Source organism: Arvicanthis niloticus, chromosome 2 (assembly GCF_011762505.2).
Source record: "Arvicanthis niloticus isolate mArvNil1 chromosome 2, mArvNil1.pat.X, whole genome shotgun sequence".
NCBI lineage: Eukaryota > Metazoa > Chordata > Mammalia > Rodentia > Muridae > Arvicanthis > Arvicanthis niloticus.
Genome location: NC_047659.1, coordinates 77002206 through 77120070, shown reverse-complemented (window position 1 = coordinate 77120070; position 117865 = coordinate 77002206). Strand labels below are relative to the sequence as shown.

General features: G+C 39.4%; 1 protein-coding gene and 1 non-coding gene across 2 annotated transcripts; both read right to left on the bottom strand.

Moving 5' to 3' along the window:
• Positions 1-6544: 6544 nt before the first annotated feature.
• On the bottom strand, positions 6545-83990 carry Cstf3 (cleavage stimulation factor subunit 3). The gene is made up of 21 exons (XM_034495041.1): positions 83736-83990; positions 65439-65540; positions 65222-65317; positions 28744-28776; positions 27077-27174; positions 26182-26248; positions 26005-26039; positions 25798-25924; positions 24382-24459; positions 22591-22753; positions 20340-20449; positions 19427-19543; positions 18947-19021; positions 18090-18233; positions 16895-16997; positions 13203-13272; positions 11640-11835; positions 8597-8750; positions 7836-7930; positions 7612-7672; positions 6545-7253 (listed from the first exon to the last, which is right to left on the bottom strand). The coding sequence occupies exons 1-21, from the start codon at positions 83760-83762 to the stop codon at positions 7051-7053; spliced, it is 2154 nt and encodes a 717-aa protein (XP_034350932.1). The 5' UTR covers positions 83763-83990; the 3' UTR covers positions 6545-7050.
• Positions 83991-99408: 15418 nt separating this feature from the next.
• Positions 99409-99539, bottom strand: LOC117704773 (small nucleolar RNA SNORA17). The gene has a single exon (XR_004606303.1). It is a non-coding gene; the product is annotated as a small nucleolar RNA SNORA17 (small nucleolar RNA).
• Between the last annotated feature and the right edge of the window lie 18326 nt (positions 99540-117865).

Below are 117865 nucleotides of genomic sequence, written 5' to 3'. Positions count from 1 at the left end.
TTTGCTCCCCTCCAAGGAGCCTTCCCCATGATGCCGCAGGTGCAGCCACCACTTCTATAGTTCGCTTCTGAAGCCTAGAACACTCTAAGAGTTAACAGCTTTCCCCTCCTGGTCTAAGCTGCTGGAGTTGAGACTGGGCAACTTTTAATTTTGATGTGTAAACAAAGACATTCGCAGACTTCCAGCTCAGCACTGTATCATCCGCTGCACAAGTGGGAGTTTTGTCAGGAGCCCAGAACAAAGGAGGTGTGGTTCATTGTCATGGCATTCTCAGAATCATTTGTTGCTTTGTGAAAGTAACAACTAATTTTCTTCCTGAGCATCTCATAGGATTAACAGTGAAAGCCAGACAAGTCCTCTTCTGGTCAGAAAGATTCACTGCATACTTGTGGGTTGTCTGATGTGGTTCAATGGCCGAATGCTTCTCTCCCAGCATGGGGTCCCAGGCCCCCTCCTCACACCACACTCATGCATGTAAACACATGTGTGCATCTCCAGTAGCTGTCTCTCTAGGACAAAATATCCTTTGGAGTATAATTATTCTCTGGAAATGACATGATTTTTAAGCGTCATGACATGAGATTTCGCTTGACTTCCCAACAGGATTGTGGAGATAGAGCTTTTTGTGAATCTGCTGTTTAGTTGGTGCTTGCAAGCCACAGTTTGAATCTGATTTTTGTTTGTTTTTGAGACAGAGTTTCTCTCTGTGTAGCCCTGGCTGTTCTGGAACTTGCTCTGTAACCAGGCTGGCCTGTTAACTCAGAGATCCTCCTGCCTCTGCCTCCAGTGCTCGAATTAAAGGTGTGTGCCACCTCAGCCTGGCTAGTATATGAATTTAACATTTCATAGTACCCCATGCTTTATTTTTGTTTTTGCTATTTTTTGTATTGTTACTCTCCTTCCTGGGTTTGATCTTTCTTTCTGAACAACAACCCTTTAAGGTCCAGTTAGTTTTTCAGCTTCCCTGGAAATGAGTCAAGATGAGGTCTATTTCCTTGGTAGTAACCAAAGAGCAAAATGTAGGTTTTTTTGGACAAGTTTTCCCCTTGTTATAATTTATTTGACTATAAGTCTTGTTAAAGTAATATTTTAAAAAGGCCATTTCTTGGGCTATCTAAGCGGCGGTGGCTCTGCTTAGCTCTGCTGCCATGTTCCCCAGCCAGAGGCCACGCATGCGCCACAGCTAGAAACAGCCAACTAGAAACACCAGCCTTGGCACCCATGAGACACCAATGTGGGAGATGGCTCTGCCAATTTACCACGCTGTCTCCACAAGGTTGGGCTGAGCCCAGACCATCCCACCATCCACATGGTACCCGGTAGAAATGAGACTCTAATGCTTAAAGATTATCCAAAGGCTTTATATGTTTGGTAATACTCAATTAACAAGATGCCCACACAATTAGAGGTGTTACTTAATTAACTAACCTAGATATAAGTTGTTACCCGGGACAATCCTGGACCCGTGGTTCTCCATGGCTCCTACATCCTGTCTCTCCTCCTGCTCCTCACTCCTCTTCCTCTCCTCCCGACTCCTCCCACATTACCAAGTTTATTGTAAAATATCCAGCTACAAAGTCTCTTAGATTCTCTCTGTTTGTTCATGAGAAAAATGTACTTAAGTTGCTTTTGAAATATATTTCAGCCGAGAATGAGACATAGTTAGTCCTTGAAGAATTTCATACTGATGTTGCTTTTAAGAAAGATGGAAGAGCCGGGCAGTGGTGGCACACACCTTTAGTCCCAGCACTGGGGAGGTAGAGGCAGGCAGATTTCTGAGTTCGAGGCTAGCCTGGTCTTCAGAGTGAGTTCCAGGGTTACACAGAGAAACCATGTCTTGAAAAACAACAACAACGACAAAAAAAAAAGATGGAAGATATGGGCTTAGTGGCACACGCCTTTAATCCTGGCATTTGGGAGACAGAGGCAGGTGGATTTCTGTGAGTTCAAGGTCTACAGTGTGAGCTCCCTATGAGACCCTGCCTCCAAAAGTCCCAAAAGATGAAGTAGGGATTGGGGAGATGGCAATTAAGAGCACTTCCTGCTCTTTCAGAGGACCAGAGTTCAGTTCCCAACACCTATACCAGGGGCTTATAACTGACTATAACTCCAGTCCCAGGGGATATGATACCCTCTTCTCATGTCTATGGGTACTATGTGCATACAGCATACACATAAACACACATAAATAAAAATGAATCACTTAAAAAAAATAGGAGGGGGCTGGAGAGAGAGCTCGGTGGCAAGAGCACTTGCTGCTTTCATGGAGGACCGATTTCAGTCCCCAGCACTGCTGTCCAGTAGTTCATAACCACCTGTGACTCCAGTTCCAAGGGATCCAGCACCCTCTTCTGGCCTCTTGGGGACCCCCACATATGTGGCATGTATATATAAGAATAAAACAATTTTAAAGTAAAAAGTATCTCAATCTCCTTCAGATTGGGAAAATGGCATTCACATTTTTATAATGTACATATAATATGCTTAATTTGTTCCCTTTTTTTATTGTTCTGTTTTTTGAGAAAGTTGTCTCTGTGTAGCCCAGACTGCTCGTGAAGGTCTATGCTTTCTCCACCCCAACGCCCTTCATCCCAGGATAACCACAAATCCAACATCGGATGATCTTTAACTCTTGGTCCTCCTGCCTCCACCTCCCAAGTTCTAGGGTTACAGATAAGTAATCCTAGGGAAGCTCCCAACCTACTGAGCTTCACCCTCAGTCCCTAATTTGCCTCTTAAAAATGTTTTCTATGGGCTTAGCAGCTAAGAGCACTGGCTACTCTTTCAGGGACTCTTGAGTTCAGTTCCCAGCAACCACATGGTGGCTCACAACCATCTGTAGTGGGATCTGATGCCCTCTGCCGGTATGTGTGAAGACAGAAACAGTGTACTCACATAAATAAATCTAAAAAATATGCTTCCCATAAGTACCAAAAACAAAATAACAACACACACACACACACTACCCCCAAAAGCAAAACAGCAAAGTGCATATAACTGAATGTACATAAAATAGGACTAATCATGTTCTGTTAAAATTGAATGCAAATGGTATTATATGAGTAAATTTGTCTGTAGCTATGGTAATAAAATCTGAAGAAGCAGAAGAAATGTTGGAGAGATGCTGTCCCAGATAACCACAGGACTCATTGTTAACACATATGTGTATCAGAGGATGGGAAATAAATCCAACTGAAATTCAAGGGCCATCTAAATACTTAGGAGTCCAGTGGTGTGGGGCATGCAGAGATATTTTTTCTAAGGTGAAGGATAAGTTATTGCACCTGGCCCCTCCCACCACCAAGAAAGAAGCACAGCATTTAGTGTGTCTATTTGGATTCTGGAGACAGCACATTCCTCACTTGGGTGTGTTACTCGGGGGCCCATTTACCAAGTGACTCAGAAAGCTGCTAGCTTTGTGTGGGGCTGGGAACAGGAGACGGCTCTTCAACAGGTCCAGGCTGCTGTGAAGGCTACTCTATCACTTAGACCATATGATCCAACAGACCCAATGATACTTAAGGTGTAGGTGGCAGATAGAGATGCTGTTTGGAGCCTATGGCAAGCCTCTGTAGGTGAATCACAGAAGAGACCTTTGGGATTTTGAACAAAGAGCTACCATCATTTGCAGACAACTATTCTCTCTTTGAAAAACAGCTCTTGGCCTGCTATTGGGCCTTAGTGAAAAACTGAACGTTTGACAATAGGACACCAAGTTACCATGAGACCTGAACTGCCCTTCACGAGCTGGGTGTTATCAGACCAGGTTACTGGCTACGTCATGAAGTAGGAAGTGCACAATAGCAGTCTATTGTCAAATGGACATGGTATATACATGATGGGAGCAGCAGTCCATTATCGAGTGGGAGTGGTATATATGTGATTGGGCCCGTGCAGGTCCTGAAGGCACAAGCAAGTTACATGAAGAAGTTGCTCAACTGCCTATGGTTTCTACTCCTTTTACAATGCCATCTGCTGCCAAGCATGTGCCTATAGCCTCATGAGGTGTTCCCTATGATCGGCTGACTGAAGAAGAGAAGACTAGGACCTGGTTTACTGATGGCTCTGTATATTATGCAGGCACAACCCAGAAGTGGACAGCTGCAGTATTACAACCCCTTTCTGGGGACAACCCTGAAAGATACAAATAAAGGAAAATCTTCACAGCAGGCAAAACTTTGGGCAGTACACATGGTATTACAGTTTGTTTGGAAGAAGAAATGGCCAGATGCATGACTGTTCACTGACTCATGGGCTGTAACCAATGGGTTGGCTGGATGGTCAGGGACTTGGAAAGATCACGATTGGAGAACTGGTGAGAAAGACATCTGGGGAAGAAGTATGTGGACAGATCTCTCCAAATGGGCAAAGGATGTGAAGATATTTGTGTCCTATGTACTAGCCCACTAAAAGGTGACTTCAGCTGAGGAGGAGTTCAGTAATCAAGTGGATAAGATGACCTGTTCTGTGGACAGTCAGCCTCTTTCCCCAGCCATCCCTGTCATTGTTCAATGGGCACATGAACAAAGTGGCCATGGTGGCTGAGATGGAGGTTATGCTTGGACTCAACAACAGGAACTTCCACTCACCAAGGCTGACCTGGCTACGGCTGCTGCTGAAGGCCAGATCTGCCAACAGCAGAGACCAACACTGAGCCTTGATATGGCACCATTCCTTGAGGTGACCAGCCAGTAACCTGGTGGCAGGTTCACTAAATTGGACTGCTTTTTCCATGGAAAGATGCTTTCTTACTGGAGTAGATACTTATTCTGGTTATGGATTTGCCTTTCCTGCACATAATGCTTCAGCCAAAACCACCATCCTTGGACTTACAGAATGCCTTATCATTGTCATGGTATTCCACGTAGTATTGCTTCTGACCAAGGAACTCATTTCACAGCCAAAGAAGTGTGACAGTGGGCCCACGATCATGGAATCCACTGGTGTTTCCATGTTCTCCATCATCCTGAAGCAGCTGGTCTGATAGAAAGATGGAATGGCCTTTTGAAGACACAGTAACAGCACCAATTAGGTGGCAGCAGGATGGAGGGCTGGGGCAGAGTTCTTCAGAAGGCAGTATATGTTTTGAATCAGCATCCGATATATGGTACAGTGTCTCACATAGTCAGGATCCATGGGTCCAGGAATCAAGGGGTGGAAAAGGGAATAGTTCCTCTCACTATCACTCCTAGTGACCCTCTAGGAAAATTTTTGCTTCCTGTCCCCACAACTCTAGGTTCTGCTGACCTAGACGTTTTGGTTCCAGAGGGAGTAGTGCTCCTACCAGGAGCCATGACAAACATGCCATTGAACTGGAAGCTCAGACTTCCCCATCTGGCTATTTTGGGCTTCTAAATCCTTAAACCTATAGGCTAAGAAAGGACTAACAGTGCTAGGAGGGTGATAGATCCAGATTACCACGGGGAAATTGGAGGTAAGAAGGATTATGTCTAGAGTGCAGGAGATCCTTTAGGGCATCTCTTAGTACTACCATGTCTTGTGATTAAACTACAGCGGCCTAATCAAGCAGGATGACAAAGGACGGAGACCCATCAGGAATGAAGGTATGGTCGCTCCTCCAGGGCAAGAGCCACTACCTGCAGAGGAGCTGCTGAGGGAGAAGGAAATGCAGAACGGGTGCTAGAGGAAGGTAGTTATAAATGCCAGCTAAGGCCATGTGACCAGTTGCAGAAACTAGAGTATAAAGTAATATGAATGCTTCTGTTTTATTCTGTTAAGAATACATTTGTCGCCAGGTGGTGGTGTCGCACGCCTTTAATCCTAGCACTTGGGAAGCAGAGACAGGCGGATTTCTGAATTCGAGGCCAGCCTGGTCTACAGAGTGAGTTCCAGGTCAGCCAAGGCTATACAGAGCAGCCAAGGCTGTCTCGAAAAAAAACAAAACAAAACAAACAAACAAAAAAAAGAATACGTTTATCTTTCTTCCAATTTTTTTTTTAACATCAATTGGTATTTAAGTTGAGATACTAAAAGAATGTTCCCAAGGGACATTGCTCCATTATAAATTTACAATTGTGTTTGCGATTGTATGAGGAATAGTTTTATCATGTTAGGTGTATTCATGACCTTGTTATTGTTTCATGTGGACATGAGATATTGTGTCAGGTTGACAAGGGGTGGATTGTGGTGGCTATTCCTGGTTGTCAACTTGACTATATCTGAAATGAACTACAATCCAGAATTGGAAGGTTCACTTGTGATCCTGCTCTTGAGGACCTGATCTTGGCATGGAGATCTTGAGGCATAGTGGCTATGAAAAATTTAGGCCAAGGCAAGGTAATACACACCTTTAATCCCAGGAGACTAAGACAAGTCCCAGATCCAGGCATGTTGGTACACACCTTTCATCTGGGCCACACCTTCTGCTCAATTCTCTGCTCAATCAAAAAAGGTTCAGTGAGAAACAGCTTCAAGGGAATAAGAGTTATACAGGAAGCCACCTGATGTCCTCTGTTGGTGTCCGTGTGTTTACATTTGGACACCCCTCCCCATGTACACAAACACAAACAAACAGGAGGAGGCATGTTTTTGAGGTCCTTTTATTTTTTTCAAAGGACTCTGAAAAATTTACAACTACAAAACAGTCGCCATACATTCTGCCATAAATAAAAACAAACAGTAAGGCAGGACTACATAAGCAAACTGAGAACATAGGTTTTTCAGAAAATGTGAAAATGTTTTACAATCATAAGCCATCCAGTTTTTAAAATAAAACTGTGGAAAACTTACAAATCTTCAAGTGGCACATACAAGACACCCTTGAAAAGGAACCAGCTGTGGCGTTGTCACTTTGTACTGTTATTTAAAGCCTAATCTTGCTTAGAGGACAGGTCTGCTCCGAATTCACATCCACTCAGGCTTGGGTTTTTTCTCAAGAACCATATGACAGAGGCACCAGTGACAATACAACTTTGTTTCCAAAACCTTGTAACAAAGCGTTGTCTCTTTAAAACATATGACTTAAGAGGCAAAAAAGGAATCCTGGGTAAGAGTTTTTTCTCTCAGAGGCAGGCATGTTTTTAAGCTGACTCATCGTATTCGTTTCTGCTGCCGTGCTCTGTAAATGTCATGAACTGGGGGGACTACAGCCCCCTTTTCTTCATCATCGTCTGAGTCCTCGTTGGGCCTTTTGACAGCCTTGGTCAGTACAGCACTACTTTCCACTGGGCCGTTGCCTTCCACAGCCAGCTCTGGGGCCCCACCAGTGATGATCCTCACGGCTTCCTCAACAGCTATGGGGTGGAGCACAAAGAACAGCGCTTACAACGGTGCTGTTGTAAAAGAGGGCTCCGCCCATCCCATAGCCTGTCAGCAAGCATGGAATAGTATTACTGATACTAAGTTACAAGCCTCTGTTAAAAGCAAGAAAATGCTAAGACAGATCAGACAGTGCATCACACATGCCAGGCCTCTGATATGTGTTACCAGAGTATGCCCACACTATAGAAGGCTCAGCTTACTCCAGGGTGTCCCTGTACCTCTCTCTGTAGACTGGATACTTGACTTTAGAGACCTCAGTGAAGAGAACAATCCTTTTCCCCTGGGAAACAATGTAGACTCCACACTGAAAATGGAGCTTCTATTACTTACTGTTTGGTATCTTGCATCTTCGGAAAATTTCCATCAGTTCATCCACTTGTACAAAAGGACCCTATCATGACATGAATAAATGTAATCTCAGTTATCTGACAAGTTAACTATTTTGTACCTCCCATCATACAAGAAAAACAAACAAACAAACAAACAAACAAAACAAAACACCAAACCCATATAATGAATGTGACCCGGAGAAGCAGTATGTACAATGAACAGACCTGGAAGCAGATAGGAGGAGGCAGCAGTTTCATTAACACAACAGCGGCAGGAGGCACTGGAAACACTCCACCGGGGACTGGGTGTAAGCCTGGAGCTGAGGGAGAAAGCAGGTATGAAACACGGGCATAGTTTCTACGTGAGAAAGTTGAAGTCAAGTAACCTGCACACAACTTCCTATGTCCCTGCTGTTTCCTTCTGAACACATATAAAGGGCTGTACTGCCTTAACCAAGTGACCAAATGAAATGGGCCAGACAGGAAATGCAGTGTCAGTCTTAGGTCACTGGGAATCAGACAAGTGACTTCATGTAAAGCAAGCCAGGGCTGAACTAAAGGACATTTTTGAGTCAACTATTTTTGAGTTACAGCGTTTAGTAGTCCTGTCTAAAGTCACTTGTTCAATAGCACATTTAATCATAGGGTCTTGTTCAAAGAGGACCTAGAGAGCTGCTAACCACTCACAACTGTGGTACAGGTGTGATACTGCAGTGAGTTTCCAGTTGGTTAAGTAATCTGCACATTGGACTTGTATGAAAATGGGCTACTGAAATCTGCAGTACTCAGAGGCTTTGTTTTTTTTTTTTTTTTTTTTTTTTTTTTTTTAACCATTTTGGTGTATCTGGTTCAAAGCTTACTATCAAGTCACTTATCACTCACTGTGACCCCAAGTCTAATAGTTAACTTACAGTGGAAAAGGCCAGGTTACTTCCCTCCCACACCTTCTATTGAAATCAAACAAACGTCTTGGTTCTGGATCTTACGTGCTAAATGTCGTGGCTGAAATGGAATCATCTGCTGAGTGTCTGGCTTAGGGTACTCAGGTTTTCTATCCACTTCATCTTTCAGAACAGGCACTATGGAAGGAGCTACAACTGGGTCTGGAATTATAGCAGCTAGCTTAGCACGGGAGACATCCTGAAAATGCAGAACAGAAGAATCCTAAACCTGAAACGGGTCTTACAGAGCATCGTGCAGTTTCATAATCTTGAGGCTACAGTAAGAATCACTGGGTTATAAGCACAAGAAGGATGGAGAAGGAGAAGCAGAAAATTTCATGATGATAAAGATTGTTCAACACTCAACAAGGGAAGCCTTTCGCTTTGAAGGTTGCATTTTAAAAATTTACCTCAACCCCAGCTAAGAATCACTAGACTGTCTTCAGGCAGGATCGCTGCGACATGGATACAAGACTTTGTGGGAAGAGTTGTAAGAATAGCACCAAGAAGAAAGTGGGGCCATGTGAAGGAAAAGTCAAGACTTAGATTTGTTTGTTTGAGACAGGGTCTCATTATGTAGCCCTAGCTGTTCTGGAACTCAGCTGGCCTCAAACTCACAGAGATCAACCTCCTCTGCCTCCTGAGTGCTGGAATAAAAGGCATGTGCCACCATGCCCAGCTAAGATAAAGCTTTGATTTTGATACTTTCCTTCCACTGGAATTAACATCTCAGTTAAAGTGAAGAGCCTGGGTTAAGTGAAATTCTTGTTTCATGAAAGCCAAGACAGGGCTTATCAGCACCTGCACTGGCTAGCATCACTTTGCTAATGCAATGAACTTCCTTTTAATGTACAGGAGAAAAGATATTGAACAGTTACTATTTGTAACTTTTTAGCCAAACTGTGTTCACTCTTTGAGGAAATCAGTAACATTTCTAGCATGGACTGAAGCTTAAAATATCACACAGCTAACAGAAAGTAGAGAGAGGCCGGGCAGTGGTGGTGCATCCCAGGAGGCAGAGGCAGGTGGATTTCTGAGTTCGAGGCCAGCCTGGTCTACAGAGTGAGTTCCAGGACAGCCAGGGCTACACAGAGAAACCCTGTCTTGAAAACAAACAAACAAACAAACAAAAAACAACCAAACAACAAAAAAAAGGAAGTAGAAAGAGCATTGGGTGCCCACTCTTCTTTTGAACCAACAGGGCCCTCTCCAAGTTATATCAAAGTCACCTTTAACAGGTCCTGTCCATTTCAATCCCTCAAATCTGCTTGCACACAGTTGGTGACACTGCTATTATGTGGCACAGAGAAACCACTCACTGTGGTGTACAACTTACTATGTCACCAATTACCACATAGCAGTGTACTCTAGTTCTCCCCAAATACACAGTAGAAATGGAAATACAGGCTGGAGAACTCATTAAAAAGTAACTCTAGTTACTTAAAGATAGTCAGCCCCACCCTTTCTCCGAGATAGGGGCACACTATTTAGCTCTGGCAGCCTGGCCTTAAATTTAGAGAAATTAAGACACACGCAGGTGTGTCTCAGGATTGCTGGAATTAAAGGGGTGTACCATCAAGCCTGGCAATGAGTTGTCTTCTCAGTCTTTTAAAAATTATATTTATGTGTATGCACATGTGTTTTTTAAGAGTCTAAGTTGGTGGGAGTTGGTTCTCTCTCCATCATGTGGGTTCCAGCGGTGGAACTCTAGTCACAAGGCTTGGTGGCAAGCTCCTTCACCTACTAAACCATCTGCTGGCTCTCTTATTTTCATTAAACTCTTTAAAACCATTTTTATCCTAGAAAAAAATAAATAGTCTTTTCTAATAATTCTTAATATGTCTAGTTTTGCACTGAAAAAAACCAGTAGAGGTAAAAACTATTCATTTTTTTAACAGTACAATATGTGTTATTAGGAATCCCTTCAGAACAGGATTATGGGGCTGGCACAGACCTGCAGCATCCATCAAAGCAAAGGTCTAAAGCTAATTACATATAATTCTTTGCAAAGTTTTCTAGTCTGGTTCAGACACAGAGTGAAACTCAGGCCAAAAGAGGGCAGTGAGGAAAAGACTGCTGGCCAAGGATATCCTATTGCCAGCTGACTTAAAGGGGCCAACCCAAGACCCACGTACACACAGCTTCATGTGGGTTTCTTTCTTTCTTTTCTTTTCTTTTTTCTTTTCTTTCTTTCTTTCTTTCTTTCTTTCTTTTTTTTTTTTTTTTTTTTTTTGGTTTTTTGAGACAGGGTTTCTCTGTATAGCCCTGGCTGTCCTGGAACTCACTCTGTAGACCAGGCTGGCCTTAAACTCAGAAATTCACCTGCCTCTGCCTCCCAAGTTCTGGGATTAAAGGTGTGCGCCACCACTGCCCAGCTTCATGTTGGTGTCTGCCTTGACCTTTGTTCATGTCAGTGGAACAGAAAGGCCAAGAAATGATAGATCAATGGATTTTTGTACAAGAGCTATTTCTGAGGCTTCAAGAACACTAGGGTTCAGGGGCTAACTTAGTTTCCTTAGGAGTCAGGGATCTACATAGATGAGTACCACTCTTAGAGAAGCCAGTTCCTCTATGGTCTGCTGTACAAAGCTGCAGATCTTGCAAGAACATGGGTTTTGCTTTGTTTGTATAGCCTAGGCTAGCTTTGAAGACCTCCCACCTTCCCAGTTGTAAATCCAAGGTTTACAGGTATGTGCGCCCACCATGCCTGGCTATATCCCTTCTTGATATCTTGACAAAATATAAACAAGTAAATATGTTTAGTTGAAGCTCCATCAAAAATATTCATCAGCTGATAAGAATTATTTTAAAATAATTACACTAAGGATTACATTAAGACTTTTCTCCATCATCCGTCAGACACAAGGCACTGACAATTCCAGGTACATAATGAAAGCATTTATTCTCTTTCAAATGTTTTTCATTTTTTGTTACTTTTGTTATCCATAAACAACAACAAAATCAATGAATTTTTTTTGTCTATTAGTAATAGAGTGAAGAATTGACCTTAGAATGAAAATTGTCTGTGAACTCTTAAAAACATAGGGGAAGTGGAGACATCACAGGTATCTTGGTGCTGAGTACATACCTTGTAGCCCAGTGCTTTGAGTTCACTTGCAGAACAAGGGTATAAATCCATAAACTTGTATCTGTCCACCAATAAAGCTGTTTCTTTGCCTTCATACTCTTCTCTGAATGCCGTAAACCGTCTTTTCTCCACTTTGAGTATACTAGCTAAATCACCAATATTACTCTCAAAAGCTAGAAATCGAGCCCAGATTTCTCTGTAAGAAAGTAAATAACCAATACTTAATCATAGAATTTTTGTTTTAGGTTTAATAATTGTTAGTATTTCCCCCTATTTGTTTAATTTAATTTAATTTTTTCCTAAATATTGAAAGTCAAGTTCGGGAGGCAGAGGCAGGTGGATTCCTGAGTTCGAGGCCAGCCTGGTCTACAGAGTGAGTTCCAGGACAGCCAGGGCTACACAGAGAAACCCTGTCTCGAAAAGACAAAAAAAAAAAAAAAAAAGAAAAAAGAAAAAAAAAAAAAAGACAAAAAAAAAAAAAAAAAAAAAAAAACAAAGAAAGTCAAGTTCAACCACAACACTTTACCCAAATATTTGGACATTCAAGTTCTTTCCTGAGTTGGACACACACACACACACACACACACACACACACACACACACACACGTACGTTATCTTCTTACTTGAGGTAAATACAAGGGAGAGGATAAACTTTGTGGAAAAGGAACCTCAACAGACTTCTATAATTTTTTCCTGTATAATATGGCTTCATCACTTTTCTATAATTTTTTCCTGTATAATATGGCTTCATCACTTTGCTTAGTGGAATAAATTGTGTTTCAGAAGATATTCTTCATTTAATGTATGAATAAAAATATATTCCAAAATCTACTATATAATATTGACTCACCAAGGCCAAACTGCACACATCACTGTCTTGTTTGCTTTGTTTGGTTTGTTTTTTTCTGAGACAGGATTTCTCTGTCCTGGCTGTCTCTGGAACTCACTCTGTACACCTGGTTGGCCTTGAACTCTGCCCCTAGACTGTTGGGATTAAAGGCCTGTGCCACCACCACCTGGCTGTACAAATCACTGTTTTAATGTTCTGGGATTACTTAAATGCCACAGGCACCTAAAGTAAGATCATGGGTACTAATAAAGTACCAGGAAGAGGATACTGCAGAACTCCAACACTGGCAGACATGTTTGTGAGTCAGTGAGGAGGTGAGCACTGGGTAGACTGTCTGCCTGTCTAGGTGGCTGAGCTGGAACTGAATCGAGGCAAAGCCTGAATATGCTGGCTATGCCACCAGAGCACCCCGTTCTCTCACAGTCAAGGCCATGAGTGGAGAGGTAACAGAAACCAGCTCTCAGTATAAAAGCGTCTCTGCATTCCACTAGTGAGATACATTTCAGAATGCTAATAAATTAATTCTAGAAATATTAAAGTAGAAAGATAATAGCAAAATATTTAATAAATTAAAAGGGTATCTCAAAATAATTCTTATCATATAGAAAATAAAAATCTAAGCTTAAGCCAAGTAAAGAAATGTCTCCTGAATTCACACTCCGGCACAATCCCACACAGCAGAGTTCATGCGCCTCTTACCAGCACGACTTACCCAGACTTCTCAGGAGGAAGGCTTCCAGATGTTAAAACTCTTTCAAACAAAACTCGAGTATTATTGTCCTCTAGGGTATTTAAAAAAAAAAGTTTAAATGTTAAATCAAAGAAACTTTTACAATTTAATAATGATTTTTAAATTAGAACAAAACCCCAAGCTTTATCTCAGTAAATCCTTATAAAAATCTAATGCAGAAAAATAACTTGTCACAAATGATTTTTACAGATAAGGAAATTTGGAGGTTCAAAATCACTGAATTTGCCAGATTAGGGGAACAAGCCTTTATTTAATCTTACAACTCAGGAAGCAGAGACAGATCTCTGTGAGTCTTAGGCCAGCCTGGTCTACATCCTGAGTTCAGGCTAGCCAGAGATACACAGACCCCTGTTTCAGACAAACAAACAAAGAAACAAACAAACAAACAAACACTAAACACTCCCCACCTAGACTGGTTTGGTTCATTGTTGGGTAACAAAGGTGTTACTAGAAGCCAAGTCTTTTGACCTTTATCTGAGACCTGGTTTGTACAGGATGTAATGCAAATTGCATCGAGGGATGAACCAGATGTCCTATTTTGCCTTTCAAAAAATAATGAGAAATACTATCTGGATTAAATTTTAAGTATTAGGAGTTCATTTGTAAGTGAAAGCAGGAGTTTTCTTGAAAATTGAAGGGATCTTTAAAAGAACTTAAGAATCTAGCAATAATTTGATAAGTGAACTGAACAGTTAAACTGGATATTCATGATATCTAAATTATACTACAATAAATTTTGTTTAAATCCTTCATCATGACTGATTTTTATTTTATTAACACAGACATTCAATTTACTGTCTGTGCATATGCAAGATAAACTCGTGAGAGATTAAATGAATATAGCCAAAGAAGTCAGTCAGATGCACCACATCAAGTGACTTGGTATATTTTTAAGTTTTAAGTTGTGTATGAGTGTTTCTCCTGCATTTGTGTTTGTGCACTACTTGCATTCAGTCCCTGTTGGGGGCCAGAAGAGGGTGTAGGGTCCCCTGAAACTGGAGTTGTGAACCACGATGTGGGTGCTGAGTCTCAAATCTGGGTCCTTTAGAAGAACAGCCAATGAATGATCTTACCTGCTGAGCCATCTTTCCAGTCTTACATTTTAAACATGTTATTAAACATTACATTTTGTCCTTGCTTTAACACAGCTTTGCTCTGAACATCCCCTTTCCTATCCCATACAGCCTCCTCCCTGTTCAGTGCCCACCATGTTCTCTAGCTAAGAAGATGTTTCCCTTCCTCTTTACCTGGCTATTGCTCATCTTCAAGACCCAACTCACATGCTTTCTGTGAATCTTAGGATAACACAGCCACACAGGGGAATACAGTAGAATGCCATTTATAAAACCCTGCTAACCATATGAGAGGGTAAAATTAATCTTAAACATAGCCAAGCACATCCAAACTGTCTTTTCAACATGTAAACAATATGAAAATCACTACAATATTTTACATAATTCTTTTTTGTTAGCATGAAGCCTCTGGAATCTGGTGTGCACACTGTTTAGCACAGGTACACTCATTTGCTCAATAACTAGCAGTATAGAGGCTCCACACCCTCAACAGCTCTGGAGGCTGGGCTGTCATCTTCACGACCCCTGGGCGTCACCATCAGGGCTCTGTTGTGACACTCGACACCTTTCACATTCACCTCCACCATTACAATTACTGCCTCCATACTCCACATATAAATTAAATGCATGCAAAAGCTCAATGTGATTCTCTCAGTCTTATGAAGGGTATTCTAACCTTGTTGCCAGTGGGAAAACTATAGTTTTAAGTTTACACACCTAATCTCATGGACAAGTAAATACAAGTTTTCTTAAAACAACTTTCATACAAGATTATTTTCTTTTATTTTTTAGATTTATTTTATGTCTATGACTGTTCTGCCTGCATAAATGTATATATACCATGTACATGCCTTTTGGATCCCCTAGAACTGGAGTTATGGATACCTACAAGCTACCATGTGGGTGCTGAGAATTAAACCTGTGTCCTTTGCAAGAGCAACAAATGTTCTTAACTGCTGAGTCATTTCTCTAGCTCCCCTAGTTGTTCCCTCCCCAAAATTATATATCCCGAACTATCAATAATTATAATAATTTTATAGAGACACACATGAATGGGTAATTATTTAGCATAAAGAATGGTTATATTACTATTAGTCCAACAGAGAGGGAAAATAAAGATCTCAATGAGCATGCTTCTTTTACATATTCACCCCATAACCTCACGAGTGCTTTTGGGTTTGGTGGTTACAAACTTTTGTGTTGTTGTATTCCATACTTCTCATATACTGGGCAAAGCTATTACCAAGCTATACATTACCAGCTGAAGAGGTTTGTACTATCTGTTTACTGCAGGAGACAAGAGATGAGTTGCGCAAAGTGGCCAGAGAGGAGCACAGACGACTCTTAACTGACTTTGCAGATTCACCTAATTGTAGCACTTTTCTGATTCAAAACCACTCTGCAGAGTCATAAGTAATCTACAGCTATCCAGGGAGTATAAATACACAGTTGATAGGACTAGGGAGAGCTTAGTTGGTAGAATGCTGTCTGTGATTGCTTTTCTGGGTTGTTATCTTGACCACATCTGGAATTAAGTAAAACCCAAGTGGCTGGGTATACCTGTGAGAATTTTTTCTTTTAACCCATAGCTTTTGAGATAGGACCATCCATCTTTAATCTGGACCACACCTTATGGTAGCAGTCTATATAAAGGACATGGAAGAAGCCTTTGGTCTTTGCCAGCTTGTTCTTGCTTTCACTGGATAGTCTATTCCTTCATTGGCATTAGAGCCTACTTCTTCAAGATTCTGGCATATACTGAAGACCAGCTGAGACATCCAGCCTCATGAACTTAAGAACTATTGGGTTCTTAGACTTCCCTTGGTAGACAGTCATTGTTGGAGTAGGCAGACCACAGCCTGTAAATCATCCTAGTAAACCCTATACACACAAACAAACACATACATGTATGTGTACGTACATATACATATACATATACATATACATATACTCATTCTAAAAGTTCTGTTCCTCTAGAGAACCCTGACTAATATACTACCTAGCATGCACAAGATGTTGAGTTCAGTGCCAGTGCTGTATAAACTGGGCATGGTGACAAACTTGCAGGCAAGTAGATTTCTGTGAGTTTAAAGCCACATTGGTCTACATAGCAAGCATTAGTCCAGCCAGGTATATAGTAAGACCCTGTCTAAGAAGAAAAATACTGAATTCATAGAGGACAGGCCATTATTTCCTGGGTGCCCATTAAGTAGTTGTTTCTGGTGAATGTTGGAGTTACAGCACTTTAAAAAAAGAAAACAAAGCCACCCAAACCCAAACATAATTTCATGTTGTTTAATGTTAAGAAACCATGGCAGGGGCTGGAGAGACAGTTCAGGAGTTAAGAACATAGGCTATTCTTCAAAAGGGCCTAGGTTTGGTTCTCAGCACCTGCATGGCAGCTGATGGCTGACTATAACTTTAGTTCCAGAAGATCCAATACCTTCTTCTGGCCTCCAAGGGCAATGAAAACATGGGTCCACAGATATAACACACAGGCAAAACACCAGTAAGTGAATCTTAAAGACACACACACACACACCCCACATACAACCATGGCAGATTCTAGAACCAACTTACCATTGAGGTGAGAGAGATAGTCAATATAAGCCAAAACATACTCTGGAATGTCTCCATATTTCTTTAGTCCCAATTCAAAAATCTTAAAGGCAACAGATTTGTCCTAGAAGTGAAGATAGAACTGGTTTCCATGAAATGGCAGACAATGTACACAAAAGAATATTAAAGCTACAGAATCTAATAGCATGATGGTGCACACCTATAACCTCAGCAGGAGAGACTCAGAGGCAGGAGGATCGATTATCACAAATTCAAGGTCGTCTTAGCTTACATAGCAAGATACTTTTTCAAAACAATAACAAAGAAATATTCCCACAATCTCTAAATATGACAAAGCACAGAAGAATTAAAACTGGTGAGCTAAATAAAACAACAACCAAGGGCTTAAGTTCAGAATATGAGTTTTATGCTTATTCTTCAGAGTGAGCCTAGGAAATGAAATAAGAACCTGTCCTTTTAAAATGAGAAAAGAGCTGGGCATACAGCCTGGTGGTCGAGCACTTGCCTAGATTGCTCAAAGCCCCGAGTTCAACCCCTAGCACTTCCATAAACAAACTAAAACAGCCTAGTAGCCAATGTCAGCATCTTGTCTAAGGCATTTACCACAGGTGCTTGTGGTGGTGCACTGCCTGTAGTTCTAGTACTGAGGGTTACAGTGAAAGCTGGAAGATCAAGAGTTTGAGACCAGCCTGAGATACTTAGTGATATGTACTTCAAAACAAAACAAAATCCAATGAACAAAGAGGAACAACCAAGTGGTGAACTGGAGCCAGTCTGTCAGCAGTAGAACAGTTGCTCATCAGGCTTCCAATCCCTGAACACTGCCCCCAACATCCCTGAAAAAATTTAAGAGCTTATCTAGGATGCAGGAGGCCCTGGATTCAACCATCTACAGTAGATGACCAATCAATCAATTAAAAGAAAAAAAAATTAAATGTGGAGTTTAATAAGGCATGAATAAGCAAGCGATGGAGTTGAATAATGTTCAATGTAATTTTATGTAGATAAGCTTACGACCTTCTTTACAAAATGGAGCAACTAAACTCAATTACTTAAAGAAGAACTTTTGTAGTGGGGAGGGTGAGGGGATTTACTGTGTAAATCTGCTGGTGTAGAATTCACTGAAACATGCCTGCCCTTGCCTATAGTGCTAGGACTAATGACCTCATCTTTATATACGCACGTCAGTGTTTACCTTACTACAGTAATACTCCATGAGTGCTGCAGTCACGTAGACGTGATGGCGGGTTCTGGCATCCTCTCTTGCTTTCTTAAATATCATTCTTCCAGATTTGATACCTTCTGCTCTCCTTGCAAATTTCATATATTGGATATATACCTATGAGAAAATAAAATGTTTGTATTCGACAAATTAGGCAGGATATGCTCCTCACAGCATCTAGTACCAAGTCACTGAGTTCTAGGCTAATGTTTCTAGTATAAGAAACTAGAGTAGAATTATAAACTACTTTTCCCCAGGCATTGGGGACACATGCTAATTTTTATTGTGACATAATTTACATAGCACAAAAGTATTCTAAAGTGTATAATGCAGTGATTTTTCTTTTTATTATCATCAGAAAGTCATACAATAATTACTACTAATACTTTTTTTTTTTTTTTCAAGATAAAGCTTTTCTGTATAGCCTTGGCTGTTCAGAACCTGGAATTTCCTCTGTAGACACCGATAACTATATATTCAAAGATAACCTTGAATTCCTGCTCTTCTATCTCTACTTCCCAAATGCTGACATTACAAGTATGAACCATGCCTGGCGGTGGTGGTGCATGCCTTTAATCCCAGCACTTGGGAGGCAGAGGCAGGTGGATTTCTGAGTTCGAGGCCAGCCTGGTCTACAGAGTGAGTTCCAGGACAGCCAGGGCTACACAGAGAAACCCTGTCTCGGGGGAAAAAAAAAGTATGAGCCATAATGCCCAGCAATGCTTTATATAGAGGGTCCCATGATCTAACAAGACATAAGGACAATGATTCTTATTTTTGTTAATTAAGTCAGATTATGATGGTGGGGAAGAGAGAGTTAGGCTACTCACCAAGGTGGGGTCAATGTCCTCAATTGCCAGAAGTCTGTTATATATACTGTGAACCTTCTCATACTTCATGCGACTCTAAAGCGGCAGAAGTGAATATTAGTATACACTCACAGATGAGCAAGTCTGAGCTTTATGGAACCTGAAGACTGTATCCCTGTTCCCACACACACACATACAAGGCACCTATACTACACATAAACTTATATGAACTCAAGGGCTAACAACTGTTTATTGTTACCATCTCTGGCTACAGAAACAAAGACACTACCAGAAAAAAATTTCAGTCCTGCAGTAAAATTGTAAGCAGTAGCTGGTATTCACCAGGTTTAGGAAAAAACATGAGCTTAAGGGCCACAGACACAGACACAGATACAGATACACACAGACACAGACACAGACACACAGACACACACACACACACACAGACACACACACACACACACACACACACACAGTTCCAAATCCTCCGACTCTTCTCACCTCTTCATAATCTGCATATGCAAAATAAAGGAGCATGTTCTTCTTTAATAAAGTGCTTATGGCTCTTTCGTATATATTAGCAGCTTCATCACTAAATAATTTGGCATTGTTCATATCCTAAGAGGAAAAGAAAGCACATCCTCAATAATGTCAATGTAGTTGAAATAGTAAACATGAGACGGTATCCACTTTAAAATGTACTTACTATGAAAACAAATACACACTGGAATGTAAGAATTATAGAACTACTAAGGATCTCTTCTTGTTCTGGGCAGAGGGGAGTTTCTAGGGCTTGGGCCCAGGGGCCTCTGCCACTCGATTATACACTCCAGCCCCCATACTTTAAATTAATTACCATTTGTGCTTTAAATGACAAGTCACTTTGAGAGTTTTAAAAGCCATCATATTTTAATTCTAAGGAATTATGATTGTTACTAAAGTTCATACTAACATAAGTTTAAATATTTCCTTTTCTTTTTTGTTTTTTCAAGACAGGGTTTTTTGTGTAGCCCTGGTTATCCTGGTACTCACGCTAGAGCAGACTGGGATTAAAGGTGCATGCCACTACCTGGCAAGCTTAAATTTGTCAACATATACTTCTTATATAGAAACTTTTTAATAAATTTAGCATATAAAACAATGAGCTTTATTATGCTATTTTCATCCATGTATCCCACTGTATTTTCTTTATAGTCTACCCACAGCCCTGTCCAGGCTCCTCCTCACCTCCCAATAGTTCCCTTCTGCCATTTAATGTTATGCATGCCTTTAAACATAGATAGGATTTACACTTTATTACTAAAGTTGATGTTATATTTTGTCAGTAAATCTTATTGCTATATCAAAATCACACACACACACACACACACACACACACACACACACACACACGAGGATGGGGAGGGATACGCACCCCCTTTTCTGCAAGTAGTTTACTTGACTGTTCCAGATACTGGGCAGCTTCATACCAGATATCAGGGTGATGGCCCAGCACAAGTAAGCACTGTTCATAGGCAAACATAACTAAGGGAAGACAAACACATAACACTCAGTTAAGATAAAAGGCACTAACAACATTATCATCACAAGCCCCTCAGCTAGATTATTAGACTCAGACATAGTATTTAACAATGAGTGATAATTAGTTTCAACATTTAAGAAGGACATAGTCAACACAGAGGACAGTCATGATGAAAGTCCTCTGACCACCACACACACACACACACACATACACACACACACACACACCCCTATAGGAAACAAAATACAGGAAGAAAGAAATCCTGAGTGACTTCACTAAGTAATTGGTATCTGAAGATCAGAGGGGCAGAAGCTGGTCAATGAGAAATGGGACAGACGGAAGGGTGTGTACAAATCAGCAGAGGTTGGCAAAAATGTGACTCAGTAGTACAATTCTTGTTTGGCGTGCAGGTGGTTCTGGCTTTAATCTCCAAGCCCCCAAAATAGATGTAGGCAAAGAAACAGTACTCATAAAGTCCTGCCATTAAGTGAGCCTGCAACTTGAAGAATTCAGTGAAATTCCAATCCAGCAGTAACAGTGATTTGTACAAAACTAACCCTTCTAGGGGGTGGCAGTGATGCATGCCTTTAATCCTAGCCCTTGATAGATAGAGGTAGATGGATTTCTGTGACTTTGAGGCCAGCTTTGTCTACAATGTGAGTTCCAGGACAGCTAGGGCTGTTACAAAGAGAAATCCTGTCTTGAAAAACAAGAATTAAACAATAAAGCAAAACAAAAGAACCAGAAAAGACTAACTCTTCTGAAATTAAAAATTATAAACTGAAAACAGAAAGTTTCTCTTTGACAGAGCATATGCTTAGCATATACATTTATACAAGGCTTTGGGTAAAGTCCCTGGCACTTCTCTGTCTCCATTGATGTGTCTATGTTTTCATATACACATATTATATAAGAAAACTGAAATAAAGCACCACTTTGAAATAATAAGCCAAAACAACAAAAACAATAACAGCAACAAAAACAAAACAAACAAACAAACAAAACAACAAAACCCCAGAGCATAAGTGCACAGCAGAATAAAGCAGGAGTTAGAGTGGACTGAGCCAGAGACAAAGGTAAGGTTTATTTCATACAAAGTCCAAACAGATGATAATTCAACTTCCTTTTAAAGAAAACTCAGAGAAGACAACAGAATCCAGTCTTTACAACCTATTATTCATAAATTATATAAATTATATATATAAATTATATAAATTATAAAATGTTTAAAGAAAAAATTATCCAGGTAACAAAACATGAAAAAGTGACTAACAGTTAAAAGTCAAAGGAAACCAATCTCACAAAGTCCACTGACTGAAGGAATGAGCCAATGAGGACTTTACAGCTATTGTAATAATCCTATTCAAGAATCTAAAGAAGACATTATAGAGGCTAGAGAGATGACTGTGAGATTAAGAGGACTTGTTCTTCCAGACAACCTGGATTCGATTGCCAACACCCACATAGCAGCTCATAACTATCTGTAACTCCAATTTCAGATGATTCAATGGCTTCTTTGGGTATCTTTGAGCAGCAAGCATGTAACTGGTCAAAGACATTCCCTCAGTCAAAACATCCACACACATACATTTAAACATACATACACTCATACAATTAAAAAGCAGAACAAAACAAACCCACACACATTGTGACACATGAATCTCAATAGAGAAATTAAAGTTATAAACATTTCCTGGAAATTCACAGAACTAAAAAGTACAGTATATAAAATGAACAATTTGCTGGATTATTTTACCATCAGATTGAATATAATAAAACAAGCAGAAAGTGATCATGAAGACAGATCTATAGAAATGATTATAAATAAAAAAAACACACACACAAGTGGGAGAACAAAAGATTCAGAAAATAAAACAACAACAAAACACAACCCCAGCCTCCTCTGGGCACGGTAGTTCATTCCTGTGACCTGACACCCAGAAAGCTAATACAGGAGGGTAATGAGTTGGAGGTCACCGGGGGCTACAGAGTGAGCTGGAAGCCAGCCTAACCTGCAGAGCAACAGGCAAGAGTGGTTGGTGGGTGGGAGGAGAAGCAGCAGCAGAGCTGGAGTAGTCCAGGAGGCTGAGACCAAAGGTCCCAGACACGCCAGCTGGAGTCCCTCGCGGGCTACTCTTGTTACCTCTTTTCGTTATCAGGGTCTGGTCCTCTGTACGAAGAGGGTTGCTCTTCTCCCACTGGATGTATTTCTTCCACATGTCTACTTGCTGAGCTTCTTGAGGAGTATTCTGAGGAGGCACTGAAGGAGCATTGCGATCCAAACCTTTCATTACTGTCTCGTATTCCTAAACAAACATGTAAAGGTTTCTGATGAGCCTAGACCCACTCAGATATATAGGGAGTTAGGCAATCAGCTGGAAACACTTAGTTTAAAATGTTTACTCTCTTACCCCTAATATCACTTTGTTATTATGATTTTAGAATTCAAGGTTATCCTAAAATACACAGGGGATTTAAGGTCAACCTGGGCTACATAAGACCCTGTCTCAAGAAACAGAAGTCAAACAACATCCACAAACAACAAAACAAAACCCAAGAGTAAGGAAAAACATAATAGAGTATTACAAAACAAAACCAGATAGATACCTAGGAGCAGTAAAGAGAACATCCACAGACTATCTCTGCAGGATGTAGGACGTAAACAATAGCATGAGTAGAGATTTGATAGCACTGTTATTGACAACTTTGGAGAAGCTAATAGTTTTTGTACTATTTGGCTATTTTCCCAATGAATAAAAAGCTAGGTACAGAGCACAAAATCTGTCCCAGAGAGCTATGTTATTTTATAAATACACTGACTGCAGAGTAACACAATTTCCAGATAAGCAAATATGAAGGGAGAATATCAACTACTTCAATAATTCAATATAAATCTCTGTTTTGAAAATATTTCTAGCCAAGCATGGTGGCTCATGCCTATTATTCTAACACTTGGGAAGCTGCTGACACAGGAGGAGTGCAAAGAGTTCAAGGGAAGCCTAGGCTACAAAGAATCAGGGCAGTCAGCACTGTATAGCAAGACTGTTTCAAAAGCAAACAAACAAATAAAATACTTTTCGGACTGGGGATGTGACTCAGTAGTAAAACATTTCCTAATGTATGGAAATCCACACACACACACATACACACACACACACACACACCACAATTTCTTCCAAATCCAACATATATTTTGTCATTTAATATAACTTAAATAACTATTTCAATTTAACTATATCATTTTGCCAGGCATTTGATCCCAGCATTTAGGAGACAGAGGCAAATTGATCTCTATGAGTGTTAGGCCAGACTGGTTTGTTTCATGAGTTCTAGGACAGCCTTTGCTACATAGAAAGATCCTGTCTGCGACAAAGCAAAACAAAGCCAAAAATTATCATCTCAGACAGGTATCAATTAGCTATAATTAGCTGTCATTAATTAAGACTCCAGACTTACTTTCTCTCTCTCTCTCTCTCTCTCTCTCTCTCTCTCTCTCTCTCTCTCTCTTTTTTTTTTTTGGTTTGTTTGTTTTTCAAGACAGGGTTTCTCTGTATAGCCCTAGCTGTCCTGGAACTCACTCTGTAGACCAGGCTGGCCTCGAACTCAGAAATCCGCCTGCCTCTGCCTCCCAAGTGCTGGGATTAAAGGTGTGTGCCACCACTGCCTGGCACTCTAAGACTCTAAATGAATGAAAGTATCATGAGTAATATCAGATGGGAAAGCTTCCCATGTGATGTTCTCAGTGAGTTTGGGTTATGAATGAGAGTTTAAGGATAGTCCCACCAGAAGACAGTTCTCTGATTAAAATTTTGACAGATGAAAAAAAAAAAAAAGACTCCAAATGAATGAAAATATCATGAGTACTATCAGATGGGTAAGCTTTGCTAATTATTTTGATGATTCAGTCACATTAAACTAAGTAGCCCATTCATACCTTTGCTACACGTCTAGCATTCATGTAGTCTCTACTCCGATCTTCAATCATCTTTTTAGCTAAATGAATATTGATACCCTAAGGAAAAAATATCATTATTAACTTTTTTTTCTTTTCTTTAAAATATTTGATTTTTACAGTTCTGCAAACAAAACCCACAGCCTCCTGTATGCTAGGCAACTAGACAAACACTCTACCACTAAACTACACATGCAGCCTGGAAAGAATAAGTAGATTAGCATGAAAGATGGGTTAGTAGGTAAAAGCACTTGTCATAAAAGCCTGGTGACTTGTATTCCATCCCTAGAACTCAGGTAAACGTGGAGAAGACTGACTCCATACAGTTGTCTGGTGACCTCTACAGATCATCATGGCACATGTGTTCTTTCACCCCTACAAAAGTATCTACTCTGTCAATTGTGAGTAGGCTATACAGTCCTATTAATAGGAAACCTTTTTACTTTACTTCGTGTGATGGATGGGTGGATGCACACACAATAGCACACGCTGGAGGTCAGAGAACAGCTTCCAGCAGTGGATTTTCTCCTTTTGTAATGTGGGTTGCATACTGAACTCAGGCCATTAGGCATGGCAGTAAGTGCCTATTGAGCCATTTTACTGGACAAGAGTTTGTTTGTTTCACTTTCTTCTTTAAAAAAAAAAAATGTGTATAACAGTTTTGCCTGAGCTATGCCTGTACACCAGTTTATGGCTGGTGCCCATGGGGGCCATAAAAAAGAGCTGGATTCTCTGAACCTGGAGTTATAGATGGCTATGAACCACAATGTGGGTACTGGGAACTGAACCTGGGTCCTCTGGAAGAGCATCTAGTGCTTTTAACTGCTGAGGTAGGTATCTTTCAAGCTCCTGGCCCAGGAATTTTTATAGACATGAAATCATGAGATTCTATCTTACCCAGTTAAATCAGTCATTAAGCAAACAAACAATAAATGTTGGCAAAGATGTGAACAAAAGGAACAATTATACACTACTGGTAGGAATGTAAATTAATCAAAAGTCAACATAGAGATTTCTTTAAAAAGCTACATATAGAACTACTATATGATCCAGCTAGACAATTCTTGGGAACTGATCTAAAGGACTTGAAGCCAACATATCAAAGAGATACTTGCAAATTAATATTTATTGTAGTACTATTTTAAAAAATAAATTGTTTTATTGGAATAAATACCAAACAATATGTCTAGGAATATATAGTTCAATGGTAGGGCATTTCCCTCATATGCATAAAGCTGAGGGTTTAATCCATGGTGCAACTAAACAAAAGCCAGTAGCAGCAGCAGACACTGTGTAACACTAACATTCAGGTACGTAACACTAGAAGCTAGATTCTCTACGTTTATAATAGATAATAATTAAGATGGCCAGTCTGTAGTAAACTCTGGCTTGGCTTACCTCTTCATACTTGTTGTAGTCTCTCCAGAGTTGTTCAATGTTGATCATTGGATTAACACAACCTCGTTGATAAACTCTTCGGACAGCAGTTATTCTCTGATTTTCTGCATAAGATCCTACAGCTTCCCTAAAGTTGGATAAAAATATCATTAATTGTATTATAGCTAAATCAATTGTTTATATATTAAAAATTAAAACAATACTTACACGCCTTTTAAGAAATTGATGTAATCCACCCAAATCTAAGAAATAAAAAAAAATGTTAATATCTTTCTTGACATTTTCATATTTAGGTGTATACCCAGAGTCTCATGCGTGCTCGGTAAATATGTTACCACTGAACTATATTCCCAGCCCTTGTGTATATATTTAACTGAACTCTACCTGATAGGACATAATTTCCATTCCAATTTTATCCAGTGCAAAGTCATAAGCTTGAGCCATTTTTTCTCTGAAATGAACATAAAAAATATTTTTATAAATTTTTTATCAGTTGGGTATAATGGCCCATACCTGTTATTCCAAGAAGCTGAGGCAGGATCACTACCCTGAGCTAGAGGCCATTCTGGGTTACACAAGTTCAAGGGCAGCCTGGGATATGTAGTATATACCCTATACTGCTCTGAGCTACAAAGCAAGACTCTGTTTGAAAACAAATCAGAAGCCAATCAAAACCTAAAACTATTATCAAAATATATCAGAGAACATCCAAGTTGGAGTTACTGAAGATAGGTATAAGTCATAGTGCGGAGTTAACTATCAAGAAGCTGCCTTAGATATCTTAAGTGGCACACTGTACCATACTGTAACTTGACAGGCATGTGCTGAGACAATCATTAAAAAGCTTCTTGAAAAGTTTGACAAGCCTGTCAAAAAAAGTGCTATCATGTTGTAAATACATAGTGCTTAATATAGAAAAATTTGGATGAGTCAGTTCTCAAGTGGAAGATAAATGCAACAGCTTTCTTTAAACACTTTTCTTGATTTCTTGGAGAATTCTGACTTTTCAAATACTTAGGTTTCTTCCCACCTGTAACTCAGAGACAGAGCTGGTGTGAGGCATGTGGAAATGACTGCATCTAGAGACAACATGCACTAACACCAGCCACTGCCCCAGGGTTTCTCTGTGTAGCCCTGGCTGTCTTGGAACTCAATCTGTAGACCAGGCTGGCCTCAAACTCAGAGGTATACCTGCCTCTGTCTCCTCAGTGCTGGGATTATAGAAGGGCACCACCACACCCAGCTCAATATGCATTCTTAAGACCATGAGTTCACTCACTTGTAACTTGGCAGTTTACCCTTGGTTTCTCTGACGTATGAAAGATAACACTTCCATAAATCAATGTGCAAAACCTTCATAAGGCATCTTTGAAATAGCTTTAAATATAAGAAAATAATATCAGCATTCAGATAAATACATTTCATATTTGCATGAATGAAACGACATATTAAAAATAAAGTCAGTCTTTTCAGGAATTAATTTTCTTATAAATAAAAGGCAAATAAGAGGGCTGGAGAGATGACTGTGGTAAAAGCACTGGTAAGGCACCTCACACCCATTCACAGCACCGTTCCAGCAATTCAGATGTCTACTTTTGTGGGCACCAGGCATGCATGTGGTGCATGTATATATACTCACAGGCAAAATTAAAAATTCTTTAAAATTCTTTTAAAAGGAAAATAACAATCCTCCTTTCAGTTTAGACAATCAAAATCATGCCCATGCATTTCACAAGTATAGTCATTTTCTTTCATTTCCCCAGAGCCATAAGTAAATATATAAGTAAATAAAAACAATTATTTTTCTTTTGTAATATTTTCCTTAGTTCAAATTAGGATATGAAACAAATTTCATTGAGGCATTTTCATATTTTGCTCTTCTTGACCTTGGCCCTTACTCCTCCCCACTCCCACTCCTACTACTGAGTCCCTGTCTCCCAGTGGCTCCCTGTGCGCTCATGGCCAGTGTATACTACACACTTCTGGTTTATTTTGTTTAACACAGGATATCTAGTATCTAGTTTCATCCACTTTCTTGCAAATGTAATGATTCCACTCTGCATATGTACTGTATTTTCTTTCATTTACCTGTTGATAGACACCTAGGCTGGCCCATTTCTTCTGTTATGAACAGTACAACAATAAATATGGATGTACAAATACCTCTTTGGTAGGAATTAGAATCCTTTGAGTATATAGCCAAGTGTTGTATACCTGGGCCACATAACAGCTATTTATCTGTTTTTGACACAGGGTCTTACTACATATCCCTGGCTGTCCAGGAACTTTCTATGTAGAAGAGGTTAACCTCAAACTCAGGGATCCATGTGTCTCTGTCTCCCTAGTGTGGGGATTAGAAGCATAATCTAACATACTTTGCTGCTGTTTTATCTCTCAGGCAGGGCCTCAACTTTAGATGATTTATACTAACAATGACTACCTAATTCTCCTCAAGGCTAGGATTATAGGTGTGCATACAGTGTCTGGTTTTGTGCAGTGCTGGTGTTTAAAGGCAGAGCTTCAACAAGTGAGCAGCGCCCCAGCTCCCACTGCTCACTTTTTGTTGTTGTTGGGTTTTTTTTGTTTTTTTTTTTTTTTTGTTTGTTTGTTTTTTTTTTAGAAACCTGCATGCTAATTTCCACAGGGCTGTACTACTCTATACCCCACTAACAGTGTTTAAGCACTTCCCTTTCCTGGCTCCCAACAGGATTTATTAACATTCTTTTTCTTGATTTTAGCCATTTTGACTAGAATAAATTAGAATTTCAAAGTAGTTTTAATTTACATTTCCTGAAAGCTAAAGAATTTTTAAGCTTTGAAGAAAGCAAAATATTATTACAATATATACTACCTGGATGCAGTAATTTAAGTCATTTTATCATATCTATTTACCATATTGGTCATATAGAAACTCTTAAACTTCAAAATATACTTAAGGGAACTTACTTTTTCAACCTTGTCATAATTTTTAGCTTTAATCTGAAGAGAAACAAAGAAAACAGGATTAATGTTACTTATTTTTAGAATATCAACATACTATTTCTGAATTTTTGACTAATTTTTTGACCATTTTTTAATCAACCTTAGAAATCTTTCCTTCAAAATAACAAATAAGTCAGGTATAAAGGTACACACATGTGATCCAGAAGTTTCAATCACAGGATCCATGTTGTGAAGGAGAGTACTGGTTTCCAAAGTCATCACTTATTACCTTATTATAACTGCACACATTTTTGCTTAGAATTAAGTATGCCCTTTAAACTAGCAATTTTTTAGGATTTATTGAGAGATCTACAGTATGTATACATACACATACATTTGTGTGTGTGATTATATCATTTTTTTCCTTTCCTTTTCCTACCTCCAAATCCTCTCATATACCCTTTTATGCTTTCAAATTCATGGCTCTTTTTCACTGTTGTTACATATATATAGATTTCTAAATACATAAACACAACCTGCTCAGTCTCTTTGAGGTTACTTGTATTTTCAGGACTGACCGTTTGATACTGGGTAACTGACGACTTTCTGCTCTCAGCATTCCTGAGTTGCCTGTAGCTCTCTGTGTAGGGCAGAGGCCTTCTGAGCTTCCTCCCATCCGCATTAGCATGTCCATCAGTAGCCTCCTAACTCAGCCGATGTTTAGGCAGTCACGTCGGTGACACTTTATGGGTGCAGTTTTTAAAATCCCTAGGAGATACAATCTTTCCATCCCCTTTTCCACACTAACCCTTGAGTCTAAGGTCCAGTTGTGTTGTAGATTTACCAGTTGGGTATAAGCTTTACATGTGATTGATTGTGGTTTACATGTAATTGATTGTTGGTCTCTGTTGCAAAGAGCATTTTTCTTGATAAGCTGAGGACTACACTTCTCTGTAGTTATATGGACAAATCTTTAGAATGTAGTGAGGGGTCGTGCTGGTTTAGAAGAGATTGTAGGTTCTCCTCCAAGATCCCTGAATTGACTAGCCCCCTGTATAGTGTGCCTAGGTTTGTTTTCTTTCTTTCTTTCTTTCTTTCTTTCTTTCTTTCTTTCTTTCTTTCTTTCTTTCTTTCTTTCTTTCCTTCTCTTTCTTTCTTTCTTTTTTTCTTTCTTTCCCTTCCTTCCTTCCGTCCGTCCTTCCTTCCTTCTTTTTCTTTCTTTCTTTTTTTTTTTTTTTTTTTTTTTTGGTTTTTCGAGACAGGGTTTCTCTGTATAGCCTTGGCTGACCTGGAACTCACTCTGTAGACCAGGCTGGCCTCGAACTCAGAAATCCGACTGCCTCTGCCTCCCAAGTGCTAGGAGTGCCTAGGTTTTCAATACCAGGAGTGATTTCCCTATTGTTGAACAGGTTTAAAGTCCAATTAGAGAGCTCCTAGCTGCTGCCAAGATTTGCATGCCACTACTGCACTGTTAGGGTTAGGTGCCATGGTCTTTGTTGTGGTTCATAGGCAACACAGCTGGATAGGAGTACTGGTTGTTTCCCTCCTTTGGAAGCTTACATGACACCTTCTGATACCATGAAAGCTAGTCCGCAGGGAAATGGCTTTCAGTTTAGATCCAACTCAGGGGTCTCTGGGTCCTACATCTGAAGTGCATGGTGTCTTTAACAAGTTTCTTGGATCATCTAACATAAACCCGAACACTAAACATGAGAAACCGTCTTTTGAGCTGTAGGTCAACGTTGTCCAAGACACTCCTAAAATATTATCTTTTTTGAGACAGAGTCTCACTCTGAAGCTCCAGCTTTCCAGAAATACTTTGTATAGATGGGCCAGCCTTGAACTCAGAGATCCACTTGCCTCTGTCTTCAGGGAGCTGGGATTAAAGAGGTGGGCAACATGCCCAGCTAATTATCATACTCTTTTCCATCCCCAGACTCCTCCCATATCCTTCCCACGACCCAACTTCTCATGTTTTCCCTCTCAAAAAAGAAAAACAAAAAGCAAACAAATAAAAACAGAAGAAAAAAAGCCACTACAAACTATGGAGCCTGATTTGTGTTAGCCAACTACCTACTCCTGAGTATGGGGTCTACCCTGGAGTGTAGTTGATATGCTGTCACTCCCTCTCCCAGGATGTATCATTTGCCAACAGCTTTTTGGTTTGGGATTGGACTTTGCACCCACTTCCCCTCCTCTGTGCTAGGATTTTGTCAGGTTTGAGCTAGTGCAGGTCTGTGCACCCTATCAGTCTCCGTGAGATCTATGTGCATTTGCCCTGTTGTGTCTGCAAAATGATGTTTCCTTAAAATCATCCATACTTCTGGCTCTTATAACCTTTGTGCATCTTCCACTTGGATCTCTGAGCTCTGAGGGTCAAGATACAATAAAGACATTCCATTCAGAGCTGAATACTCCAAAATCTCTCACTTTCTGCTCACTGTACGGTTATGGTTCTCTGTGTTAATCTCATCTACTGCAAAAGAAAGCTTCTCTGATGAAGGCTAAGTGATGCTCTGCTCTGTGTGGACAGAAGTATGTCATGGGGAGTCGATTTATTGCAATGCACTGTCAGAATAATTGTAGTAAGTTCCCCCTTAGGCCCAAGACCCATCTAGTCTCAGGTTCTTTGCCTAGTAAAGGTACATTCTCATAGACTGGGTGTTAAATCCAAATCAAAAGTGTTTGTGAACCTGTAAATTTATGTCTTTTCACTCAAAAATCATTTTTCTTTTTAGGTTGGGCATGGTGGCACACATCTTTAATCCTAGCACTCAGGAGGCAGAGGCAGGTGGATCTGAGTCCCAGGCCAGCCTGCTCTACAGAACCAGTTCTAGGCTACCCAGGACTATACAGAGAAATTTTGTCTTGAAAAACAAAAGCAATACAAACAAAACAATAACACATTTTCTTTTTGACTTATGGTCTGCCTTTCAGTGCTCCTTTTTCTTTCTGTGTTTAAGGTCTTCTGACTATAGGCTCAGAATGTTAGTTTTACTTTTTTATTCAAAGTTTGCTAGATTTCCAAGCAATTAGTCTTTGTACGACCTACTTCCTTTGACCTACTGTGCTGTATGACTCACAGATGGTTTCTGGCATCAAGTTTGCATCAGTGAATCATGTATTTTCCAATTGTCCTTCTATAGTAGCTGTTTTGTTGAGAGCCTGTTGTGTCCATTTTAGTTTACATTCTTCTGGTTGCTACACTTTGTTCTCTGACTTCTGGAGCTGTGCTGGCAGATCTGACAGGTGAGGAGTAGATATAGACAGTAAGCAGGCTGCTGCTAGTCCTCTACCAAGCAACCAGGAACACATGCTGTGGTAGGAAGGACTCAGCCTGCCTATTTGGTTCAGGTTTGTTGTTTCTTAAAAGCCAGCATGGGCTGTAGTTAAGGGCACTTGCTGCTCTTGCAGGGTACTTGTCCCAGCATCTACATGGCAGCTCACAACCCTAGTTCCAAAGGATCTGACACCTTCTGGCTTCCATAGGCATTGTATCCAGGTAGTGCACAGACATAAACAAAGGTAAAGCACCCATAGACATAAAATAAAGAAATCCAAGAAGAAGGAGAAAGAGAAGGAAGAAGAGGAGGAGGAAGAGAAAGGCAAACTAGTGATAACTTTCCTTGGGGGCAGCAATTAACAGGTTCAAAGTCACAGTGTGGGTCAGCTTTTTGGTCTTTTCCCTCTAGTCTATGAAAGCCCCTCTGAGACATCCATAAAACCTAATGCCACAATCTAATCATCTGAAAGTGGAGTTGAAGTTAAGTGTGAAAGATGGTAAATTTAACTCACCAGCTTCCTACATACAGATGAAATTATTTAGTTCTTACAATTAGTTAGAAAAACCAAATTACTCATTGTTGAAACTACCCAAGGATATGAATATACAACGCCCAGCAGAGGTAAAGTTAAAAAACAGGTGGCAGTATATACAAATTTCCAAAGCGAGAAAGACAAACTAAGATCTTATGTATCAACCTACACTCACCAAAACGGTAAAACGTTAAAGGGTATTGAGCAGGGGATGGTGTGTACACCTTTAACCTTAGCATGCAGGAGGCAGAGACAGGAGCATCTATTTGACCTTGAGATCAGTCTGAGCTACAAAGTGACTACATAGCCAGACCCTGTCTCAAACACAGAACAAATCAAACAAAAAACAGAAAGGAAAAAAAAAAAAAGATATTAATTCTATTAAAGACAAGCAAGGAAAAGTTATACACTAGTGGACAAAGCATGAAATACCCTTTAAGGAAAGCCACTGTTAACAGCCCTTAAAAGAAAAACAATAAAAGACCCAGTCAGTTGGTAGAGTGTTTACCTAGTGCTATGAAGCCCTGGGTCTGATTCCCAGTACCACATAAATCAGATATGGTGGCTCATGCTTGTCACCTCAACATTTGGGAATTGTAGGAGGATCAGAAATTTAAAGCTATCCTTGGCTACATAGCAAGTTTAAACCCAACCTGGGACACATGAAACCCTACCTCAGTTTAAAGAGACTCAACAATTCCATTCTTGAGATCCACCCAAAGAAACAAAAGCAGCAGGTTATAGAAAGTATTTGTATAAGGCTATTTATTGCAAACATAAATAGCCTAAAGTAAATGCCCACGATGTAAACAGTACAATCAATTACGGTGCCCACATCATGGATTATTGTGTACTCATATAAGATGAATTAGCTACATGAGCTACTTAAGGGGGATTTCCATAAGATCATGATAAATATGTGTTAGTAATGTGTGTAACATAATTCATCTTTACGAAACAATGGTCAAAATAATTTATAATTTTTTTATGACCATGAAAAAAACATGGAATGGATAAAAAGGCTGTTAAACAGTTTTCAGAGCTGTCACAGTGATAAATTATGCATTTTCTCAAAAGGTCTATATATAATTTTTTTTCCCTTACACAAATTGGTCCTGTCTCCTGAATTCTTTGATTCTTTTTTTCTTTCCTTCCTTCCCCCTCCCCCCCCAATCAAGGTTTCTCTGTGTAACCCTGGCTATACTGGTCTTCCATCTGTCTAAGATTAAAGGTGTGCACCACCACCAGGCTTATTATTTCTTTAACTTGTATTAGCATAACAAATACAGCAGAAAAAGATACTTTTGACTAATGTAAAGTTAATTTTCTGGCACTTAGTACACGGTCACTGTCAATCATTAATTCACAAGTGAATACTGAGAATTCCTCTAGTAAGCCAACCTTGATAAAAATACTGCAACAGATATAATCTCATTATTTCTTTGTTTATAAGTGTGTGTGTGTGTGTGCATGTACATTTGCCAGAGACTTTCGGGGTCTTTCCTCTCCTTCCACCATGGAAGTCCTAGGGATCAAAGTTAGATCATCAGATTTCATGTGCAAAGTTCTCTCTTACCTGCTAAACCATCTCATTGACCTTTGTCCTGTTGTTGAAGCAGGGTCTCTTACTGTTCCTTAAGTTTACTGACTAGACTAGGCTAGCTTCAATGAGTTCCAGGGATCTATTACCTGTCTCTGCCTAAGATTCCACATATGATGTACTCGATTTTTATGTGGCCTTTGAGGATTTAAACTCAGAAGCATATATTTTAATGTGAATATATGTGTCTGTCTATGTGATTAAAGAAGTAAGAGAGGTGTTGGTTCCCTAAAACTGGAATTCCAGTTGTGAGCTGCCTAATGTGGGTACTGGAAATCAAACTCACAAGAACCAATATATGCTCTTAACCCTGAGCTTTTAAACTCAGATCATTATTATGCTTGCAAAGCAAGCACTTTTCTAACTGTGTCAAATTCCCATCATAATTTCATTATTAAAAAAAATTTTAAGGAAAATTTTATGTGTATAGGTATTTTAGTGGCATGTGTGTCTATGCACCATGTGCATGCAGTACCCTCAGAGGCTAGAATAAAGTGTCAGATCCCCTGGAGCTAAGAGTTAAATATGATTGCAAGCTACCATGTGAATGCTGAGAACACAACTCAAGCCCCCTGGAAAACACCCAGTGTGCTTAACTGCTGAGCCATCTTTCCAGCCCCTTAAAAATATTCTTCAAAAATAATTGAGTAATTATTTTCAATTTTCTTTGGGAGTAAAATCTGCAGTGTAATAAAACGAAAAGAATATGATCATACAGTAGCAACTATTTAAGCATTGCCAGTATTGGCTTTGCCATTTACTCTATAGGAAATGGTAATATCCACCTTAAAAGGCTGTTTCAAGGACTGAAATTATAAACGATCCAGAAGGTCCAGGTGCTGAAAAAGCTGGCCAATTATCAAAGAAGTATAAATTTTTAGTGAGAAATACCTTACCTACAGTAGCACATTTAATAGATATTCTTAGTTTCAAGCAAGGCTGCACACTACTGTAATCCCAGAACCTGGGGTGTGTTGGGGATGGGAATAAGTCAGAGGCATGTCTACATAGCAAGCTCTAGCCCAGCCAGAGATACACAGTGAGACCTTGTCTAAAAAAAATAAATAAATAAAATTCTCATTCACATTCATTAATCTTATTCTACTTCACAATCTTCTGTAAAATTACCTAATTATCCTTAAAGATGGTGATCCAACACCTCTGGCCTCTATAGGAATTTTCATTTATGTAAAACAAACCAGATACCTACAGAATTAGACCACAAAGTTCAAGTGGCTACATAGCGAGTCCATGTCCTTTGTCTCACACACACACACACACACACACACACACACACACACACACACACACACACCAAAAAATGACAACAAAAACAAAAAACCTAGGCAAAACAATCTCAGACTATATATTTTGTTGGGGTTTTTGCAAGTCCACTATTTGGAACAAGTCAAACTACATGTTTTTGGACAGTACTGAGCAAACAGGAACTCAGCTGCTTACAATGATAAACAAAAAAATTGCAATCTATACTTCTAATCTGCTCTCAGAATCTTTTCCACTCTGAAGTGCAATCCATACACTTTATGAGTCAAACTAATGTGAGTTTGAGGGATGAAGATGTCAAATTCTAATTATGAAAAATTGTTTAATCCTAGCACTAGGGAAACAGAAGCAGGCAACCTCTTAGCTCAAAGCCAGGCTGGTCTACAAAGTAAGTTTCAGTATAGGCAGGGCTATATAGAGAAACCCTGTCTCTAAAAAAAAAAAATAATAAAATTCTAATTGTAATCATGAAACCTCAAAACAAATAGATTCCTAAATATAAATCCTTATCTTGAACATTTTTTTCGTTAATACCCTAACACAGTGAAAACTGTCTCTTAAGATTACAAAATATAAACACTTTTAAGGACTGTGCAGGGGCTGGAGAGATGACTCAGTAAAGAGCACTGTTTGCTCTTCCATAGGTAGAATTCAATTCCCAGCAACTACATGGTGGCTCATAACCATCTATCCTGGGATCTGATGCCCTTTTCTGGCATGCAGGTGTATATAGATTTATTTATTTAATATATATACATAAAATAAAATTTACTATACATATATAGTAAATAAATCTTAAAAAAAAAAAAAAAGCAAAAAAGGAATTTACAAATGGGCCAGGCATAGTGGTACATACCTGTAATCCCAGCACTCAGGAGGCAGAGGCAGTAAGAGCACAGATGCCAGCCTCACCTACAAAGCCAGGACAGCCAAGGCTATATAAGGAGAATGTATTTTTAAAAACTACTCAAAATAAATAAATATATACAAATAAGTTTTCAAGTTGTTTAAGTGGTTGGGACAGTTTTCCTTTGTGTCTCACTCAAGTTTTACAGTAAAGTTGTCAAGAGAGAAGCATCTACAAATAAACCAAATTGCATTCAGGAGGCAATTACATGAACACTATGTGGCAGGTCTTTCCTGTTTCATCTTCATTTCCAAGCACTGGAAGACAAAATTGGGCCTTAACTCATGAAGTTATATTTTAATTGTGGTAAAGATAATTTAACAACTCAAGAGAAAAGATAACTATAAGCTTTGCCAATCTATATTTCTTTCTTAATTTTTCCTATACTAACCTTACTTAAGACAGCTATAATATTTCTATATATTATAGCTATGAATGGTGCTAAGGGCTACGGCTCAGTGGTAGAGTGCTCATACTATAAAAATAAAAAGATAAAGGTTATAGATAAAAGAATATAATATAGTGGTGTACACAGCAACAAGATTTAATAGGTTGGCCATACTGGTAGATGCTCATATACTTTAAGCATATCACTGTAATCATATTAACTTAAAACTATAACCAGATATTCCAGACCCTTATGAATTATAATTAAGTGTATTTAAACTATTCATTTTTATAAAATTATGCCTAAACTAAATTTACTTTTTTTTGGGCTATTTGTACAAATCAGAGTATTACTTAACCCTTTACTTTCCTTTTTTATTGGATATTTTATTTATTTACAATACAGATGTCATCCCCTTTCCCCATTTCCCCTCTCTAGAATCCCCTATACTATACCCCCTCTTCCTTTATGCTTTTATACAATTTTGATTACATGCATGTATTAAGGTCAGTTCTAGGTCGAGGGTCTAGCAATACAATAGATGCAAATAGTCAAGGAACAAGCAATGCAATAAACACAAATAGTCAAAGAAAAAGCAAGGCATTAAACACAGTTATGTGAACACTTCCGTGATTACTGTTTCTGAAGGCTTATTAGGATGACCAAAGTATCTGAGCCTACTTTCCTAACCTAGCCCAAGGTCATTTTCATGTCTGAAGCCTACTTCCTTGTTCTAGCCTAAAACTTAGATTCCTGTATGAAATTACTTCTTTGTTCTGGCCTAATATTTAGATTCATGCCTGAGATTACTTCTTTGTTGTAGCCTACGATTTAGACTCCTACCTGAAATTACTTCTTTGTTCTAGTCTAATGTCAGATTCCTGTTTGAAGCCTACTTCCTTGTCCTTGGCCCATGTCAGCTTCTTGCCAAGCAGCCCCAAAAGCTCTCCACCTCTTTTAATTTCATTAACAAGACTGAGCCTGTCTTAGGTCGTTCTGATAAGTATGCCTTCCTTACCCGTCATGGAATATGCATTATCAAAGGCAATGCACCTCTGTCTTAGGTTGGTAAGGCTCAGTGCAGAATCTTACCAGTCCTTGGCTTGCCAGCCTGTTAATTTAATAACTCTGTCTGGGGGAACCCTTTACTTTCCTAAGTCAACTAAAATGTCTGTGAGGGCTAGGAGCTGCAGCTCAAGGGGTGGAACATGTTTTTCATGTGCAAGGGTCTAGACTTGATTCCCAACACCTCTCTCAAGAAAGTGTTCATCATGTGTTTGTTCTTGTGATTTACCAATTGGATATGAGAATACTGTAACCACAATCTATTAAAAATCTTATAACTTAGAAACATAAAACCAATATTAAGAACAATACAGAAATGAACTTAACGTTAAATTACTTTGTATATGTTCTGAATCCTATAAAATTCAGGGGAAAGAGAATGAAAAGCAGAGTTTGTAACAAGTAAAGGTTTCAATGAATAGATGGAATCCAGGCCACCATGAGAAGCAGGTTTTGTATAAGCCAACATGGAAGTCTCAGGTTTTCTATAGAAAAGTGAAAATATCTATGTAAGTAAGAATATATATTGGAAAAACAGGTTGGCCAATTGTTTTTCCAATATATATTCTTACTTACATAGATATTGTAGTGTAGATCTAACTCAGAGGGCAAAAGAGCCAAACAGAGTTAAAATTGAGACACAAAACACCTGCATGTCATTGTCATTTTTCTGGCAGGTGATGATGTAATCACAGGAAAAGGTGGTTCATCAGAAAAGTGGTGGTGGGGTTTACAGATCAAAGAAAACACTGTATAATTTCTGGTACCATGAATACTAGTTACAAGAATAGCTATTATTTATATATCAGGGAATATTGGCCTTGGCCAGTAATACAGAGGAAAACAGAATAAATAGTTTTCCATGGAGCAAACAAGAGAACTATTGAGAGCTGTTGCATAGTAAAGTTTACTTTGTATTACATTATGAAACTGTAACTGAGGTAGCAATGCATGCCAGCAAATAGACCATTTTCAAATAAGACAATATTGACTTAATAAAGGCATGATAAAAAAGCATGAAAAAACCTTTTTTTTTGTTATTGTTGGGTTTTTTTGGGGGGGAGGGGGAAGTCTCTTCTTTGTAGCCATGGCTGTCTTTAAACTCACTATGTAGACCAGATTGGCCTTGAACTCAGAGTTCTGCCTGCTTCAACCTCCCATGTGCTGGGATTAGTACTTGAGTTATTGAGCCTCACCAGGACTCTTTCTAAATTGTCTATTCTCAGATAGAGAAAAGGAAGATCTATAAAAAGTACCAAGAGAAGAGAACAAGGGAAAAGTATTATTAAAGTATCAGAGAATATAAAATAAAAAAGATTTAGTGGATGGTGGGAAATGCTACATCCTTTTGAAGGAGAGTACACAAAAGACAAGGGGATCTGGCAATAAGGTCATTACTTACTACAATTTGAAAGTTGAAGCAATTCAACTTCTTAGGACTTAAAGAAAAGTCAGTAACAAAATCCTGGTAACACCTGCAGCATATTTATCAGACACTCAACAAGCTTATGTGCATTAATTAATTGTAAGAAAAACAATCAAGTCTGTGGCTAGTAAACTGGCCCACTTAAGTTCAATCCCTGGGACGAGAAAGAGGGAGAGAGCTCACTCCAGAAAGCTGTCCTCCAATTTCCTCATGCATGTCATGGTGTGCACACACACACACACTTAGAAAAAAAAGAAAAGAAAAATGATCCAGTTTAAGGAAGAAAATGAGGAACAGGGATGTTTAGACTTGCCCAAGACTGAGGTTTTTTGTTTTGTTTTTTGTTTTTTTGACATAAGTTCCCACTATATAGCCCAGGCTAGCCTCAATTATTGATCCTCCTGCCTCAAAACCTCACCTCCCACACATACTTTAAAACAAATACAGGAACTGAAGAGATAAATGTCTCAGTGGTTAAAAGTACCTGTTCTTGCAGAAGACCTAGTTTTGACCCCCAGTGACACAATCACAACTGTCTGTAACTGCAGTCCCTGGACATCTGATGTTCCTCTTCTGGGTTTCACGGGTACCAGGCACACACACTATGCACAGACATGCATGCAGGCAAAACACCCATACACATAAAATTTAAGAAAACAAAAACCAAGTATGTACATTACAATAGAGAATGGAAAGGGGTGGGTATGTGCCTCAGTTTGTAGAGTGCTTGCCTAGCCTTCACTAAGTTCTTGGGTTGACTTCTAGCACCAAATAAATGGGCTGCAGGCATTACTAAGTTATTTGTCCACACTTTTGGTCTTTTGAAGTGAATTAAAAAACACTCTTTGTGGTGGCACACATGTACTCACAAACTCTGGAGAAGTAGAGGCAGGAAAATCAGAATTTTGGGGTCATTTTTGGCTACAGAACAAGTTTGAAGCCAGCCTATGCTACACAAGATGATGTCTCAAACAAGCAAACAAACAAGCACACTAAAAAAGAGCATACTAAAAGCATACTCAGATATGGTGATGCATGTTTGCAATCTCAGGTACTTGAGAGGATGAAGCAAGAAATCACTTGAGCTTAGCAGACTGGGAAGCCTGGAAAACATGATAGCCCTCACAAAATAGCAAAACAAACAAAGAAAAACCCATGAAGAATGGAAATCTATCCATTTAATATATAATTTTAAATGGAAAACGTAAATGTCAAAGCACTCAAGAGGCTGTTTTAAAAATAAATAACACACTAAGTAGTACACACATTAAATAAAATTAATTTAATTTATGCATGTATTATAGTGCAAAAGGCAACGGCACAAAAAGAATATAACAGAACTGTAGACCAAATTGCATACTGGGAAGGCTGAGACAATTTCTCTGTAACAGTTTATATTTTTCTAATATTTTATTTCCAGACAAATTTTACAATAGTCAAGAGAGTTAGGTTGGTTTTGGTCAAAGTGATTCCCAACAGTTCTCTTCAACTATCATGGGCATTTTTCTATGTATAGAAACATCCCCACCATAAAACTACTTTTAAATGCTCTCAGATTTTTACCCAGGCTAACAAAGTCAAATAACTGCCAAGTATATTGATTTCACCCAAGACTGTGAAACTCAAAGCTGGGTCTAAACCTGATTTTGTCCTAACTTAGAGGACATTGGCAATATGTATCACTGAACATTTATGCTAGCACTTTATTTAAGCTAACAAAACAAAGTAGTTTGTCATCATCAATCCAATTATTACCCTTCAAAGCATAATCAACCTTCAGTGTTTACTTTTTAAAAACAATGTCTTACTAATTGGTATCATAGGCTGGCCTTGAGCTCAAAATTATCTTGCCTTTGGCTCCCTAGTGCTAGGATTACATGTTTGCCATGTTTTATGGCTTGTGTATGCTTATCAAGAACTTAACCAAGCTGAGCTGTCTCCAGACTTTACATACCTATATTTTTAAAAGCAACTTTTCCACTTTTCAAGAATTTAGTTATATCACCAAAGACTTGCAACTGTGAAATAAACCTTACAAATATTCAAAAACTTAACAGTATATCCATGTTCTAAAATATTCCATGTTTTGTTTTAAATCAATACTGCTGCTTGAACACGCTTAAGTAAATAACCAGCTGGGTTATGATCCAATACCCATTCTGCTTTTATTATAGAAATAACTAAATTACAAATACCTTTAAATGCCCACCAAATAACATAATCATCTTCTGCACCAAAGTATACATTTAATTCCATTCCTTGTACCCAAAATACTTACTAGCTATTTTTTAAATTCCAAAGTAGCTTTTAAAAATCACAATATGGCCCAATTTGAAAGATCTTACCAGCCATCATTCATAGTGAAATACAAATAATAAAAGGTAGGATTAAAGAAACATTATGAATGTATAAAAATACTGAAAAGTTGTATTGTGTTCTCGTTCTCTCTCCTCTCTCCTCTCCCTTCCTCTCTCCTCTCTCTCTGTCTCTGTCTCTGTCTCTGTCTCTCTCTCTCTCCAGGGTCTCACTGTGTAGTTCTGGCTGGCTTTTGTTTTGTTTTTTTGAGACAGGGTTTCTCTGTGGAGTTCTGGCTGTTCTGGAACTCAATCTGTAGATCAGGCTGGCCTGAAACTCACAGAGGTCCACCTGCCTCTGCCTCCTGAATACTGGGATTAAAGGTGTGCACCCATCTGCCTGAAACTCTTATGTAGGCCAGGCTGGCCTCTGCCTCCTGAGTGCTGAATAAAGACATGTACTACCACATCCAGCTGTTTCTAATAAAGCAAGACACTGGAAATAATGAATGTATAAAACTGGTTAATTAGCATTAACCTGAAACAGACAGCTGTATGAACAGTGCAAGTGAATTTTTAAATATACAACAGTATGCTACCATGTCTAGGGCTTAACTGTGATACAGCACTTCCCCAGCATGTGAGGGTGTGTTCAGTTGCCAGCACCAGAAACATACTCTGCCATGGGAAAAATACAAGCTGCCAATAAAGCATTAAGAGATGGAGTACAGACACTGATTCAGCATTTAAGAGCATTTGCTCTTCTTCCAGGACTTGAGTTCAAATCCCAGCACCCATATTAGGTGGCTCAAAACTGCATTTAATTCTAGTTCTGGGGAATCTAACTTCTGGTCTCTGTGGATACATGCATGCACGTACACATACAGATGGAAATAAAAATAAAGACTTTAAAGATTTATTTTATGTATATGAATATTTTGCCTGCATACATATATGTGGAAATTGTTGGATGCCCTGGAACTGGAGTTATGGATTGTTGTGAGCCACCATGGGTGCTGGGAAATGACCTTTGGTCCTCTGCAAGAGGAAGAAGTGCTCTTAACCACTTACCCATCTCTCCAGCCTAATAATAATAACACTTTAAAGAGTTTTAAGAATTTATAGACCTAGAAGTTAGAGTGATTAGGTTAAAGGTAAAAGGTAGCTAGGTGGTGGCCCAGGCCTGGATGATGAATTTTATTCAGTACAGTCTGGGACAGACAACAAATCCTTGTCTAAAAAAAGGAAAAAGATAGATAGATAGATAGATAGATAGATAGATAGATAGATAGATAGATAGATATAGACAGACAGATAGATGGAAAAATAGTTTTCCTTTTATCAATCAAAACAGGTTCCAGCTTTTCCTCCCATCTTTCTTTTACTTGGTACCATTCATTATGTTTGCTTTTTTAATGAACTATAGAAATAATCCCTGAAAGTATAGTCTTGTTTGCCTTTTAAAATTAGTCTTTTGATTTTAAAATTATTTATCCATGTACTAAGCTTCAGTAATAAGTGTAAATGAAAGACTGTGATAATCACGTCTTTCCACTAACTCATCCAAGGATTATTCTGCTCACTCATCAGAAACAAGATTTAAGATAATTCTTTTTCCTTCTGATTCCGGGTCTTATTTTTTAGGTCTGGTTGGCCTTGAACTCAGAGATCTAGCTGTTTCCTGAGTGCTAGGATTAAACATGTACACACACAGCTCAATGTAATTATCAAAATACCATGAGTACCAGGGAAATGACTCAGCAGGTAAACGCCCTGACAATGAAAGCCTAGTAATGCAAGTTTAAACCTAGAGCTCACATACAAACCAGTGACACACATTTGTAATTCCAGCACTGGAACAGTGATAGGGGAGGTAGGGACAGGAGAATCCACCCAAAGGTAGTAGGCCAGCTAGTCTGAAGTGTGCAGCAGGAACAACAAAGTGGATGGAAGAACTACTGAAAGTTGTCTTTTGACCTGCACACATACCCACACACAATCCCCTTTAAGATTCTTTGAGTTTTCTTGTAGCTCCCACAACAATGTATGACAGTATTAAGTCAATATAGTTAAAACTCTACCAGCTGTCTGCATACTCATACATACAAATATCCGTATTTATACATTATAGTAAAAATTACTTATAAAAACCACTATCTTGTTTTGTTTTTTGAGACAGGGTCTGAAAAACCAACATATGGCAGCCTCTACTAGGATTAAAAAAAGCATAGATCACAGGGCTGAAGAGATGGCTCAGTGGTTATGAGCAGTGGCTATTCTTCCAGAGGACAAGAGTTCAATTCCCAACACCCACATGGCACCTCACAACTGTCTGTAATCCAGTTCCAAGTGATTTGACACTCTCACACAGCCATACATGCAGGAAAAACATCAATGAACACAAAACAAAAATAAACCATTTAAAAGGAAGCATATGTCAGCATGCCTAGCCATAAACTACTGTCTTAAGTACATCAGGAAATGTAAAAATCTATAAATTTCTAAAAGTTCATTATAAGGTCTTTGATTCTGAAAATAGTAGTTTTAAAAATGTTCTTCAATTTGTTTTACTTGTGCATGCATGCAGACATACCACATATTAATGTATGGAAGTTAGAGAACAACTTGCAGGTACCAGTTCTTTCCTTTCAGCATGTGGACCCCAAGGATTGAACTCAGTTGTTAGGGTTGATGGAAGATATCTTTTTACCTGTTGAGCTATACTATAGGCCCAAATAATGGAGTCTTAAATTTAGTGGATTTCCATGATTTAGATACTTATGTGAGTATAATAAAAATCAATTCCATTTCCCATTCATTCTACTGAAGAGAAGCCATTAAGTAGCCATAAAAAAGGAGAAATTAGAGACTGAAAGTGAAATATAACTAATAAACTTTCCTTACAAGAAAAACAAAGACAAAAAAAGGAAAATAATCTAATTTCTATAAATATAAACCTTTGTGAATTCAAAATGATGATCAAATTATCATCAGATATAATAAAAATAACAGAAAAATAAATTACATAGTGTTGAATTGAGTACCAGCAGCTCTTTCTCAGTCATTACCTAAACCTGATGGGGACAGAGGAATATGTACAAAACTATTGCTGTGTCCCTTCCTTATACCCCACTGTCCTACCATAATATGTATATAAAGTATAAAATCTAGAGACAAATATTGTACAGGTAAGATTTTCATTGGATAGAGTGGGTTATATTTTTTAAAAACCAGATTCTATTACTTAGTATTTGATTACCAATAGAAAAACCAGAATTGAAATGTTTAATGTTAGTAAGCAGAATATAATTTTTGTATATAATAGTTTTTCAAAAGATCTCTAATTATTGAAAGATTCCATTATGATTTAATATCAACGATTTTCCATAAAAATGACCCAAATCTCACAAGAAATAAGTTGAAGTCTTTCTCACAAACTTTCTATTTTTGGAGGGGGAGAGGTAATCAAGAACAATTTCACTCCAGATTTAAAAACTCAAGGCAAACAAGCTATAAATTTTAGCAACTGTGGAGGAGAAAAAAGGAAGTCCATGCCATTTCAGTTAAGCATGGAGGTCAGCGGCATGGCTAATAAAGAGCCACATGACAAGAGGAAAGAAGCTTCCCCAAAGAGAAGGAAGCCCAAAGTGTTAGGGAAAGCATAGTTAGGCCCTGGCCAGCATATTTAAAAAAAAAAAAAAAAAAAAAAGGAAGTTACAACTTTTGAATAAAGACTCAGGAAGGAGGACACACCCAATAGAAGTACAAGGTAGCACTGGAGCAACTGACTCTGACATATATTTTATAAACAACCAGCAGAGATATGACCTTTAAAAACTATATTAAAGGACACTGAAATCTTCTTATGTTTGGTGTTGAATTGTAAAAATACAAAAATCTTAAAAGGTAATAATAAAATGATCCTAAGTTGGTAGGATGGCTCAGCAGACAAAGCATCTGTCACCCAAGCATAACAACAAATTCAATTCCTGTATCAACTTCAAAGTAGGAGAGAACTGACTCCATAAAGCTGGCCTATGCCCTCCAAATTCTCTATATGTGTATCTGTGTGTGCACACACAAATAATAGTAATGATTAAAACAAGACTTTTAGGGGTTTGACCACCACCAACAAAAAAGTACAAAACATCTAGCTGAAAAATATTTATGTCAATAAGTACACTAAGTCAAAAGGAAATATTTAGTCCTATATCTTAAACTATATTGATCACTCCCACAACTGACATTAGAAAAACAAGCAAAGGCAATACATATGATAATGCACTGATAATTTGAATACTGCCAGAAGCACTTAAACTTCTAAGCAAAGCATGGCAGTATATGCCTACAAATTTAGAACTTGGAAGTAGAAGGAGGAATCAATACCAGGAGTCTATGATCACCTTCTGCCTATACAGGGAGTTCTAGGCCAGCTTGAATTGCACAAGACCATTTCAACCCTCTGCACCATCCACCTCCAAAACCCCTCAAAATCTCTAATAGTAAGTTGTACTAAAATCAAAAGTTTCCTTTGACTTACCCAGTGTTTGTGCAAATATGGGGGAAAAGATGACCAAAATGAACTAAGATAAACTGGCTATCAGAAAAAGAAATTGAAAGAACTCTGAACATACAAAAATATGTTCAATCTTCTTTATAAGAGAAAATGCAAATGAAAACTTCCCTGAAATGACCTTTAATTTACCAGATTTATTTTGACAATTTCATTATGTGAAATAATTTATTACCCCAAGGTACTGGCAAAGTTAAAAGGTATAATAACACATTGTCTAAAAATTACTTAAGAAACTAGGTGCTTTCAAAAATTATCAGTAGTGTTGGAGGACCATTTGGACTTGAGAAATTTCTAACAAATCTTCTAGAGTCTTCGATAGAACATCTCTATTTCTAGGAATTAAAAACAAATGAGTATAAATGTTTTGCACAGATGTGTTTGTGCTACTGTACTGAGTGCAGCCTGAAGTATTTCCCTTGTTGGATGAGTGTGCTCTTGAAGCAGTATATGCCTGAAGCCAGAGAGGATGTCAAATCTTTTGGAAATAGGATTAGAGATGGTTGTGAGCCACCATGTGAATGTTGGGTATCAAACTCAGATCCTCTCCAAGTGCAGTCAAGTGTTCTTAACAACTGAGCCATTGCTCCAGCCCCACAGTTCTGGGAATTCAATCTATATTCATACAACTGGAGGTGACATGTATATAATTATTCACTGCAGTAAAATCTGAAATAAAACAAGTCGGGGAAGCACTTCAACATTTTAAAGCACAGGAGAAAGTAAATAAATAAGACAGTATATTGTGTGCTAATAAAAAGTATCCACATTTGGGGCTGGAGAGAGAGTTCAGTGGTTAAAAACACTGTTTGCTTCTCCAGATGATCTGGGTTTAATTCCCAGCAACTATATGGCAACTCATGGTAACTCCAGTTCTAGGAGAGCTGATGGAAGGAACACACATGATGCAGATATGAATGCAGACTAAAAACCCAAAATGAAATAGTCATCTGTTAAGGTGAAAATAGAGCAAGCATGCAGATAAACACATTAGACATCTTAAAGTTCTTGAGAAACTGAACAATGTTACTGAAGAAAGGCTTTGCACCTCAAGGATCTTTGAGTCTTACTGACATGTATGCTAAAGATGTCCTTTAGGAGGTAAATACCATTTTTTGGCTTCCTATTTTTGTGGCTCCACCTCCCATCTCACCTTGGCAGGGCTGAGATTAGACAGATACATGCCACTGTATTTGGCATTAGATGGGTTTTGGGGATCCAAACTCATGTCCTCATGCTTGCATAACAAACACTTTAACTCCTTAGATATTTCTCCAGCTCCTAATGGTGTTTATTTAAAAGGAGATTATGTTCAGCCTCTAAACATCTATTAGAAACTAGGAATATATTTCCAGCCTTTGGATGCCTGATGCAGGGAGGTGATAGTTCAAGGCTAGCTGGGATTACAACACAAATTCAAGGTCAGCCTGGGGTTCACACTAATTAAAAAATAAATGAAATTTGGGCCAACATCTTCTTTAAGAAGCTACTTGCTTGATGCAACAAATCAAACGTTTGGATTAAACCAATTAAATAAAGTTTACAAGGGTCAAGTAAGATGACTCAATCAGTAAGGGTACTTGCTCCCAAGCCTGAAGACCTGAGTTTAATTCCTGCAACCCACATGGTAAAAAAATCAACTTCTTTGATTGTCATCCATTGATCGCCAGAAATAGCATGCATGCACTATATGTACATACACACATACTTAAATGTTTAAAAAACTAATTATTTATAAAATACGTACAGTCTTTTATTAAAAATAAAAGCCATCATGGACTGAGGAGATGGTTCAGTAGTTAGAGTACTTGTTTGCCGAGGATTTAAGTTCAATTCTCAGCATATACATATGGCTCTAGATCAGACAATCTCTGCCCACCACAACCACCCAAACACGTGGCATATACAGTACACATGAACATTTAAAAAAGAAAAATTAAATAGGGCTGAAGAGATGGCTCAGCAGTTAGGAGCATATAATACTCTTATAGAGGATTGGTGTTCTGTTCCTAGCACCCACAAAGTCTCTAACCTCAGCTCCAAAAACTGATACCCTTTTCTGTACTCTGCAGGTACCTGTACTTATGTGCACACATACCTCCTGATGTATCTACATAACTTAAGAGCAGCAAAGCTCTTAAGTTTTTTTTTTTTTTTTTTTTTTTTTTTAAGTTAAAAAAAAAAAAAAGCAGAGAATGTAGCTCAGTTTAGTGAAGTCCCAAGTTAAGCATGTCCAAAGGCCTGGGTTCAATCGCCAGCATATAAAATGGTTATGATGTCACTCATCTGTTAATCCTAGCACTTGTGAGATATACTATTAAGAATGTTCAAATATACATTTTTAATAGTATTTTATAAACTGTGGCAAAAAAAAAAAAAATACTCCATCTATCAATTTGGTTTAAGTGGCCAGGTGTTTTCTTTCAGCAAACTGAAGAGGCAGTTGTTCCACTGTGTTCTTGCTTCCTCTAGTTGTAAAGCTAATTGTCATCCATCTGAAGGTCAAATAGACATTCTGCATTCACTTCTGAGGGCATTTTGTTGCTGTTAACTTTCGTTCTCATGTCTGGGTATAGCTTTCCCCCACCCTCAGTCCTTCCTGAGAGTCCATAAGCATCAGGAATCTATTGTCTGAAATCTAAATTCTAGAAAATTCTTCAAATTCTGCTTGTCTTCTACTTCTGGAATGTCAAGATTTTTTTGTTGTTGTTGTTCTGATAAAGCTCCAAAATGGACTCCTTTGATTATCCTTTATCCTTTCTTTCACTGGTGTACAGTCCATTAACCTAACTCAATTCTAGCTTCTGAAATCTTTAGAAGTCTGTAGCTACTACAGGCAGTTTCTTTACATAACTTTAAACAACCAAAATGTTCCATGTCTCAGATTTGTAGGTCTTATATAAAAGTGCATTCCCTCAGAAAAGTTTGAATAGATGATTACCCAGCATCACTATCACAATTTAGACCATGTCTCCTTAAACTGATGGATTTTTTTTCAATACTCAACCCATATAACATTGTTATATCACTTTTAATGGTCTGTCACATCAGGATTTTCCCATTCCATTCTTCAGATCAAAGAAACTTCTTTCATCCTTTTCAGTTTGTAAATGACACAGACTTACTGGTTCACCACTTTTGTTCTAAGTGTAGCTTTTGGGCACAGAATCCTCAAAGATAAGCCATTGAACCTCCAATGCAGGCAGGTCTTTATCAGAAAACTTCCAATCGCAGCTCAGATTCTCCCAGTTAGCAAGTGCTCTCAAGACAGTGTTTAATCAATCCTTTGAATTTCTTTTCCGTTTTTTCCTCCCAATGAGGCGTTGATCTTTGCAATTCTTTGTTGTACTGACAATTCTTCTATGCCTTAAAATGCTGTTAAAAACTCTATCCAGCAGCTTAACTTCAGAAAAAAAGATGTATCCTAACTTGTTTTCCAATACTCTCCTGTAGTACACTTCATTAACATCAATTCCCCCTCACATTTTATGCAAATTGTCTTGGAAATTACGACAACATTCTTGAAATTCCAAAGGTAAAAAAATTAAGGTTTAGCAAAATTCTATTAACCAAGTATATTTTCTGTAAAATAAAAATTCCAAATTTAGTATAATTAAGTACACTAAAAGATGTTAGGTCAGCAATTTGGAATCTTTAATGTTTAAAGGTTTGGATTAAACGCCTTAAGATTTAAAAACAATATTAAATATAGGCCTCCAATATTTTCTGTAAAACCAAAAGCTAATCTTTCAGATTTTTGAACTCTTAAGTATTATGATTAAGTTAAAACAAAAATTAAGTATATTTTAAAAATATCTAATGTATGAGTGTGGTCACTTGAACCATTGTATGAGCTCAGAGGATAACTTAATGGATGTTGGTTCTCTCCTTTCACCTTGTGGGTTCCAGAAACTGAACTCAGAATTATTAAGTAGCGAGCACCATGGTCTGCTAAGCCATCATGGAGGGTGTTTTTGTTTGAGACAGGGTCTATGTAGTCCTGACCAGCTAGGTAATCAGGGGACCTCAAACTCACAGAGATCTGCCTGCCTTAGGCCCATATTTTCCATATATTTTTGAAAAAATTCCACTTACAAGTTACATAGTGGCATTATGGAAATACACAGTACCAGTCATAACTTGTCAATAGGGTATAGAAAAGTTAAAATGGTTATCCTCTAATTCAGCAATTGAGCCCATGACATTTGACAACCCATGACATTAAGTACACATGCAAGTGTCTCAGGATTTTTATTTCAATGCAGATACATTTTATTATAGCCAGTAAGGACTTCAGTCTTAAAAATCAGTCAGTTTTGGGAATTTTAGGTTAGTATAATGTTTAAATGAATAATCTTACAAAATACCTCCCACCTTTTGCTATATACAAGGATAATTCTTTTTTTTTTTCTGGTTACTGTTTTATTACTATAATTTTCTTTTAAGATTTATTTATTTCATGTATGTGAGTACACTGTTGCTGTTTTCAGACACACCAGAAGAGGGCATCAGATCCCCAAACAGATGGTTGTAAGCCACCATGTGGTTGCTGGGAATTGAACTCAGGACCTCTGGAAGAGCAGACAGTGCTCTTAACCACTGAGCTATCTTTCCAGCCCTACAAGGATAATTCTAAAGCTAGAATACATCTAAAATCTCAGAACTCCAGGGACTAAGACATAAGGACATAGGATATAATGTTCCAGTAATTCAGTACTGAAATGAAGAGAAGATGGAAAGAAGAGATGGGGGGGGGGGGGGTTGAATGAGTGTAAGAAATAACTCTAAATGGCAAAGAATCTTTCCCTAAAATTAAATGTTAGGGATATCAGACAATTAAAAAAGAACAGCCTGTGGGGGCACATGAGATGGTTCAGGAAACAAAGGCACCTGACCCTGAGCATGATAACCTAAATTTGATCCCACAGCCCCACATAGATTAAGGAGAGAACAACTCCTATATTATCATCATCTGCTTATGAGTGTGCATTATATAATTATTTTAAAACACCTTTTCAAAGTCTCTTTATTGCCTGAGTATAAAAACAGATTTTTTTCTAAATCTGTATGTTAGCAGTAAAAGTATCAGCCATATAAAATTTTATAATTGTATAAGTGAAACTATTGTCATATTCTAATTTTTAGAAGTTAAAATTCATGATTTGGGGCCAGAAAGCTGCACAGAGGTTAAGAACACTTGTTCTTGCAGAAGACCAGAGAGTTTGGTTTGCAAAACCTACATGGCATCTTACAACAATCTCCAGGGATTCTGATACCTTCTTTTGACCTAAGTGAGCACCAGGCACATACGTGGTACACAGACATATATGCAGGCAAAACACCCATATACCTAATTTTTAAAATAATAACTCAGGATTGGAAGGCATGTAATTTCCCAACATAAATCACCCCCACTCCATCTATTTAAGACAAGGTTTTACCATATACTATATACAATCAAGCTCATATTCAAAATCCTGCCTTTATAATTTCTACTTAGTTGGAATATAATTCTGGTTATTCTAATGTTTTTAGGTATTATATAAAGTAACTAAATGTGATCAAGAGCCAATACTCATGTCAGGTATGGTGATGCATGCCTTTAACCCTAGAACTTGGGAGGCAGAGGCAAGGTCTTTGTAGGTTCAAAGCCTATCTGGTCTGCATAGTTCCGTGATAGCCAGAGCTGAAAGAGAGACCCTGTCTCAAAAAACAACTGTCACTCATGAATTCAGAAATCAAAAATCCCTTATTGATTCTACTGCCTTAAATAATGTATTCACACAACACCACTCTTACTTAAAAACAAAACTAGACAACATGGACATGGTAGCACAAACCTTTAATCCCAGGATTTGAGAGGCAGATGGATGACTCAAGTCTGAGGTTAGTTTGGTTTGAGTTCCAAGCTACTCAGATATAGTAAGACACTATCCCCAAATGAACAAACATATACAGCATTAGTATGTCAATATAACTCTTATTATACCTCGATCATCATTAGTAAAATCTGGAATCTGATAAGATCAGCTTCACTTTTTGATAGAAACTTGGTTACCACAACTCTTGTGCTTTTCATTTTTTAAATTTTAACCATGCCATACTTAGGTTCCCTGTAGGTCTTCAGGTACTCCAGAGGTATCCACGTATTTCAGAAGACTTCATGACAGCTGTGGATTCTATTTAAAGCTAGGTTTCAACTTTTGATACTAGGATGAAAAAAAACAACTGGTATGCTTTTATCTTAATTACCATTTCTTTGAGATCTGTCTCTTTCAGTGTACACTATGTATCTTTTTCATTAATAAAATGTATATTACAGGACTGAAGAGGTGGTTCATTGGTTAAGGGCACTGGCTGCTCTTTCAGAGGACCTGGGTTTATTAGTTCCTGGCACCCAAACAGTGGCTCACAACCATTTGTAATTCCAGTCCCAAAGAATCTCACACCCTCTTGTGACCTCTGTTGATTATCTGCACACATGTTTACACATAAATAAAAAATACTCACACATATAAAAATAGATCTTAAAATGCATATAGCCGAGGCTGGAGAGATGGCTCAGTGGTTAAGAGCACTGTCTGCTCTAGAAGACCAGAATTCAATTCCCAGTACCCAACATGGCAGCTCACAACTGTCTGTAACTGGAGTTCCAGGGGATCCATCATACCAGGCATGCATGTAGTGCATATATCTGTGCATGCAGGCAAAATATCTATACATATAAAATAAAATTTTTAAAAATGTATACAGCAGATGAAACTAGTTATTTTCTGTGCAAAATAAGTCAACTTAGAAACTGTCAATGGATCAGCTAGACAAAGTAGTTTCTTTAGAGTTGGGAGCTCATATAAAAACATTTTTCTTCTCTCAAAATATAAGACTTTGGGATATTAATTCATGTTTTTCTCAATCTAAACAAAAACAACTCAAGCAGATAGGGGTTTTTATAGTATTTTAGTTTTTACCACTTGAAAGTAAAAACTGAAACCAAAGGAGTAAATTTTTAGTATCATTCACTCTGTACCTATAGCTATGTAAAACCTCTGAAAAGATTCAGAAGGTGTAAGGCCTGAAAAATACTAAATGCTCTTTTTCTCACCCCAACCCCCCTCTAGCTAGCTAGTTCATTTTTCTTTTCTTCCTCCCTTCCTTCTTTTCTGAGACAAGGCTTCTCTGTGTAACAGAGCCCTGGCTGTCCTACATTCACTTTGTAGACAAGGCTGTCCTTGACCTCACAGAGATCCAACTGTCTGATAGTGCTAAGATTAAAGGTGAACACCACCATACTTAATCCTGCCTGCCACACAATCTCATTCAAGTATAACTACTACATAATTTTCTACCCATTAAATACTTTGAAACATTAAAAGTAAAATTATACAGTTTTTCAAACTTGGAAAACAGAATTGAAAGTTGTACAGTTATAAAATACAATGGCCTTTTAGAACCAAGTCAATAGTAGTTTAAGGTATCTGAATGAAGAAATTTCCACAAAATCGAATACTCATTAGAGGCCTAATAAACCATAAATCAAGAGTAATAGAAAGCCAGTATGGCAGTGCACAAATATAAATCCCAGAATTTAAGAGTCTACATTAGGTATCAAAGTCAAGTAACTAGTAATGCTGATATAGTTTCAATAAATGTGGGGTGCTCGTTCTCTACAGAAGACTCTTTTATAGAACTTTCTAAAGACAGAAGTCAAACCTTCCATTTCTCTTTTTCCTTAAAAAGCTTCTATCATTAGCTTCAAATAACTTAAAGAAATTCCCACTATATACTCCATAGAATTTATTCTATCAAAAACTTATTCTGCAAGACAGTTCTACTAACTGGGAAAAAATATGACAACTGTTTAGCAAGAAGGTATTAAAAGGCTAACCTAATGGTGGTAGAGGCTTATGTGCAACTCTCGTTAGGCACAAGTAAGAAGACATACTAGTATACTATCATACTTTCTCTACGTTGGTATCACTTTAATTATGATCCTTGTCACTAAAATAAAATGGGTTTGTTATTCTTATAAAAATGTGGAATGTTAAGAATATCCACAGCTGGAGACAGTAGTAAGGCACCAAGCCCTGGGTTTAACCCCTGAGGTTAAAATAACAAATGTATTCTCTCCAATTCTTTGAAAGACTTATACAAACAAACAAACAAACCCTGTCTGTCCCCTTTGGGTACAAAGTTCTTTTCAAATTAGACCCATGCAGGTACAGGTAACCTATTAATACATCCTGAAGAGGTAAATGTCTAAAGAAAAAATGGGTAACCTCAAAAGTAGCTATTATCATCACTTGGAGGGTTTATATAACATTTCTTAGAGGTAAATGAGAGGCTGAGTGGCCATGGTGGCTCAAGCCTTTAAGCTCAGCATCTACAAGGCAGGCCAATCTCTGAGTTTGAGACCAGCCTGTTCCACAGAGTTTTACAGATCAAGTTCCAGGATGGCCAGCTCTACAAAAAGTAATCCTGTCTCAAAAGAAAGACAAAGTATGAGAAAAAAAGTGTTTACTCTGAGAAAAATAGTCACAATCTTCACTTGAAAAAAGTACATAGGAGGCTGGGAGTGTTCACCTAGCACAAATAAGGCCCTGCATTCAATTACCTAGCACTATATAAAGGGGGCATGGTGGTTCATACCAGTAATCACCTTTCCCTCAAATCAAGTATTTACAATAAAGATGCTGGAAAAAAAAAGTATACATAATAGTATAAAGAAATTCTGAGATAAGAAATTATATAAAGCAGGTTGGATATAGTGACTCACATCTGTAATACTAGCATTTGGGAAGCTGAGGCTATTAATAATAAAATGTTTTAAAATAAAGCAGAATTTGAGGCTGCATGTAAATTACTGTATTCGGATAGTTTCTAAAAGATTTGCTGAAAATTCTTTTAGAGCAATTTTGTGGTTAACTACTTTTTAAGTGCACCTAAAATTCTCAAAGTCTTACATGAACACAGGTAATAAAAGAAAATCTAGCAAGAAAAAAATGGATTACTTATTTAATATAATTAATTACTTATTTAAAAAGATTTTGCCTATTTATATTATTTGTGTACTGTCTGCACAAACACCTGTATGCCGGAAGAGGACATCAGATCCCATTATAGACGGTTGTAAAGCCACCATGTGGTTGCTGGGGACTGAACTCAGGACCTCTGGAATTGCAGAGTAGATAGTGCTCTTAATTGCACCCCTCCAGCCCGTGACTAATTAATTAACCTGCAACATACCTATGTTCATACTTACTCTCAGTTTCTCAGTAGACAATGATTAAGAGCCCAGATTAAGGAATTAGAATTATTAGATTTAAATCCCCAGCTTTGCTTAAACTAAGTATCTCAAATAACTGTCTACCCATCTATCAAAACAGTAAATTACGATTAACCAGGATAACACATAACAAACAGGAAGATACTTATTAAGTGTTACACAATTTTCATTTTTGAAATAGGATTTCTTGGTTGGCCTCAAAAATCAGTGATCCACCTGCCTCTGCCTCCCGAGTGCTGGGACTAGGGCATGGCCCACTATGCTGGCTTAGAATAGTTCATTTTGGGTACTTAGAATTTAATCCAAGGCTACAGAAGGAAAATCCCACTGAGCTACATTCCCCCGTTCACTTCATTCTTTTTAAGACAAAGTCTAAATTGCCCAGACTGGCCTTATACTCACTCTGTAGACCAGACAAACCTTATCCTCCTGCCTCAGCCTCCCAAGTATCTGAGATTACATGATCCTCTAAATGTACCTGTACCCATGGACTGAAAATATGCAACAAAAATTTTTCACTAGTACTGAGTATTTCTTTTTCTGTATCACCCCTTAACAAGAATATGTATTTCCACGGCAATAAGCAATTCAGAGAAGAAATAAAACATATAGAGAAACTGGAATATATTTAATGAAATATATTTAAATTACAGACTTGAACAATTGTGGACTTGGAATCTAGTACCTCCATGGGTATCAAGGGGTGACTATTACAGTAACTTTTATTCCCCTGTAGTAACTGTTGTCTCCAATGCTTACTGCCTCCGTTTGCTAACTCCTGGAAGCTTCTAGCCTTACAATCTTATCTAGGCCTAGGATGTTTTCAGCCTCTGGGACTGTTTAAATAAGCTCACTCTTGTTTATCCTTTCTCAACTCTTAACTGGCTGTTTTAGCTCAGCTGTTCTAGCTCAAATTCCTCTCCAAGCTGAATGTTAACTTCTCTCAGCTTCTTCTGAATTGCTCTGCTTGGCCTCAAACTAACTTTGGCAATATGTTCTTATCTTCTGCTTCTTCTCATTTTCTGGCTAATTTTATCTTCACCTGCATCTAGCTTGTTCAATCTATGTCTGTAAAACTCTCATAGTAAAACTGCCTACTACTACTCCAACATCCCAAAAGAAAAATAATTCCTTCTCCACATGTCTTAAGTACCCTTCAACTCAAGAACCCTCTTCCTTTCTTTCTTGGGTTTTCTTAAGTTTCACTGTCAACTGGTTGTTTGCTTGGCCTTTTGACCTATTGTTGAATTTAGTTATTGGGTTAATGGTGTGTGTTAGGTCTGAGGTACACCACAAGAAACAGATTTTTTCCAGTTCACTATCTCAGGGCTCACAATGTAATTAAATATCCTACAATTGACTACAAGGGAAATGCTAAAAACTGGACAATCAATGCAAAGAATCTGTTGGGAGTGTTTGAGATGTTCATCCAATTTAAAATTAAATAATTTCAAAATAAATTTAAAATACACTATAAACATAGCTTCCATTTTAGAGGCTTGGTGATCTAAACTTATAACCCTAGTACTTGGGACAGCTGAGGCAGGAGACTCACCAACTTGAAAAGCAATCTAGAGAAATTAGTGCCCCCCCCCCCTTAAGTGCAAACATTAATAATCAGTTTATGACACAAAAGCAGATTAAACATTTTTCATCTGTATGGGTGTTTTGCTGGCGTGCTTATCTGTGCATCACCTGTAACCCTGGGACCTTCTAAGGCAGATCGCCTGAAACTGCACTTAAAACAGTTGTGAAGTCATATGGGTGCTGGGAATTGAACCCCCAATCCCCTAGAAGAGCAACTAGTATTAATTGCTGAGCCATCCCCAGTTCTTCCAAACTTTAATTGCAATGTAAAACCAAAACTGATAACCAATGAAACTGGTGCACAAAAGAAAGGAATGTTTTGTAAGAAACGTAAGTTATGATTTAGTAATTATTTAAACTTTAAAAACTTTAGCTACTATAAAATGATGTCACTAATTTTCTACAGTTTAAGTGCTTCTCTAATAAAACACACTTCCTTGAAGCTTGTCAGATTCTAAAGAGTTTGATATAAATGTTATGCTGACTTTTTTAAAATTTTTGAATATTAATTTATTGTGGAGCGGAAACATGTACCACAGAACACATGGGGCATTAGTTTTCTTATTCCAGCTTGTGAGCCCTGGGTACTAAACTCAGATCTTCAGGTGGCCAAGTGCCTTAGCCTGGCTGAGCCCTCTACTTGGCTATTTGGAGGTATGGGGGTAGACAGGACTAATACAACACACAGCAGAGTTTGGCCTTTTCCTGTCCCATACATACAACATACAGCAGAGTTTGGCCTTTTCCTGACTCATTTTCCTGTCTCTCCATCCTATGTGCTGGAATTCTGGTAGACAGCACCATTGCTGGAAAGTTTTATTAAAAAAAAAAAAAAAAAAAAAAAAAAAAAAAAAAGGAACAAGGGCTGGAGCAAGGGCTCAGTGGTTAAGAACACTCACTGCTCTTGCAGAGTTCCTTTCTCAGTCCACAACTCTCTGTACAGTTAAGGGATCCAATATCCTCACCTGGCTTCTACCAGTTACTGCACTCGTGTACAAAACCACACACAAACATATAGACACAATTTTTAAAAATGAACAATAAATTTATTAAATAAAAAGCCTCTATAGGCACATACCTATGGAGGCAGGCAAGAACAGTTTCATGCTTGCCTAGATCTATAGTGTACAGCTGTCTAAAAAGTAGGGTGGTAATGGTGAAAAATAACTGAATGTATTCCTACCCCTGACAGTAGATCTAATAAATAGCTACAACATCCCCAAACACCTGATAGACACTTCAGAACACTTCTTGTCTATGTAAGAAAGAGTAAAATCACCATTCTTACAAGGACAGAAAATGTTAAGCCAGTAATAAAAGTTGACTGTTGCCCTCTAAGACCTCAGCTCTCCAAAGTGGCAGCTACAAACATTTATTTACCATGAGTTCATTGTCAGAACATCAAATTACAATACTGGTTACATAAACTCAAGCCTATAGCTCCAAAGGGTAATAACTTGATGCACTTATGTGTGAGGGACCTAATTTATCTTCTTGATCTACAATTTATCCTTGAAACAATATCCTCCTTTGCTTTAAATATGGCAATGCTCCAGCATTTAAGGTGTGGAGTAATAACAATACAACAATACAAGACCATTATCATTGAATAGTCAACACTATTTCTTCAAATCCACAATAAAAGGATTCAGAAATTACCATCATTTAAAAAAAGTCATCTCCCACATGTGAATTTTAAGGTAAAGAAAAACAATGTCATAGGTTATATGAAAAAGGTATGATTTCCTATCTACAATGTCTACAACTTTAGGAAATAATACTTTAGGTAGTAATATTTAGATTTATGATTAAAAGCAACCATAACTTTAGGACTTTGTTAACTTTTAGCATTACAACACATTATTTCAAAACTACATTTCAATCTTTGCATTTGTCACAAATGTCTTAAGAACTACTGATCAACATCTCCAAACAGGAAATCTTCCTTTGGAAGTCAAAGGCATACAAAATGGCAACTTACCCATATTAAGCTTTCCTGGGCCTAAGAAAAGCAGGTGGTTTTGTTCAACAAGATGTAGTCAAGGCACACATTCACTATCTTTGCAAATGGCTGTGCATTAGGAGGAGCATTCACAGTCTTTAACCTATTACACTAGCCAACTACTTGCTTCCCGCTAGGAATTCCCTAAGAGAAAAACAGTTCAATAATAAGCTAATTCATTGTTGGCCACAACCACTTAAGAGTGCAGCTTTTTACTGAGGCATAGTAGCATCTATAATGTCAGCATTTGGGAGGCTGAGGGAGGACTGCAGAGAGTTTGAGACCAGCCTGGGTTTCAGAGTGACAGTCTCAAAATAGAACAGGACCACAGAGACAATGACAATAGAGCATAAAATTACTTGCCATACAAGCATGGCAACCTGAGTTCAATCCCTGAAACAGTCAGTGGAGGGAGAGAACCAACTCCCAAATTTTCTGACCTCTGAATGCTGTGGTACTCCACATATACAATAATTTAAAAGCAAGCTAATTCACCCCAGTGTAGTAGACTTATGACTGTAATGGGAGGACCTTAGGATTGAACTCAAGCAGTCAAGCTTATGGGTGAGTGCCTACATCCTGCCAGCTCAAAGTTCATTCAAAACATCACCATGTGGCACATCACATGCCTGTAATCCCAGCATGCAAGAGTCTGAGGCAGGATAATTAAGAGCTGCAAAGCAGTCTGAGGCATCATGTCTTTAAGAGGGGAAAAAGAAAAGGAATCGAGGGACTCCAAGGCCCTTTTACTTTCTAATAAAGTCAACTGCTACATGTTCATAGTTGAACTTGAAAAGTCTTTTGTGTGCTGAAATTATTTCTACTTCCAAATATGGAAGTTGAATAGACAGTATCGTTGAACATTTGAGCAATTTTATTTACTCATAGACAGCATATTGGGGTATATCTCACTTCTTGGGATGAGAGGAACCCATATACCAAATTATCCTCCATAAAACACACTATACACACACACTACACACACGTACTACACACTACACACACTACACACACTACACACACACACACACACACACACACACACACACACACACACGAGATGATTCAAAGGTTAAGAGCAACAAGAAAATATGAGTCTTGTTCCCAGAAGCCACAGAGTGGCTCACAAAAATTTGCAACCCCATCTCTAGAGAATATGATGGCTTGTTCTGGCCTATGGACACTCACTAGGCATACACATGATGCACAACATACATACATACATACATACATACATACATACATACATACACAAACATGTAAAACATTCTTAACACATAAAACCTAAATATTTTAAAAACAAGATTGATTTTATTTTCATTATGTGTATGTATTCTGTTTGGGGATCATGTACAAATGAGTGCAGTTGACACTGGAATTCAACAGAGATCACTGGATTTTCTGGGGCTGGAGTTATAGGCAGTTGTGAATTTCCTGATGCCAGTACTGGAAACTAAACTCCTCTACCACAGTCACACTTGATCTCAAAGGCCTATGTCTACATTCTCACTGAGTTTTAAAAAGTTAAGTGTTATGTTATTCTACAAAGGTGTAAATTTAGGCTAAAACACTAATATCTTCAGGAAAACTTCAAACTAAATGATCTGTGAGTTCTGGTTCAGTTAGCTTTAGATTTGTACATATATCATAAATTTACTTAGTCCTTTCCTTCATTTTCAGATTATTTTTGAGTATTTGACACAGATCTTTCTTATTGCAGCCCAGACTAGGATGAAAATTACTAGCAGCACAGTCTGGTCTAGAACTTGTAACAATCTACCTACTTCAGACTCTTAAGTGCTGTGAATACAGGTGTAAACTACAACCCAGCACTTTAATTCTGCTTTATAAGTTGAAAAATACAGGACTGATGAGATGGCTCAGGGGGGTAAACTTGCTTGCCCTGCCACAAAGTTTGACAATTCGAGCCTGATTCCTACCTAGTCCCTACATGGTAGAAAGAGAATTGTCTAATGACCCTCACAAGCAAGTGATGGCACAGGTGTGAGCATGCATACACACAGATAATATAAAATTAAAGTTGAAAATTTTAAAGAACTTTAGTTAATTAACAGAGTACTTTACCTAAAAACAAGAAATGGCTAAATGTCAGAGACAAGAATCTTTCCTAGATGGTATAAATTATAGGTTTTATTTAAAGAAACTACTATCTAAACAACTATTATCTTTTGCAAAGTTTTAGTATGAAAAGCCTTGGCTCACAGGAGAAAAAACTATACACTGCTAATAGTAGTGACAACACTTAAATATCAGTGCTACACCAGTGGGTGGGAAAAAGGAAAAAGATACAATAAAACAAAAATAATTTACTATTTGTAACAGTAAGTATGCAAATACTTCTTTCATTTGTAACAGTACTATAATAACCAAAGCACTTTCAGATATCTGTTGTTATGGTTGCATGTAATTTCTATTATTTTTCTCTATTTATGCATTTGTGAAACAATAGAATAAGAAGAGTTTTAGAGTAAAATCTGAATAATCACACAGACATGGACCAACATTTATTACAAACAGGAAAAGTAGATCTAAAGAGTACAGATTTGTAAATATAGGGCTATAAAGCTGAGTAGATACAAAACATTGTAATACAGTAATTTAAAGTGCTATAAAGGCATTAAAACAGAATCAAGAATGGAGAAGTTTATTTCAATTTAAGTCACTCATGTTCCATCCTGAGTTCATTTCCATTTTCCAAGTAAGGTTATTTTGAGAAAAGTAAAAATTGTACTTTAAAACCTACTATTTATAAGGAAAGAAAAAACAAGTATAGATCAAAGAACTCACATTTAAATTTTAAATGAAAAGCCATCAACTCTCTACATGTTTTATTAAATCACAGCTTTCACAGACAGCAAGGTGTATCATTGCTATGACGGGCAGCATAACTTCTTTCTCCTTCAGCTACCAATGAGAACATCCTTCCGTTCACAAAGTCTTATGAATGTGGCTCAATTCAAATTACTTGAAACAATATTGTACCTTACATGTTGTCACAGTGATCACCTAATTATGTGAAAAGCTACAGAAACCACAAAGAGGGAGAGAAATTTAAGGGAATATAGCAGTATTACGTAATGTATTCCTCAATTCCATAACTTAAATTCTCAAAAAAGGTGGCTCTGTAAAGAGCACCGGAATTTATAATTTAAAAGAGACTCAATTCTGGCTAAAAGACCCTAAAATAGCCGGGCCATGGTGGCGCATGCCTTTAATCCCAGCAATTGGGAGGCAGAGGCAGGCGAATGTCTGAGTTCAAGGGCAGCCTGGTCTACAGAGTGAGTTCCAGGACACCCCGGGCTATACAAAGAAACCCTGTCTCGAAAAACAAAAACAAAAACCCCTAAAATATTGAACAAGAAAAAGCTGTATTCCTTAAGCTGAAAGAAGACTAGAATTCACTTAAGACATTACATGCAACTCCATAAAGCTATAGATACACTTAAATGTTTCTTTTATATAAAAACTAGGCAGTCATATTTAGACACCGTTCCTAATAATGCACTATCGTGTTATTTCCTGATTTTCTTCTAAAATCTTCTGGGGGTAGAAGTTACAAAATGCAAAAGAAAAGCAATGCATTTTGAGGAAAAAATGATCCTAAATATTATATATCACAGTAAGTATGTTAGTCTAATTTTCAAATTTTATAAAAATACTCAACTTGATTCTAAATGTCTACCCACTTAGGAGAATTTACCTCCAATATTTTTAAACTGTAGCAAAACAGGAAAACAAACACCTAAGTAACAAATTAAGGATCCCACTGATGTAAAAACATGTATTTTACATCAATAAATATATACAATGCTGTCACTGACATGAGAAAAACTTTTTTAACTCATATTTCAAAACTAAAATAACTCTTTAAACTGTTTTCTTTTGTTCTTTCTGTATTGAAACAGAATTTACAAAAAATTTCCATGGGAAGCATTGTTCCTAAAGAAGCATATTTACTAAAGATGTTTGTTCTAGTAGGAAAAAAACTAATGTACTTAGCTACAGATTAGTTTAGCTGAATTAAACAAATGTAACATCATAATTGCCCCACCATGAAATACCGAGTTACAACAATGTATTAACAAAGCTTTATTTTCTTGAGTGTGAATACAGGATGTTTTAAAACAGTATAGTATAGTATAGTATTATAAGCACCGTAAATAGGTTTATGTCTTCAACAAAAATAAAGGTCACATTGAGTGACATGATGAAAGAAAATTTTAGCTTCTTGTATGGGTCAAAAGATAAATGTGAAAATAAGAAGAGTAAACCAGGAAAGAGAAAGACAGCTTAGGTATTTCTGAAACCAGCATTTAATTTAACATTGTAATTACTAAACCAGAAATATAAAAAAAGGAAACACACATATATTTGGTATCATTTTTTCTCAATAATAGTTTTTTATACATACACATTTTTCTGTGCTTGTATTTTATACATACATACATATATATTTGTGTGTATGTGTGTGTGTGTCTGAATGTAAAATAGCTGCAAACATAAAACAAACCAGCCAACTCCTAGCAGCTCTGAACTGTTTTATGAAACAAATCTGTTATTTAAATAACTTTCAGCCCCTTGGAATAATGTCTACTCTCCTGCAATTCTTTTTCAGAATACAGTTTGTATTTTATACTTAGGGAAGAAATGGGGAGGGGAGAAAAAAACCTTTTTATGTTTATAAGTACAGACATAAAACCTCACTGGCAATTTCAGCTTAACTTTGCATCTGAATTTTGGAGAAGTTCATAACTCAGAAGATCCTACTTTGTTTTCCAAAAATAATTATCTTTCGATATAATCATGCTTGATTCTTGTGAGTTTAAATACAAACTAATGTGTTTGTAAAGTCAGATTAGGAGGTAAAACGAGTGCATGTGATCCAGGTTCTTGGTATTATCAGGTAATAGGAAGCAGCAATGTCTTCAGCATATTCAAGACAGGCCTACTGAGTTTCAAGCCCATCTACTTTGATGATTTAAATATACAGAGGAACAAAATGGTTCCAGAGGGTAAGTGATGAAACCATAAAGATATGATTATGTGTCAAACTACCAGACTCCTCGTAAGTTACAGTCTCATTCACACATACAAACACAAATATGCAAAACACACACCCACACCCACACACCCACACAAATGTTCCTATTACTGCCCAGTTATTTCTGTTCCTCCAAAATAACACAATCCAAACTATGTACAGCTTCAGTTTGAGTACACCTGAGCTTCTGTGTAAATATGTGGCTATAGGGACTATTCTGAGGATGCACCAAAGGTGGTATTGTGCTACAGAGTCTATTCAGTATCACTGATGATAGAGAGGCTCAAAAGAGATCCACAGAGCACATTTCAGCAATTGGGGCTGCAGAGTACTTGAGAATTCATATTACAAAATATTAAAAGTACTGCATAAAGTAGTATAAATAAAAAGAAATGGTCATCATTTTCAGCTTAATGTGGATATTCCAACTATTTCTACCTCTCCCTTCTATCCCATTAATTTATAGTCTGTGAGTGATTACTTAGTGCCGATTGACACTTTATTACAGCTTTGGCTGTTAATTCCAGTCTTTAAAAAATAAGGTTTTGGGTTTTTTTCTTTAATCATAATCAAGAATGGGACATTACTCATTAACATAAACATGCCCAACTTCAAGTTAAGACAAACAAAAAGAAAGAGAAATCAGTATCATTGGGGTAAATTATGGTTAAGAAGTTTGAGTCATATTAGCTTATTCCTGTAGAATGTAAGCTTTATCATATGGCAAAATTAACTTTAAATTATTGAAGTCCTTAAACTGACAAACCATGCATTTTTCATAAAATTGTGAAATAATTATTCTCCAAAATGTTTCATTTCACCAGACATTTACAATACTCTATTAAACTAAGCCAACATTTCTGTATTTTCATATTAGTTTGTTATAGGAAAAGACAAATGAGTTCTAAATAAATGACACAGGAGGCAATAAATTGACACATGACAAGTAAATAAAAGGCTAAAGCACTCCAACACCATTGAAACTGTTTTAATGTTGTTGCAACTCCAAAATGCAACAATCATCAGCTTGTGAAAGACCCAAATTTCAAAGTCATTTTAATTACTCCTTCATACCTATTTTACAAAATAAAGGCAGAGACATTTAAATCCTCCTTGTCCTGATTATACTATACTCCTAACTTCTTTTCTATCACTATAGTGTAAGCTGTAATAGCCATCAGATGCTATATAAGAAAAAATAAATAAAAAATTAACCTCTGCTTCAATGTACAGTTTCCAGAATCTGCCAGAACTGGGGAACTGGGCAACAAGGCGTTCGTAAGTCTTCCGTGCTTTGTCTATAGGTTGATTCTAAAATTGAAAATCAATAAACAGCATTTACAATGTTAGGAGTATAAAAATATTATTACTGCAGAATCAAGTAGTGTGATTGGACCCATAGAGAAGGAAATGTAATCCTATATCACTAAACCTGTGCCTCTCGAATGAGAATGCTCCAAGCATCAAGGTCATATGGATTTTCTTCTAATTTCTTTTCCGCTTTCTTCACCTTCTCTGGGACATATTCAGCTGCCTGAAGGGGGAAGAAGAATAACAAACTGAAGTTACTGATTTAAAAATCTCATGTCCAGTTAAGTCAAGAACAAACACATCTATTCCTAGATCCAACGCTAGTACAAAGTATTAGAATGTCATTTTTAAAAGAAGGCATTATGTAGACTATGTGAACAGTATAGTTTATCAGAAGTTACAGGTAGGCATGGTGGGGCATGCCTTTAATCTCAGCAGTGAAGAGAAAAGATAGGAGGATCTCTGAGGGAGGTCAGCCTGATCTACATAGCAAGTTCAAGGACAGCCAGGACTGCATAAAAAGAGTGATCATTTTTGTTCAAGGATACAATTTGTAGTTTTTTTATACAGCATAAAGAATACTACACAAAAGAGATTAAGATGTAGCTTTTAGTGTCTGCCTAGCATGCATGAAGTCTCAGGCACCACACATACTGGATGTGGTAGTTCACACCAGTAATTCTAGCACTCAAGAAGTGGAAACAGGAAAAACAGTAGAAAGCTATCCTTGATTACATGAGCTCTATGCCAAATTGTGCTATCTGACACTTTGTCTCAAAGTTGGGGGGTGGAGAGGGATGTGCTACATATAAAGATGAATGCAATGAACAGAAAACTTAAAATATATTAAATCAGGCATGGCTGCATACATTTGTAATTCTAGCATGTGAGAGGCTGAGGATAGAAGAGCATGAATTATAGGTATCCAGCCTGTCCTAAAAAGAAACCAAGATACTCATGTTGGTCCCATTTAGATGGTGGGTATAAGAGCCAAGCCAGGCATAGTAGTATATATGCCTTTGATCCCAGTACATAGGAGGCACAAGAAGGTAGAGGGTTAAGAGTTCTAGCCTAGCTAGGGATACATGGTGAAACTCTTAAAAACAAAACAAGAAACAGAGATAGTTCACAAGTTAAGATTGTTTGTTATTCTTAGGGATATTCTGAGCTCAGCTCCCAGAACCCACAAAGAATGACTTACAACTACTTATAACTTCAGTTTCAGGAGATAGGAAGCCCTCTGGCTTCTCTAAGCACCTAAATATACATGATACATGTAAACCTATGCAGATATACACATAAACATACCAAGAAAATCTTTAAAAACTTATATTCTCCAAACACCCTCACACTCCTTCACCCCAACCCCCCCGTGTTTTAATAACCAGATCCTTACACATAGACAAGTGCTCTACCACTTAATTACATGCATCCCCAACTCTTCTCAGTCGTTTAATAAACTGGTTTTAGTTTTAATGCAGAAATGTTTCTTAGTGCTTTGAGTATAGTTTTCTGTTAGAGAACTTGCCAAACATTTGAGGCCCTAAGTTCAAATCCTAGCATTGCACACATGTGTGCACACACCTTTTAAAAGACAAGGGGAGGGGTGCTAGAGTGTTTCTTTAACAGTTAAGAGCACCCGAGCGGTGGTGGCGCACGCCTTTAATCCCAGCACTTGGGAGGCAGAGGCAGGCAGATTTCTGAGTTCCAGGCCAGCCTGGTCTACAGAGTGAGTTCCATGATAGCCAGGACTACACAGAGAAACCCTGTCTCGAAAAACCAAAAAAAACAGTTAAGAGCATTTACTAGTGTTCCAAAGGACCTGGGTTCAGACCTCAGCACACACATGACAGTTCACAATTGTCTATAACTCCAGTTACATACAGTTACATACTCCAGGTACATACATGGTGCACATACATACAAGCAGGAAAAACACACACACTAAAAAGATATCTAAAAATGAAAGAAAAAAGCAGCACCTAGTACCAAACAGCATGAATAAAAAATATTATTTCACAAATTGTTTCAAATATTCTACATATTAAAATAAAAAATTATACTCAAAAGAAATCTACAACTACTAACGTAAGCTCTGGATGTCCTGGAAATCAGTATATAGACCAGGCTGGTTGGCCTTGAACTCAAAGAGATCTACCTGCCTCTGCCAGGACTAAAGTGCTGGGATACAAGGCATACGCCACCATACCTGATAATGTTCCTTTTTATAAGTGAATTATTAGGAAATAATTCAGTCAAGCAACAATCTAGGAAGAATTTTAAAAGTCATCCTTTTAGAATAAAATTGCCTGTGAGAAATAAAGTCTTTTCTTAGAAATAGATTAGCCTTAACTACTGAAAGATATGAATTTACTTAGAAATAATTTTTATTTATTTATCTATTTATTTTTTTTTTGGTTTTTTGAGACAGGGTTTCTCTGTGTAGTCCTGGCTGTCCTGGAACTCACTCTGTAGACCAGGCTGGCCTCGAACTCAGAAATCCGCCTGTCTCTGCCTCCCAAGTGCTGGGATTAAAGGTGTGCGCCACCACGCCCGGCAGAAATAATTTTTATTTATATATTTTGTTTTTTGAGTTAGGATCTCACTCTGTTATCAGACTGGCATTGAAAGCTGGTGAACCTCCTGTTTCAGCCTCCAAAGCACCAGGATTACCGGTATGAGCCACCACACTGGCTTGAACATATTCTAAGACTTCTGCAATCTAAATCAAAATTATCCTTTACTAATATATAAGAGCCTTATGACTAGTATAAGAAACTTAAGAAAAGTAGTTCCACCTATATATTAAAACATCTAAAATTTGGTAATGGTAACAAACTAATCATTGAACCAATATGGCCCCAAAATATGGGAATAAATGGAAAAACACAAATAATAGATAGCATTTTATATCAGAATGGTGATTTCCAGCAAATGTAAAAAAATAACTGAAATCAATTTTATCAAAATAAAGCCAAATTTCTACTTTTTTGTTCACCAAAATAAAGATAAAACAAAGAGTCATCATTTAAAAAAAAAAAAAGCCCCCAAAATAAAAACAAGGGTTAAAAATACTGCTTATGATAAAAATGTTATGTTTAGCATTTGCAAAACTTTGGGGTCCATCTTTGGTACACACACACACACACACACACACAAAACTATGCAATATTCTGAGATACATCTTAAGTTTTTCATAAGCTTTTAAATAAAGTTAACTACATCAAGTTTAAATTTAGTATAAGAAAGACAAGACACAGGCAGACATGTGGTACATAACCTCAGAACTTGAAAGGCAAAGGCAAGAGGATCTTTGTAGGTTTTTGAGACCAGCCTGGTCTACACAGTGAATTCCAAGCCAGTCAAGGATGCATAGTTAGACCCTGTCTCTAAAATGGAGTTTTCTAGAGGGTGGGTATGGGGTGGGGGTGGGGGCACATATGAAATAGTAGCAGCCACTAAGCTTACTAGCATAAAGTTCAGTCAATAATGTGAAAGCCCACTGACTCAAAAAGAATGCAGCCAGGTAAACAGTTCAGTAGCAGAGTGACTGCCTAGAATAGAGAAAGCCTGTGTTCACCTGGAACCACTGATGGACAAAGGGCAAATAACTTTTTAAATATCCCAAAGAAATATAATTTATTCAATGGGATAGAAATGAAATGTTATATAACTAACACTGAAAACAGTAAGTATAAGTAGCAATATTACAATCTCCATAATAATGACTAAAATAAGACTTTAGGCTGGCAGGGGCACATATACATAATGTATATACTTATTAAAACACCATACCTTTAGAACTCTGAATTTTCACTATCCAACTGAGAAACACTTGCTCAGTGCCAAGTATGTTCTAGATGTTATTGAAGACTGAGTCCCTGCACTTGACAAAGTAGAGAATTCTTTAAAAAGGTTTACTACTTGAAAAACCAATCAAAAAAGTTTTTTAGAGGTGCATGGTGGCTCATATCTGCAATGTCAGAACCTAGGAGGCAAAACAAAACCAAGCAGGCTGGAGATGGTTCAGCAGTTAGGAGCAACTGCTGCTTTCAGAGGAGCCACATTCCAATCCTTCCAATCCTAGCACCTACATCACATGCCTCCCAAATGCCTGTAACTCCAGCTCCAAGGGATCTGACGGTCTCTTTTGACTTCCCTGGGAACATACCACTCCACGAAACACATAAATATACAAAAGCAATTAAATAACCAAGAAGTGTGGTTTTGAGGTAACTTTAAACAAGTAATTACAGGCAGGTGTGATGACACACACCTCTAATCCCCAGGACTTGGAAGGCAGAGATTGACAGATCTATAAGCCCCAGGCATCCAGAAGTAAGGTGCTTAGGGGTGAATGGAAAACAAAAACAGAGACTGGAAGTGTGTTGGGGGGCGGGGGGAGGAGGTGGGAGAGGAAGGAGGAGGCGGGAGGGGGAGGCGGGAGGGAAGAGTTCCTAAATGGCCTCAAATCATGGGTTAAAAAACGGCCTAAAAGTTGGTTCGGTGGTTAGGAGCTCTTGCAACTCTTACAAAGGTTCAATTCCCAGCATCCAGATTGAGCCTCACAACTATTTCTAAGTCTAGTTTCAGAAGATCCAATGCTTTCTTCTGGTCTCCTCAGGCACCAGGCATGCCCATAGTGTACAGAGATACATACACTCAGGCAAAACACCCATAATCACACAACCACAAAAACAAAACAAACAAAAAAACACTTAAAATTAACTAACTAAGCACTAAGGAGGCTGGCAAGATTGCAAACTTGATAATTTGATATGTTCAATACCTGGAACCCAGAAAAGTTGTCCTCTGACTTTTATGCACTGACATATACATATCATTCATGAGCACCACACATACACACAATAAAATAATAATAATAAAGCATGATTAAAAGAAGGAGGGTTAAGGAAATGGTTCAAAGTTTGTCCTGCTTTGCATTCATGAGGACTGGAGTTCAGATCCCAGCACCCACCTCAAAGGAATAGCTAGCTACTCATCACTCACTACTTTACATTAAACACAGGCACACTTACTTCGGAACAAAGGAAAACTGTTTCCTAGGATATGCAAAAAAGAGATGTGGTGGCATAGATGTGACAGGGAAGGTCACAGGCCTTTATGAGGAAGCTACAATTGTTTTATTTATTTATTTTTTGCTAAATGGGCATAATCTACTTGTCAAACTGCCATCTAAATAATTATGTTGTGCCCATATATTAGTGCTGCTGCCAGGTTTGGTCAGAGAAGCTTCTGTTTGCAATGAGCAGTAGCTATTATCACAGACTCATGATTGATCAAAATGTTGAGAACAAGTAACTGCTGAATGCTCAAGTTTTAAACTGGACACCTCCATCACCTTCCCCAAGGCTCACTTCAGAAGAGGGAGTGGATATGATCAGAAAACCAGAGAAAAGGGATGTGGTACAGAAAGTTGCTTTCCTGGCAGGACATGGTCACTGCATCCTAGAACATAATGCAGCTGTGATTACCTGCATTAGGGCTGTAAATGAGTGTGGGCTCACTAGGCATCTACGAGCAGTTAGTAGTGGCTGGGACAGGAAGAGATATTTTCTTTAGTGGTATAACTACTGGTAAGATGCCATGCTCCTAAGTAGCCCTAATGAAACTCACCAGGCCCCATAAAGGGGGAGAGGGGAAGACATAAAGTACAGAAGAGGGATTACATGCTCAAGAAGAGAATCAGAGGGAGGAGGGACATAAGCGGCTAAAGGGGTAAATATGATCAAAATACATTATATACATGTATGAAAACACAAAATGGAAACCAGTATGACTAATATATGCTAAAAAAAATTTTAAAAATACAGACTTGAGTCTCCATAAAGAATTGGGTTATTTATTTCCTGGCCCTGTTGCTAAAGGAAAGAAATAGGACACAGAAAGAAAACTCATGGAAAGTTTCTAGTGCCCATCCGCAATAGGGACTAAGGCTACACCTACACAGCTCAACAAAAGTACAGGTGGCTTTTAATCCTAGCACTTCAGAGGCGCAAACAGGTGTATCTCTGAGTTTGAGGCTAGCCTGTTTACACAGCTGAATTCCGGAACAGCCAGAACTCTATAGTGGAACCATGTCTCAAAAAAATTACCAAGTTCCTGCTTTTGCCTTCAGGCAACACTAGTGTGAAACAAAAAGGGTAGCAACACTAAACTAAATGATTACAACAAAAGCTAAACCAATTCCCAGGGCTCTACCCATCACTTAATTTTCTTTGTAAATAAACAACTTACATCACAACTGACTACAAGAAAGGAAGTTATACTAAATATATTATGTGTTTTATTAGTTACTGGGTTTCATTATAACATAATTATTTTTAGTAATAACTTTGTGACATGAATCACACACCATACAATCCACACTTTTAAAAGGTACATTGCCATTTTTTTTTTCTTTGTTTTGAAACAGGATTTTACTGTACAGCCCAGGCTGGCCTTCAGTTCAAGACCCACTCACTTCTGCATCCCAAGGAGTACCCACTCTGTCTAGCCAAGATATCCAAAGAGATTTCTTACAGATGTAGGCTTTATCAATGCTTATATTAGAAATTAAAAATGAATTTAAAATATTCAAAGAACTGAACTCAGAAGCTTGGTCTACAGAGTCAATTCCAGGATAGCCAGAGCTAATCAAAAAGCCCTGTCTTGAAACCCCCTGTACGCCCACCAAATCACTATGCATTTTATAAAAATGTACGTTACAAGAAAAAGATGTCTGTTGTTGTTTTGTACACAGAGCAATCAAGCTTAGGTATTGTGCATGTCAGGCAAGAACTCTACTACTGAGCTATTCCCCAACCAACAGTTGTTTATTTGGGTGATCTTTTAAGCATCTAACTGAAGGGCTGGAGAGATAAGATTCAGTTAAGAGTCCTGGCTGCTATTCCAGAAAACCTGGGTTCAGTTCCCAGCACTCAGATGGTGACTCCCGACCATCTCTTAACTACAGTTCCAGAGGACCCCATGCCCACTTCAGGCCACCAGGCACAGACATGGCACCAACATACATGCAGACAAAACACTTATACACATAAAACAAAATAAACATTTCTTTTAATAGAAGGAAAAGGAGATGGGTATTGTGACTTAGTAAAAGATAGAACATTTGTCTAGCAAGCTTAAAGCTCATGTTTGAGCTTCAGCTCTCAAGACAAGTATTTTTTAAAAAGTCTTTATTTTTATTTATGTATAGATGTTTTCCATGTATGTATGTATATATGTATGTATGTATGTATGTATGTATGTATGTATGTGTACAGTGTGCATGAAGTGCCCATGAAGGTAAGATGAGGGCATCGGTTCCTCTGGAACTGAAGTTACAGGTGGCTGTTAATTGATATATGGGTGCTGAGGGTACTGAATCTCTGCAACAGCAACAAGCGTTCTTAACTGCTGAGCCACCTCTCCAAACCCAGTAAGTAATAACTTTTAAAAGAATAACAAAGGCTGAGGGTTGCTCAGTGCTAAAGCATTTGCCTACCCAGGAATGAGGATCTGGGTTTAATTCCCAGCATCATGAAAACAAAAACAGATGAAAACATGCAGTTTTTCTGTTTGTACTAGGGAGGTAAAAAAGATAGGAGAACAGATATTCAGGGTGAACTGGAGGGGCTGTTATATAGGAGGTCAAAGTGAAATTGAAATAGAAGTTAGTTTAGGTAGGCATGTGGGGCTCACACCTGTATCCTAACACTTTGGGAGATTGAGACAGGTAAATTGCAGCAAACTCAAAGGCCAGCCTGGGCTGTATGTGTACACACAATTTAAAAAAGAGATGAGGGTTGGAGAGAAGGCTCAGCGGCTAAGAGCACTGACTGCTCTTCCAAAGGTCCTGAGTTCAATTCCCAGCAACCACATGGTGGCTCACAACCATCTGTAACGGAATCTGATGCCCTCTTCCGGTGTGTCTGAAGACAGTAATAGTGTACTCACATACATAAAAATTAAATCTTTAAAAAATAAAAGATTGGCTTCATCTAAGTCATACATATCAAAAATATGGGGAGAGGGGAAGGAGCTGTAAGGAGTCTCAGTGGTTAAGAACACTTACTGTTCATCCCTAAATCCTAAGTTCAATTCCCAGAACCCATGTTGGGCAGCTCACAAGCACCTGAAACTCCAGCTCAGATGGCTCTAACATCTGAAAGCACTTGTACTCATATACACAAACACAATAAACATACACATAATTAAAAATAATTTTAAAATAAAGCTTTAAAAAATATGAATGATTCAGGCGTGGTGGCACAAGCCATTATTGAATCCCAGTACTTGGGAAGCAGAGGCAGGTAGATATCTGTAAGTTCCAGGATACCACAGACAGGGAGGGATACATAGATACATGTAGCTATATACAGAAAGAGAAGAAAAGAATTTTTAAAAGGGGATGGAGAGTTAAGAGGATTTAAACCTATGCTTGAATAATAAACTCTTTTCCATGGCCTACTGAACAAACAGAGATAAACCTCAATTCTCATAAAGTATTTTCCATTATTAAATGTATTAACTATAGTTTAGGGAGAGTTAGAGGAAAATCAGTAAAATACTATTCAAATACTTTGCAATTTTACTACTCATTTTTTATCAAGTATATACTTAAAAGCAATTAATAGCTGGGCATGGTGGTTCATCTTATAACTTCAGAAGCTGAATTCAAAGCTAGCCAGTTCTATATGCTGAGACTATCATAAAGTGTGAGCTGGTGAATAAAATTAAGGCAATAATCCCCCTCCCTAAAATTCCGAGGTTTTTCAAACTTCTATTTACTTAAAATCACTTCAAGTACATGTTTTCTTTTTTTAGTAGACGTTTTAAGTCAAAAATTTCAAGTCTATCAACAGAATTATAGACAGCAATCTGAATTGTCACACAGACATGTGTACTTTCATAAAGCACATAAATAATTGGCAAAAATGACTACCAAACTCAACTATGAGAAACAGAATATGGTATAATATTTTAATCAATGCCACATATCAAATAGGACTCTATAATGATGTTGAAAAATCCCACATTTGAGTTTAGTGACATCTTGACCATCAGTTTCAATGCTGGTGTTGAGAGTGATGCTAGAACAGAGGTCTAGCACATATTATTATATGTTAACACATATGTAACAACTGGGTTGCTGCCAGATAGCACAGAATAACACATACTCATTTGTTTTTAGAAAAAACAACAACAACAACAACTCAAAGTGTGGTAGTAGCAGACACCTTTAATCCTGTATTCAGGAGGCAGAAAAAGGCTAATCTGTGAGTTCCAGGCTGGCTTGGTCTACAGGGCAATTTCAAGAACAGCCAGGACTACCAAGAAACACTGTCTTGAAAAACCAAAAATCAGCCAATCAAACAACAACAACAAAAACAAACAAAAAATCCTTAAAAAGTAAGGGGTAGCCAAGCATGGGTGCTCAGGAGGCAAAAACAGGAAGATTACAATGTCTTGGTCTTGTAGTGAGTTCCAGGCCACCAGCCAGAGCTACAAAGTGAGACTCTGTCTCAGACGAACAAAACAGTAAGGTGTGAACCTGGTATGATACGGCATACCTTTAATGTCAGCACTAGAGAGGCACATCTCTGTAAGTTCCAGTCTGCTGGGGCTACAAAGTTAGACCCTGTCTTACTCAGAAAGCTGAGACAAGAAAATCAATCAGGAGTTTCTGGGCAACCTCAGCAAGAGTTTTCGAGCATCCTCAGCTACATAGCCAGACCCTGTCAAAAAAGTTTACTATACAACAATATTATTCAGGCATAGTGGTTCATGCCTATAACAATACTTAGGAGACTGTGTGAGGCAGAATTGCTCTGAGATTGTGGCTAGCCTAAGCTATATAGTGAATTCTATGAAACCCAGGTTACAGAGTAAGACCCTGTCTCACCAACAAGACAGAATGCATATGACTAGTGTGCCTGAAACCCTGAGTTCCACACCCAACACAATGGAAAACACCAACCAGTATGCCCCATTAGGCCAGGAAGCAGCTTCCTTTCTCTCTCTACTTTTCTCTTTTTCCCCTGGATTTTTGGATCCCCAGCTGAATTCCAAACTTAATGCCTAAGTGTTCCAGGGAAGTCCTCTATCATACTCTAACAGCAGTGTTCCTCACTGCATCATCTGCTCTTGCCCACTTTATCTTGTATTGTTTTGTTCAATTGTGCCCTTTAGAGCAACAGGCTAATAGGATTCTGCCATTTAGCCATTAACTTATACCAGTGAGCTCATAGGTTATTATATGTATATATGTACAATACACCCCTACCTCAAAACCCCAGGATGTAACAGATAGTTTGTGTAAGCATGTTCACTGTACAATGTTCAACATGACAAAAATCACCTCAGGAATATCATAAAACATATTATCTATTATCTACTCTATTGGTTCTAAATACTTTTCCAAATATCATGAATCTAGAAAATACAAGGTAGTACCAAACCCAAATGATCCTAACTGAATTTTTGCTAAAATACTAAGAAAACTGCAGACAGTACATATTTGAAGTCATTTCTCTCTGCAACCTTCTTCCAAAAACATAGTCTACACAGTGAATTTCAGGCCAATCAATACACAATGAGACTCTGCCTCAAAAGAAAAACAGCCAGGCAGTGGTGACACATGCCTTTATTCCAAGCACTTGGAAGGTAGAAGCAGATGGATTTTTTTGAGCTGGAGGACAGTCTGGTCTACAGAGCTAGTTTCAATATAGCTAAGGCTACACAAAAAAAACATGCCTCATAAAACTAAAATAAATAAATGATAAAAAAATAAAAATAGGCCAGAGCAGTATTCTATAACTTTCTTAGAGAAAGTACAAACTTAATTGAGCATATTCAATGAGTAAAATATATTACAGGACAGGTGTCACATGAAGAATTAGATGCTAGCTTGGATCTATGTTCCTTTGCCAATATAAATGAACTGTGTTCAAGAAAACCAGTCTATATCGGTATTACATAGCAATAATCCCTCCAATTTTTCCAAAAACAAAAATTCTATTCAATTTAAGAACTTAAAAAAAAAAGGTGCTGGCTGAAATATTAATCATATTCATCTCATCCCCTGGGAAGCAAAAAAGCACGATGCCCAAGGTTCAATCCTCAATACTAACAAAACACAGAAGAAACAGTCTAGCTTGGTGCTAGCACAAACCTGTAATCTAGCATCTGGGAGACTAAAACAGAAGGTTACCCATGGAAAAGTAAATCTTTGAGCTGAGAGCATGCTTATAATCCCTAGCACTTGGAAGATGGAGTTCAAGGCCAGCTAGAGCTGCCAAAGACCCAGTTAAGAAACAACAAAAGAAGGAAAAACACACACAAACAAAAAAAGCAAAAACTTAACCTTTAGGAATTTGACTATCAAGGTTCTTTCAAACAAAAGTAGCCAAGCTATTGATTCACTAGATTAAGTGGAACATTAGAAAAATAGAGTAGGGCTGGAGAAATGGCTCAGCGGTTAAGAACATTGATTGTTCTTCCAGAAGTCCTGAGTTCAATTCCCAGCAACCACATGGTGGCTCACAACCATCTGTAGTGGGACCCGATGCCCTCTTCTGGTGTGTCTGAAGACAGCTACAGTGCACTCATAACACATAAAACTAAATAAATAAATCTTTAAAAAAAATAAAGAACATACATTTTGTCATAATTTTATTCAATATTTACAGAATTATCAATCAAATTAAAAATAGCTTAAGAATTTCTCAAATTCATTATTTTTAATAGCTGAGTAATATTCCATTGTGTAAATGTACCACATTTTTTGTATCCATTCCTCTGTTGAAGGACATCTGGGTTCTTTCCAGCTTCTGGCTACTATATATAAGGCTGCTATGAACTTAGTGGAGCATGTGCCCTTGTTATATGTTAGAGCATCTTCTGGGTATATGCCCAGGAGTGGTATACCTGGGTCCTCAGGTAATGCTGTGTCCAATTTTCTGAGGAACCACCAGACTGATTTCCAGATTGGTTGTACCAGCTTGCAATCCCACTAACAATGGAGGAGTGTTCCTCTTTCTCCACATCCTCACCAGCATCTAATATCACCTCAGTTTTTGATCTTAGCCATTCTTACTGGTGTGAGGTGGTATCTTAGGGTTGTTTTGATTTGCATTTCCCTGATGACTAAGGATGTTGAGCATTTCTTAAGGTGCTTCTTGGCCATTCGAGTTTCCTCAGTTGAGAGAGCCTGATATAGCTGTCTCCTTAGAGGTCTGCCAGAGTCTGACATATTCAGAGGCAGATTCTCACAGCTAACCCATTGATCTGATCAAGGGGTTCCCAATGGAGGAGTTAGAGAGAAGACTGAAGGAGCTGAAAAGGTGGCCCCAGGAGGAATGCAACAATACCAACCAACCACAGCTCCCCAGGGTTTAAACCACCAGCCTGGGAGCACATAGGGAGGGACCCATGACTCCATCTGTATATGTAGAGGAGGATGGCCTTGTTGGGCATAGGTGGGAGAGGAGATCCTTGGTCCCAAGAAGGCTGAACACCGAGTGGGGGGGGAATTCAAAGGTGGGGAGATGGGAGTAGGGGAGTAGGTGGGGGCACATCCTCATAGAAGCAGGAGGAGGGGGGATGGAATAGGGGGTTCCTGGGTGGTGGGGGGAATGGAGTAAGGGGATAAAATCTGAAATGTAAATATAATATCCAATAAAAAAAAATCAACACACATAAGAAAAAAAAGCTTAAATAGCTGGGTAAGGTAGCATATACTTGAAATCCCAGTATTCAATGTGCAAGAGTTCCAGACCAGCCTCGACTATAACAACACTCTATAACTAAATAAATAAAACAAAAAGTAAAACCTCACTGGCCCCCTTTTAGAGTTTTTCCCATACAACTGCCAATTGCCCAAACAAAATGACCCAAATTTACAACTGGGTTCTGTTTTAAGGAGAAATGAAGATATGGAATATAGTAGAAAAGCTTAAAACAATGAACTGGTTTTTAACAACAGTAAAACATAAAAAAAACCTGAATACTGATTTTTGCCATTCTACCTGGGAGATAGATATATATATTCCTTTATATCCAGAAACAGCAAATACAATCTCTACTAAGTTCTTTTTTTGCTGTAACTCTAAAAAGGAAACAAACAAACAAACAAACAAAAACCCCCAAAAACAAACAGACAAATAAAACAGAACAAAGACAGATCTAGTACCCCTAGGAACAATTATTGCCAAATAAAGTAGAAGTCTGGTTTTCCTAAGAAATATTAAAATCAAACCAATTTATCCACTCAAAATTGTCTTATAACAAATATTTAAAACAGGAGCAACACAGAAAAGATTACAACAGAGAAATTTTATTAAATATATAAAAATAACTGGGTCCAAAAAATACATTGCCTAGCATATTTCATTATCCTGCTTTCTTCCCAATCTTCTCTCCTCACATCCACCCTGACTTTTACACTATTTGGTAATACTGTTACTTTTTAACAGATTCTAAGTACTAACAAAATAAACTAGGTTTCAGATAATACTGCAAAGATTCTTCAACTTTCTTCTCATTAAGAAGTGTACCACATTACATATATTTTTCCTGTTTTCTCTAGCCTCTGCAAGCTATTTTTTCACTAACAGAAAAAACACTGGTTGAAAAAGACTGGCAGAGGCAAGAGTCCCACCACAAGTTCCAAATCAGCTCGCTCTATACAGCACAAACAACAACAACAACCAAACAAAAATCCAGAACAGTCACAACATGATTCTCTCTCTCTCTCTCTCTCTCTCTCTCTCTCTCTCTCTCTCTCTCTCTCTCTCTCTCTCTCTCTTTTTCTCTGAAAGACTTGCTGTATAGTTCAGACTAGCCTCTACCCCAAGATCCTCCTTCTTCAGTCTCCTAAAATGCTGGATCACTGGTGTGTACCACCATGCTTGTTTCTTAGTAGTCTTCAGTTCTATTTAAGTTTTCTCACCCATAATTAAGGGTCACTTTTTTTTTCATTGTTTTCATTTATGTGCATGAGATGTGTACAGGTGCCCAAGGAGACCAAGAGAACACTAGATCCCCTGGGGCTGAAGTTACAGGTACTTGTGAGCCGCCTTATATGAGCACTAAGAACTGAACTCCAGTTCTCTAAACTATAGAGAGGCCTCTTATCCAGTGAGCCATCCTTCCAGTCATACGAGGTCATTTTAGTAATTAATTTCTCCAGATTTCCACTGGCCATTGATTTAAACACCAAGAACTGTACAGCCAATTCACATTTTAAAACCCATTACACTTTTAAAATATCATGTAATTATTACTTTAGCTAAAGTCAAATAACACAGCAACTGAGATTTACTTCAATGCAATGAGGGCAGAGGAAGAGCTCTATGATAATACACTACACTTTACACTCTTTTTCATGTAAAATCTGCAGAGGGACTGAGAGGCTGGAGTATGATTCAGTGGTTAAGAGCTCTTGCAAAATACCAAGGTTCAGTTCCCAACACCCAGATGGTAGCTCGCAATTGTAACTCCATTTCTAGGTGATCACAAGCCCCTTCTAAAGCCCTTGAGTACACACAGTACATATACAAACATGCAAAACACTCAAAAACACATTAAAAAAAAAAAAAAAAAAAAAAAAAAAAAGCCAGGTAGCACATCCCCCGGTAAACCTAGCATCCAGGAGGCAGAGGTAGGGGGATGGTAGCAAGTTTCAGAAAGCTTGGTTTTCATAAAGGTTTCTTACAGACAGGGCTATATAGTGACACTGTTTCAATAAATAAATAAGCCAACTATTTGTTACCTACAATTAATAACCAACTACTCCAAATTTGTTGATTGATGTTATTGAGGACAGTATCAACACAGATTACTAATAGGGGCAAACAGTCCAGTGAAGACATCTAGCAATCATCAACACCAACCAAGTAAACATTATCTATCATTGGTAGTGGAATAATCAGTAAAAAGTGCTACCTTGTTTTTGTTTGATTTGTAGACAGAATGCCATTTTTTAAATGGGGTTGGAGAGAGGGCTCATCAGTTAAGAGTGAAAACTGCCTTTCCAGAGGGTCGAGTTTGGTTCCCAGCATCTACACTGACTTATAACTATCTGTATCCAGCAGGAGCCTCTCTGTCTCAACCTGAGTCCTGGGAATACAGGAATATGCTACCACACATAGCTGAACTTTTGGGCCAGCAAAATGATTCAAGGTAAAGGTGACTGCCACCAAGCTTTAGTTCAATCTCCAGGACAGACAGAGTGGAAGGAGAAAACCTACTTTCAAATGTTTTCCTTTGAACCTAACCTCCTCCGACCTCCACAAGCCCAAGCACTCAAGCCTGAACATATACACTCTCTCTCACATACTCTCTCACAAGAGTATTTAAATGACTTGTACTATATTCTATCCAAGATATTTAACTCCAAAACTACCAAGATTAAGAACAGACCTAAGTATAAATTCTCTGAGAAATAGAGTAAAAGATATATTAAATAGCACCATCAAAAATTCCCCAAACAAAATCTCAAAATGATAAAATAATTGTCTTTTCAAACAGACAACATAGCTGAGAAGGTACAGTCTACAGAAAGACTATTTATGAGGTAATCAAATTCATAAATACAGGATTCAGTGTTTTACCTAGATTATATTTTGATGTTTGGATTTTTTTTTTTTTGTCTTGTTTTTTGAGACAAAGTCTCTTATAGCTCAGACTGCCTTTAACTCTTTAACTTACTATGTAGCCAACAATGACTCCAAACTTATAATCCTCTGGCCTCTAACTCCTGAGTGCTGGTATTACAGGTCTTTTGCAACAAAGCCTGGCTTAATTAGTGCTTAGGAACTACTCCGGGTTGGATTCCAGAGCCTTGTGCGTGCTACACAAGCACCAACATCCACAGCCCTATATATCATATTCTTGAGGCAATGACAAATCCTAATATGAATATGTTAGAAACACATCATTATTGAGCCTGGTGGGCTGGAAAGAACCTATGATGCTGCCAGTACTTGAGAGGTAGAAGTTCAAGGTCATTATGAGCTACAAACTGAGCCAGTTTGCTCTGAAACTTGTACATGACTCTATCTCAAAAAATAATAATACAGAAGCCAGGAGGGGTTCCATGTGCCTTTAATCTCAGCACTCAGGAAGCAGAGGCAGGCAGATCTCTGTGAGTTGAAGGTGGGCCTGATCTACCAATGGAGTTCCCGAACAGCCAGAGCTGTTATACAATTCTCCCTGCCCCTGAAAAGACAAAAAATAGGTATTACTAGATTTTGAGTGGGATAATGGTATGGTAGTTACATAAAAGCACTAATGTCATTATATAAGAGAATGTTGAAACAGTTTTGACTGAAATGTGATATGTCAACTTTCAAAGAAATGTGTATGGAGAAAGAAAATATGTCAAGGTTTGAGGTATATGTCCATAGTAGAGCTTGCCTAATATGAGGAAGATTCTAGCTTTTAAGTCACAGCACCGCCATACACAAGAAATATGTGTATGAACACATACATGCAATACCATAATACATATGACAAAACCTGTAACCATAGCTGGATTTGGTGAAAATTATAATGGGTGTTCATGAGTTTTTCCTTCAACTTTTTTTGCTGTAAACGGCCCAATAAAATTCAAAGGAGGAAATGCCTGTTACAGATGCTAAGGCTGACAGATTGCGATGAGTTCAAGGCCTGCCTGAGTTAGAGTACTCCTAAATTAAAAAAAAAAAAAAAAAAATTGCTAAGTGTGGTGGTGTACCATCTTTACTCCTAGCACTCAGCAAGGCAGAGGTAGGCTATCTCCATTAATTAATTCAAAGCCAGTCTGGTCTACATAGCAAGTCTCATGCCAGCCAGGACTATATAGTGACAACTGTCAAAATAAAAGGGGTTTGGAGAATGAAGGTTTACAAGGTCTCATCACAGTTTTCATAGAAACACCACACACTGTGTTAATTAGGCTTTTAACTCAGCGGTTGAGTGCTTCCCTACATGCACAAGGGCCCGGGGTTCAGTCTCTATCTGGGGCGGGACAGAATGAGCCACAACAAAGACGAAAATCCACACAGTTCTAAAAGAAAACCATGGCAATATTTTTGTCTTTACAAATTTATATAAAACAATGAATTTCAGACACATCCAATGAAACCTCAATACCACTCCTTCACTTTCAGAAAATAAAAATGCCAGCCCGGTAAGAGCAAAGTAAAAGAAACAGTTTTAGTAAAATAGTTCAAAAACACTGCATTCGTGGGCATCCTAACTTTAGATAAAATGCAAAAGCACTGCCAAAACTCCGAATTAAATCGGTCCTCAAGCGTTTCACTCACTTTGCCCAAAGTAATTAAGTTCTAATTTACCTACACTTCATTAACATACAGTCCTATTTTACCTCATCCGTCAACTTCCAATAATTTTACTTTATAAGCTGGGGATTTGGGGAAAAAGAAAAGAAAAAAAATACAAGCGTATTTCGTTGCTATAGCAATAGAAAATTTAGGACTTTGTAGGACCACCGTTCTTTTAAAACTAAATATACTAGGATCAAGATCAAAACACACATCTTTTATAAAGTCAGCTTTGGTTTTTACAATTAAAGGCAAACACTAGCCTACAAAATTTAGGATATAAAAGAGCAAAAGAATCTAACACGGAGATGCACGCCAGTATTCCCAGCACTGGAGGCCAAGGAAGCGAGCCTGTCAGAAGGTTTGGTCTAGTCAAGTAAAACTTGACACAGTAAAACCCTATCCAAAACAAACAAACAAACAAGCAGTAAACGGGTGAGATCTCATATCTAAAAATCCGATTTGTAAAATACTTAGATATTATTCATATCTAACCGTCCAAACGGATGGTGCCTACAGTGACTAAAGCACATTTCCAGTTTTCAGTTTACCAAATTCTGCAATGTTTGCATGGTCGTAAAAGCAAAAATAAAGTGTTCCTAGACGTGAGAGAAAGAAAGCGCACCTACAAAATTCCCCCAAAGCTCGGAATAGACATGCTCTACTTCTGGACTGCTGCTTTTTACCTTCGCTCTCTCGGGGGCCGAATTTTCCAGACTGCTTTCGTTTTTTATTTCTGGGGACAGCGGACTGGAGAGCAGAAGAGGGAAATACTGCCAACGCAGATACACGTTAAAATAATCCGGTACTACCGGAACACTAAAATGGTATAAAATAAACCGTCCCGACCGAAGAAACTGCAAAGAACAGTACCAAGCAACGTGTCGGCTATTGTCTAAGTCAAATACTTATTCGTATGAACGCCACAGAAAAGCCAAAATCTGGGAGACCTCAGGGAATGTGATCCCGACCTCCGGGTTCACTGGATCTCCAGGGCCCTTCCTCGCACGAACTGGGCTGGAGTGCTCGCACCCACAGGGCTGGAGAGAGAAGACGTCGCCACGAGGCCCCACCGCTCCGTTCCTCACCTGCTCCGCGGCTGCGTCTCCTGACATGGCCTCAGGGGATTACAAGGTACACACAGGCCGGCAATGGGAAGCTAGAAAGGAAAAATTAAACTAAAAACAACCCCACCGAAACCAGTAACGCTACCCCCGGTCCCTCAGAGCCAGAGCCGCCGCAAAAAATCGCCACCGCCCACTCAGATATGAATTAAAATGGCTGCGCCCCAGCCGGCTGAGGGGGTGTGAAGCGCTTCCGTATTCACTTCCGGGACAATGGGCGGGGCTGAGGCTCAACTCCCGGATTATTGGAGGTGCACAAGCGCAGAGCGATCCCAGGGGGCGGGCTCAGTGCGTGAGCTAACGTCACGCCCGAAACTGATGACGCCGCTGTCTAGATTTCTGAAGACGGCCGGAAAGATCCAGCGGATTGGCTTGGGAGCTCCCGCGTTTCTTGGAATTTAATTACTGAGTTGCAGAGCCGAGCTCCTCCCTGACTGCCAATCCGCTCAATACAGGCAAACTGACCATTTTAGGGAACAGCGTTGGGAGTTAGTGAATGCCTCTCTTGTTTAGGGTATAAGGAGTCTACTAAAGCGGTCAGTACGTTTTCTTTGCTTGGGGATGAGAGGAACAAATCAAGTCCATATTAGCTTTTGCTGTCGCCGTTCATTATTAGATCTTGGATTATAGTTTAGCGTCTCACCACGATTTCTTGTTTGCAAAATTGCGGAGATAGTGCGGAATGAATGTTGCTTTGCGTCCAGACTTTGTATCCTCACTAGCAGAGTAACCTGGGCAATCTGCATTATCTGTGTCTGTTTTCTTTGCCTAAAGATAGGAATAGCAACAGCAGCTGCGATTTAAGTAAAAAGTAAAAGCTCTTGTTTGGTTCAAGTCTTAATCACCGCACTTGGGAGACAGAGGCAGGATGGATCTTTGAGTTCGAGACCAGCCTGTCTGTAGAGCTCCAGGACAACGAGGGCCATGCAGTAAGATACTTACTTGTTTTAGTCTATGAACTTACTATTTTACCTTCCCCTTTTAAGCAAATAGGTGCACGAATCAAATGTACATATATTGAGTCACTGCAACATTTGATAATGGAAGTCTGAATATTTCAGAAGTCTCCCACAATGGGGTGTCAATCTTTTAAACTGTTGCTGATGTAACTGACTTAGAAAAATATCCACAATGAGCCAGGATGGTTCAAAGAGTAGAGGTGCTTACCGTGATGGCCTAAAAACTTGAATTTGATCCTGGCATCCAATGAGTTGAGAGGATAGAACCAACTCCAAAAAGTTATTATTTGACCTCCACATAGGCACTATGGCATGTAAACTCCTACACTCACAAACACAGGCACACACAAGATAAATATATAATTCTAAAGATATCCACGAAATTAGACCAAAAAAGTACAGAATATAAAATAGCTTTTGTGTGTATATGTTTGCATGTGTGTGCATGTGTGTATTCATCAAAACATTTAAAGAGGTTACTGTTAATACCACAGATGCAAGGAGAAAGACCACCAACCGAAATTATGATCAAGTTAATTAAAGCAAGTTTTTTTTTTTTTTTAAATTCATGCACACAGGCTGTCTCTAAGGGCTGGGTCCAAGAGATCAGCCTTGGATGTGGAGAAGATATGGGCTTTTATAGTCCAAGAGTAGAGGGTTGCCAAATGCAGGATTTTGCAGGCAAATAGGAGATGCTACAGAAGCAGAACATGAACATAAAAAGTGGGTCATAACAACCTGAAACAAAGTCTTGGTTGCAAGTTGGTCAGAACAGGTGGTCACAACACTTTTGAAACAAAGGTGTGATTGCCAGGTGATCAGAACAACCCCCTGAAACAAAGGCGGTTGCTATTCCCTGTAATAGGCCTTATAGAACTATTAGTAGTAAAGATGATAGGTGAGGCATAGTGCAATCCATGAGAAACAGAGATTCAATCATGAACAGGAATGGTTTGTCTTTGCTATAAGATGGCTTTCAAGTCTAAAATGGAGGCAGGGTGGTTTATGTTATCTCTAGGTTTTATGCTACATTTTTTGGGGGGGTGTCTTTTTGTTGTCCTTGTTTCAGTTTTTGTTTTGTTTTTTTTTTTTCTTGTTGTGGTTTTGGTTTTGGTTTTGAGATAGAGTTTTCCTGTGTAGTCCAGGCTGGCCTCAAACTCAGAGATCTACCTGCCTCTGCTTCCCAAGTGCTAGGATTAAAGGTGTGCGCCTCCACCACCCATCAGAGTTTGTCTATTTTGATTTTTTTTTTACATTTATTATTTGTTTTGTGTGTTCAGCCAACCCATGGGAATCTGATCTCTCCTTTCAATATAAATGTCCCTAGGATGAAACTCAGGCCACCATCTTTACTCACTGAGTCCTCACTGGCCCTTTGTACTTGTTTTTAAGACAAGAGTCTCCTGTAGCTTGACGACTCCTCATTCTCTTGACTCCACTTGTAGAATAATGGGGCTAGAAGCATATCACTCTACCTGTTAGATCACAGATGCTCTTGTCAGGGACAAGAACCCACCATTCCTTATATCCTATCTAGTACCTTCATTAATCCGCTAAACTCAGAGACCTCTCCCCTATAAAGTCTACATTAATAATGAATTTCCTATGGGTTGCTGCTAGATCGAGATATTTGAGGCTCCTCGATGAAAGTAGTCAGCATTATTAAAAGACCTGATTACCTGAAATCCATCTCTGCATCTTTATAGAGAAACTAGAAAGAATATTATTTGAAACAATTCCCAAAGCTGCGCATGGTAGTGCAAGCCTTTAATTCTGGCATTTAAGAGGCAGAGTTAGAGCCAGTCAGTGGTGGCGGGTGCCTTTAATCCAAGAACTCAGGACGCAAAGGCAGGTGGATCTCTGAGTTCAAGGCCAGCCTGATCTAACAGAGCAAGCTCCAAGACACCCAGAAACTACATGGTGGAAGGAAGGAACCAACTCCTTCAAGTGGTCCTTTGACCTCCACATTTGAGCCTTGGCATGTGTGTAGCCACCCACTCACCTAAACAGATACTGGGATGGATAGATAGATAGATAGACAGACAGACCCACCAACCACTTCAGGAGATTAGCATTTTTGTCATGTTTGCTTTGTGTGTATTGTTTTTTTTTGGGGGGTGGGGGGGTTCGAGACAGGGTTTCTCTGTGTAGTCCTGGCTGTCCTGGAACTCACTCTGTAGACCAGGCTGGCCTCGAACTCAGAAATCCGCCTGCCTCTGCCTCCCGAGTGCTGGGATTAAAGGCGTGCGCCACCACCGCCCGGCTGTGTGTATGTATTTACAGATATATTTGTGGTTTTCTTTCCTTGTTTTGGGTTGGTTGTTGGCTTTTAGAGACAAGGTCTATGTAGCCTTGGGTGGTGTAGTACAAGACTACCCTTCAAGCCAAACTGCTACCACCTGGGCCTGCTTGCAAAAGATCATCATAGCTGGGTCTGTTGACTGTTTACCTTTGCTGGAGGAGGAGTTGGGAAGGGTCTCAGGACTAATGAATATCCTCCCACTCCTCCCAAACTGTTGAGTGAAATAGTTGAAATGCAATTCTGCCTTAATTGTATGTAGCCTCTGGATCTTAAGAGAGGGCTTGGAGGATACAGGAAGGGAAAGGGGTCCATCTATGTAGCCATGGGGAAGCCATCATCCCTGATGGGTGCAGCCTTTCCATTGTAGTGCTTTAAATTCACCCATGTGACTCTCATTAACCCCTGTCCCATTGCTCCTTAGGTAAACCTAATAAACTCACTGGTCCCACCTGCCTCTGCCTCCCCAGTGCTAGGTTTAAAAGTGTATACCACCGTGCCCAGCCCAGGGATGAAATTTCTTGACTTTACATATACCTCGAAAAGATTGTCTTAGTCGGGGTTTCTATTGTTGTGATGAAACACTATGACTAAAAAGCAAGTTGGGAGGAAAGAGTTTATTTGGCTTACGTTCCAGATCACTTCAAAGGAAGTCAGGAGAAGAACTCAAACAGAGTCTAGATCTGGAGGCAAGAGTTGATGCAGAAGCCGTGGAGGGTTGCTGCTTACTGGCTTCCTCCCCCTACTTTCTTATAGAGCCTGGGCTGGGCCACCCACAATGGGCTGGGCCCTCCCGAATTTATAACTAAGAATATACAAAATCATCTTATGGAGGCATATTCTCTCTCTGTCTCTGTCTCTCTCTTCCTCCTCTTCCTCTTCCTCCTCCTTTGAATTTTTCAAGACAGGGTTTCTCTGTGTATCCCTGGCTGTCCTAGAACTCTCTCTGTAGACCAGAACTAGACTTCAAACTCAGGGAACCGCCTGCCTCTGCCTCCCAAGTGCTGGGATTAAAGATGTGCGCCACCATCACTGGCAGAAAGGATCTTAAACACTCTTATGGTAAGACACAATGTCTTCTGGATCCACATTTACTTCTTGAAGTGTTTGGGATTGAATTTAGGCATCTCTTATGTAAAATATTTACTGTTTCAGTGAGCTAACACTCACAGCCCCACATTTATCTTAATAATGATGCCACTAATATTGACTCAACACCCAAAAGTCCTGATTTAATTAAAGTGTAACTGTTTAAAAATATTCTAGAACTCACGGAGGCTGACCCAAAGGACATCTGAGATTTTTGAGGCTAGCCTGGAATACATAGTGAGAACTTCTGGGGATGGAAGGCAGAGTACAGAAAGAAAAAGGCATTTGCAATGGCTCTGTGAATCCCCAAGATGGCAGCAAATACAATTTACAGCTAATGATTAAACAGTGGTGGCAAACCCATTGATATATCTATCTCTATGTCTATATCTATATAACTGTCTATATACCTATCTATATGTTTATCTATCTATCTATCTATCTACCTATCTATCTCAAATTCTCTTAGCGGCAAGCATTGTGGTACCAACTATAATCTCAGCACAAGGGGTGCAGGAGGGTCAGAAATCCAAGGTCAAAAAAAAAAAAAAAAAAAAAAAAAGAAAGGAAGGAAGGAAAGAAATAAAAGAAAATCTATTAGAAATTTTTATCAGAATTCTAAAATGATTGCTGGGCTTGGTGATAAGCTTGATGTCTGGTGTAGCAGTACAGACTTGGGTGTTAATTCTCAGTTAAAATACCTGGTTAACTGGAGGCTATGTCATATACTTTAATCCCAGCACTAGGGAGGCAGAAGCAGGGAGATCCCCATGAGTTTGAGGCCAGCCTGGTCTACATCAAGAATTCTAGTACAGCCCAATCTACATAGAGAGACCCTGTCTCAAAACAACAACAACTACTACAAAACCAAAAAGAAAAACAAAACAAAACAAAAAACAAAAATAAGCAAGCAAGTAAACAAACAAAAAACTCTAGTTACACTTGATCATCACAGGCGAGTATAAATCACATTTGCTACAAATACTTGCTCTAAATATACCGGGCATGGTCAGCCTCTGTGCCCATGCAGCTGTATTCTTTCCATTTCTGTCTTCTTTTTATACTTTGATTTATTTTAGAGAAAAGCGTGACAGGCACATGACTTCAGCTATGTGGAGGGATGGGTGAATATTTCAAAAGCCTGTGTAAGAGGGACGCAGATATATCAGGGATTTTATTTTTAAAGTATGTATAGCACTTTCAAGAAACAAATTCTCAATTGTCTAGAATTACTGTTGACTTACGTTGACTTAGAATGCTGACTGGACACATTTTTCACACCTGAAGTTTAATCTGACTCTCTTACTTGAATTTAAAATCTTTTAAAATTAAAATAGGTCTGGATAATTAGTTTAAAAAAAAAACCAAGGTGTTCAATTATATTTATTTATAAAAAGATATATTTATTTATACCATGAGTCTCCTATGTAGTCTCACTGTGGGTCTCACTGGCTGGCCTGAAACTCCCTATATAGACCAGGATATTCTAGAATTCACAACAATCTACCTACCTCTGCCTCCTGAGTACTGGGATTAAAGATGTGGGCTACTGTACTGAGCAAGAGGCTTTCTGTTTGATGGTTTGTTTTTATGTGTGTATGAGTGTTTTGCTTGCGTGTATTATGTGTACCATGTGTGTTTAATACTTGAGGAGGCCAGAAGACGGCATTGGATCCTCAGAAACTACAGTTATCAAGGATTATGAGCTGCAGTGTGGATGCTGGGAACTAAAGCCAGATCCTCTGCAGTCAGGCCAGCTGTGGCGTCACAAGCCTGTAATCAAAGGATTTAAGAGATTGGTATAGGAGAATAGAGAGGTTGAGGATAAAATAAAATAAAACAGAGCTTGAGGCTGCCTGAACAACAGAGAAAGATGCTCTCAACTACCCTTCCACCACCCCACACACAAAAGAAAAAATATCAGACTGGAGGCACAACTCAGAGCTGGAGTGCTTGTCTATCGTGTGACAGGTTCTGGCCTCAATTGCTAACATTGGGCCGGGGGCGGGGAGTTCAAAACCCTAGAAGAACAATAGTACATTAAACTGAACAAGAAAACAAAAATCATCATTTTACTATTTCAAAAAACTATTTTTATTCACCCTGAACCTTGAAGAAGCAGGCACAGCCTCAACATGAAGAATTGACCCCAGCAAGTTCCTGGACCTCTATGAGCTTCAATCAAGCTTATCACTGGTGCCAAGGACCATGCATCTATCCAAAGGAATGTGGTCAAGACTGATAAAGTCACAGGAAAGTTTAATGGTTAGTGCAAAACCTGTGCTACCTCTGTGGGGCCATTTTGCCAGATGTGAGAGTCAGATGATTCTTGTCTCCGGTTGGCTAAGGCTGATGGGATCTGAAGGAACCTAGGAGTCAGCACAGAACACACCCAGTCACCAAGTTCTGAGCACAATGGAGATTTATTACTCTGGAGGGACAAGCGAGATGGGATGGGAAGGGGGTTTGCCTCTGAATCAGACAAAGACAGCAGCAGGTGCTTTTGCAGGAGTGGGTTTTTAAGGAAAAGGGGGCAAGTGGGATATTTTGAGACAGAGGTCCGGCCAGGCAGTGGTGGCGCACGCCTTTAATCCCAGCACTTGGGAGGCAGAAGCAGAAGGATTTCTGAGTTTGAGGCCAGCCTGGTCTACAGAGTGAGTTCCAGGACAGCCAGGACTACACAGAGAAACCCTGTCTAGAATAAATAAATTAATTAATTAATTAATTAATTAAAAAAAATAAGAGACAGGGGTCTCATTTAGTCCAGGATACCCTCAAACCTGATTGGACAGGTTAGCCAGTGTAGCCAAATAATGAATTTTAATTTTTGGCCATTGGTGTTTTGATAATTGGACCCTGGACTTTTGGTCAGGCATAAGGAAGTTGCCGAATGAGGGAATAGACCTTGGGGGCTGGCTAAATCTGTCTAGCAAGGAAGAGGGAAAGGAGGAGGGCCCTGCCAGCAACATGTTTGCAGTGTTTGGGCTTGTTAGAGAGATCTTCAGCATCTCTCAAAGAGTTTCTGGCTAGGGAAAATTGGGGAATATTTGTCATAAGTAAACATGAGAAAACAAACAAATCAACAAAACCACCTAGTTTTAAGCTAGCCTGGTTCATCTAGCAAGGACCAGGAAAGGAGGAAATTTTTTAATTTCCTACTATCTCTTTTCATATTTAATCCTGTGCATACTTCTCCCACTGTAATGCACATTAGACAATGATTATGTGAAGAGTTATTTGTAGTTTTAAAAGATATGAGGTCTCTGGTGCTGAAGACATCACACACCTTTGTTGCAAGATGTAGAGTGAGGAGGCTGGGATGCAGCTGGATGCTCCCTCCCTGCTGGCTGGCTTTCATGGTTTAAGGATTTGCTATGCAGGTTGCTGGGAGAAAAACAAATGGCATCAACAGTCTTAGGCAGCTGCGAATCCTACAAACCACAATTGTGTTCTGTTCTCTCATCTCTGTTTCCTCACTTTATACGAGCCTGTCACTTAATGATTCATTTAAAATAGAAGTAAGTTTGTTGTTTCATTTGTGTGTGTGCTTAAGTGTATGTGGTTGTGTGTGTGTGTGTGAACACGTACACGAGCCATCAAGAGTGAGTGTGCTCCTTCCACTGTGTAGAAGTCACTGGGTAAGAGTCCTCACCAGCTGGTAATCCTGCTGGCTTTTTTGATATTTTGAGACAGGGGTCTCATTTAGTCCAGGATAGCCTCAAACCTTAAACAAGACATGTAGCTGACAGTGACCTTGAACTCCAAGTCCTCCTGCCCCTACCTCCCAAAAGCTGAGATTCAAGTCAGGCCCCACTACACACAGCTTAGAGGTGATTTTCAAAACAGACTTTACTAACTCTAAAAAGTACTTGGTGGGTTTCAAAAGCAAGGAACATCTTAGGACTTTTCTTTAACAAGTTTCATTGTTGACCTATGTCATGAGAACTGTACAAAGGAATTATTCGTTTTCTGGGAGGAAAAAGATTATCTACAATCTCCATAAATTTACATTTTAAAAAATGCGAGTGGTTCCTTCTGGTCTGGGCCCGAACACTGATCAGATCCTGGGCGGCAGCTCTGCCCCCAGTCTAAGAGAACCCAGAGTAAGTGGGCCTCCCAGGGGCTCTAACCTGGGCAGTATCTTAGGTAAGGAGACAGCAACACCCGCCCCAAACAGGGAGTAACTGGGATCCACTAGGACTCAGGAAGTCACTCCTGGTCTGGAGCACTGGTTTCTTCCTGTTTGCACCCAAGCACTAAGCAGATCTTGGGCCCCAGCTCTAACCCCAGTAGTAACACCCACCCCACACAGTTCTGATACAACCAAGATAATAGGAAAGACAGGCTCCAATCAGAGATGGGGCAGGTAGCACTAAGGAGATCCAGATGTCGAAAGACAAGCACAAGAACATAAGCATCAGCAACCCAGGGTACTTGGCATCATCAGAACCTAGTTCTCCCACACAAGAAAGTCCTGAATTCCCCATATCACTAGGAAAGCAAGATTCAGATTTAAAATCATTTCTAATGATGATGATAGAGGACTTTAAGGACATAAATAACACTCTCAAAGAATTTGAGGAGAACACAGGTAAACAGGTAGAAGCCCTTAAAGAGGAAACACAAAAATTCCTTAAAGAATTATAAGAGAACACAGCCAAACAGGTGAAGGAATTGAACAAAACCATCCAGGACATAAAAATGAAAGTAGAAACAATCAAGAAATCAAAAAGGGAGACTACCCTGGAGATAAAAACCTGGGAAAGAAATCAGGAGTCATAGACACAAGCATCACCAACAGAATACAAGAGATAGAAGAGAGAAACTCAGGTGGAGAAGATACCATAGAAAATATTGACACAACTGTCAAAGAAAATGCAAAATTTGAAAAGTTCTTAACACAAAACATCCAGGAAATCCAGGACACAATGAGAAGACCAAACCTAAGGATAATAGGTATAGATGAGAGTGAAGATTCCCAACTTAAAGGGCCAATAAATATCTTCAACAAAATTATAGAAGGAAACTTCCCTAACCTAAAGAACAAGATGCCCATAAACATACAAGAAGCCTATAGAACACCAAATAGACTAAACCAGAAAAGAAATACCTCCCGTCACATAATAATCAAAACACCAAGTGCACAAAACAAAGAAAGAATGTTAAATGCAGTAAGGGAAAAAGGCCAAGTAACATATAAAGGCAGACCTATCAGAATTACACCAGACTTCTCACCAGATACTATAAAAGCTAGAAGATGCTGGACAGATGTCATACAGACCCTAAGAGAACACAAATGCCAGCCCAGGCTACTATACCCAGCAAAACTCTCAATTACCATAGATGGAGAAACCAAGATTTTCCAGGACAAAACCAAATTTACACAATATCTTTCCACAAACCCAGCATTACAAAGGATAATAGCGGGAAAACTCCAATACAAGGAGGGAAATTATACCCTAGAAAGAGCAAGAAAGTAATCCTCTTCCAACAAATCCAAAAGAAGATAGCCACACAAAGATAATTTCACCTCTAATAACAAGAATAATAGGAAGCAACAATCACTGTTCCTTAATATCTCTTAACATCAATGGACTCAATTCCCCAATTAAAAGACATAGGCTAATGGACTGGATACATAAACAGGACCCAGCATTTTGCTGCATACAGGAAACCCACCTCAGTGACAAAGACAGACACTACCTTAGAGTAAAAGGCTGGAAAACAATTTTTCAAGTAAATGGTCCTAAGAAACAAACTGGAGTAGCCATTCTAAAATCTCCAGCCGAGAACACAAAGGGAGGGGCTCATGGCTCCACCTGTATAGGTAGTTGAGTGTGGCCTTGCCTGCATCAGTGAAAGTGGAGGGCCTTGGTGCCTGAAAGTTTGGATTTCCTACTGTTGGGGAATTAGAGAGTAGGGAGGTGGGAATGGGAGGATGGTGGGAGCTCACCCTCATAGAAACTCCCGAAATTATATGGATTAGACATGACAGAGGCAGGCTGCAAGAAGATTAGATTCCAGAATTCAAACAAAAAATTATCTTGATACTAAAATTTGTTTTGAGAATTGTATATTGCAGGATACATAGCCTTAGTGTATCTACTCATCAAGCAAGCTGAGTAGACCTGCTCAAACCTCTGATGCCCTGGAATTCCAGCTGGATGCAGTGAAGACACAGCGTCAGAAGCTTATCAATTTACTCTTCCCCCTGCCCCTCTTCTAATATCTCAACACCCATAATCAGCTTGAAGAAGTTAATGAAGATTCATTGCCCCTGTTCCCTGGGCTTGGGAACTGAGGTAGTTAATCTTTGGCTGTCTTTCTAGAGAAAAGTAGTGGTTTTGTTGGAACAGGGAGGATTAGCTAGGGTTTATTGCATAGCCATAACCTATTGGTAGAAATATGTATAATTGTTATTAAGATGAAGTTATAATTTCTTTCTTTCTTTCTTTTTCTTTTTTTTTTCTGTTTTTTGTTTGTTTGTTTGTTTGTTTGTTTGTTTTGTTTTTCAAGACAGGGTTTCTCTGTGTAGTCCTGGCTGTCCTCCTGGAACTCACTCTGTAGACCAGGCTGGCCTCGAACTCAGAAATCCACCTGCCTCTGCCTCCCAAGTGCTGGGATTAAAGGCATGCACCACCACTGCCCAGCAAACTTTTTTTTTTCCCATGAGACGCGGGAGGAGACAAATGGGACAAGGCGGGATTCGAACACGCAGGTACCATTTCTTAAATGGTACAAAATTTACTTTGATTTCAAATTTAAGGTTTTCATTGGTATGAGCTTCTTATTGATATAAAAGTGAGATTAATATTGTTACTCTCATAGGCATTGTGCCTATATAACACATTTAAGAATACAAGGCTTAGACCCAGTCCTTCTTTAACTTTTTTAACTGATTTGAGATGGTTAGCCTGTGAGTTAAGGGCCTATAGCAAATTCATGGCTCTGAGTTTATTCTTAGGATGTTTTCTATATTTTATTTAGAAATAGCTGAGAGGAGCTAACAGACAACAGTCCAGATTGCCTTACATGGATAATTGGTTTTCAAAACATCAGAAATCCACAGAATTGAAGTTTCAAACATTTTTGTATTAATGTTCATTTTGATTAGATACCTGTCTGCTCCTGACAGCTTCCTGTCTTGGATTCTAAGAAGAAATTGAGCATCTTTGGAGTTACTCCAGTTGTGGTGAGACAGCCACTAGGCAAGAATTGCCTCTTTTCATCTACAGACAAATTACTGTCCAGAAAAGGACACACTTGCAGAATAGTTGACTGATTATATCTGCCAAGACAGAGTAATCAGCCCTTAATAATTCTATATCACTAGGTCTATCAGATGATCCTGGGCCAGAAGGCTGAAGATTGGATGCTCCAATGTTTTGCAGTATAGAGACTGTCCAGGTGTTCAGCGGTCTCTATAAATTGGCTAAGTTTTAGAAGCTATGCTTTGTGCTTCCCATAATTTCAGTTAACTCAATCATTCTGGATTTCTGATAGGGTTGAAGACTTATAGTCTCATAGCCAATCCCGGCTATTTATTTTGAGAGAAAAGATTTGAGAGGATGGTTTTCAGCTGACATTCATTCTAAAGCCAAGAAAAAAGCCAGGTTCAGAACTAAGTCTTTTAGTTAGGAGAGATGACAGAGGTTCTGGTTAGTCAACAAAATGATGGACTGGATATTAGGTCTATCTTGTACCTTACTGACACAAATTGGTATAGTTATGCTCTAATTGTATTTTGAGAGAAAAGTTTTATTTTAACAGGAAGGGTGATATGTAGGAGGAGCTAAGGTGGGAGGAGTAAGGAGAGGAAGAGGAGGAATAAGGAGAGGAGGAGGAGGAGAGGAGGAGCTAGGTGATGAGAGAAAGAGAGAGAGACAGAGACAGAGAGAGGAACATGGAGGCGGATGCTTGCATGTCTCCACCAGTCAAAGATAGTTGATATATCTAGGTTGGGTATTGGTTTACACTTCTGAATGTATGGGTTTCTTGTTATTGAGTATTACCAAACTTATAAAGCCTTTGATTAACATTAAAAAATGTATAAAAGCAAAAAGGAGGAGGGGGGTGGGATAGGGGTTTTCTAGGGAGGGGAAATGGGGAAAGGAGATGGCATCTGAAATATAAATAAAATATCCAATAAAAAAAAAAACAACTGCATGCCTGTTTTCAGCACATCCAATTTGACCAACAAAAAGCTCTCAGATAAGGATGTGTGCCTCAGAATCCTGGTGTAATGCTACTTGCCAGATACTCCCCACTATCATACCCCTGGTATGACTTTCATCCAAAGACACTTCTACATTCCTGGTATGAGGCCCCAATACTTCAACTTCCTGATTGCCATTTCATTATTTACTAGTTATAGCACACAGGCTGGAATGTCTTCTCTTGGGACAAAGAGTTCTACTGGAAGTCTAGAGAGAATAAAGTGTCTTCATACTTTAGTGACTAAGGAGAAAACACTTGTGGAAAGGGGAGAAAAGCAAGTTCCGAGAAGCATTCCCTTATTATCCCTGGGTCAGTTGCTTGGAGCTCTTTGTTGGTGAGGTCATACGTTTTGTTCCAGCTGGGGCTCATTTATCTCTGTTGGCTTCCTTAATTATAGCATGCACCCTAACTCAGGCCAACTGTTTAACAAATGTCTTTTCTGGAGCAAAAGGGAACCTAAAAGAAGAATGTTTTAGGGTTGAGGAAAAGGTTCCGTTGGTAGAGGGCTTACATGAAACCCTGGGCTTGATCCCCAGGACCATTAAACTAACCATGTATAGTGACACATATCTCCAATCCTAGCACTGGGGAGGTGGAGGCAAGAGCATCAGAAGTTCAAGGTCATTCTGAGCTACTTACAGAATTTAAGACCAGCTTGAGCTGTATGAGAACCAGAATCAAAAGCAAACAAACAAACAAGCAAAACTATATAAATCCACTACAATTAGAAACACACACACCAACAAGAGCAAGAGCAACAACAACAATACCAATTACTTAACTGGCATTGAACTAAAAGGTTTTTTTTTTTTCTTTCAAAGACAGTTCTCACTATGTCACTGGCGGGACTGGCCTCACACCCACAGAAATCTGCCTACATCTGCCTCCTGAATCTTGAGATTAGAGATGTGCACCCCATACTTAGCAAGCAACGTTTTCATCTAGATGCTTGTTAGGAGTATATATCAAGACACTGCCCATATTATGCAGGCAAACCAATCCCTAAGTGGCTCTAGATGAACATTTAACCAATCTGCCTTAATGGTGGTAAGGCCCTAAATTTATTTAATGGTGTCTGGATCAATATTCAAGTACAGCCTCCTTTTTATTTTTTTTATTTATTTTTAATTAATTAATTAATTATTTTTGAGACAGGGTTTCTCTGTGTATCCCTGGCTGTCCTGGAACTCACTCTGTAGACCAGGCTAGCCTCGAACTCAGAAATCCGCCTGCCTCTGCCTCCCAAGTGCTGGGATTAAAGGTGTGCGCCACCACTGCCCGGCTTATTTTATTTATTTATTTATTTATTCATTTATTTATTTTACTTTTTATTGTTTTTTTGTGAATTTCACCTCATGCACCCCAATTTCACTCATCTCCATCTTGCCCCATACCCGCCCTCCACTCTCAACCTCCCCCTCAATGGAGAAAAAAAGAATGTCATTGTGGAAGCTACAGTGTGTCCCACAGAATGCACTTTTATCTATACTTCTTTGCTTACAAATGTACACTGCAAAGACCCGTTGGTCTGGTATGAAGCTTCTGGTTTCTGCTACTCTATGATACTGGAACCTCACTGGGACTCCTCTCAGATATCCTGTTGTTGCCCTGTGTCATGGAGACCTTGTAGTTTTGGAACTGTAGGACTGGCCCCTTCATGCACTTCAGCAGTTCACTGATGGAGTTGATGTTGGGATGAGACAATTCAAAGCCCTGGATCTGGGCCTGAGAGGTATCCGAGCTGGTCAGCCTGCCAGCTCTCCTGCTCTCACATCCTCAGGGCTGGCTCGCCTGCAACCCCCACAACCAGGACCAGCTCTACCCTGCTGCCCAGGCAAGGTGCAAGGCCTGCTCTCCCAAGTGTTGCAGCTGGTAAGGGACAGGACCAGTTCTCCCACCTGCCATAGACGATGAGAGATGAGGGTGGAGAGGGAGAGGAGGGTGTTTCTTCCTCTTCTTCGACACCACCCAGCAGACAAGAGGCAAGACCCGCTCTCTTGCACTCAGGCCCTTGAGCTCCCTGTAAACTTCAGGTCCAGGGCCAACTCTTACTGTACTCTCTAGGCAAGGTACAAGGCCCGCTCTCCCAAGTGCCGTAACAGGTGAGGGACAGGGCCAGCTCGCCCACTTGCTGCCAGTGGTGAGGGCAAAAGGGAAGTGAAGGAATCTCACTGATGTCACCCCACAGCAAACAAAAGGCACTCTGGCTGTCAGGGCTGGCCCACTGGTGGCCCTGCTACCAGAGTCAGGTCTACTATGCTGTCCAGGTAAGGTTTAGGGCCTGCTCTCCCAAGTGTTTCAGCCGATAAGGGGCAGGGGCAGTTCTTTTCTTATGACCCCAAGGCCAGGTCTTCCACCTGCTGCAGGTGGTGAGAGGCAAGGTGGGAGGAGGACATCTTTTCCTCATCCATGAGACCACAGGGGAGATGAGTGACAGGGCCAGCTCTCCCACACTCATATCCTCAGGGCAGGCTCACCCTCAATTCCCAAAATGTCAGGGGCCAGCTCTCTCAAGTACTGCAGCTGGCTAGAGGTGGGGTCAGCTCTTGTGCCCTCATGCCTGAAGGGCCGGTTCTCCCACAATGCCCAGGTGGGGGGTGGGACTGGGGCAAGTACTGCACAGCTTGCAGACATCAACATGTCCCTAGGCTGAGGCCAGACCAGGGACATCTGCCTGGGTTTTGGTGGTAGCAGACCCCAGCTGCTGCAGGGCCACAGACCCAGATGTGGCCCCTGGTGGCAGCACAGGTCAGGACCCCACCATAGTCCCAGGTGCTCACATTAGGCTGTTCCTCACTACCCTCAAGTCTCCAGTTCTGTCTGTCTTCATTGTGCTCACATCCTAAGATTCTCTTTCTCTTCATTTCTTCACCACTGACTTGCTCCTCTTAGTGGTTCCCAGGTTCTATGGGTGTCTGGGGTCATCTCAGGAGTGGTTTCAGGAGTGCTATGCCCCACTTGTGCATTATGGCCCAGGGAAAGGGTCATTTAGGCTATGGTCTGCCTCACCCCATGCCTACACACCTGCGTGGCACCGGACTGGTGGTCATCTCAGGCTAACTTTTTTAAAGGGAGTGTTAGGCTAAGAATTACTCAGATGTTCACAGGTCAGAACACTGAGCATAGACATAGCCTCTGTCCTCTTTGCCACCTGACTGACACATGTGACACAGCAGCCACACCTGCAATGCCTCTAAGGGCAGGTAAGTATAGCTGTAAGTGGAAGGCCTATGTCTGGGGCTGTAGCTCAGTAAATGAGGCCCTGGGTTCAAAACCTGGCACAACACACACACACACACACACACACACACACACACACACACAGAGAGAGAGAGAGAGAGAGAGAGAGAGAGAGAACCAAAAGATTTTATGTAAAAATATGGACACACGAGTTTCAAATAAAAATCATTTCCAACAACAAACAACCAACAACAAAACCATTCAAGATTGATCTAATTTGGCTCCGGTGAAAAGACCCAGGGTGCCACCTCCTATTTCATTCAATCACCAAATTCTTACTCCTTTGGCACCCTTGGTCACATGATTTCTCATAAACTAATTTAGTGCTCTCTGTGCACCAGAAAGAATGGAATACATTCCTTAGCATCTAACTTGGGACTACAATCACATTAAAGTTGGTTAACGAGGATTGATGTAGTATTGCCCAAAGGTAAACTGAAAATCAGGTTTTTAGTAGGAATAACTCTGCAGTGACCAGATTACAGAATACCTAGGAGCTTAGAAAAGCATGTTTTGGAGGGTGTTTCCAGAGAAAGTTGACACATGGGCCTGAGAGGACTAGAAGGTACATCTTCAGTGTGGCTGGGCACTGTCCAGTAGCATAGGAGTGGGAGAGGACAATGTAGGCTGTGGTAGTGTGGATACAATTGCACCATAGGCTCACGGGCAGTGTTACTATTAGAAGGTGTGGCCTTATTGGAGGAGGTATAGCTTTGTTGTTGAAGGAGGTGTTTCAGTAGTGGGTAGGCTTTGAGCTCTCAGACTCTCAACTCTGGCACTGTCAGTCTCTGCCTGCTGATCCAGGTGTAGAACTCTCAGCTCCCTCTCCAGCACCATGTCTGCCCACACTCTGTCATGCTTCCTGCCATGATGATAATGGGCTGAACCTCTGAAACTGTAAGCCAGCCCCAATGGAATGTTTTCCTTTACAAGTGTTGTTGTGATCATGGTGTCTCTTCACAGGAATAGAAATCCTAATGAAGACACAAGTGGATTGGTCTTTTGTTCCCCCTGAGAGCTGGAGCACATTTATCTCCTGCCCCGGACAGCAGAAATCCAGGTCCTTGTGCCTTCAGATTCCAAGATCTAAATCGGTGATAATGTCCAGGGATCTCAGGCTTTGACATGCAGCTGTGAGTTGTTGCATTGGTTTCCTTTGTTCTGAAGTTCTCAGTCTTGAATTTAACAACATTATCAGCATTTCAGGGCCTCTGCTCTACAGTAGAACTCCTCAGCCACCAGACTTCACAGAGCCAAATCTATAATAAATCCTCTGATGTATTCATATTAATACCTGTTGGTGGCCAGTGAGATGGTTCAGCAGGTAGCAGGTCACCAAGCCTGATGACCCAACTTTGATCCTGTTGTTGTGATAAAATACCTCAAAAAAAGCAGAGTTTAGTTTGGCTCTCGGTTCAGGGGTGCGGAGCATCCTGGTGCAGAAGCAGGAACTTGAGACAGCTGGAAACATCGCATACACATTCAGGAAACAGAGACGTGCTTGGGCAGAGCTATTAGCTTTCTCCTTTTTATCAAGTCTAGGTTCTGAGCCCAGGGAATGAGGGTTCTCACTTTCAGGGTGAATGTTAACAACCTCAATTAACCTAATCAAGACATATAGCCAGACACCAACATAATCTAGATAGTCCCTCACAAGCGTTCTCAGAGGCCTGTCTCCTGGGTGATTGTAGATCCTGTCCAGTTGATAATCAATATTAACTATCTCAGTCAGGAAGCATAAAAACACTGAAGCTTTGACGGCACTGGATGTGGTACAACATGCCTGTAAATCCAAGTGCTTGGGAGGCTGAGGCAGGAGGAAAAGTAACATGAAACCTTGATGGGGACATAGGGTCTATCTTGAAGAGGCTCCCATTGGTCAAATGTTGCCCAATTTGAGCATCAAAATAAGCAGTGATCAGAACGTATCATAAAAAAGAATCCACAAGGGCTGGAGAGATGGCTCAGTGGTTAAGAGCACTGACTGCTCTTGCAGAGGTACTGAGTTCAATTCCCAACCATCTGTAATGGAATCTGTTGCCCTCTCCTGGTGTGTCTGAAGGCAGCTAGCTACAGTATATTCATGTAAATCTTAAATTAAAAGTAAAATAACCCAAAGGAAAGGAAATAATTTTTATAGCCACTGAAGTAGTAATTGAAGCCAGTTAGTGGTGGTACATGCCTTTGATCCCAGCACTTGGGCTGCAGAGAGCAGAGCTGTGAATTTGAGAAAATTAGTCCAGGACAGACGGGGGGGGGGGGGGGGGGGGGGGGAAGGAGAGCTTTAACTGAGCACATTCAGCTGTGCCTTCCAGGAGTTACTTTAATCTCGAATTGTAAGTCAATTCAGCTGTGCCTTCCAGGAGTTACTTTAATCTCGAATTGTAAGTCAACATAGCCCCTCCAGTGCTGCCTGTGCCCTGGACCACTCACACCTGACCCTGTCTTAGGGGTTGGAGATGAGGTGGCACGGAGATAACTCCATTAACACAACACAGGTTCCAGGAGCAGATGAGAAACACTGCAGCAAGCTCATTTCAATGCTGCTTCAAGCTCCTTTAATACTCTCTACCTGCACCCCATTGGTCCCAAGAAAGCATCTCTTCTAAACAGCAGTTTCCGGATGGCTGGCATTGTCTACGCCAGCAATCCTTGGTCTCTCAAGCAGCCCTCAATTGGGTCCTCCTCAGGAGATGCTTTTGCAGCTGCATGGCCGGGACATTTACACAGTAGCCCTTAATAGCCCTTGCTATTCCCCAGGGCTTATTATCACATCAACAGAAAAGTAAGGATTACACTGGACTACACAGCCTAGCGTTGTTTCTATGAATTCACTTACTTTAGATACATCCTATGAATAGAACCATAAAATATTTGCCCCTTTGTAAATGGTTATTTACTTATCTATTTATTTATGAAACCGGGTCTTCCTATGTACCCCTGTGTTGGGAGCCAACTTTAGTAGAAAGCGGCTAGATCAACTTTGCAGCCATCTGGAACCATATACCCTGATGAAAGACTTGGTTGTCAAAAGCCTATAACAGCTGAAGCACACTCTGATAAATATATTGTTTATCCCACATAGCTTGTTTTGCTGTTTAGTGACCTCAGCTGTATGGTGCACGTGGTAAAATGTTTTCACCTGTGTTCTCCTGCTTGTGTATATAAATACCTCAGAATTCCCTTCAATAAGGGAGACTTGAGAAAATAGAAGAGACTAAATCACACCCTGTCTTGTCTCCATTCTTTGTGTCTCCTGCCCCTGCAGCCTCTCACTCTCTCTCTTGACCAGAGCACTTAGCCCCAAAAGTGTTGAAGAAAAGTGTTGAGGCAGAGTGTGGGCCTCAACACCCCTGGCTGGTCTGGAACTCAGAGATCCTACTGCCTCTGCTTCCCCAGTGCTGGAACTAAAGGCACATGCCACCTTGCCCGCCTCATGACTGATTTATTAAAGGTTCTCAAGGTTCATCCATGTTCAACATGTGCCAAGATTCTTAGTAGTCTCCTTAATTGAGAACAGTGCCTCACATTTTTGTATGTTTCATATAATTTCATGTGGACCTTCATAGGATGGCATTCTGTGTGTGTGTCCTTTTTTTTCTTTTAATGTCCAGTCTCACTATGAAGCCCAGACTGTCCCCACAGACAGGATTCCTACTGTATCAATGTCCCATGCGCTGGAGCCAGCTTGAGCTACTGCTCAGTCTGACTTCTGTTGCATTTCTTCCTCCATTCTTCTGTTTATTAACATTTGGTTCACTCTCTTAGCTACTGTAAATCATGTATGTAAACATACATGTGCACATGCTTCTCTAGTCCCTGTCTTCAGTGGTTTGGAGTGTATACCCAGAAGCAGACACCAGGAATCATGTGATAAACTCTTTTTATTGTTGTGAAGAACTTCCATGCTGTTTCTCATAAAGGCTGCATAATCTTAAACTCCCACCAACAGTAAAAAGGGAGTTAACAGTGTCCACACCCTTAAAAGTACTTGCTAATTTGTTTGTGTGGAGGAGGCAGGGATTACAGGGAAGATTGCATCCAGAGCCCTGGACATGCTGGGAAGTTTATTCTTTTGTTTAAGAAATTACTTTTTTGTTTGTTTTATTTTTTATTTTTTGAGACAGAGTTTCACTGTTTCTTTCTAGCCCTAGTCTCTCCCAGAACTCACTTTGTAGACAAGGCTGGCCTTGAACTCACAGAGATCAACCTGGCTCTGCCTTCTGAGTACTGGGATTAAACATGTGCGCCACCAAGCCAACAAGAAATTACTTTTTATTAAGCTGAGTGTGGTTAACGCAGGTTATAATTCCAGCACTTGGGAGGCAAAGGTAAGTAGATTTTTGTGAGTTCAAGTTCAACCTGGTTTACATAGTGAGTTCTGGGACAGTCAGGGCTATATAGAAAGACCCTATCTGAAAAAATAAAACATAAGTAATAAAAAGTAATAACAAAATAAGTAATAAAAAGTGGGTTATTTGTTTGTTGGGGGGCAGTTGCTGGTTTTTTGTTCAGTTTTGTTTTTTTGATAGAGAGTTTTACTCAGCTTTGGCTGGCCCTGAATTTGCTGTCAGGAATGATCTTGTACTCCTGATCCTCCTGCCTCAACCTCACCAGAAGTACAAGTGTGGCTGTACTTTCATGTGAGTTGGCACATGTGTGGTCATGTGTGAATGCATTTATGCATGTTAAAGCATGAGGTTGATTTCAGCTGCTTTCCACCATATATATCAAGGCAGGGTCTCTTGATGAATCTGGACACACACACCCCACTGCCCAGTTTGGCTAGTCTGGCTAACCAGCTTGCTCCAGGGGTCCCCTGTCTTGTCTCCCAAATGCTGAAATTGCCAGCTGTCTTTCATACCCATCCATCTTTAACCTGGGTGCTAAGGGTCTAAACCCTGTTCCTCATACTTCCTAGTCCTTTAGTCTTTTATTTTTGAGACAGGTCTTTCTAAATTGCTCAGGTTGGCTTTGAACTTTTTGTAGTCCAGGAAAATTTCAATTTCAATCACCATTTCAGCCTTCCAAATAGCCAGGATTATAGACCTGTGTCACCAAACTGGGTTCTTTTTCATCTTCAAACAGGAACTCACTGAAAGCCCAGGGTTCCTCAGAATCCAGGCTTCCTCAGAATCCCGAGTGCTAGGATTCCATGTGTGAGCCATTACTCTTATTGTTTTTAATTATGGGAATGTTTGTTGTGGGTTTGGACACATAAATGCAGTATACACAGTGGCCAGAAGAGGGCATTGTATGTCCTGGAACCGATGACAAGCATTTATGAAGTCACCTGGTGTGAGTGCTGGGAACCAAACATGGGCCAGCTTCAAGAGCAGTATGTGTTCTTAAACTCTGAGTCTTTCTCCAGCTCCTGTATGTATATCCAGCTCCTGTAACAAGTATATTCTTTTATTTATTTATTTGGTTTTTTTTTTTTAGACAGGGTTTCTCTGTGTAGCCCTGGCTGTCCTGGAACTCACTCTGTAGACCAGGCTGGCCTCGAACTCAGAAATCTGCCTGCCTCTGCCTCCCAAGTGCTGGGATTAAAGGTGTGCGCCACCACCGCCCAGCAACAAGTATATTCTTACACATCTGATAAATGTGGAAAAAGCAAAACAGGTATTTTTTTCTGAGTAGCTTTCAAGGTTGTCAGTAAGCACTAATATGTAAAAGTCAATTGAATAAAAATTAGCAATAATAATAGGAAGAAAGTAATTTATTAGGGCCAGTAAGATGGCTGAATGGGTAAAGGTGACTCACAAGCCTGATTCCCCAAGTCCAATCCCTAGTGGGCTGTCCTCTAACCTCCACATAAGCATGTAGCACACTCAGTGCCTCCCTCCAATAAAGATAACAACAACAATCAATAAGTAAATAGAAAATAATTTAATTATTAAATAAAAGCATAAACTCCAAAACTGAAGTTTGTGATAGGATTCTGATGACAACCCCAGATGCTCTCATTTTACATGAAATGAAATTTTGCCTCCAGAAAAAACCAAAACAAAACAGAAGAATGTCTCACATGACACAAGATTTTCAAAAGCAGAAGGTAGAATGATACAAAAAAGTCCTCGGATGGGTTGAAAAGATGCCCTGTGGAGTTAGAGGGCAGTGTCCTGTGAGTGTACAGCACAGTCCGTAGCTGCCTAAGGGATCGTTTACAGACTGCACCTGTCGCCACCCAGCATGAGCCTGGTCCTTGTTTAAGGCTTCCAGTTGGAGCTGGCAGTTGTCGCAGGGATTAAATTATTTAAAGCTTTCAGCTGGCTAGTGTAGGCAAGCCATAGCTTAGAAAACACTTAATCTATTTTTTAAAATCTGTTCCTAAGTTTGCTTTGCTTCGGCTGGAAGGCTACATGCACCACCCACCTGGCACATTCTGGAATCTTTTAAATTTATCCAAGAGAAAAAGAGACCTTTAAGGAATGTCTATATTTTAAATTCGATGCACTTATTTTTATTTTTGAGCAAAATCTATTTCTAATACATAAATTGCAACTTGCCAAGCATCTAAAAAGGGAGGACTGATTAAATTTATTTCATAAGAAAATTACCACATTTTTTCTTATTTCCACAGGGTCCCTCTCTTAAGTTTTGGCTTTTGATTAGAGTTAGAGGGGCTTTTGGTAATGCAGTGTGGATCCTTTCAAAGAAAGGCATTTTGAAAAGGTACTTCTACTTATATCAAGTAATTTGGCAGCACATTACAATATATTTCACCTCATCTTAGAAAGCAAGAACTACTTAACAACCCTTGCTGTGCCATTCAATGACCTAACTGTATTTGGATGAGGCATCTGGAGAAGCCTGATGCCGAGGATTTATTAGGCAAATCTTCTTACATGTAATTAACCATCACCCAGAGGCCCAGTGCTTTGTTTTCACTGATGAAAACTGTGGGCAGGATGCTTTCCTTTCTGATAGAAACAATGTAGCATTCTGCCTCTCATCTCTTCCGATGTGTTAGATGTAGCTACATCTTACTGAACAGCGGCTTCTGACATCACTCACTGGCTGTCCCTTTCATGTATGTCTCTAAAAAGAGAAGAAGAAAGCAGTTTTCTAAATTTTTGGATATGAAGTAGAATATTGTGTCTCAGTATTCTTTTTCCTAGAACTTGTATGTAGAGTTTTGGAGAGAAATAAACACAATGCTATAAAATACATATGAAACATTGAAGGGTAAGACCCTAGCCTTTTTCTAATGAAAGTAACAAGATCTGATATCTGAGAAGCTAACAAAATTTACCATCTTCTTCCTTTTTCTGAAGACTTTCTATTATTAATTAATTAATGAGATCTTTTGAGACAAGGTCTCACTATGTAGTCCTGGTAGTCCTGGAAGTTGATATTCAAACCAAGCTGGCTTTGAATTCAGAGAGATGCTCTTGCCTTTGCCTCCCAAGTGCTGAGATTAAAGACTTGTGCCACCATGCCCAGCAATGATTGTAATGTTTTTATTTTGTTTTGTTTTGTTTTGAAGACAGGATTTCTCTGTATTGTCTTGGTTAGCCTGGAACTCACTCTGCAAACAGGCTGTCCTTGAACTCACAGAGATGCCTCTGCCTCTGCCTTCTGAGTGCTGCGATTAAAGGCTCATACCACCACTGCCTAGCCAATGATAGTAATTTTTATTTAACTCTATTCCAACATGGCACAGTGCCATCATTTCTCCAGTTTGATTGCTAGGGAGATGGCGCAGCATTTACGAGCACTCACTGACTGCTCTTACAGAGGACCTGGGTTTGTCATATAGCACATGGTGGGTCACAATTGCTTTTAACTCCTGATGTCCTCTTTTGGCCTCTGTGGGCACCAGGCACAGACATATGTGCAGGCAAAAAATCCATACACATAAAAAAATTAAGTTGTTAAAAAATGTTAAACTCTGTGTAGGCTTACATTTTTCAAGACCTACTTTATTAAGGGTCCTTAAATGCTTCAATGTCCCTTCTAGCCCACTGACCAGAGGTAGGAGAGAAAGAAGGTTTATAGGAGAAGGGAGTTGTGGACCTGTTTAGAAGTAGTTCTTTAAGGGCAATTCCACTCGTTATTGTTAGGATACCAGCCATCCTGTTCAATAGCAAACACCAAACATCAATCAGTAGTGGTGGCTTGATCCAGCAGAAACTACAAGGCTCCATCCAACCGACAGGAGTTCATGGAATTGGCCAGAAGTGGCTGGAATACCATGAGAAGTTCTTTGGTGCATTTCTTTCTACAAAGTGAAGAGCAGCGAAGACCAGTGAAGCATTGTATACGTCACAATGCAAGAGCATCCTCTCACTGTTTGTGGAGTTCCAGTTACATTCTTTCCAAATATCACGAACCCTGTCAAGTGTCCACTCCAGCAAAACATCACATGTCCTCATATGCTTCAGTAAAACATCATCTCCTCAGACAGCTTCCAGAAAAACATCACATGACACAACTGAGTTTCCAAAGAAACCAGAAATTTCCACTTCACTCTGGGGGCTGGAGAGATGGGTCAGTAGATTCAGTCATCGCTGTTCTTCAAGAGGACCTGGGTTCAATTCCCAGGACCCACAGGGTATCTCACAACCATCCATAATTCCAATTTCAGGGGATCTGACACCCTCTTCTGACCTCTGATGGCACCAGATACACATGTGGTACACAGACGTAATAAATGTAATCAAAACACCCATGCACAAAACATGAAATTAAGCTAAATTTTAAAATGTTTAGTTCTTTGTTTTGATTGGTCATGGTTTTCTGTAATGGTCTCTACTTGTTGCAAAGAGAAATTTCCTTGATGAAAGGTAAGGAGTTTCATTTTCTTATCTGTGAGTAGTTAGGAGTTATTCTGGTTTAGGAAAATGGTGATTATATATTCTCCTCCAAGACTTCACTATTCCTGAGCAGTTGGCCGGGTGTCTGGTACTGGGCATGACTTCTCTCTTGTTCAGCAGGTCTTATGTCCAATTGGAGTTTCATTGTTTACAGCCAAACCATGAGTGGCACCCACTGCTGCAGCTTTAGGGTTACCACGCCATGCTGGCCATTGTTGTGGCTCATAGGTATCACAGTTGGGTGAGACTGTTCATTGCATGCTTATAAGGCCCCTTCTGGTGCAATAAAAGCTGGTCCTCAGGGACAAGACATTCAGATCAGTTCTAGCTCAGGCCTCTGGCCCTGTGTTTGAAGCACATGGTGTCCTCAGCAATAGTGACTTACCTTGTACCTCTGGAGGGCAACCAAAAAAAAAAAAAAAAAAAAAAGTCCCAGGAGGCTCCAACTGTACACAAAGAAGTACAGGCAACTCAGGAGAGCAGAAGAAATAGTCTTCCCCCGGGAAGAGCTCACCAACTGGTTACTCAATACCAGACGGTCAGTGCTGCAGACATAAATACAAGTAACATTATACAGACTGGGCAGTCTGTACTTATGTATCTAGGAATACATACATCTACAGATATGCATATACCAATAATTAATGAAAAAGTACCTGATGCTTTTGAAAAGAGCAAGGAGGAATATATGGTACTTTTTGGAGGGAGGAAAGAGAAAGGGGAAATGTTATAATTATGTTATAATCTCAAAAAAATAAGAGAAATAATTTAACAACATGTTTATCAATGGGCCCAGAACTCTCCCAGCAAACCTGGGACACCCAGCTTCATTCTCACTTCTGGGCCCCCTCTCTCAGAGTCACTTTCTAGTACTGAGCTGGCTCCTAAGGGATCAACACACACTTTTCTGTCCCTCACAGCTGTCACCCGCCTGCTCTGTTTCCTGAGGCTCCTCCTCCACCTCATCCTACCCAAGTCTGACTATGGTCTGGTTCAGTCTGTCTAAATGACCCCCACCCTTCCTTTCTGTCACTGAAAATAAACAAGGCTATTTCCATACCAAGGAAGCAGAGCACCAGAAGGAATCTACAGTCCAGACATCTCCACTGTCACAAAGACATCCTTTGCCTGGGGTCAGTTTACCTTCGTGTGCCTGGTTTCTCCTCAGAATCTATAAGAAATCAAACCAGTCTGGGCAGATGTGTTGGCACAAGCCTGTAATATCAGCACTAGGGAGTCAGAAGTAGGAGGATCAAAAGTTCAGGGCCAGCCTTGGCTACATAGTGAGTCTCAAAAATGACATCAACACAGCAAAACTCAAGTAGAAACTTCTGGTTTCTTTAGAAGATCAGTTTTGTCAAACAGTGTTTTGCTGGGGCAGACATGTGAAGGAGAATTTTTCTGAAACAGAGACAAGTGAAAAGATATTTCAATAGGGCAGACACAGGAAGAAACTTTTCCCTGATGCAGACACAAATGAGAGGATGTTTTGCTAAAGCAAGCATGTGAAAGGATGTGTGATGAAGGACACACGTGTATTGGTCCACCGTACAGTGCTTAGTTGAGCTCCATTTGTTGGGTCTCCATAGAGAGAAATGCACCAAACCAAGAGGATGTGAATGGTGTCCATGGTGTTATGGAAGCTGGTGAGATGACTCAGTAAAGGCTCTTGCAAGACCAATGATTGAAAAGTTCTAAGTCTGAGTCCCAGAACCCCCATAAAGGTAGAATAGATCCCACATAATCGTCCTCTGGTGGCTGAAAGCATGCTGTAGCATGAGTGCCCACAAACACACATTAATAATAAAATAACATGAAAGAATGAAGTATGCAGCCTATAATCCTGCTATGTGGGAGGGTGAGACAGGAGGACAATGAGTTGTAGGCCACTGAACCGCTTGTGAGACTCTGTCTCAAAAACAAAACGTAAAGTACTGGCCTGCTTTGGATCACTAACACCAAATAAACCCACAGGCCTGTAATCACAGTGCTCCGGAGCTGGAAGCAGGGGGATCAGGACTTTAGGATTATCCTTGACTTCAACTTAGTTCCTTGACAGCCTGGGCTACTAAGATCCTGTCTCAAAACCACAAGATATTAGATATTTGGCAAAGATGGTGGTATATACCTGTGCTCCCAATACTTGGGAGACGGAGGTAGGAAGTCTAGTGTTCAAGGTTATCTTCAACTATGCCGAGAATGCTGGGCTAGCCTGGGCTACCCAAAACCCTTTATCAAAACAAAACAATAACAAAAACATACAGCCTTCGCTTTGCTACTTCCTGCTATATTCATTTAGAGTGACCAGGCTGACCTACAGGCATCTGAGTTTTCTCTTTCTGACTTGGAGCTTCTCTTGGGTTGATGTTTATCAAGATCAGCCAGACAAGCATGGTGGTACACATCTGCTAACCCCAGCAGTTGGGAGGCAGAAGCAAGAGATTGTTGTAAGTTCAAGATCAGCTTAGTCAACATAGTGAGTGAGGTCCAGGCCACAGTCTCAAAAAATAAAAAATAAAATAAAAAGAAATAAAATAATTAACCAGTAGTCTATAAACTTCATGTCTGCTTTTAAAGGCATCAACTACAGTCAGCTGGGTGGTGACGGCATACGCCTTTAATCCCAGCATTCAGGAGGCAAAGGCAGGTGACTCTCTGAGTTTGAGGTCAGCCTGGTCTACAGAGTAAATGCCAGGAAAGACCCTGTCTCAAAGTAGTATGTTAGGAAGAGGTAGAATTCATGTGCAAGGCCCCACCACTGACCTACTAAGCCATAGGGAATCTAAGGCTTATATGGAGTCTCTTTGACTATTACCTATTACTATAGGTAATGTGTGTGTGTGTGTGTGACATACACACACACACAGAGAGAGAGAGAGAGAGAGAGAGAGAGAGAGAGAGAGAGAGAGAGAGAGAGAGAGAGAAGAGAGAGAGAGAGACTGAGATTCTGTTTAGCCTTGGATGTCCTGGAATTCTCTCTAACAACCAAGCTGGTCCCAAACTCACAGAGATCCTCCTGCCTCTGCTACCCAAGTGTTGGGATTAAAGATGCGGGCCACTACCACCTGACCCAACACTTCTTACAGAGACTACTGACAGCTATCTATGGCCAACACCTAAACTCTGACCCCTGCAAGGATGGGAGACTCTTTCCTGTAAACTGCTTTGAACCATTTAACATATTAACTCCAAGCTGATGGCTTTTGTGTCTTAGATTTCTTTTATTTTTCCACATTTGTATTTCATTACCAAGACTCTTATTTTATTTAATTTTTTTTCTTAAAACAAACACAGTGATTCCTTAGAATGCTGTCTCTGGTAATTTCTTTGGATCCAACAGAGAAATTAGATCAAGCCTCTTACTTCCTAGGGCTATAACGGAGATTAAATCAGTTAGGATTCGTAATGTGTTTAGCCCAGTGTCTGACACACAAAACCACAAAAATACTAAACAGATGAAAAGTAATTTTGTTGTTGTTGTTGTTTTTGTTTTTTTCAAGACCGGGTCTCACTATGTAGTCCTGGCTTTCCTGGAACTCACTCTATAGACCAGGCTGGCCTGGAATTCAGAGATCTGCCTGCCTCTGCCTCCTGAGTGCTGGGATTAAAGGCAGGAGTCACCATCTCCAGGAGAAAAGTTCATTTTAAAACAAGTAACTGATTCACATATATTTTCCTAGTAGTATTAAAAGATGGTTATTAGGGGCTGGTGAGATGGGTTACTGGGTAAGGACTCTTGCTGCCAAGCTGCAGCACCTGAGTTCAATCCCAGGAACCCACATGATAGAGAGAACTGACTCCTTTACATTGTCCTCTGACCCTCAGTGTGGGTCCAATGACACACACAAACACACATATACATAGACCCACATACACAGACACACACACACACACATAGTTACACACAGACACACATACAGACACACATAAACATAGACACACATGTTGCGGCCTGCTCCGCTCTGCCTGGCTAGAGACAAAAGATTTAACAATGCCTGAATAGTTACTATAACAAAAATGTTGCAACCTGCTCGGCTCTGCCTGGCTTGGCCTCCCAAATGCTGGGATTAAAGGCCACCACCACTGCTCAGCCCAAACTGCCACTCTGGTCTTCTGGTCAGGGTCTAGAGAGAGAGAGAGTGAGGATAAGGGGAAGAGACGCACAGAATGGAGACAAGACAGAGGTTCTGATCAAGTATCAAGTCTCTTTTATTGAAAGGAAATCTGGGGTATTTATACGCTTTTGCCACATGCCTTGCAGGTGTGGATACCATGTGTGCCTTACAGGCATGTATGGCATGGATAGCATGTGGATAGCTGCTTTCTAGCCGCTTCTGCTAAAAGTTGGCTCTCAACACACACACACACAGACACACACACATATATACACACAGATACAGACACACATACACATAGACCCACATACACAGACACATACACATACAGAGAGACATACATACAGACACACATAAAATAGACACATACAGACACACACACATATATACACACAGATACAGACACACATACAGACACACATAAACATAGACACACACACACACATATATACACACAGATACAGACACACATACACATAGACCCACATACACACACACATAGATACACACAGACACACATAAACATAGACACACACATAGACACACACATATATACACACAGATACAGACACACATACACAAAGACACACACATATATAGACACACACAGATACACATACACATGGACATACACATAGACACACCCGTACACATAGACACACAAACACACAGAGACACATACTAAATAAATAAATTTAAACAAACAAACAAAACATTATTGTGACTTGACTTAGTGGCATATGCCTTTAATCCCAGTATTTGGAAGGTAGGGGCAGGACAATCTCCCTAGCAGTCTTAGTTAAATATCAAATTCAGGAGGTCAACCTGCACTGAATGAGACTCTGTTTCAAAAACAAACAATGAAATAATAAAATAAAAATAATAAGCTAAATCAATAACCACCTGCCAAACATGATCATTTGGAGCAGTGAAAATTATTTTCATGCAACCTAGCAAGAATTCCAGGATGAAATGAATTGATTTATAACTATTTTTGCTTAAAGTTTTAAGGTTTCAGTTTCAAATTTCAATCAATAGAGACATTTCCCTTTCAGATAACTAATTACATTACTGAATATTTTGAAATTTAGAGGGAAAGGTCTTATTTACACAAGATGAAAGTATCTTTCACATGAAATAAAAATGTAATTTTTAGCTGAGCTGAAATTATGTGTGGTGCAGGCCTGTACATCAACTGCATATGAGATTGAATCATGGACATCCCAAATTCAAGGTCTGCCTGAGCTACAGAGCAAGTTCAAGGACAGTCTGGGCAAGTTGATGAGACTGTCTCAAACTAAAAATTAAGAATAAAGTTGGGGATGTACTTCCACGCAAGGCTCAGATTTTGAGAAGGAGAAAACAGGATGGGTTTAAGCAGAGTGTGAAGCACTAAAGTAGTTTAAAAAGAAACACCCCCCCCCTCCAAAAAACCCACGCTGATTGGCTTCTGTCAAATTGACCCAGGCTAACGTCAACTGGGAAGAGGGAACCCCAACTGAGAAACTATCTCTCTGTTGAATTGTTCTGTGGACAAGCAAGGGGAATTTTCTTGATTAGTGATCGAAGAGATCACTTGATTAGTGATCGGAGAGCCTGGTCCCCACAAAGGCCTCCACCTTGGCAGGTGATGTTAAAATGCAAACTGAGCGAGCTATCAGAGGGAAGCTAGTAGGCAGCATTCTGTCCTAGCCTCTGCTATGACTCCTGCCTCCAGATTCCAGCCTGGAGGTCTTGCCTTGCCTTTCCTTCCTGACAGACTATAAACTGTAAATAATAATAATAATAATAATAATAATAATAATAATAATCCTTCTTCCCCAAGTTGCTTTGGTCATGGTGTTTACCATAGCAATATAAAGTAAGCCAAAACCAATTTAGTCGTTTTTCAAGACAGAATCTTGTTACATAACCCAGACTGGCCTCAAACTCACGGTTTTCTTGAAATGGTGCCCTGAGAGCTGGAATTATAGGTATGCAACAATATACCTGGTTATTTTATACTTCTTAATACATTTGTTTTAAAGTATTTAGGACTTAATATTCTAAAAGGTGTTTAGTTTCAGACTCAGGGGCAAGGGATTGAGGTGCATATCTTACATACCAAAACAGCCCTGGCATCCAGGTTCTCCCAGCATCCCTCAGTCTCTACCTGGAATTTCCAGACCAGGTGCTGGGACTGCCCTTCCTCTAGAGCTCTTCTCTATATAATCCAGACATTTTGGCTTCTCTCAGCTGCTCTCCTTCTCTCTCTTTTTCTCTCTTCTCTCCCTGTGTACATGTGCTCTCGTGTTTCTCTCTCTCTCTCTCTCTCTTATCCCTTTTGTCTTTCTCTCCCTTTCCATGTCGACTTCCCTGGTCTCCTTCCTTAGGCCCAGTGAACTCTGCTGCCCCAGAGCAGCTTCCCAATAAACCTGTAAATATATATATATGTGTGTGTGTGTGTGTGTGTGTGTGTGTGTGTGTGTGCGTGTGTGCGTGTGTGCGTGTGTGTGCGCGCGTGTGTGTGTAGTGTGTGGTGTGTGTGTGTGTGTGTGTATTTAATCTGGCTTGAATTGGCTTATTTCACAGGTAGACAAATAACCTATCAAAAGGAATTAGTTTTAAAAATTGTATATTTACTTTATATGCATGAGTGTTTTACCTATATGTGTACCATGTATGTGTCTGGTGCCTATAGAGGCCAGAAGAGGGCATTAGAGCCCCTGGAAATAGGGTTACAGATGGCTGTGGGCCATCCTGTGGGAACTGGGAATTTAACCTAGATCCTCTGTGCAAGCAGCAAGTGCTTGCTGACTGCTGACTAATTCTCCAGCCCCATATATATTTCATGTCTATACCTATGAGGAAGAGTTAACCAGCTATAGATATAATATGGTGAAAGAAAGAAGGAAAGAAAGGAAGGAAGGAAGAAAGTATTGTATGCAAATATATGCCTTCTAGACAATTCTACTAAATGAGTCACACTCAAAATATAGTACAAGTAATGCTGGTTCAGGAGTGGGAACTGAGACAGGAAAATCCCTGGAGCCCTGGGCAATACAATACCCTGACTCAAAAACAAACAACAATAAGAAAAAATACAGTATATATATAAAAAGAAATATAGTCTAAGCAGCTGTATTTTCCTCTCAGTGACTCATTAAGCCCCAAAGGAAATTTTCTGTAGGTGCCTCATAATTTTTTTGGCCATCATTTGGGTAGCAAAAAGTCCCTAGAACACGTGTTTCCATTAATAGTTTCATTTCTGTAGTCACATTGTTCAGTTCAGTGAATAAACGTACATATGAATTGGCACTTGCCTCTAGTTCAGCTCTGCCTCGACCAAAACTCAGGCCTTTTTCTCTTATGCTGCCTATTACCTGATACCTAAGCAACTCTGGCTCCTTGGAAAAAGCAGAGAGAAGAAAAAAGTCTCATTTGATTAACAATCAGGCAGCCCCTGTTGGGGGTAGTAAGAGCCTCTGGTTCTTACTCTCTATCCCTTCTTTTTTATTTAAAAAAAATTGATACCCCAGCTAGGAGCTTTCTGGTGCATGCCCTGTGCTATAGCTGATGCTCTCCTCCCCAGCAGGCTACTCATGTTCCTAGCCTTCATCAGGTGTCCTGTGGTGAATTAGTTACTCTTCTTACTGTGACCGAACACCTGCCAAGAAGCATCCTCAGAAGGGAAATGTTTGCTTTGGCTCACAGCCCTGGGGATAGAGTTCATCGCACTGGGAAGGCATGGCAGCAGGAGCCTGATGTAACTGGTCTGCATCTGCAGTCAGGACACAAATGAGTGCTGGTACTTTCCCCTACTGATTCAGCCTATTGGATGGTGCTGCCCACGTTCAGGATGTTTCTTCCATCCTTGGTTAAACCACTTTGGAAACGTTATCATAGACACAGTAAGTATTTAAGAAACATGTATACTGGATCATATTCTCCACATTTCTCCCTGCTTCTCCTCCTTCCTCTTTTTTGTTACCCAAGACAGTTTCAAGTCTACTTTAATGTCATATATACATGCATTATTTTAGTATCTACATAAAATCTAGAAATTGGACCATCAATATGGCTTAGTGATAAAGATACTTGCTCCAAACCTAATCACCTGAGTCCAGCATCAGGACCACATGGTACAAAGAACTGACACTTGCTCTCTTGCTAGTTCACATGCTTACTGTGGTATCTGAGCCATGGTAGGCACATCCAAACACACACACACACACACACACACACACACACACACTGTAATTTATTAAAGCATACTATTTGTCTTTCTGAGACTGGTTTAATTCATTTAATAGAATTGTCTCCATTTGCATCCATTTCCATACAATGACAGAAGATCATCAATAAGGCTGGAAAAAAAATTCCATTGTGTATGCAGACTGTCTTAGTCAGGATTTCTTTTTTAAAATTTGTTTTGTTTTATTGTTTTGTTTTTCGAGACAGGGTTTCTCTGTGTAGCCCTGGCTGTCCTGAAACTCACTCTGTAGACCAGACTGGCCTCGAACTCAGAAATCCACCTGCCTCTTCCTCCCAAGTGCTGGAATTAAAGGCATGCACCACCACTGCTCACCAGGGTTTCTATTCCTGCACAAACATCATGACCAAGAAGCAAGTTGGGGAGGAAAGGATTTATTCAGCTTACACTTTCACATTGCTGGTCATCATCAAAGGAAATCAGGACTGGAACTCAATCAGGTCAGGAAGCAGGAGCTGATACAGAGGCCATGGAGGGATATTACTTACTGGCTTGCTTCCCCTGGCTTGCTCAGCTTGCTTTCTTATAGAACCCAAGACTACATGCCCAAGGATGGCACCACCCACAATGGGCCCTCCCACCCTTGATCACTAATTGAGAAAATGCCTTACAGCTGGATCTCATGGAGGCGTTTCCTCAGGGAGGCTCCTTCTCTGTGATAACTCCAGCTTGTGTCAAGTTGACACAGAAAACCAGCCAGTACATAGACCATTGTGTATATATCTATTCCTTTGCTGCCAATGCAGCTGAGGAGTGTTATGCAGGCAGAGGCTCTGACTTCAGACTTGCTCACCCTCTTAAGTATCAGTTGATGCAGATGGGGACTTGCTGTTTCTGCTCTAATGAATGGCAGACAGATGGTGCTGGAGGTTGATTTACCTGCTGAGCTGAGATTCAGACTATCAAACTCAAGGCTGTTCTCAGTTGGTGGACTCAGTATATTCTTAGAGGACCCAGCTTTCTTTCCCTGTGCAATTCACTGAGCCTAGCATCCCACCACCTGCACTCTTTGGCTAGTCAACATCTGGCCCTCTTGCTGTTCACAGCTGCCTTCCAAGATTAACTCTCTTTGTGGAACAGATTACATTCAGGTTCCTGGTTTGT

Bases quoted from the DNA above. Each gene is read 5' to 3' on its own strand.
- Cstf3 (XM_034495041.1), bottom strand. From the start codon at position 83,762: ATGTCAGGAGACGCAGCCGCGGAGCAG. The intron at 27,175-28,743 runs GTAAGTTCCCTT...TTATATTTAAAG, and splicing joins ATTATGACAAGGTTGAAAAA to CTATTTCAAAGATGCCTTAT. The intron at 24,460-25,797 runs GTAAGCCAAGCC...TTTTTTCCTTAG, and splicing joins ACTACAACAAGTATGAAGAG to GGTATCAATATTCATTTAGC.